General features: G+C 33.1%; 8 protein-coding genes and 1 non-coding gene across 19 annotated transcripts; 3 read left to right on the top strand and 6 right to left on the bottom strand.

Annotated features, from left to right (window-relative positions):
- Nucleotides 1-25,990: 25,990 nt before the first annotated feature.
- LOC103501598 (probable serine/threonine-protein kinase PBL23) lies at nt 25,991-29,208 on the bottom strand. Its single transcript, XM_008465212.2, has 5 exons — nt 28,713-29,208; nt 27,783-27,964; nt 27,493-27,682; nt 26,770-27,161; nt 25,991-26,459 (listed from the first exon to the last, which is right to left on the bottom strand). Exons 1-5 carry the CDS (start codon nt 28,834-28,836, stop codon nt 26,127-26,129), a joined length of 1,221 nt encoding a protein of 406 aa, XP_008463434.1. The 5' UTR covers nt 28,837-29,208; the 3' UTR covers nt 25,991-26,126.
- Nucleotides 29,209-35,374: 6,166 nt separating this feature from the next.
- Nucleotides 35,375-35,453, bottom strand: LOC127150114 (small nucleolar RNA R21). The gene has a single exon (XR_007822131.1). It is a non-coding gene; the product is annotated as a small nucleolar RNA R21 (small nucleolar RNA).
- A 7,864-nt stretch (nt 35,454-43,317) lies between these two features.
- On the top strand, nt 43,318-46,239 carry LOC103501597 (uncharacterized). The gene is made up of 2 exons (XM_008465211.3): nt 43,318-43,747; nt 45,720-46,239. The coding sequence occupies exons 1-2, from the start codon at nt 43,594-43,596 to the stop codon at nt 46,001-46,003; spliced, it is 438 nt and encodes a 145-aa protein (XP_008463433.1). The 5' UTR covers nt 43,318-43,593; the 3' UTR covers nt 46,004-46,239.
- Nucleotides 46,240-51,348: 5,109 nt separating this feature from the next.
- On the top strand, nt 51,349-63,140 carry LOC103501596 (vacuolar protein sorting-associated protein 22 homolog 1). Its single transcript, XM_008465210.3, has 7 exons — nt 51,349-51,587; nt 51,767-51,877; nt 52,129-52,264; nt 52,875-53,029; nt 62,544-62,651; nt 62,746-62,835; nt 62,921-63,140. The coding sequence occupies exons 1-7, from the start codon at nt 51,537-51,539 to the stop codon at nt 63,020-63,022; spliced, it is 753 nt and encodes a 250-aa protein (XP_008463432.1). The 5' UTR covers nt 51,349-51,536; the 3' UTR covers nt 63,023-63,140.
- Nucleotides 63,141-63,175: 35 nt separating this feature from the next.
- Nucleotides 63,176-64,896, bottom strand: LOC103501595 (fatty acid desaturase 4, chloroplastic). The gene has a single exon (XM_008465209.3). It carries the CDS (start codon nt 64,247-64,249, stop codon nt 63,308-63,310), a length of 942 nt encoding a protein of 313 aa, XP_008463431.1. The 5' UTR covers nt 64,250-64,896; the 3' UTR covers nt 63,176-63,307.
- Nucleotides 64,897-68,981: 4,085 nt separating this feature from the next.
- LOC103501593 (DEAD-box ATP-dependent RNA helicase 32) lies at nt 68,982-74,793 on the bottom strand. Its single transcript, XM_008465207.3, has 8 exons — nt 74,206-74,793; nt 73,735-74,010; nt 72,911-73,234; nt 71,478-71,669; nt 71,249-71,404; nt 70,321-70,721; nt 70,009-70,166; nt 68,982-69,536 (listed from the first exon to the last, which is right to left on the bottom strand). The coding sequence occupies exons 1-8, from the start codon at nt 74,575-74,577 to the stop codon at nt 69,211-69,213; spliced, it is 2,205 nt and encodes a 734-aa protein (XP_008463429.1). The 5' UTR covers nt 74,578-74,793; the 3' UTR covers nt 68,982-69,210.
- Nucleotides 74,794-89,918: 15,125 nt separating this feature from the next.
- Nucleotides 89,919-99,754, top strand: LOC103501590 (polyadenylate-binding protein-interacting protein 4). 2 transcript variants are annotated; one of them, XM_008465199.3, is made up of 13 exons: nt 89,919-90,303; nt 90,629-90,750; nt 90,870-91,021; nt 91,758-91,908; nt 92,176-92,210; nt 92,703-92,778; nt 92,880-92,910; nt 93,415-93,569; nt 95,397-95,654; nt 96,372-96,470; nt 96,611-96,661; nt 98,891-98,978; nt 99,168-99,754. In XM_008465199.3, exons 1-13 carry the CDS (start codon nt 90,132-90,134, stop codon nt 99,338-99,340), a joined length of 1,563 nt encoding a protein of 520 aa, XP_008463421.1. In that variant the 5' UTR covers nt 89,919-90,131; the 3' UTR covers nt 99,341-99,754. The 2 variants fall into 2 exon arrangements, with proteins under 2 accessions (XP_008463421.1, XP_008463420.1); XM_008465198.3 differs by having other exon boundaries at nt 89,920-90,303; nt 93,394-93,569.
- A 719-nt stretch (nt 99,755-100,473) lies between these two features.
- Nucleotides 100,474-110,406, bottom strand: LOC103501592 (protein METABOLIC NETWORK MODULATOR 1). Of its 7 annotated transcripts, XM_051085707.1 has the most exons (7): nt 110,135-110,384; nt 109,782-109,960; nt 107,425-107,470; nt 107,171-107,306; nt 104,254-104,352; nt 101,017-102,252; nt 100,474-100,874 (listed from the first exon to the last, which is right to left on the bottom strand). In XM_051085707.1, exons 6-7 carry the CDS (start codon nt 102,193-102,195, stop codon nt 100,737-100,739), a joined length of 1,317 nt encoding a protein of 438 aa, XP_050941664.1. In that variant the 5' UTR covers nt 102,196-102,252; nt 104,254-104,352; nt 107,171-107,306; nt 107,425-107,470; nt 109,782-109,960; nt 110,135-110,384; the 3' UTR covers nt 100,474-100,736. The 7 variants fall into 7 exon arrangements, with proteins under 7 accessions (XP_050941664.1, XP_008463424.1, XP_008463423.1 ...); XM_008465202.3 differs by lacking the exon at nt 109,782-109,960 and having other exon boundaries at nt 110,135-110,380; XM_008465201.3 differs by lacking the exons at nt 104,254-104,352; nt 109,782-109,960 and having other exon boundaries at nt 110,135-110,406.
- Nucleotides 110,407-113,385: 2,979 nt separating this feature from the next.
- On the bottom strand, nt 113,386-117,348 carry LOC103501589 (1-acyl-sn-glycerol-3-phosphate acyltransferase-like). Of its 4 annotated transcripts, none has more exons than XM_008465197.3 (6): nt 116,956-117,348; nt 116,356-116,693; nt 115,435-115,584; nt 114,628-114,726; nt 114,454-114,546; nt 113,386-113,931 (listed from the first exon to the last, which is right to left on the bottom strand). In XM_008465197.3, exons 2-6 carry the CDS (start codon nt 116,671-116,673, stop codon nt 113,695-113,697), a joined length of 897 nt encoding a protein of 298 aa, XP_008463419.2. In that variant the 5' UTR covers nt 116,674-116,693; nt 116,956-117,348; the 3' UTR covers nt 113,386-113,694. The 4 variants fall into 4 exon arrangements, with proteins under 4 accessions (XP_008463419.2, XP_050941659.1, XP_050941661.1 ...); XM_051085702.1 differs by lacking the exon at nt 116,956-117,348 and adding an exon at nt 116,789-116,907; XM_051085704.1 differs by lacking the exon at nt 116,956-117,348 and adding an exon at nt 116,867-116,907.
- Between the last annotated feature and the right edge of the window lie 26,831 nt (nt 117,349-144,179).

The following is a 144,179-nucleotide window of genomic DNA, read 5'->3' as shown; positions in this document are numbered from 1 at the left end:
CAAAGAATAAATATACCTAAATACCAACTCCCCTTTCTCTCATCATATGGATGGTTATCTTAACCTATCAACGGTAAGCAATCCTACTGTCTTTTTGCATCTCAATGATCAAATATTGCATACAAACTAAACACTTTGAAGGACATTGACAATTTGCATCTCAATGGTCAAATATGGTCAAATATTGCATACAAACAATAATTAAAAGACACAATGACAATTTGTAGTGAAGAAGCAAATATACCTAAATACCAACTCCCCTTTCTCTCATCATATTGATGGTTATATCAAGCCATCAATGTTAAGCAATCCTACTGTATTTTTGCATCTCAATGGTCAAATATTACATAGAAACTAGACACTTTGAAGGACATTGACAATTTTCAACTCAATGGTCAAATATGGTCAAATATTGCATATAAACAACAATTAAAGGACACATTGACAATTTGTAGTGAAGAAGCAAATATACCTAAATACTAACTCCCCTTCTAAATACTAACTCCCCTTTCTCTCATCATATTGATGGTTATCTCAACCCATCAATGTTAAGCAATCCTACTATATTTTTGCATCAGCGACCATATGCTAACATAAAATGACTTGATTTGTGGGGTGGAGTGGGAAGGGTTGAGAACTCATCGGTTGAAGCGTTGGCGTCGTTAGAAGATTGGGCAGATAGTGTGGGTGGAGATGGAACAGTGGACCGACGACGAACCTTGGGTGGAAGACAAATGTTGGCAGAAGATGGATGGTCAGCGGAAGTCTGACCGCATGGGCGGAAGAGAAATCGGGGCGGAAGTACCTGGGTGTGCGAAACTCCGACCGTGGGTGGAAGAGAAATCGGGGTTGGGTGCGCAGAACTCCGATCGTGGGCAGAAGAGAAATCGAGACAAAAGTCTGACCGCGTGGGCGGAAGAGAAGTGGATGAGTCGTCGGACGAAGAAGATGGAAGGAGACGAGCGACACAAATGGAAGGGGTTGGGAAATTAGGGGTTTTATATTTTAATCAATTAATTTAATAAATTTGGGGATTTTTTCATTTTAATAAATTCTAAACTCTTTTATGACACCAAACGAAAAAAATTCCGAAAACAACGTCTTTTCCCACCAAAAAAGCACATTGACATATTATGACATTTGTTTCTTCTCTCCTCTCAATTTTTCTTGTAATGAAGTGTCATAGAAAGTCACTTTTCTTGTAGTGCAGTACAACAATTAGTAAGTGTGTGTTTTCTCAATCTCTTTTAGATCATTCATAATAGTACATTTCGCAGAAGAATGTATCTCGCATAAGTATCAAATAGACCATCTCACGGAATCATTTTTCATGTTTAATCACATCTTTGTACCATTTCCTCAGCTCAAGCATTTTACCACAGTCTTTTGTTTGGTTATAAATGTGTGGAGTGATCTCAACACAACAACAATTCACCATCAATTCTATCACGCATAACACGTCGTCCAATGTCAAATCACACAACAAGCAAAGGGCATCCCATACCAAATCACACAACTGTTGAACCAGTATGGCAACCCTAGACCGTGGGATGAATAGGGTTTAGTTAAACATTTTAACAAATAAGCCTAAATTAAACTAATTAGATAAATTTTAAATTAAACAAAGAAAATGAGCTAAAATATGTTAAATAACAAGATTGATAAAGAGTATGTAATCAAATTAACTCAACCAACAAGAATATGTAACAAAAGTTAAAGTCGACAAGAATACGTAGAAAATAGTTAGAGAAGAAGATATCGTAATTTTATAGTGGTTCGGTCAAACTCGACCTACATCCACTTTTTTCCAAGCACCTCTTGGGATTTTGATTGAAAACCTTCTTTTGACTCTTTCCAGGAGTTAGAGTCGAACCGCTACTTGCTCCTTTTTTAGGTTCAAGAGTAAACCTAATCCTTTCCACGGGTTAGGATCAGATCGTCATAATATGTTGAAGTTTTAAATTATACAAAAGAAAAATTCTCTAGAAGAGTGAGTATACAATTTTAAGTTCATAATAATTAATCATCACAATACAATAAAATATTCTCTTGAGGACAAGATGAAAAGAATGAAAATTGGAAGCTTTAGAGAGAATAACAATGGTGGCTTTCGCAACTTTTAAGGATTGTAAAGATAAACAAAGTTTTTAATAAAATTTTGGGAAAAATGGAGTATCTACAAAGAAGGAAAAGTTTGAAATTCAAATCATTTTGGGTCATTGGATGTAAGTAAAAGAAAAATGAATGGTAGAGATTTAAACTCAATTAACCATTACACACAACACAAATAATAATATGATAATATAATAATATGTCTTTTCAAAATAATTTGTTTAAAGTCCAAAAACAAATTCACAATCTTCTTAAAAAAAAAACTAGTCGTTAGGCACAAAGATGAATAATAATATAATAATATATTCTTTTTAAAATAATTTATTTAAAGCTCAATAAAACAAGTTCACAATCTTTTTAAAAAAAACTAGCCGTTAGACACATAGATAAATAATAATATTAAATTCATTTTCTTTTTAAAATTCATTTTTCTTTAAAAGCCAATAAAAGAAACAAAAGCAAAAATAAAAACAAAAGCCACATGTGTTACTTCTCCATTGCTCCAAGTGGCTCTTCCAATTGGATCAAATAGATTATTTAGCTGCCATGTCACCATCTTAGGTATTTTTTCGTTTAAGCTTCTTTCAGCAATATTTTTTTCGTTTGAACTTCAATTTGGGTGATTCAAGAGGTATTATAATCATTGTTTCAAGCTCTACATTGTGGACTATTCAAAATAATAAAATTGTCAATAAAAAGATTCAGATTTGTTATCATCAAAACATTAATTAATTAATTTGAGATTAAGGGCTAAAAAGCCAACAATCTTCCCCTTTTTTATGATGACAAATTATGATCAAACTTGAAAGACACATAACCATAGGAACACACATGATCAACAAGAAATTATATTATCAAGTTTATGTATATCAAGAATGTATATCAGCATAATGTTCATGTGTCTATTTCACCACAAAGATCAAACTTGAAAATAATTGAAAATAGATACTTCTCCCCCTTAATGAATTCTTCCTCTTAAAAAGTATGCATTATTCAATAGAAACAATTATGCAACATATTTTTCTTATACTTTTCCCCCTTTGGAATCATAAAAAAGAATAACTAGGAAGTAAATTCTTTCTAACAAATTATGAACACATACAAAATGTCTAATACTCCTCCTATCAATATGCATTCGGTAACAATATCAAATAAGATATAAAATCAAGATGCATCACAACGAATGATACCAAGCTCAAGCTTATTTTTATGAAAACTTTCTTCATTCAAAGGCTTGGTAAATATATCTACTAATTGATTATTAGAGCTCACAAACTCAAGAGTAATATGACCATTTTGCACATGCTCTCTAATAAAGTGATGTCTGATATCAATATGTTTAGTTCTAGAATGATGTATAGGATTCTTAGTCAAATTGATGGCATTAGTATTATCACAAAATATAGGCACATTATCAAAATTTAATCCAAAATCACAAAGAGTTTGTTTCATCAAAAGAATTTGTGCACAACAACTAGCAACCGCAATATATTCTACTTTGATAGTGGATAAAGCAACCAACTTTTTTTTTACTAAAACAAGATACTAAGGAACTACCAAGAAATTGGCAAGTCCCACTAGTACTTTTACGATCAAGTAAACTACCGACAAAATCCGCATCGGAATATCCTACCAAATTAAACTCAACATTTCTAGGATACCATAATCCAACATCAATAGTTCCAAGAAAATATTTAAGTATCCTTTTAACGGCATGCAAATGTGATTCTTTAAGACAAGATTGAAATCTAGCAAAAAAACATACACTAAACATGATATCGAGTCTACTAGCGGTCAAATAAAGTAAGGATCCGATCATACCTCGACAAGTCTTTATATCCACACATTTACCTTTTTCATCTTTCTCAAGCTTAGTGGTAGTGCTCAGGGGAGTTTTTGCAATTTTACCTTCGTTGAATTTGAATCTCTTGAGCAAATCCTTTGTGTATTTTTCTTGACTTATGAAGATGCCATCCTTGAGTTGTTTGATTTGAAGACCAAGGAAGAAACTAAGTTCTTCCATCATACTCATCTCAAACTCATTATGCATATACTTGAAAAATTCTTCACACAAGGATGAATTAGTAGAACCAAATATAATATCATCCACATAAATTTGCACTATAAGCATGTCATTGTTTTTAACCTTAATAAAGAGAGTATTATCAATTTTTTCCATCTTAAAGTCATTCTCAAGTAAACAATTGTCAAGTCTATCATACCAAGCTCTTGGAGCTTGTTTTAAGCCATAAAGAGACCTTTTCAACTTATAAATATGATTAGGTAAATCAAAACTTTCAAAGCCCGGAGGTTATTCTACGTAAACTTCTTCCACAATATAACCATCTAAAAAAGAATTTTTTACGTCTATTTGATACAAAATGAAATTCTTATAAGAAGTAAAAGCAAGCAACATTTTAATAGCTTCTAATCTAGCAACCGATGCAAAATTCTCTTCATAATCTATACCTTCTTCTTGACAATAATCTTGAGCTACAAGTGTAGCTTTATTTCTAATGATATTTCCATTTTCATCCATCTTATTTCTAAAAACCTATTTAGTTCCAATTATAGATGTATTAGAAGGCCTAAGAACTAATTCCCAAACTTTGTTCCTTTCAAATTGATTTAATTCTTCTTGCATAGCTAAAATCCAAAACTCATGACACTCGGCATCTTTAAAACTTCTAGGTTCAATTTGAGACACAAAAGCAAGATTACTAAATAAATTAAAAGAAGAACGGGTTTTCACTCCTTGTTTGGTATTGCCAAGAATTAAATCTTTGGGATAGGATGAAGCATATTTCCACTCTTTTGGCAAGGATGAAGAATCATCTTCTTTCTTTTCTATGATGTTCATATCTTGCATATTTGAAACAATTTCTTTGCTTTTGTCACTAACATGTAAATTTCCAAAATCTTTTTCTAAATCATCACTACACATAGACTCATTAGAAACATTATTACAAGATTCATTAAACACAACATGCATAGATTCCTCAATAACTAAAGTTTTCTTGTTGAAAACTCTATAAGCTTTACTAGTAGAGGAATATCCTAGAAAAATATCAACATCCGTCTTAGAATCAAAATTTTCAAGTTTTTCTTTGTTATTCAAAATAAAACATTTACAACTAAAAACTTTGAAATACCCAATATTTGGAATCTTGCTATGCCAAAGTTCATAAGGAGTTTTATCTAAGGAGGGTCTAACTAAAACTCTATTTAAAACATAGCAAGTGGTGTTAACAGCTTCCATCCAAAAATATTTATGTAAACCATACTCATTCAACATTGATCTAGCAAATTCTTGCAAAGTACGATTTTTCCTTTCAACCACACCATTTTGTTGAGGAGTTCTTGGAGAGGAAAAATTATGAGAAAAACCATTTTTTTCACAAAAAGCTTTAAAAACTTCATTATTAAATTCTCCTCCATGGTCACTCCTAATTTTATAAATAAAAAATCCTTTTTCATTTTGAACTCTTTTTGCAAAAGTAATAAAACTTTTCAAAGCATTCCTTATGTTTTATCATCAAAATACAAGTAAATCTAGAAAAATCATCAACTATCATAATTTCCTCCATAGCTAGAAATTCTAGAAGGGCCAAATAAGTCCATGTATAATAGTTGTAGGGGTCTAGAAGTAGAGATCACATTTTTAGATTTGAAAGAGGACTTGGTTTTCTTACCCATTTGACAAGCATCACAAACTTTGTCTTTTTCAAATTTAAAATTAGAAATGCCTCTAACCAAACAATTCTTGAAAATATTTGAAATTAAGTGCATGCTAGTATGTCCTAGTCTTCTATGCTATAACCAAGAATTATCATGCAAAACTGAAAGACATTTATCAATAATAGGACAATCATTCAAATCAAGAATGTACACATTTTCATCACTATTTCCAACAAACAAAACTTTTCTATCACTAACATTTTCAATTATGCATTTTCAATTAGTCTAAATCCTTTATCACACAATTGACTAATACTAAGCAAATCATGCTTTAAGCCATCAACCAAATGAACATTTTCGATTAAAGTAGATGAATAATTTCCTATATTACCCTTATCAATTATTTTACCTTTCTTGTTGTCACAAAAGGCTACCATGCCTCCATCCTTTTTGGAGAAAGAGATAAGCTTGGATTGATCTCCCGTCATGTGTTTTGAGCAACCACTATCCAAGTACCATTTATTTTTCTTGGAGGCTTTCAAACAAACCTAAAAACAACTAAGTTCAAGTTTGATTCTTTGGTACCCATACTTGTTTGGGTTATAGAATGTTAGCATTTACATATTTAGAGATCCATTTCATTTTTTCATAGACATTACAAGCATTGAATCTAGATAGGTAACAGTAATAAGCTTTATGTCCATACTTGCCACAAGAAAAACAAATAACATCATGCAATGATTTATTTTTCACAACAAATATATGTACTTTTCTTTTCTTGGAGAAATTCTTCCTCAGAGCATTGTAGAACTTTGCTCTTTGTGAAAAATTTATTCTTGAAGAAGTAGTGTGAGCATACTTCAATTTAAAGCATTTAGGTCTAGTGTGACCTTCAACACCACAATTATGACATATAGGTACAAAACTAGATTTAACATGATTAGGCACATCATTAGGCATATTAAGCTTAGGCACAATAGGAGATGCTTTAACAAATGTAGTTTTAGAATTTGAATGAGTAGATGATTCATCAATATAACCTAAACCTCTCTTATCACCATAAGATTTTTCTACTACAATAATTTTGTCCAATCTTTGAGCACCTATTATCAACTTTTTGATAGTCTCTTTAGCTTTATTAAGATCTTGTAAAATATTTAGTTCATTTTCTTTAAGCACTTTAATCAAGTTATCTTTTTCACAACTATCATGCTCAAGAAATCTAACTTTATCAAACAAAGCATCTTTCTCATTACAATCACAAACGTGCTTATCACTAGAGACATTCAATTCTTCAATTTGCACAACATTTTCATTCTCTTTAAAGTAAACAATTTTATCGAGTTAAGACTTATTTTCACTAGTTAAAACATTGTATTTCTTTTTAAGCACAACCTTAGAACTAAGTTTTTCTAGGTCATTTTGCATGCTTTCAAAATTTTCAAACAATTCATCAATAGAAGGATGTTCTAGAGTTACCTCATCATCATGTTCATCTTCTTTGTCACTATGAGCCATGAGACCAAGATTTGCCATTTCTTCAACTTCACTTTCACTTTTGCTACTATCATCCCAAGTAGCCTTCACTGCCTTCTTCTTAGATTTCTTAGATGATTTGAGGAAAGGGCAATCTGTTCTTATGTAACCCGCCTTTTTGCATTCATAATAAATCACCTCATCCTTTTTGTTTTTCTCACCTTTTGACTCTTTTTGGGTTGATAGATGTTTCTTGAAATATTTCTTCCTTTTTATGAAATTTCTGTACTTACGTGAGAAATAAGCAATGTCATCTTCATCAAGGTCATCCTCATCTTCAAGCTCCAAAGAGATGGTATTTAATGCAATGCTCTTCTTCTTTTTGGACTCATCCTTTAAGTGCTCCTTCATAATGATCTCATGAGTCATGAGTGAGCCAATAAGCTCCTCTAGTGGAAGTTTGGTAAGATTCTTTGCTTCTTAGATTGTCTTTACCTTAGCTTTCCCAAGTCTTAGGTAGAGACCTTAGAATTTTTCTAACATTTTCTGAAGTTGTATAGACTTTACCAAGACCCTTCAAAGCATTTATAATGTTAGTAAATCTAGTAAACATACCGGTGATAGTCTCATTAGCATCCATCTTAAACAATTCATAATTATGAACAAGTATGCTAATTTTAGACTCTTTAACTTGATTTGTTCCTTCATTAGTAATTTCAAGAGTATTCCAAATTTCTTGAGAGAAAGAACACATGAATATTCTATTAAATTCATCTTTACTCAAAACACAATATAAACAATTAATAGCTTTAGCATTAAAAGAATATTTTTTTTTCATTTCATTTTCATCATACTCTTCTTCTAATTTAGGTTTATCAACATTATCAACCTTTTTCATGGGTACATAAGGGCCTTTAGCAACAATTAACCACAAATTTTAGTTAATAGATTGCAAATAAATTTTCATTCTAGCTTTCCAATATGCATAATTTAAACCATCAAAATAAGGAGGTCTAGAAGTAGATTGACTTTCAACAATCCCATTTACCAATAGGTTTGCCATAATGCTCTAACGATAAAGTTTATCAAGAAATTAAAATTTCAAGATGAGCGATCTTGCTTTGCTACCAATTGTTGGACCGGTATGGCAACCCTAGAGGGGGAGAGGGGGTGAATAGAGTTTAATTAAACTTTTTAACAAATAAGCCTAAATTAAACTAATTATATAAATTTTAAATTAAACAAAGGAAATTAGCTAAAATATGTTAAATAACGAGATTGATAAGAGTATGTAATCAAATTAACTCAACCAACAAGAATATGTAACTAAAATTAAATGCAAAAATAATTAGAAAAGAGTTAGAGAATAAGACACAACAATTTTATAGTGGTCTGTTAAACTCGACCTACATCTACTTTCCTAAGCATCTCTTGGGATTTTGATTGAAAACTATTTTTTGACTCTTTCCACGGATTAGAGCCAAATCGTTACTTGCTCCTTTTTCAGGTTCAAGAGCAAACTCAATCCTTTCCACGGATTAGGATCAAACCATCACAATATCTTGAGGTTTTAAATTACACAAAAGAAAAACTCTCTAAAAGAGTGAGTATACAATTTTAAGCTCACAATAATTAATCCTCACAATACAATAAAAAAGTCTCAAGGACAAGATGAAAAGAATGAAATTTGGAAGCTTTAGAGAGAATAACAATGGTGACTTTTGCAACTTTTGAGGATTATAAAGATAAACAAAGTTCTTAAAAAATTTGGGGAAAATGGAGTATTTAAAAAGAAGGAAAATTTTGAAATTCAAAATCATTTTGGGTCATTAAATGTAAGTAAAAGAAAAATGAATGGTTGAGATTTAAACTCAATTAACAGTTAGACACAACATAAATAATAATATAGTAATATATCCTTTTTAATATAATTTATTTAAAACCCAATAAAACAAGTTCACAATCTTTTTTAAAAAGAAAACTAGCCGTTGGACTTAAAAATAAATAATAATATTCAATTTATTTTCTTTTTAAAATTCATTTTTTTTAAAAAGCCGATAAAAAAAACAAAAGCAAAAATAAAAACAAAAGCCACATGTGTTACTTCTCCATTACTCCAAGTGACTCTTCTAATTGGATCAAATTGATTATTTAGCCGTCATGTCACCATCTTGGATATTTTTCCGTTTAAGCTTCTTTTAGCAATATTTTCTTTGTTTGAACTCCAATTTGGGTGATTCAAGAGGCATTAAAATCATTATTTTGAGCTCTACGTTATGGACTATTCAAAATAATAAAATTATCAACAAAAAGATTCAGATTTGTTATCATCAAAACATTAATTAATTAATTTTAGATTAAGGGCCAAAGCAAGTATGAGACATCTTATTCTAAATCACCCAGCAAGAATATGACATCTTATCCCAGATGATACAGCAAGGATAAGGCATCCCACATAAGAACACAGAACAAGCGTAAGACATCTCATTGCACAGGGTACCAAAGATCATCTCATCACCATATTCCTATTCATTTTCAATTCATTTATAACTCAAATACATTTTAAGAATTTGAGATCATAAGAGAAATCATGGAATTCAAGAATCTCAATAGAAGAATATAAAACATGGTGGAAATTTTTTTAATTTGAAAACATTTTTAAGAAGAAACCACTCACAATCACTTTACTTCCTTGCCTAAGATCCTCGGCCAAAGGTTCCTTGCACTTTTTTAAAGTTCCTTGTCAAATTCGAGCTTGTGATGGATTTTGAAAAACTTTGCAACTATTCACTTCTTTCTTAAGCAAACACAAAACTAGCTATAAAAATAGCCAGAACTTCTTCTATTTATAGACTTCTTCGATGAAGTTTCTCATGCCAAAATAATTAGCTTTGCCCGATGGTGAGACTCAGCCACTAACAAAACGCCACGTGTTACTGCTACCTACTCATCCTGAATTGACACGCCATGTTCCAAATTACTTAACACAACTTAAATAAAACTTAACTAAAAACCACGCAGCGGAAATTAAATCAATAAACTTCTCTTATTAATTCCAACCCAATAGTTTCTACAACAGAATAGGACATGATAAAAATTTTCTCAACAAGAATTAAACAAAGAAATGTCGAAAGACTTCAAAGTCTTCAACCTTTAACTAGATTCCTAGTCCGATTGTGTAGCTCCTTGACCGATCGCTTAGACCTTATCCTTACCCTTTTAAACATGATCGCTTAGCTACTTGAACGATCACTTACCTCTGAACGCTTAACTGCCTACCAGATCACTTACCTCATACAACCTAGGAAGGAAAAACTTAAAACGTAAGTCAAAAGACTAAATGAGTGATGCTTTTGAAAATTTTTTAGGAATACAAATCATAAATAATTTTCATTTAACATTGGCTCACTGCCTAAATTCAATAACACATTTTAAATCATTAGTACACGTTAGTTTCACTTATTCCTTTCACTAGACATGAACCATTTTAGTGCATGGACTACTGTGGTGGTCTTTTCATCAACATCTTTGAGAATTTTCCGATTCATTCTTTGTTGCTCATACGTCTTAGCACAATACATATCTTTTATGTATTGTCTCGCCTCGTTCCACCATGCAGACCTTCTCTATATGGCTACCTATTACCCATTATGTGCACATAACAACTAGCTCATTGATCATAGAAAAAGGACTAATGGTTTGTACATAATTTCACATTCGTTTGAAAAATATAAAACATAATATAAGCTTTCATTCGAAATCTCTTTGCAAACATTCATGCATGAGACATCAATACAAATCAGTATAAGATTAGAAGAAAGCTTTTAAAATCTAATAACATTTTCGAAAATCACTCACCGTCCTAGGGTTTCCTATCTTAAAGAGCCTTGCCTAACCCTTTCTTCTTCACCGAAAGGCTTCTCGACAACACTCTTAACCAATTTCTCTTTCTTTTGCCGAAAATTTAATCTTAGAATAAAAAAATCGCTTTCCTTATTTATATTAATCCTAAATTAGATTAGTTATTCCTTAAACTCCTATAATTTTGTCAGCTCCTGCTTAATTAAGTCATGAATCTTCGCATACCATGACACCTGGAAACCACCCCATTGATTAAATAATTAACCGTAAGGACTTCTTCAATTTTCTACAGGATTGTTTAGATTCTTACACGATCGTTTAACTGTTTACACAATCGTTTAACCTTTTACACGATCGCCTATCTTCTCATACCATCGTTCAGCCTCTTATATAATCAATCTCTTTTACACGATCTTTTATTCTTGTTTCTTTTGTCTTACACGATCGTCTAGCTTGTCTTACACGATCGTCTAGCTTGTCTTACACGATCGTCTAGCTTGTCTTACACGATCGTTTACGTTCTTATACGATTATTTAACCAAATCACCTTTTACTAAGGAACGAGTCTCACATGAATTCAATTGGACGGCAAGGTCAAATCAATTCACCGACCTTCTTAAAACAAGGATGTCGTCAGCTACTTTCAAATGAAGGAAGCTCATATCGCAGACTAGTTCAACGCATGACTCCTTCGCGTGGCATAGCCAAAACACAATTGGCAGAATACTTTACAAATTTCCATTTGCTAACTTTCATCACACACAGTCTCATCGTAAACCTATTCTCGCTAGGTGTAGTCTTAACGCTTAGTCCAAAACACGATCAGAGCCTCACACATACTAACTATATAAGAAGGATGGAGAATATTACTTTTGTAGAACTATTTTTCTATATCTTCTATTGGTCTTGATAAAAAAACAAAATAATTATAATTAAAAAACTCAAAGAGAATTTCTCCACTCACCATACTTCTCCGTGTCACAACCGTAGCCTTTCAAACACGATTGTGCGACACTTATTCGGTTTCGTCAACAAATCTGTTGTATAAAATCTAAAATTCGCGGATGTACTTCCAATATGATGTAGTCTCCCTTCACGTTCTTGAGAAAATTGTTTTATAAAATGTGAGAGAAAGAGGAAACCTTTAAAAATATCATAAGTGAAAGCAATAAAGACTGTCGATTGCAAAGAAAAGCTAAGCTTGTAAAGAGTGCGACAAGACTTGGTCGGGAATTCAACTACTATGCCTCCCCTATAATACCTTTTGAACATTTTTAGCCTTGGCAGACTTGCATATGAAAATGCCGAAACGTCACACTCTAACTCGATGACACAAAAACGAAATCAATAGACTAAACTACATACAAGACATAAAGATAAAGTGATTTAGGGGTATTCTGGTATACGACCATAGGCAAACAACGTCTTGGACAAGCATGCCCGTGACATTCTCCCCCACCTAAATAGTTGATGTCCCTATCAACTAGCGAAGCTGGAACTCTTCAATATTCTACTTACACGCTTCGAAGTCTTCGACACTTTCTCAACTTGTTACTTCTACGGGGAGGTTCTTTCACTTCACTGCATCTCCCCTGTGGGTCTTCTACCTCTCCTTACTTTGTCTGCAAGGATTTCTTCGACTTCTCTATCTTCTCCCTATTTCAGGTCGACAAATAACCGTACGACATTGTTGCACCAATTCTTGGAAACTTGATCCTCGCTCAAAACTTAAGGGGGTATCGCTTTTGATCCACCTTCTTCTCCATTCGCCTTGAAACTTTTTCTAGGCACGCTCAAGCAATATCAGTCGTTTGTTCCCATTCCATTGCAAATCTGTGAACCTGAGGATAATACATAATGCCTACTACAATCAATCTCAAATTGACTCTCTCAGTCGATGAATCTATCAGAGCGTTGTGATCAAATTGGGCTACAATCAGCAGCTGAACCTAATTCCATTGTCTACCATCAATAAAATGAGGCAAATATTCTCTGAGCATACAGTTGAATTGCTTAGTCTCAACTTCAAAAGGCTTGGTTGCATCAAGGATCCCAAGATTTGGCCCCTTAGTCATGACTTGCTTTAAACCATCGAAGGCGGCCTAACACTCGGGGTTCCCACCCCACTTAATTTCTTCTTTTAACAACTCAGTTAGCGAGCTTGCTCTTTTTTAGAATCCTTCCATTAATTTCCTGTAGTGATTAGCTAATTTGGGACATGAGCGTAACTCTGTGACTGGTTTCAGTATTACCCACTCACGTATTGTGGTAATCTTCCCTTTTCCTATAATAATTCGGTCAAACTCCACCACATGATCCATCAAGTTTATCTGTCTTTGCACAAAGCAGCAATTTCCTCTCTTGACATCCAGTTGGTTTTCCATCAGTTTCTAAAAAACCTTTTGAAGGTGGTCTTTGGGTTCTTCCCTTGTGGGGTACAGGTCACTATTTCATCAAGGTAGACCACGGCAGAATTGTTAATGTAGTCATGGAAGACCTAGTTTATCAATATACAAAAGGTTGCAATGGCATCAGTAAGACTAAATGGCACTACGGGGAACTCAAATGCTCCATGTCATGTGACACAAGTCGTCTTGAGTCCATTTCTCTCTATCGTTCTTACTCGACAATATCCTAGTCAGACATCTGACTTCGAGAAATAATTCGCCCTATGTGAGCAGTCAAACATGTCAGTGAGTATGAGAAATGAATATTTGCGGCGAACTGTGAGCTTGTTTAGGGTAGACAATCAATACACCACTGTAAGCTTTTGTTCTTCCTCAGGGAAAGGACTGGGGCTCCACATGGAGCTTGTACAAGTCTACTAGATCTTGTATTCAATAATTCCTTCTACTATTTTCGAAGTACGACTAACTCTGATGGTGCCATACGATAAACACTCTTTGTAAGGGCTTTTGCCTCTACCAACAACTCTATCTCATGGTCAATCATCCTTCGCGGCGGCAAGGATTTGGGCCAACTATTTGGCATCACACCATGGCATCTCTAGGACACACATAGTGTCTTTGGAGACTATCTCCCCCGGTTTTACCAACGCTTCAAGCAGGATGGCCACAGATGTTGGTTCCTCTCGAATGAGGCTTTTATCTAGTTGCATGGCCGATATCCTTTTAAATCCATTAAGCTGACGAATGTCTACTAGCATGACGGTGGAAAAGATCCAATAATCACTAGACATTTGACTGAGGGCATTGGTATGACCTGATGTTCAAGAAGGATTTTCATTCTTAATACCACATCAAAGTCATCCATTTTTACAACCACAAAGTCTACGGGGCCTCTCCATCCTTCCAACTTCATCATTGTTCGTTTTATAATCCGACGATAGGTAGAGCAACAAAATTCACAACCTTCATTCTTTCTGAATCCCTCTCCCAAGGCGGTCTTAGACTCTGGCTTCTGTTTCTGTTATAAAATTGTAGGTTGTACTGAAAACAACCATAGTGCTCTTGGTCGATTTCTGGTTGATCCAGGTGTCAACTTACATTAAATCCCTTTCCACTGGCACACTTATCACCCTTACCTTTTTTGGAGAGACGATAAGAATTTTAAGGCTCTTATTCTCGTGTTCTCACCTTCTTCTATCTGACCCACATCACCTTCTGCTTGACTCGATTTATCATCTGAATCTAAGGTTAAAGAGACTTGAAAAAGCATAGAAGGCGATTTTATTTGGGCATTCTCTTACCACATGTGACCCCTTACATATGAAACAACTGAGAGTACAATTGAGTGAGTCCTGATTATTGGGATTTCACCATATGTTCCCTATACAGGATTGATAAGGCATGCGGTCTCTAATAGGACATTTGTCTCCCTCGGTACCTTTGAAAGAACTCAGAAAACTATTCTTGTTCCTTTCAGGTGAAGTACTTTGGTGATGTCTCACATCTTGGAAGTCACTAGTCAGATCAAACAACCGTTCGACTGCTGCATACGCTGACATGATGTCTTAGACCCTTTGCTAATATAATTGGTCTTTGCCCACGATTTCAGCCCTTCGAAAAAACAAAAAACTTTGTCTTTCTCTGACATATTGTGTATGTCTACCATCAACCCCGCGAACTGTTTTACGTACTCTTGAATGTTGTCAGTGTGTTTCAGTTCACACAGTTTTCGTCGAGCCAATATTTCTACATTCTCAGGGAAGAACTGCGAGCGGAGTTCTCTCTTCAACGCGTCCCAAGTATCTATTGTGCAACACCCTTCTTGTATGTCAATGTCTCAGGACCTCCACCACAATTTGGCATCCTTCAACAGATGCATCGTCGCGAATGTCACTTTAGCTTCCTCAGTGACTGTGTTTGTGGCCTTGAAGTACTGCTCAAGATCAAATATGAAGTTCTCTAAGGCCTTTGCATCCCTTTCCCTATAAAAGGGCTTTGGTTCTGGAATCTTCACCTTACTAACGAGAATTTCCCCTCCGGTCGGAGCTTGGTTTGTCATGGCTCCCATTGTGAGGTTCAGTCTCATGTTCACGTATGCAATTTCATTACTAATAATATCAAGGGCAGCTCGAAAATTCTTCCACATGTCGTTTATCATCTCTGGAAAACAGTGTGAGATAATCAGATTCCTTAAGTTAATTCTAAAGTAAATAACAATCGAAATAGCTAAATAAATAGCAAAAGAATAAGTAACACAGAGAACTTTGGTAACCTAGTTTGGTGAATGTCACCTATGTTTAGGGAGCTGATATAGCTTGGATAAGCAATATTATTAAGATTCTACTGAGTCAAATTACAGTTAATACAATCAGGTACTTCCTTCTTATTTGTATCAAATCTTCATTAACTAAGACAACACACTGTTCACACGAGATTTCCGGAGAAATTTGATTCGTGGAGTTGAACTTGTGTTGATGTTGTATTTATGTTGATTTGATGCGATGTGGTTCGATCTCTAGAATTTGTTCCTCTGATTCTCTCTTGGATGGATGCTTACGCTTGATTTGAGAAAGTGAAGCACGTGATGTTCTTGAAGTTGGAGTCTTGGAAGAAAGCTTGTATCTTCGAAGAAGCTTCAATCTTCGAGGGTGTTCTTGAAGTTGAAGACTTGGAAGAAAGCTTGGATCTTCAAAGGAGCTTCAATCTTCGAGGGTATTCTTGAAGTTGAAGACTTGGAAGAAAGCTTGGATCTTCAAAAAAGCTTCAATCTTCGAAGGTGTTCTTGAAATTGGAGTATTGGAAAAAAACTTGTATCTTCAAAGGAGCTTCAATCTTCGAGGGTGGTCGACTTCAGGAGTTGAGAAGGCTTTTATCTCTTGAGAGAATTCTCTTTAGACCTTCTGGAGTCAAAAATTTCTCACCCCTGCAAATGAAGAGAACTCCTTTATTTATAGAGTTCCCTGGTGGGCTTTTATGGACTTGGATTGGTCTGGTCCATGGACCATACCCATAGACTTAATCACATGGATTTGGGTCATTTTTAATTTTGGGTTAAATTAAGCTTATTTTTTGGGCTCAATTGAATTTTAGCCCAACTAAATAATATTTAATTGAACCAAAATAATTAATTTGACTCAATTGCCATAATAAAGACATGTGACATCATTAGAATTGTCCAATTTGTCTTTAAATTTAATTTGGGACACATGCCAATTTTTAGTTAATCCCAAATATAATTATTTTAATAAATGATGTGGCAATTTGTGATTGGTTCCAAAATTTCTTATTCAACACACAGATACATTCAGGCTCCTCCTGAATTAAGGGAAGAATCTTCTTGAAGATAGTTTGCTGCTCCCCCTGAATTCTTCATTAGATTTAACTATAGCACAGTCTTTGTTCATATTGCTTATCGACAACCTCCTCAATGAATAAGCCTCACTAAGTTATATTCTTCAGTCATCATAAATACCTTTCTCATGATATCTTCCTTGGCGAATTCCATGCACGTAAGTTCTAGATCGTTGACTTTGATATAATTCCACAGAAAATCGTCGGTTGCTTTACACCCATAAGTTGATATATATATATATATATATGAATTTCGAAAGAGATCTTAGCCAAAGATTCCTAATTTTAGGAAAATCTTTTTATCTTTTGAAATTTAATCCCTTTTATTAACAAAAAGATTCTTAATAAATCTTTTTGACAAATCTTCCAACAAACTCCCTCTTTTATCAAAAAGAGGAGAAATCTTTTTATGTTCAATCACACAACATATGTAGTAACCATTGCAACTAAGAAGCAACGCAACTCATGTATCAACCATTGCAACTAAGAATCATTCCACATCACCATTCATTACTGAGATTTAACAAATCATTCATAGAACAAACAGGAACATTAAGCTGTAGTAACAGAACATATATCTTATAACTAGCTATATCAACTAATAGTAGCAGACTTCAAAGTCAACCAAAAAGAACACCAAAAGATTCACGTAATAAAAAAGAACCAACTACACCAGCTAACATACAAACAACAAACAGTCCAGCAAAAAACAAACAGGCCTCCTCCTTCCACTCTTCTCTACCTTGAACATAAAAGATTTACTCCGATTTTTGTTATGTGGAACTGGTAGATGACAGTAAGCTCTTCAAATGTCGAACAAGATTGTCCACTTCAAGTCTTCTCTCAAAAAGTAGATTTATCGAGGTAGAAAGTGCACGAGATTCAGCTGTAAGTGTATTGATAACACGTAAAGCTAATTCTCCCAGAAGATTGAAACCTTCTGTCGCAAAATTCACATCTTCAGAATCAAATACCCTAGCATTTCTGGACGGCCGTATGTCATGCTCAATATCAGGTACATGGCTCCTTGAAAAATTTTATAATTTAGCGTTAATGTCTTGGGATCCGACCCAATAGCATCATTTGGAGTCAATATATTAGAGTTCAGATGGATCAGTTAGCTCGAGAAGAACCTGAACAATGGAATGGGAATCTTGACCCCAAAAGTACCAATATGCCTCAATAATTGATCATAGATAAATAGACCGGTATCCACAGTTTCATTATTACATATCTGATATAAAAATGTGCCCAAAGCTACAGAAACATTAGATACATGAGATGATGGAAACCAATTGGCAATGCTAATCCTATGGAGGTATACCATTAGCAAGCCAGATAGATAATGTTCTTCCACATAAAATCGAAGCTGAAACATCATTAGAAATTTGAGATGGTTGAAAGCCAGCTGTGACAGAATTTTCAAGAAAACCATTTATGATAGCTTGGGAAATCTTGAACACAGATCCTCTAATATGAAAGGTCTGATATCAGGGCTGCTGGGATCATTGTACTTAGAAGGTAAATTTACTATGAACTCCTTGATCAATTGAGGATAAAATGGCCCTACATTGAAGATGGTTTCGAAGAGGCCAACTCGAATCACCAAGTTCATTACACTTAGACAAGAATGATGTTTGTCCAAAACATTAACTTCAACATCAATTCTCCTATAAACTACATATATCCACCTCTACACACTTTTTTCAAGGTGGAATGATATTCCATTGATGGTTATAGATGAAATATTAGGAGGGTACTTTACGACATCCAATTTTTGTAGTAATGACTTTTGGATGAGCTGAAGCCTTCTTAGTTTTCTTCTTAGGACGCTCCTCACCCACATCAGTTACAGGGTCAGGAATATCTCTGCCCACTTCATCTTCCTAATTAGGTTCGTGCACTTTAGTAGACTGTTCATGTGCACGATTATCAGATGTAGAAAATGATTTTGGCTCAACATGTGCTGGATTAGATTCTTGACCAACATTATCTGAACCTTGGGAAAAATTATCACCAGAGTGATATGGTTTATTTGAAGCAGGAACATCAATCTGTGAAGTATTGCTCAAAGATACAGATTGACCACTTGGAACAGCATTAGAAGCACTCGGAAAGCCACTCTCTGGTTGAGTATTTTTGCCAAACACTTCATGCTTCAAAAGATGACTGAGAGATACATCATCCTTCTCATCTGAGTCCATATCAAATTCATTGAACTCTTGACGACCAGCATTCTCAGGGACAGTAAAATCAATAGGATCAGGTAACAAAGACTCCTTAGTAGGATCAAAAGATGGTATCTGATTTCGTTCGAACGATAATCGATAAGGACATTGAAGAGGAGTAGATTTGAACTGAAGTCCTCTCATTCAAACACCATGCATGTTCATTTTGGAGCTATCATCTTTGAAACCAACTGGAGTCGAGCAAACTTGATACTTCCCACGACGAGTGTTTACCATTTTGCTTATTCAAGAATCAAGAATGATGGTCACAACTTTGAAGACAAACAGGTTTCTGGAGCTCAAAAGAACATGAATCGCAATAGAGATAACTTCCCGCTCATCAACAATATTTAAACCTTAGAGAACAAAAAAAAATGCAATAAATGTGATAGTGGCCCCTAGCTAGGCCATAAATGACGCCATCATCACCACTAAATTCTACATACCCCTAATCCAGCTCTTAAATGTTTAAATGAAGAAACATCAAGAGGCTTAGTGAAAATATCTGCCAGCTGAAGAGAAAACCTGACATGCTTGAGAACAACAACTTTTCTTTCAATAAGTTCTCATATAAAATGGTACCGGATGTTAATATGTTTCGTTCTACTGTGTTGAACTGAGTTTTTAGAGATGTCTATGGCACTCATATTATCACAATAGAGTGTCATGGTATCCTATTCAATACCATATTCAAGAAGCATCTGCTTCATCCATACTAGTTGAGTACATCCACTACCTGCAGCTATATATTCAACTTCAACTGTTGATAAAGAAACACAATTTTACTTTTTGTTGAACCAGGATACCAGATTATTTCCAAGAAAGAAACATCCTCCTGAAGTACTCTTTCTGTCCTCCGAACATCTTGTTCAATCCGTATTGCAATAACCAACTAAAGTGCCATTTGTATCATACGAATACAATACTCCAAATTCACTATTGCTATGAATATATTTGATAATCCTCTTACAGCAGCAAGATGCGTCCCAAGGATCAGATTGAAATCTAGCACATACTCCAGTATCAAAGGTGATGTCAGGCATACTTGCTGCTAAGTAGAGAAGACCACCAATCATACTCCTATATAATTTATTACCACCAGATTCACTAGTACTATCTTTGGTAATTTTAACAATTTTAACATAAGTTGCAGCTAGAGTTCTCCTTTGACTCGCATTATCCAGTTCTTAATAATATTTTTAGCATATTTTTTCTGAGATATAAAAATTCCATCATGTTTCTACTTGATTTAAAGACCAAGGAAGCAGGAAAGTTCCCTAACCATGCTCATCTCAAATTCAGATTGCATGATATTTAAAAATTTTGGACTAAATCTTCTGGAAATCCCCCAAATATGATGTCATCAACATAATTCGTGCCATAATCATATCCTTATTAGATTTGTTAAAGAATAAGGTTTTATCAGCTCCTCCCCTTGAATAACCTTGGTGACATAAATAGACGGTTAATCTTTCATACCAAGCCCTGAGGGCTTGTTTGAGCCCATATAATGTCTTATTTAATTTGTACACATGTTGTGGATAAGTTAGATTACTAAAGCCCTTTGGTTGTACCACATAAACCTCTTCGTTTAAATACCCATTTAGAAAGGCACTTTTAACGTCCATGTGGTAAAGCTTGAATCTTCTGATGCACGATATGCCAAGTAAAAGGCGTATAGCTTCAAGTCTAGTTATAGATGCGAAGGTTTCATCAAAATCAAAACTTTCAACCTGTGAATAACCTTGAGCAACCAGCCTAGCTTTGTTCTTTGTACTTTCATATGCAATTTTCAAGATTCTCCAAGCTTCTTTGGCAGAGTTATAGGAGTTGATTAATTTAAACACATTCAGGTCAACCCCGTTGAAAATAGCATTAATAGCTTTGGAATTTCCAGCAGAGGCTTGCTCTTCAACATCATTCCAGTCGAGTTCAGATTTAGGTACAACCTGTAACTATCTAGTGACTGTGGGTGGTTCCCATCCACCTAAGACAGCTCTCCAGGTCTTCGGATCAAGAGATTTAAGGAATGATATCATGCGGGGCTTCTAGTAATGAATAATTCTTGCCATCAAGCATAGGCGGACGAGAGACTGAAGGACCTTCTTTGATTATCTTCATGGATTAGCAACCCGCTTTGATACCAGCGAAAGAATAAGTAACACAGAGAACTTTGGTAACAAAGTTCAGTGAATGTCACCTATGTTTGGGGACTTGATATAGCTTACATAAGCAATATTATTAAGATTCAACTGAGTCGAATTACAGTTACTACAATAAGGTACTTCTTTCTTATTTGTATTAAATCTTCATTAACTAAGACAACACATAGATACATTTAGGCTCCCCCTGAATTTAGAAAATAAACTTCTTGAAGACTATTTCCTGCTCCCCTTGAATTCATCATCAAGTTTAACTATAGCACAATCTTCGTTCATATTGCTTATCGACAACCTCCTCAGTGAATAAGCCTCACTAAGTTATATTCGTTAGTCATCATAAATACCTTTCTCACAGTATCTCCCTTGGCAAATTCCACACACGTGAATTCTAGATCTTCAACTTTGATATAATTTCGCAGAAAATCATTGGTTGCTTCACGCCTATAAGTTGATATATATATATATATATATATATATATATATATATATTTCAAAAGAGATCTTAGCCAAGAATTCCTAATATTTAGGAAGATCTTTTTATCTTTTGAAATTTAATCCCTTTTAATAATAAAAAGATTCTCAATCAATCTATTTGAAAAATCTTCCAACAATCTCTAAAAGTGTCTTTTGAGAGCTATCTAGCTCATTGACACATTCCTCTATGTGGGCAACAGAGCCCGACGAACTGTCCCCACGCTTGTAGTTACCAGTTCTTCTTACATTTACTTCTAGAGTGTAGACTCTTGCCAACAACTCTTGTATCAGTAATCCTTCGACACGGTAAGGCACTGTATCGATTTTATCATAAATTTCTTCAAGACAAGACTCCAAGAAGCAGATGGAGTCGAGAATTTAACTAGGTAGAGCATATGCTCTTCTAGCTCTACTAGTCGGTCTTTCTAGACCTTGCTTGATTGATTCACCATCGACATGTTTCTTTCTTAACTGTCAATTAGCCAATTCAGCTCTGATACCACTTGTCACAATCATATCCTTTCAAACACGATTTTGCGGCATTTATTGTGTTCCATCAACAAGTCAGTCGTATAAAATCTGAAAGTCGCAGATAAACTTGCGATATGATGTAGTCTCCCTTCACGTTCTTGAGAAAATTATTTTATAAAACATGAGAGAGAAAGGAAACCATTGAAAACATCATAAATGAAAGCATTGAAGACTGTCAATTGCAAAGAAAAGCTAAGCTTGCAAAGAGTGCGACAAGGCTTGGTTGGTGATTCAACTACTATGTCTCCCCTATAGTACATTTTGAACATCTTTAGCCTTGGCAGGCTTGGATATGAAAATGCAGAAATGTCACACTCTAGTTCGATGACACAAAAAGGAAAGCACTGCACTAAACTACGTACAAGATATAAAGACAAAGAGATTTGGGGGTATTCGGGCATACGACCATAGGCAAACAACGCCTTGGACAAGCATGCCCATGATAGTCCGCTCCCCTATAATTAAGTGGAGTTATTTATTTAATTTAACAAATTAAATAAAATATTTTATTTATTAAATAAATTAAACATTATGACAAATATCAATTTATACCATGAATTTTGGGTTATATCAATTTAAAATATAAACTAATAATTGTATTAATTAAAACTCTGGACTTTGTGGTTGTATCAATTTAAACCATAAACTAATAATTATATCAATCTTATTCACATTATTCACACTAAATTAAATAATGTATAATTTTTAATATTTGTATAGTTCATATTAATATAATATTTTTATCGTATTCAAATATTAATACTCTCTTATTATTAAAGTTCATTGGATTTGAGTTAAAAATTTGTTTACAATTTACCTACTATGAGTTTAGGGCATAAACCCGAACATTTTAAACATCTAATAGCTTCTTTTGAATAAATCATAACTTTTTAGGGCTTTAATGACACAAGTTATACCCATTTTTCACCTAAATTAACCATAAATTAAAGGTAAAAATATGCAGACATGACACTTATCAATAATTATTACTAGGGGTGATCATCGGTCTGTCGAATTTGATTTCTCGACCAAACTGCCACCAAACCAGCTATGGTCGATTTAGTAAATGTTCAAACCGACCTTGACCATCAATGAAAAATATCTGTCAATCGGTTTAACACTAAAAATTTTTTTTGAAATTTCTCAATTTGGTATTTTCTCAAACCGACACCGACCGACCTCTCTCATTCTTTAACTGACCAACTTCGGTTTAATCGATCAGCTCGATTTTTCAGTCTATCATGTTCATCCTTAATTATTACCCCTACCTAGTAGGAACACTTCAATGCTCGAGGTCTACCGAAGAAATCATTTCTTTAATTTGATAACTTGACAATTGTGTTTGAAAAATAAAGAGCTACTAATGCAAAAGAAGAGACATCGACTAACATAATCTTGGAGATAACAAACCAAGTTAGAGGATGATATAGACATAAGTCTCAAAGATTTTGACATACCCAATCCACATGTACTCTTGTGAGACCCGTACTTAAATTAGGAAGGCTAAAATTTGACAAGTGTTTGAAGAAGGCGTTGTGAATGAAAGATGTGATAAGAAGATGGCATTTGAGTTTATTCGTAAGGAAATAAGGTGGCACGATAAGACTTTTGGTGTTTAAGTGCCGTTAGACTTTTGAAGTTCTTCGCAAGATGGAGTTAGGCAAGGAAGATGTATGATCCTGAATTGACAGAGTTTATGTGTAAGGTTAAGGGTTAAGCATGTTTAAGTTAAATGAAAAGTTTACAAGTATACAACAAAAAGTAGAAGCTAGCGAGTTATTAAGAGATTTAGGATGACTAATCTAATTACGGATTAGAATAAATAGAGGAAGAAGTCATATTATTAAGGGTGTTACTCTGAAAATCTCAAAGGAGAAAAAGTTAAGTGTAAGCTGGTCCTAGGCGACAAGAAGGAAACCGAAGCTAGGCGTTCTACATTAAAGAAAACAAGTTGTTGGGATTGTTTTCTTCTTTGAAGAGTTTGTTTATGTTTAAAGGTTTTTCTTAAAAGTTCTTATCGATTTAAAATGATGTTTTATATATGAATATTTTAAAAAGATTTTGAAAGGAAGTTTATACTATGTTCAAAGTGTGTTTTATATGAATGTAAAACGAAATTGTGTTCAAACCATTACTCTTCTTCCTATCAATGAGATAATTGTTATGTGCACATAAGGAGTATAGGCAAACATGTAGAAAAGGACTACATGGTGGAGTGAAGCTGGCCAATGCATAAAAGATGTGTATTGTGCTTAGCGGCCTAAGCAAGAAGGAATGGATCAAGATATTCCCGAATGCTAATGGTGAAAAGGATACCATAGTAGTCTAAACACAAGATGATATGTCTTGGTGTAGGAAATGATTCATGTTCTTGGCAAAAGGATCGTTTGAGACTAATCTGTGTTTATGCATTATGATGAATTTATGAAATGATGTTGTTTATGAAAGGTATTTCAAAAAGGTTTTCTTAAAATTTCCTCACTAAGTTCTTTTGACTTACTTTTCAAGTTTCCACTCCCCAAGTGATCAAGCGTTAAGGCTAAAAGTAAGGAAAAGGAGAGAAGATGCTAGGCAAAAAGAGGATGTCGGACGTTTAGTTTAAGTTTTAGTGTCGTTTTCAAGTATCATGTAAAGTGTTATAGAACTCAGGGTTAAAGGTTAATAAAAGAAGTGATTTATCATATTATGTTATGTTAAGTGCTTCACATCGCCTAAAGTATGATTTTAAGTTTAAGTGTGAAGTTATCAGGCGATTAAGCAAAGTTTAAGGACCTAAGCAAACATTCTGGTGATTCGCCTAGAGGCACCAAGACTACTCAAAGTAGTGCCACATATAGCACAAAAAATTAGGACGCGTGTGGGGCTAGGTGTGACAACTCAAGGTTACACAGTATGCGAATATACCATCCACGCTTGATGAGCAAGGCGCACAATATCGAATCATCTAAACTGAGCAAAAGAGACCATTTTTCAGGGAACCTCATCGATGCATTTCACTCAAAGAGACATGACACACTTTCATGAAAATTGGGAAGATCGTTACATGACTGGCTTAAAGGAAAGATGGAGATCAAATCATCCTTTTGCAGACTATTGCATGTTGAACTACAAGTCAACAATCTCTCACTAGAACTACAAATATTGCATTCATATCTTGAGAAGACAATCCTAAACATAATTATCCTTGAACTTTACTCGATTTTAACTTTTTTTTAACTTTTGTTGGACCCTGTTGTACCACATGCTATATTTTGTTGATGCTTTTGTAATGTTCGTAATTGGACCGTGGATGTTAACTATAATCAAAGTTGTGATTATTGAAGGTCAAAACTTCCGGTTCGTTTTGAACGTATAATAAAGTAAAGGAATTAAATATGAGGTATAAAGGACATAACTAATATAAACATAATTTAAAAATGAATCAATTAAATGTTTAATACAAAATTATTTTAAAAATTGATCCATAATAAACCCAAGGTTATACACTTCAAATTTTCAAATATTTTCTGGAAAAAATATGAAAAGCTTATAGAAAAGAAGTGTGAAAGACTTTCAAAACAAAAAAGTCATCAATCAAGCCTTCGATTTGCACTTTTATCTTGTTTCTTTGTTTTAAATGCCAATGTCTCAATTATTTCTCTTTTATGATCTTTTTTTTTTTCTTTACTTTTCTGCCCTCATCATAATTACGTTTTGCACATTACTCCAATATCCTTAAAATGGCCTTGTCATATTGAAAAATATTACAAAGAATGAAGGGAATGGGGAACAAACTGCCCCAGTCACACAATAGGCAGAGATCCCGTAATATCTTTTCTTTATTATTTGTTTAGTCCAATTTTAAATCATCTCCCATCACCCTCAACATCAACATCTTTATCTCCTTTGTTACTACTTCTATCAGGAGAAGCTGAACCTGATCCTGAACCTGATCCTGATCCTGATACCGAACCTGAATCTGATTCATCATCTACATCTGCATCAACATCCTTGTTTGCGGCTAAATATTCAAGAGCTGTAACCACATCGCTGATCAATGGTCGAGTATTTGCTTCCTCTTGTAAACACATGGCTGCCACTGCCAAAGCTTGATATAGAGCCTTCACTGGATAATCCCCTTCTAGCTTTGGATCTGCCATTAGGGTAAATTTCCTTCTGTCTTTGAAAAGTGGTTGTGCCTACAATACGGTAAACATGGTTGAGATTAATAAGTTTTGGTCTCTACAAATTATTCAGTGCTCAAGCTTAGAAAGTTTGGAATACAATTTTTTGGGTTGAGTTAATATCAATATCGACCAACATGTCAGGAAAATAAGCCTTCATTGAAATGTCAACAAAATGAAAAGTTTAATAAAGTTGCTTCAAAAGTTTGGAACAAGATAACAACAACATCTGCATCACATCACAATACCAAATGTAAATCTTCATTTATAGCAATATCAAATATATATGCAAGTGACAGAAGTCTATACAACATAAAATGCATACCCAAGTAATTAAATTTTGTTCTGCTGTTGGTCTTGCATTGTCTATAACCCTTCTTCCAGTTATGATCTCCAGGAACACGACACCAAAACTGTAGACATCTGATTTCGTCGTCAGTTGTCCTGTCAGCGCGTATTCAGGAGCACAGTAACCATAGGTTCCCATCACCCTAGTGGAAACATGAGATTTGTCCCCAGTAGGACCTAACTTTGCAAGACCAAAATCAGAGAGCTTTGGGTTGAATTCCTCATCCAGCAATATGTTCGAAGCTTTGAAATCACGATATATTACGGGAGGGTTAGCGGTTTCATGTAAGTATTCAAGTCCTTTTGCCGCTCCTTCAGCAATTTTCATCCTTGTCTTCCAGTCCAGAGGTGGCTTATCTGATGCTATATCTGAAAATAAGAGGCTCCAACTTCAGAACTTGGTATAAAAAGTTTTGTCATTGCAAGCTTAAGATCAAGCACCTTTGGTTTTTTCAAGGAAGCTCAGGCTTTTAATTGTATTTCAGTTATCAAAAATTAAAAAAAAAAATAATTAAGAAAAAAGATGTAAACATGTTATCTCTGTAATGTAACATGAAATACATCTAGATCTTGATGAATTCAGTTAAATGCTATCTTTTTGTAGCACTATCTACAAACTAAACATTTATTGGAAACTCTAATATTATTCAGGGATAATTCGAGCTCTTAACCGATTGTGAAATGAACCATTAAGTCATACCAAGAAGATGATCCTCCAAGGAACCTTTAGCCATGTACTCATAAACCAAAATCCTCTGATCCCCGTCAGCACAATAACCAACCAAATTTACAAGATTGGGATGGTGAAGAAGGCTCAACATCAAAACCTCTACAAGGAATTCTTTGTTTCCTTGAAATCCATTTCGATCAAGTTGCTTCACGGCCGTTACCTAAGTAAGACAAAACCAAAACACAAATAAGCAGAAAACTCAATAACAATTCTATCATGCATAGATGGCACAGATGAAAGTAAAGGTTGTGTAACGGTACTTGTTTTGTGCTTTCAATGATGCCTTTGTAAACCCTTCCAAAACCACCTTCCCCCAATAGATTTTCGTGGTCGAAATTATTTGTAGCAGTTGATAGCTCACCAAATGTAAAAATTTGAGCGGAGATGTTTCCTTTTCCTAACTTTTTTATCTCCTCAGTTATGTACCTTCGCCGACTAGCATCTGCAAGTTCACAGTCAAGTCTATTGAATCAATCGTATTGACCAGTGATTTTAATCATCTACTTTTAGAAGAATAAAAGCAATTAAAGTTTTAAAGAAGGATCTTGTAGAATCTACGCATGTATTGTTTGAAACAATGAAAAGAGATGGTCGAAAGTATTCTAGGTGTATGAGTGATTAAGAAATATAAACTCGTTCGGAAAAAGAAACTACCCAAATGCCTCTACCACTAAAAGATTTGTAGCTCAAATACCATACTCAATTAAGGAAGATACAATCCCGGAAACACTTCATGAATTCCAATAAACTACTAAAAACTACATGGTGAATTCTAGGTGTGTTTTAGGGGTTAGGATAATATACATTTATCCAAAGAAAGAAAGATTCCTCTGCAAAACAATGATTGGACAATCACATATCAGACTCGAGCCTGGAAACACATTCTGAGGTCCAACGAACCATTAAAAACTACAAGGGGAATTCTTGGAGCGTATTATTGGTTAAGAAAATAACTTCATTCTAAGAAAGAACCCACAAAATGCCTCAAACCATATCAAAACTCAATGCTCAAATACCACATTTTTGTAAGGAAGATTCAAAACCAAAAACGTGTTTTGAGTTCCAATCAACCACTGAAAATCTACATGGATGATTGCACCCAAACAAGTCATATGCAACCAATGCCAAAATTTATACGTATGCAGAAGGCAGGAGATCAAAATATGAGGGAGCAAAGGGACAGGACCTACCAGATTTAAAGGAAATATTGGCAAATGAGGCTAAAGTTTTTGTCTCATGAAACTCCTTAATGCTCTTTTTCAAAGACTTTTTATTGACTTTCTCCTCTGACATACAACATTGAAAGCAATTCATCTTCCTTAATCACTAATCTCAGAACTCAAAAGCAGTCACAAATGGCAATCAAGATCTTGCATTGAATAAAACCTTGAAAACCCAAAGCACATAACAACAGAGACACAGAAATAGAAACCACGAGGAGATTGGGGGAAGGGGAAGAAGAAACAAAGTCAGCGCATAACAATGAGAAATGCCCTCGTCAGCTTCAACCCCACAAAGCAAAAAAGGAAAAAAATGGATAAAGAAAATCTAAAAAATCTAAAATAATGGAAAAGATAAATGTGATAGATAAAGACAACTATTTCCCAGAAAAAAACCAGACAAATTCTCTTTCTTTTGATTTTTTTCTGGTCTCTCTCGGGAAAAAGGAGCTAAAATTTTACCACGAAGCTTGTTTTTCTTCTTTGTTGCAGTATGAAACCACCCCCAAGTTTGGAATTGAGGGAGACCGAGTCAAATTTGCTAATTTGAGAAGGATGGTGTGAGTGGAAATTTTCGCCATTTTTAGAAAGCTTGTTGAGCTAAAACAGGCGTTTCTCACGCTTCTCTGTCCGGAGGTTTCCAATTTGTGGAGGCAGTTGCAGCACCAAACCCCAAAATTCAATACGCGCTATAAATTACAAGAAATGGGAGGTTCGGGTTCATGTTCGGTTCAACAAGCATTCACAAATTCTTGGTAGAAACTAGAAAGTTTGAGGCAGGAGAGAGCTCAATTCCTCAATCAACAGAGTTTGACTTTTTAATATATACTAGAAATAACACGTGCGTCAAAAGTTAAATTATAAATTTAAATTTTAAAATAGTGTTTAATTATTAGGTAAAAATGTAAAAATTTTATTTTAAAGTTTAAAATACAAGTATTTTAAAAAATATAACAAAGCTACCTAATAGTTAAAAAACAATTTTAAAAACGATAAAAACTCTGAAAAAATATCAAAAATGTATCATCAGTAATTGGTACACATCACATAATATATCATTTAAATTTGACTTTCTTTCTTTTTTTTCTTTTTTTTTTTTTTTTTTTTTTGCTAGATTTAGATTTTTTTATATTTAGATTGACTATTCGATTTTTTTCAAGATTTTATGGTAGACCATCAATTTGATACATGAGTTCAGATTTGATCGTTTAAATTTGATTTGGATACACAATCATTTAGATTTTTTTTCAAAATCTTTTATATTTAGATCTTAAACAATCAAATAACAGTTTGACGACGATGAAAAGGAAAAGAAAAAACTGCAAAGGAAAGAAGATAGAAAGGAAAGGCAAACCTGAAATATTTTTTAAAAACTGGCCAGCTTTATGTGTATTTTCTTTTTGTTAGGCGAACTAATAATATTTTTTCGATTTGTAATAGTTTTGAAAAATTACCTTAAAATATTATATAATTTTAATTTTTGTTTTTAAGATATTTAAATATTATAGGTTGATAAAGTAAAATATTGAGAACTTTTCTAAATATAACAAACTACTGAAATATTTATGGCCGGTCTAACAAATCCCATAAATTTAGTCATTTTTTGAATATTCCAAATTTTCCTTTCCATTTTTTCTCTTTTTTGGAATTTTTCTTATTGTTTGATTTGTACTTCTCATGCAATTTCTTCCTTTTTTTTAGATTTGGGTAACCAAATCTATTTATTTCTATCGTTTTTCTCTCTTTTTTTAAGTACGTCTTTTTTTTTTTCCTTTTTTTTCATTCAATGCATACATCCTATCGTCTTTCTTCTTTTCTTTTTTTTATGTTTATATTAGGTAATCAAATTAAAGAATCTTGAAAAAATTGGTTAGACATTTAAATTAGGGTAATCAAAACCAAAAGATTGTGTATAAAAAATATTGAAAAAAAAAATCGTTTAGATCCTAAACCCTAGATTTGGGATAGCCAAATCTAAATGATAGAATACCAAAATTTGAAAGAAAAAAATTGTTTAGATTTGGGGTAGCCAAATCTAAACGATCGTGTACCAAATAATAGTCAAATCTAAATGATCGTGTACCAAATCGCGTTACCAAATATATTAGACGCATTGTTGACGAAGCATTTGTGGTATTTTACACAGTGAGCCTCTAGGCTTTTCCATTTTCGGAATTATTCTATACAGCGTAAATAATTCGCCGTTTTTTTATATTTTTGAAAATACCCCTAAAATATTTGTATAATTATATAATATAAAATTATATAAAATATAAGAAAAATTAATTACAAAGCAAAATATCTATTTAAAATTTGATATTTTAATTTTTTTTATATGAAGTTGATTGATGGAAACATTTCCTTATTCTTTTGTTTGGGAAATTTTTGATATTTTGATTGTAACCATCAACGATTATTGTTTGATAAAATCACAAGATAATCTTAAAATATTCTCGAACTGAAATTTTATAAATTGTGTCTAAATTATAGTAACTGAATTTGTTATTGAATCAATGTAAAATTAATAAATTTATAGTGTAACAACCTAAAAACTAATTATAAAAAATATCTTTAACTTATATATATAGACTATTAAATCTAAATAATAAGGTGATCACATTGGACAATAGATCTTAGTTAGAGAATATAAATGATCTATATAACAACATAAATTTATGAATACACAGCTATATAACTACAAAATTATATGGGGTCTTTTAAAAAATATAAAAAAAAGCGGCAAAATATTTACACTATATAGAACAATTCTGAAAATAGAAAAAGTCCAGAGGCCAACGTGTAAAATACCAAAAATACCCCGTCAACAATGCGTGTAATATATTTGGTAATGCGATTTGGTACACGATCGTTTAGATTTGGCTACCCCAAATCTAAACCTTTTTTTTTTTTCAAAATTTGGTATACAATCGTTTAGATTTCGCTATACGATTGTTTAGATTTGGGATTCCTCATCTAAACGATTTTTTTTCAAAATTTGGTATACGATCGTTTAGATTTGGCTAGACGATCGTTTAGATTGGGCTACACGATCGTTTAGATTAAGCTACACAATCGTTTAGAGTTGGGGTTACAAATCTAAACGATTTTTTTTTTCAAAATTTGGTATACGATCGTTTAGATTGCACGGTTGTCTACATTTTCTTGCACAATCATTTTGACAGCACATTCTTTTTTTACATTCAAATAATTAAATTTAAAGATGGAGTAAAAGAAGAAGAAGTTGAAAATAGGAGTCAGGAAGACAAAACAAAACGAAGCCAGATTCTATTGGGAAATTTTGTAATCATTGAAGAAAAAATAGAAAAACAAGGGGAAGAAAATACAAAAGATACAACAAAAGGAAAACAAAAGTTGATTGATGAAGATGAATTTGATAATAACGAAACTGAAACTTAATAAGAAATTGACACCGATAGCATTCAAGAACCAGAAGAAGTTGAAACAAAAGGAAAAAAGAGAGAAATTAAAGAAATGCAAAAGGAAAATAATGTTAGTCAGCAAAAAAAGACAAAAGTCTCAACACAAGGAGAAAGCAGCAAAAGAAACAAAAGAAGAATGTCAACTCAAGAATACATTGATACTGCTTCATCCTTCGACTTACAAATTTCTCAATATTTTAGAGATGATTTATAATGTTTGTAAAGCTTCAAATTATTAAATTTAACTTTCAAATTTTTTTTATTTTATACTCAAGAAATCCGTATTCCATTTCACTCTTTATATCCTGCACTATCTTGTAAAACTTACAAAGGGATCAATTACATTTATTACCACGATCGTTCATATTCAACAATACCATCGTTTAATCGCATATACACATATTCGCTTAAATAATATACTACACGATCGCATAAATTGTACATCTTATAAATGATATCCTACACGATCGTTTAGTTGTACAACATCATTGTTTAACATTATATGTTTTTCCAATCGTTTAACAACGCGATTAATTACATTTGTAATACAAAGAACTTTCAAAGTCACTTGTTTTCAAACATTTCCATGTTACAATTGGTGGTCCTTCCTTTGCAAGCTTTCTTCCAAACCCAACATCTAAATTGGAAAGTCTTGGTATTTTCTCAAAAGCCCAATAGACTAAAGCTGGGGAAATCCTTGAAGATATACAACATCTTTGTCACTGTAGGATGCTTTTTTTAAGAACTGATATGTTAGGATGTATGATAACCTCACCTATGGATAACCTCACCCATGGATAACCTTTGAAGATTTCTTCATTATCCAATATGTCTAGATGTAGGAGATTTATGTGGTTGTGTTGCTGTTTGGGAATTAAAAATGCTTCTAAGATATAGAGGTTAGCTAGTTTTTCTTTCAATGAGTCTTCCTCGTTGTACAACGCTTTGAAAGTTCTTTCTATATCTCTTCTTGTTATAAAGTCATCATGACGGAAAAGTGCATTTTTCAGACCATTTTCTTTTCTTTCTCCTAGATTTAACTCAGGGAATTGTGACCTTTTAGTCCAGTCACAAAACAAAAGTCTTTCAGCCCAAATTCTGCTATATGATTGAAGCTGAAAGCAAGGACATTAGTTTTTTTTGTATGGCATTGTTTTCTTAATAGAAAATTCAGGAATTGAGTTGGTATTTTGGCCATTTTAATGTTAAGGAACTGGCCAAAAAGACAGTTTGTCAAAACTTAAGAGATAATCCTTTTGTCTATTTTTGATTTGATCTGATTCAATGTTTCTAAACCGTAGTATATAGTAATTCTGAGGTTTTTTTTGTTCATCTTCCATAATAGGATAGTGTTTCACCGGTTGAAGGACATAATAAATAGTATGTTTCAAATAAGGGAAAGTTTAAACAAATTTACAAATGCAGAGCGCTAAAAGAAAAAGATACAGAAGTATACAACACTATACATACAGGTATTCACATTCTAGTTTGTTACATTTTTTTTCCTTTTCTTTCTTTCTTCTGTTTTTGTTTTACACCTTATTGATTTGCTACACGATGTTTGTTGATTCTTGCTCACCATCTATTTTGTAAAAAAAAAAACTAATATAAATTATATGTAAACGATTGACGACGAAGACTATGAAAGAAAAAGTATGAGCAAGTTCCTTCACCTTTTTATAACTCTTTATTTGGATGACATTTTTGTAATTACGATTTATTGAAGTTTCTGTAAATTTTCGTTTATAAACGATCATTGAAATTTCTCTACACAAATCGTGTATACTTAAACTTTTTCGTCATCTTTTACTATTTATTACCTTATCGTTTATATATATGATTATCGTTTATATAATGTTGTACAACGGTTAAAACATATTGTTATTGTTTAGCATTTATTGTTGATCGTTTATGTATTTGATAATTTACAAAATCGTATATCAATTGTATATTATTCTACACAATGCCGTCTAATAATCGTTTATTAACATTAGTCGCATGCGAACAATTAATTGCATGGAGTACAATTAATTGCATGGAGTATTTTTGCCGTCTAATGCCGTAAATTGTTTTATAGAGTTAAATAACTTGCTGTTTTATTATATTATTAAAATGACCTATAAGAAAATGTATTTTTAAAAATTAGAAATTGGAATTTAAAAAAATATTTAATAAGAGGATATTTTTGAAAATTAAAATATTCAATATATATGTATAATATTAAATGTCTTAAATAAGAAAGGATAGGATCCCATGTTAAATATTTTAAAAAGAAGAAAGTGTAGGATTCACATGTTAAAAGTATCCTATTTTTATCCATAGTTTGATTTCTAACCTATTATAACAAATTCAAGATAGTTATAACTGGTAAATAAATTTTGATCGTAGCTTAATAAAACTGCAGTGTATCACTTTTTTAATCGCAACTTCTGTAAAATTCAATAAAAAGATCTGAATGAATGATGTTAAAAGAATATATATTATTTCGATGGTTGAAAATAAAGCTAAGAATGGAAATAAATTGGAAATTGAAAAAAGTAAATCATTTGTTGAAAGTGACGTAGAAATTGTGTGTAATCAGACTTAACTATATTGACATGGTTAATTTAAAAAAATTCAAATTTGGTCGGATTGAAAAATGAAGAAAATTTCCTCCACGTCTAAATGTTCAAGAAAATTTTAAACCATAACTTAAAAAAGACCAAAGCTCGGAACTTTTACTTTGTCCATGTTTATAAACATTTTTCAAACACTCTTAAACATTTCTTGAAACACTAAAATAATACGAACTGTACTAAATTTGGTTGAACTTATAAACATTTTTTAACCCTTAAAAATCAATACGAAACATGTACTAAATTTGATTGGTAAAACAAAAAGCATAACAAACAATGGAAAAAATGAAAAATCATTTAATGCGCGGAGGAAAAAACCAATAAGCATTAAATTGAAAAATCAATCCAATTTGTAAACCACATGTTTTTCCTATTTCTTTTTCAGGAGTGCATCATCTTTAGTTCAACAAACTCGCTAAAATCCCAATGGAAGCTAACATTTTTCGAACCTAAAATAAAAATCAAACCCAAAACCAAATACCAGAAACGAATTTTTCACAGAAAAAAAAGGAAAATTTTGAAAAAGCAATTTGAAACCTTACAATGACAACTTCCGGAAATCAATTCGCAACAAATATATCCCTCAGGATTGATACTTCTCATCAGTAAGATTCAGTCCACTACTTTTATAATTCCAATCAATCATCATAGGGACATAAATTTCAATACCTTATTTTCAGATATAAATCATCAATACCCAATGTAAAATCCAGAACTAAGAACAAATATAGCAGAGATTGAAAACTTAATTCATCGACCAAAAATAAAAACCCAAAAGCCGTCTCAGAAGGAAAGGTTTGGTAAAGAATTCAAGCAGTTGAGTCTGAAAACTCATTAAGATCGTAACAGATTTGTAAAGAGAGGGGAATGCTTGGATTTTCAAGACGTTTCAAGAGCATTCTGGTTGAAGCGAAAGAAGAAGAAGAAGAGGAGGAGAAGGAGGCGGATTTGTGGAATTAGGGCTTCTTGTGGTTTTATAGGTACATGGGGGGCAGATGAGACCAAAACTTCGATTGCACGTGCAACCCACGTGGCTTTACAATATTACTCTTTTACCCTTTTCAGTTTCCAAACCCCATGGTAAGTTTTCTTTCTTTTTCTTCTAATAATGTTTGACCTCCGAAAAACTTGGTGATGGAGCAATGAGCAAGTATAGGGAACACTAAATAGATATAAAGTCTAAAAGTTGTGAACTTGTAGACTAATTACATGATTGATTGATAGAATATAAAATTGATATTTTTTAGTAATTAGATTCATTAACATGTTAAGCTAAATAAAAGTGGTATTTTACTATAAAAACAAGAAATGAAGTTCACACCTCTTGCTTTAAAGATTTTTTGGTCAATTTGTGGCAATTGAAAATGAAATAAGGTGAAGGGGATTGTGAAAAGTGAAGGATTATAATAATCTTTGTTTGAGGGAAGGAAAAAGTGGGAAGATTACGAAAGATTATTTATAATCGTTGTTGGAGAGAAGGAATAACTAGAAGGATTATGAGAGATTATTTATAATCCTTATTTGGAAGAAGGAATAACTGGGAAGGAATATGACAATTTTTTTTTCTTTTTTAAAAAATTAGTACAAATGTATTTTTTTAAAAAAAATTCATATTGTAAATCAAATATACAAATATTCGTATTTTATTTACCAAAATTTGATTTTTTTTTTATCGAAAAATATGTTTTATTAGTTTTTGTAAATACAACATCAATTTTGAACATTTTGTATGTAAGTTTTTCGTGCGAAAAAATTAATTGATGCATTACATGTGAAATAAATAACATGTATTTTCTTTAAATTAATATTGTAAGTGCAATATCGAAAAATTGTATTTCGTTAACAATCGATTTTAAAAAGTTTATTATTTCTTTTTTAAAAATTTGTTCAAATGTATTTTTTAAATTCATATTGTAAATCAAATATACAAATATTCTTATTTTATTTACCAACATTTGAAATTTTTATTGAAAACATGTTTCATTAGCTTTTGTAAACACGACGTTAATTTTGAACGTTTTGTATGCAAGCTTTCCGTGTTAAAAAAATTAATTGATCCATTACGTGCGAAAGAAATTACATGTATTTTTTTAAAATTGATATTGTAAGTGCAATATCGAAAAATTGTGTATCGTTAACGATCGATTTAAAAAAAAAATAATTTGTACAAATGTATTTTTTTAATACGTATTGTAAATCAAATATACAAATATTCATATTATATTTACCGAAATTAATTTTTTATTGGAAAACATGTTTCATTAGCTTTTGTAAATACGATATTAATTTTAAACGTTTTGTACGCAAGCTTTTCGTGCCAAAAAATTAATTGATGTGGTACGTGCGAAAAATATTACATGTATTTTCTTTAATTGATGTTGTAAGTACAATATCAACCATCGATTTAAAAAAACGATAACCAACGTAATAGCATTTAAAGGAAATGAGATATAGGAAACAAATGTTTTTCTTCTCGAATGTAGTAAAACGACGAACATCAATTATATCGTACAACTTTATTTTGAAATATAGTATTAAAATAATAAAAATATTAATAATAACAATTATAATAATAATAAATTACTTAATTTAAAATAATAATAATAAATTTATTAATTCAAAAAAACACAACTTTTGAGGAAGAAAGACAAGAAATAAGAAGGAATAAGAGGGAATTGAGAGGAAGAAAGAGAAGGAATAAGAGATGATTAACTATATTTTCTTTCCTTCTTGTTCCTTGTCCTAAACATGGAAAGGTCTATAGTCCTTACTTTTCCTTTTCCTTTCCTTTTCTTAAACTGTGCTTAAAGCTCTTGATTTAGGAAAAAAACAATAATAGTAATTTAGGAGAAACGGTAGTCGCCCTTTGCCAGCCACCTTCAACAACCTACTTCAACAAAACTTTTGGTAACCATCTCCTATACAATATCATTGGCTGACTATCTCCAACAGCCGCAGACATTTATCCCACCAAACACAACTGAAGTCCAACTCCCATGACTATTATTGTGGGTCAATTTTGCATCACCACCTCTGACACTAATTCCATTAATAATTTTTAACAACTAATTAAACGTCCATTAGCTAAAGAAAAAAATAATTTTATTAAACTTTTTTGGGAAATTGCCAAAAATAACTTAAAAAATGAGGGTTAAATGACTTTTGGGATAGTTTTTGAAAATAAAGAGTTTTAGGACAATTTAGGTGTGAATGTACAAAAATGTCCTTCATTAAATTTCTCTTTCCCTTTCCCTTCTCTTCCACATAAAAACTTTCAGCTTTGGCTTTCCCTTCTCTTTCGCGTACAGTTGTTTCTCTTTCCCTTCTCTTTCGCGTAGAACACCTCAAGTAAAAAAAAAAATCACCTTTTGTTGGCTTTTGAAATTTCCCGCTCTATTCCTACACTCTGCTCTTCGAAGATACTTCGATCGTTCATCACTTGCCGTTCATTGGTCCTCCATTGCATTTCGTTGCTTCTCCTTTTCGAACCATTAAATCAACTTTGAGTCTTTTCTCTTATTTCAGTGAGTTTTATTTCTAACCCATTTTTAATTTATTTGCTGTAAATGTTTGGTTTAGGTATTTGTTGTGAGTTTCATCCATCTGGTTTAGGCTTTTTTGGAATCGACTTATTTGCTGGAAATTAGTTTAGTCAAAGTTTGGTTTAGGTTCTCAGAAAGTTAAATGGGTAGTGAAATGAATTGAAGTTAAATATAGTTGGCATTTTGCTTCTTTTTCTTGGGATCCCTTCTTTAAATCTGAATTGGCTACCTCTTAGAAGTGGAATTGAAGCTCTTTTATTTAGCAGTGAGTTTTTTTTTATCTACATTGCTTTCTATCTATTGTGTATTATTGTCTTATATTGTGAGCAATTTCATGCCGCTATGGATGCTTCTCAAACCACTCTGGCTTTCACTTTGATCACTTTCACTTTAATCCATTTGGAGTGATTCTATGCATGTTTATATGCATTAGTTTGTATTGTTCTATGCATGTTTAGTTTGTATTAGCCCCTCATGGTTTATCTCGCACATATCTCGCACCTTCCAAACTTTCACTATTTATTTTAAAATCAAATTAGTACACCTCATAATCCATTTAGAGTGATTCTATGCATGTTTAGTAAGTCTCTTAGGCCTTCATGGTTTATCTCGCACGTATCTCGCACACATCTTGCACACATCTCGCACACGTCTCACACATTCCAAACTTTCACTATTTATTTCGAAATGAAATTGGTACCCCTGCTAATCCATTTGGAGTGATTCTATTGATGTTTAGTAAGTCTCTTAGGCCCTCATGGTTTATCTCGCATGTATCCCGCACGTATCTCGCACACATCTCGCACATTCCAAACTTTCATTATTTATTTCGAAATGAAACTGGTACCCCTGCTAATCCATTTGGAGTGATTCTATTGATGTTTAGTAAGTCTCTTAGGCCCTCATGGTTTATCTCGCATGTATCTCGCACGTATCTCGCACACATCTCGCACATTCCAAACTTTCACTATTTATTTCGAAATGAAATTGGTACCCCTGTTAATCCATTTGGAGTGATTCTATTGATGTTTGTTAAGTCTCTTAGGCCCTCGTGGTTTATCTCGCATGTATCTCGCACCTTCCAAACTTTCACTATTTATTTTAACTTTCACCATGCTGTTATGACATGTTTAGTCAGTCTCTTATGCAATTATTATTTCATTTGTTCTTTTTTGTTCAGGCTTCAATTATGACATCGACATCGACTGATGGACCCGCGTACAAGATTAATCCTTCCCATCCTTGGCCAGTTGTCATTGTCGACTCCATTCCACTACAACGAAATAATAGTGATTGTGGCGTATTCACCATTAAGTATTTTGAGTACATAGCTGCTGGTTTTGATTTAGATACATTATGTCAAGAAAACATGTCCTACTTTAGAAAACAATTGGCATTTCAATTATGGACCAACACTCCTATGTATTAAACTTTGTTGCGAGATTTGTAGGAGTTGTATATCATGTATGTTGCAAAATATGTATCGATTCTTCTCTATAATGCACAAGTATAGATGCTATATAAATTAGAATAAACGTAGTTTATGAATGGTCAATTGATGACATTCAAATATCATATTTGTTTGCAAAACTACTTGTAGGTAAACGATCGCTTAATATTTTTTATGTTTATTAAGAAAATCGTTTAGACTTTACTAAACGATCGCTTAAAGATATATGCACGATCTTTTACATTAGTGTGATTACATATAAACGATCGCTTAATATATAAATTAAAGCAGTTGAGTAGCAAAGAATTAAAAAATATATAAATTAAAGAATTACAAACTAAACGAATAGTCGTGTGAAATATATAAACGATCGTTTAATACAATTAAACGATCGTTTAGTTATTTTAAACGATCGTTTAGTTACGTTAAACGATCTTTTAGTTACATTAAACGATCGTTTAGTTACTTTAAACGATCGTTTAACGTAACTAAACGATCGTTTAGTTATATTTAAACGATCGTGAAACCAGTTTGTATATTAAACAAATTAAAATCTGTGTCAATATGTTTGTGTTTTTTGTGTTCCTAAATGAATAAGCCAGTTGTTATTTTCGTCTTGTTCATCTATCTAGAAGCACATAAAGTAAGAATGTTTGGAGACATCATTAAGAAAACACATCCAGATAGATAAATAACAAACTAAAAGAAAAGCAACATTCATTAATTAGTGTAATAATTAGTACATTGGTAGAGAAATTTTTAAATTTGTATGCTGGACTTCTCGGTATATGAAATTGTATTGGTACACGTTAATCTGTTGTGACCTATTTCTTTACATCGACCACACTTATGCAATTTCGGAGCTTCACCAACACTTGGAATCCTTTTTTTCTTCAGTTGACCAACTCTTTTGACTAGTTTCGGAGGTAAAACAATCATATGTAGATAGTCTTCGCTTGTCTTCCAAGCTGACTGATTTACAATTAGGTAGACGGTCTCCGCATATGCTGCCAACAAATATTCATTGGTGTAATAATTAGCACATAATCTATAAACATTTATATTACGATCTCGTGCTGCAGCAATGGCATGTGAGCATGGTAGTTGCTCAGCTTGAAACTCCTTGCAAGTGCACTCTTGCAAACTAAATCTTTTACTTCAATTCATTTTTCACTACCCATTGAACTTTCTAAGAACCTAAACCAAACTAATTTACAGCAAATAATTTCATTCCAAAATAGCCTAAACCAGACATTTACGGATGAAACTCGCAACAAATACCTAAACCAAATATTTACAGCAAATAAATTAAAAATGGGTTAGAGATGAAACTCACCGAAATAAGAGAAAACGCTCAAAGTTGATTGAATGGTTTGAAAAGAAGGAGCGACGAAATGCACTAGAGGATCGACGAACGGCAAGAGACGAATGGTCGAAGTATCTTCGAACGACACTAGAGCAGAGCAAAGTATCGGAGCAGAGCGATTTTTTTTTTTTTTTTACTTCAGGTGTTCTATACAAAAGAGAAGGAAAAGAAAACAACTCTACGCGAAAGAGAAGGGAAAGCGAAAGCTGAAAGCTTTTACGTGGAAGAGAAGGGAAAGGGAAAGGGAAGGAGAAGGAGAAATTTAATGAAGGACATTTTTGTCCATTCACACATAAATTGTCCTAAAACTCTTTATTTTCAAAAACTATCCCAAAAGTCATTTAACCCTCCTTTTTTAAGCTATTTTTGGCAATTTCCCAACTTTTTTTTATAAAATATATTTAAAATATACTCTAAAAGCGTTTCAAAAGTTACTTGAGTGATTGTTATACTTTTTTTTTTCTACAAAATAACTTGTTTTTAAAATTAAACACTTTAAAAAGTTAAATGAAACACGCTATACTTCCGATGACCAATTAGATTGATCATATGAAAAACCAATAATAAATCACTTTTATCAAGAGTGTTTTAAATGAAAATGATTTTAGAAAACATTTTTCTTCGGTCAATCCAAACAAACTATTATAACCTGACTAAAATACATTTTTTGTTCATGAAGTTTGGAGTTAGTGTCCCTTTAGTCTTTGAAGTTTCAAGTACACTTTAATATGAAAGTTTGGAAAATATTTCTTAGAAAGTTTGATATGGAAACCCTAGCATTTCAAAATTAAGAATCCAATTACTTGAGCCCTAAATATCAAATTCTTAAAACCCCAAGTCAATTTGACAATAATCCAAAGGGAAGGATTAGAATTGGATTACCTTTTGATAAAAAACCTAGAGATAAAATCATGGTTTGAACACCCCATAAACAAGATGATCAAATTTACTCAAATCTCTGCTATCAACAAAGAGGAAAAATTCGTTCCAAATTCAATATGCCAAAAAATTATTTGTACACAACAACTAAATAGCCTTCCAATAATAAAAAAATAAACTTAATGCATCCTGAAAAGACCAAACTATATGTCATTAAAAAAGAATAAAATTGGAAAAACACTAAAAATTACATCAAAATGATTAGATATAATTTAATTAATAATCTGATGGTTTTACTTTAATCCATAGCTAATGAAATTATGATGTGGTGGTTAAATTTTGTTGACTACCACTATCCTTTCCCATCGCCATCTCTCTTTGATCATTGTCTATGGCATTTTGAAAGTTGCCATAAATGTGTGGGCACGAAGTTTCAAATTAATCCTGCATATGAAATGTTCAATTTTCCCATTCAATAAAAAAAATCCCCATGAACAAATTTTAATAGTTTTTTTTTTCATTTTTTTTTTACATTTATTGAATTACTACAGCTTCTTATGTTTATTTACTGTTTATTGAGTTACTACAATTTCTTATGTTTATTTACTTTTCGCATACATAGTAGAACTTCATCATAACCTTTACACCTTAAACAAAAGTTTTCTAACTCTAACATATTAGCTTCCCTTGGTGGGTTAAAAACCCTAAATCTTTTTCCTAGTGTGAGATATTCCTTGACCATCTTCGAGTACCCAAAGTTGGCCTATAACTTTTTTCTCACCCATATCATCAAATCACAATTTGTGAGTTTATTATGATTACTCGACTCTCATATCGTGAAATTGCATATTTTCATCAATAGATTCCATATCTCACTCTACCCCATCTGAAACGCTAGAAATTATAATTTTCAAACATTTGAAACTTATTTATTTTTGTTATTACTATTAGATGCTAGGTTTGATATTTTCTTGCAAAACAGTTTGGTTTGGTTCTTGATTGACTAAAAACTTATAAAATCCAACCGACTATTACCCAAATTATGATCACTCAATATTTTGATCATAAGAGTGTTGTGATTTTTGTACGGATGACCTATTGACAATCACATTTTATGATTAATAACTTACCTTGAACATATGAAATCTAACATTCTGATTGCATAACAGCGTTGTCTTTAATTCTAACATTATTTTTTACAGATATCACATCACGGAAATCTTACTACACTAGAAATAATATCTATAATGAAATAAGTTACAAAAAACGATGCGACAGTTAGATTTCATATATTACAAGTCACCCAAAAAGAAAAAGAAAAACTGCCTAAAACAATTATTCTAATAATAATAACAACAACAATAATAAAATGTAAAAGTAATTTTTTTCCACTAAGATATCAACGACATGTTGTGAAGAAAGACGAAATTTCCCCTTCCGACATGTCGGGCGACGTTTAAACACTGCTACCTACCGACACATTTCTCCCTTCCCAGCATCAAATTTAGAGCTGAAAGCACAGTTGAAGAAGACATTGGAACCCCAAAACCACATAATCCATGGAAGCGCTGAGGAAGAAGCTGTTGACGTGCTTGATTATTCTCACAGTTTTCGTTTCAGGTTCGAGAGGTTGGACCGGGGCAATCCATGGCCGAGTTATCTGCGATGTCTGCGGCGATTCTTCCATTGGCCCAGAAGACCATGTTCTAGAAGGTCAGCCTCCTAGTCTCAATCTGATATTGGCTTTGAGTAGAAAAATATCGACTGGATTTTCTGCTTTTGGGTTTTGATCTTACTGGTTTGGCTAATTTTGGGGTTGATTTCATCTGAGATTGTTTCTTTTGGCCATGAATCGACTGGACTGTGCTGATACAAGTACTGTCAAGAAATTAGGGAAAATTATGTGTATTGTGAGCGGTTTAGCTTTGTTTGCAAATGAAATTAAGTAAAGGTTTACATGTATGGAAAGTGTTGGCCTCCATTTCTGGTGTTTTCGTATGCAAATTCGAGAGAGGAAAGATGTTGAATCTTCTGCGTAGCTGACTATGCTGTCTTATGAAAAATAAGCAATAATATGGGTGACAACGACTAAATTACATGAGGCTTTTCCTGGAAATTTTTTGAATTAATTCACTTCTAAACGAAAAGGATCTAGAATGATGGAAATTTAACACAGTGATTCCTTTTTAGCAGTCAATGAATAAACATGGTATGCTTAAAAGAAAACTCCTAAACCATACCACTACACGAGCACTCCTGCACCATGTCAGGACCATAGTTTCTGCATCTATTGCTAAATATCTATTTCATATTTTCATTAATGCTTTTTCACTCTGTCATCACTCGTCACTGCTTTCCCTAGGACTTTTATTTTGCCGAATATGTAGGTCTTGCCCCTTTTTTTCTACTACTTTTGGAAATGCTTAGATATGGAGTACTTTTGTGATGGATATTAATAATAGTTTCTCCACCTGCTTATTGTTTTTCACGTTTTGGTTTATTCATCATAATTTGATGATTTAGGTGGATAGTTGTCACGAAAATTGTTTCCCTCTGATGATAACTCCCAGTTTCAATGTCTATGTTCGCTGTAGCTGTTGTAGCAATCCATGTCTATTGCGTGATACTAGCGAGCGATTACTGAGTCATCCTTTAGCTGTGAAATTCAAATCCATTTTATGTTTATAGGATAAGAACATAGGCCAGCCTGGGCGTAGCTCAAATGGTTCAGGCATACGTCCTCAAACAAAATGTAGGTTCCTATCCTCCCACCTGCCAAGGTTGTGTTGATCTCAAGAAGAATCAATAAAGCGTAGAATTTATCGCCTGATCTCACTAATTTTTCAAAAGAAAATGTTTTTATTTTGTCAATGAAACTGTACTGGATATCATTACCACTAAGAAGATGTCGAATTTAGTTCTGTTTTTTTGCCACTTAGCCCAAAAGCTTGAGTTGGTGAATAAGAGTAAGTTTGAATATATTTCTGCTTCAACACTTTCCTCCACTTGTGTTAAATGACCATTAGCTTTTGGGTTGAGTGGTTATTTAACTTTCTATTGCAACATGAAGTTCTATTTTCTAACTCCTATAATGTCATTTCCTCCCCAAATTACTATCGAGTTACACTTGTTGGGTTTTTCTACAAATTTCCACACCCACGAGTGCGGGAGATCAATGTTGAAGTATTGATGTAATTAAATTTACTGCAACCTATCAACTTAGAAGCATCTTTAATGAGACAAATTGATGAGAAACAAGCAGCAAAAGGTGATCGGCTTGTTTTGTTGAATACTAATTTTACTGTGTTGCTTTGGCACACTCTACCAAAGGTACCACTTGCTTTTGAGCTGCACTAGTCCTAGTAGGTTAAATGAATATTCATCTTATTCTTTATCACTTGCATTTGAGCGGAGCAAATATTCGTACTTTAAATGAAATTATTTTCATCTGCATTGAGCTGCGTAAATCCCGGTAGTTTATATGAATTTTCATCTTCATAGAATCATACCAATGTTGCTGTTTTGCACTCCGTTTTTCTGCTTTGTTTCTGACCTCATATTTACCTTAAATCAAGATGAAAAGTAACCATTGGGCAACAACCTTTTGCTCTTTCTCACAACTCGGATCTGTCAAAAAATAGTTACATAAGATATAAATTGTTGCCACCTATTCTCTCATTTTCAGGTGCTGAAGTAGCTGTACTTTGCATTACAAGATCGGGAGAAGTTCTAAATTACCAAGCATTTACCAACTCTAAGGGTAGATACACTGTTGCAGAGACCATGTCGGAAAGCGACCGTTGGGATGCATGCCTCGCTCGGCCAATCAGCAGTTTCCATGAACACTGCACCCATCTTGGCGCCAATAGCTCGGGTGTGAAGTTCAGTTACAATCATCCATCTGGTCACTCTCATACTGTCAGGCCTTTTGTCTATCGACCGAGCAGCATGCCGACATACTGCATCTGACACATTCTGAATAAGGGCAATAAGATTGTGAGGTTGGAAGTCAACAATTGAGTTTTCTTATGGAAAAAAAAATGTTTTCTGCTATATGCTGGTTTTAATGTAAACCTCAGTCTGTTTATATCAACTTTTTGTTATGATGTACATCAATTAGAACCAATGTTGTGATAGATTTTCAAAAGTATCATCTGGATGATATTGACTCTCATATCCATAATACAGTTTCCGTTCTGTCCCTACATTTTTGTAAATTTCTGTTTTGTCCTTTGCTAATGCCCAAGGGATCCAACTACGTTAATAGGTTGCTACTGTTCAACTTCTAATGTAAGTGTCTTGTAAGTCATATTTGTTCGAGTGGAAGTGGTTACACATCAAACTGGTAGATCTATTCACATATAGGTGCAATCCATGTATAAAAAGAAAAATAATTTTGTAAATACATATATGATACCGTCTAAAAATGGTAAGAGTTGCGAGGAAATTCGAAAGTTTGTTTGAATTCACATATAAACTTTTCATGTTGTTTTCCGACTTTTTTTTCTTTTGATGTTTGAATTGATTTTCATCTAATTATTTGTTGCTATGGAATCATAGTACACATTTTTATTTATAGTACTAAAAAGGTTATGTGATGTTATTATACGATTGCTTATTTTTGTTGCGTTGTATTTTTCTTTTCACAAACAGGTTCCTTAATTTTCCTAAAAAATTTATGTTTTTCTTTAAATTGATTTAACTTCTATGGTCATATGGTCTATGACAAAAATTTATTTATGTTTCTTATTTACTAAATCTCGTTTGAGTGTATTTTAAGTATAAAGATTGATATTGAATCGGAAAGATTATTGGAATATGTTTCTTTAATAATTCAATAGTGATTTTCACCTTCTCTTGAAAAAGTCGAAAAGAAGTCGATAAAATAAAATAAGAAAATAATTAGAGAGGGAAATATTTAGTATGAAGAGGAGAAAGTAATTAGAGAGAAAGGAAGTTAGAAGAAGGAAACAGGTTTCAAAGGAAAAGAATGAGACAGGTAAACCGATTTTAAAGACAAATGTTAAAAGTGCCCAACCAATATTTTTTTGAAGTTTATTATTATCATCATTATTAACCAATTTAATTTGCAGATGAAAAACTAAACTTTCGAAAATAGAAAAATTTGATAAAATATTTATACTTAACAAAATTGGTGAATAATTTATTTGTTTTTTATAAACTAAAATTTATTGTTGAAGAGAAGTTTAGTCTAGAATTAGAAAATTGAAAATAAGACTAAAATAGAGTAAAATTCATTCGTAGGATCAAAAGTCTTTCAATCTTAGAAAATGTTAAGAAAAGAGTTTAGTTTAGTCGTAATTAACGTGACATTTATTTGTTAGTTGTACTAAAAAATAATTTTAAACATCAATTTTGATAATTATTAGGTTTTAGTTTTGTTTTTTTAAAGTTTAAGTCTATTTTCTTCTAATTTTCACAATATTTTGTAATAAAGGATCTCTTTTAAATCTGGTTTATATATTTTTTTAAAAGAGTTGTTTTTAACCGAAGAAACAATTTTTACTTTTGAGAAATGTGTTTTCAAATAAGCAAAATGAACCAAAATATTTACAAATATTACAAAATGTTGTTAATAGATAATTAGTATTAGTTTTGCTATTTAAATAAAAAAAATCCTTGAAAACTATTTTTCATATAGTTTTAAAACTTCGCTTCATATTTTTTAACATAAGGGTTAAAATGGATGAAAAACTTTGAAGAGACCAAATATTTTGGAACCATTGTAGTAAAATGAACTAAACTATTGAAGTGAGAGGGACACATTACTATTTAGCCGTGTTTATGTATCAAATATAGACCTTGGTATACAATATTTATAAATATATTCAACAAATTTTATATAAAATAATTCTCCAATACTTTAGCTTAATTTTTCAAAACTAAAAAGAAGAAAAAAATCGAACAAATTTCAAGAATATAGTGTTTTTTGAATCTATTGACAAAAATAATGTAGTTTGAGAAGAAATGACAATTATAGAATAGTTGGACAAGCTATTATAAAAAAATAGAATGATTTTAGTTTTTTGAAGCTAGTCGTGTACCAGGTATACGACTTTTATTATCCACGTCAGCATATGACCAACATTTGATCCCTACGTGGAACGTGACTGTATGGAAGTCGTACGACTTCTTTAAAAAAAAAGTTAACTACATGCTTGAAAGCTCCTTTGCATAATACAATCTTCTTTCCTTTCAATTCATTCATTCATTTCATTATATCACTTTCTAGTTTTCCCCATTATTTTTTTCCTTTTTTTTTCTTCACAAATAAATCAAACCACAATTTTCAATTTTACTCTCTTTTTTTTTTTTTTTTTTTTTTTCCATTTGATCCTCATCCTCAATCTCAATGTTGTCCAGATTTTTCCTCCCCATTTACCCAATTTTCATTTTTCTTCTTCTTTTTCGTCACTCTCTTCTCTTCTCACCCTTTTCTTGTTTTTTCTTTTATTCTTTTTCCCATCTTTTACTTCCTCTGCATTTGTTATCTATTTTGTTGTTTCTTGATTTAAGTAATGGACATGTATTTTTTGGGTTACTATGTTTTCTCTCTTTTTTGTTACTTTCTTGTTACTTTCTTGAGATTTTTAGGATGTGGGTGTGTTTAATTTCTTGGTAAAAAACTACCCTATTTTATGTTTTAATTTTGAAACTCATATTATGATTATTATTTTTTAATTTCCTAGTAAAAAACTATATATCCTATTTTTAAAAACTTAGACTTTTAACTGATTAATCAACAAGGTCTTATACATTTAAAACTGAAATTTAAAAGAATTAAAAATTAATTTACAAACTTTCAATTTTCTTCATCACCCTCTACGAGATCATCGCCTTGTCGTCATTGCATGCGTCTATGATCTGTGCCGGCAACATTGAGTCATCGAGTCTACTGAATAATTTGTGCTAGGTCTTCCATGGTTGTGTCGCACATGTTGCTCAAAGCTTTTAAATCGTGTTCCACGAAGAAAGTGTGTACGTTTTCAACAAAATTATTCTGAATGATTGCAAATAATACAAATAAAATTAATGTTTTTTTATTATTAAATGTATAAAATAAAACATATTAAATTCTTATCATGCGATAATAGTAAGCGCCCTCAGGGGTGATGAAGCGTTGGGTAATCGACTTGTATTAGGAAAAATAGTTCTTTGATATCGTCGGTTGGCATGTGCTGGCTACTTCTGTCTGAAAATTATGTTGCAAATTTCACATATTCCTATATATTCGGTATGAATCTGACGCCAATCGACATCATGCTTGCGCCTTAAATCTTTTTGGTGCACGCTCAGATCTGTGAAACTAATCTCTGGTGGTATTTACAACATATTGGACTGTCGCAACAAACGATCTGGTTGATGCTTTTCGACGAGATGAAAAAAAATCATGGGACCCACGTAAGTCCACACCACTTGATTACTACGACATCGAACAGGAAGTGATGCCATAAGGTCGAGTGTATTTGGTGTCCAATTAATCTATTAAAAAAGTAAACGTAAATATGCAACAAAAAAATAGAACTATAGAACATCCGTATAATATTTTACTACCTGAGAGTGCATCAACTAATCAAATATCAATCGATAGGTCGGCAATATATTTGCTAACTGTTCAGATAAAGGTAGAATACCGCTCCATCTAATTTGTGAAAGAAACCATTAATAAATTAAAAATAGTACAAATTTTATTAAAAAAACCATGTATATGAAACAGTACTTGAAACTCAAAGGTCGACCATGTGAAGCTTGCTGCGGTCTGATCTTTGTAGCACCACAATAGGAAATCTATCGTATGTCAATACTTGTAGCAGAATTAATGGGCGGGCGATCTTTAGGAACTGTGCATGACTCGCTTGATAGAGTTCCCTATACAACCATGCGAGGGTTGCAGTGCCCCACGCATACGTACTAGCTTAGTCGAAATCGAATAAGAGTGGGAGAAACATACAATGGATTGGAGTGTTTGACTTGTCGACAAACAGAAAGCTGTCAATTAGCTTCAAGATGTACGCACGAGCGTATCTTCGAACGCTCACAACGTCATCATCATGTGGCAACTGTTTCACCATGGAAGACTCAACCGTTGACCTTTCACGTCAGGCAGTAGAACTCCCAAGTAATCCTCGCACAAAACCCTCCAATTAAATCTTAACGATCGTGTCACAAGCTTACCATCCTATTTATTATTATTATTATTTTTATTACTCTACCGTTTATTATTATTATTACTAAAGTTATTATTATCATTATTATTATTCTATTCACAACATTTTCAAATATATATAATAAATAGGGTTATAAAATTCTAAACCAACCAACCATAAGTTTAATTAAATCATCAAACCTAAATCCAATTATTATATCTAAATTCAAATAATATAACTAAATTCAAATAATTTGTACAACCAAATAATATAATCAAATAACAAACACTAACCTGGTTTATGATTTAGCTAAATATACAAACCTTTGTGAAACCAACTGTAATAAAAATTAAATTAATTTAATAACAAAATAATAAAAATTAAATTAAGTTAAATAAATATACCTTATAACGAAAAACAAAAAGCAAAAATCTGGACGATAGCATTTTTTTTGTGGAAGATGGAGATGTGGGTAATTTTTTTGTGTAAAAAATGGAATGGGTGGTGATTCTTAGTGTTAAGGATGGAAGTGGAAGAAAAATGGAGATGGAGATGGAGAAAATGGAGATGAGAAGAAATTTTGTTAGAAAAAAATGGAGAAGAAGATGGAGAAAATGGAGATGAGAACAAATTTTATTGAAAAAAATGGAGATGGAGGCTCGACATAAGAAGAAAATGGAGATGAGAATAAATTTTGTTGTAGAAAATGGAGATGGAGGCTTGACAGAAGAAGACAATGGAATGCAGAATAGGAGCTGAATGAGGAGATAGAGTTCTTTCGAACGAGACAGAATGAGACATTTTTTGAGATTTTATAGAGGCGAAGTCGGTACACGACTTCCCTACATGACGTACGGGTGTCTGCAGACACACGTGAACGAAGTCGTGTATCTAGTACACGACTTCGATGTTACAGACAAAATTACCGGTTAACGCTGTTATTGACTGTCAGATGGCAGACTGTTATCTGTATCGGAGTCGTAGACCGAGTACATGACTCCGACTAATTTCAACTTACATGTAACTGTTACACCATTTCGTTTGCTCTAGTATATTTTTTAAAATTACATTATTTAAAAAGATAAAAAAAAATCAAATAAATAGGAAAGGGGAAAATTTGTTGGAAATAGCAATCATCATTTTTCCGTTCCGTTTACCTCCACATTTTAAACTTTTGACTCTGTTCATATAAAATGGAATTTTCTCTAATATCTTCCTCGTCCCCAAAAATAAGATCGGTAATTGTTGGTTCTCAACTTCGTTGAAGAACCCGCTTGAGTTCAATAAAATATCAAGGCATCCGATCGGAGCAACAAACCGAAATCGGAGTGAAAATGAGGCGGAGACCTGGCATTGGAGGCTTACAGACAGCCGCGGCGGCGAGGGTTCTTTTCTGCTTAATCTATTTCTTTTCATTTAAAATCTATGAATTTTTATCATTTTAGTTGCATTGTTATTCCGATTTCTATTGCTTTTATTGTTCATCTCCTTTAAAATTTGAAGTTATTTTCATCGTTTCTGATTTTATTTTCTATTGATCAAGCGATGATGGTAATATTCGCAGGACCAATACCGCCAGCTGGGTGAAAATGTAGCGAAGCTCCGAACTGATATGATGAAGGAGCAACTCTCCACCTTTCGATCTCAGTTGGAGGATTTTGCTCGCAAACACAAGGTGACATCAAATATATAAGATGAATGAATTTATCTGATTGATTATCTGAACTGTGATCTACTTTGTTTAATTGGATATTTTCTCATATAAAAATTAAAAGTAGTTACAAATTTTAGATCGTTTCTACTTGATTAAATACTTCCTTTGGACTTAGTAACGAGGGGTTGTTCTTTCTTTTAAATTATTCCTATCCAAGTGATTGCTTGCTGGATTCCTTATTGAACTTCATGCCACTAATTTGACTTGTGCAGAAAGATATCAGTAAGAACCCGGCTTTCAGATCACAGTTCCATGAAATGTGTGCTAAAGTTGGAGTAGATCCCTTGGCCTCAAACAAGGGGTTTTGGGCAGAGCTATTAGGCATTGGTGATTTCTATTACGAGATTGGTAGGTATGGATCTTATCTTATCAGATTAAAGTAAAAGAAAATTTTGTGGTTTATCATATGTCTAGAGAGAGGTTGATGTGTCCTTTGCTTTCTTGTTAGGCATGTTTTTATAAGTTATATTCATCTTATATTCTTAGCATTTCGTACCATGTTTCTTCTCGAACTTTAGAAGATATTCCTTTTTCTTAAAGGAGAATCTTGCGTGAGTTTGAGGGCATATGAAATCCTTATAGCATTTTGCTTGTCTGTGTTGACATGTAATGCATGTCCTCTTTGCCTGGGCCTAGGAATTTTCATTTGGATTTCTTGTTGTGTTTGTTTAATCGAGGGAAATATTGTAGATTATTCTTCTTGTATATATTAGTTTATATATTCTTAGTTGACTTACAACTTGGGAGATGAATTTAACTCACCCTAGGAATTATGAACTGAGCTGAGTGATATTTCAACCCAGTAATGGATTTTTGGTTTCTCTTGTGAAATTCAGAACTGAACTGTTGACAAGAATAAATTGTTATTATGGTTGGAGCATAAGATATCGTTCTTATATATCTCTATCTTTTTGCTGGATGTGTTTGCTGAATGTAATTGAACTATTTTGCTACACAGGAGTGCAAATTGTTGACATTTGCTTGTCTACAAGACCCCACAATGGGGGTTTGATTAGCTTACAAGAACTGTGTACTTTGCTTCGGCAGAGACGAAAAAGTGATCGTGAAGCTGTTTCTGAGGATGACTGTCTGCGAGCTATAAGTAAACTGAAGGTATTGAGATAACAAATAGATCTACTATCAATGAGTGACATCTTATATTTGCTATGGTTTTGAAATTAGAAATTTTAAAAAGGAACATCTATAGGGTTCTGGTTTCAGTATTAGCTATTTTCGATATTATTTGAACAGTCTTTAAATTTGATTTCCATTAACCGTAGTATGTCAACCACCCAGAGCGATCCCAGAGGTGGAAGGAACGAAATACAACCAAAATGTGCTTGAAGTCATAAGTTGAAACAATAGTTTCTTGCCATGCCACTCAAGATATCAAATATCGTCCCAATTTCCTTATGTTTGATGTCATAAGATTATTTGACTATCCTATAAAATTAATCCAAGTGAGGAGCGTAAGCTATGTGCGACTACTGCAGTCTATGGGGTAAATTGATGAAAGTATCATTGTTATATTCATAAACTCATTTTTAATCTCTAGTCATGAATATAATAACAGATCGCCTCCACCCTTCTAAAAATTATAATCTTCATTATTCAAAACTACAATGGGCTGATCTAGTGGTCAATAATGGTCATGATATAACATATGACTTAGAGGAAATGAGTTCAATCCATAGGTTACCTTCCTAAGATTTAATATTCTGCTAGTTTCTTTGACACTCGTCAAGATTAGTGTTAGATCCTCAAATCTAAAAACTAGCACCATGAGAGGTTAGTTGATACCAAGACGCCATAGGAGGGAAAGACCGATGTTGGCGGACGTTGACTGTGCAAAGACTGGGTCAATAAACTTGGAGAAGACCAAGTCAAGACATGCCATGGCCCCACCTAATGGCAGATGGGTGGGCGAGACAAGTGGCAATCGCCTCGACCTTGGGGAAGGTCGGACAAGATGCATACTCACATGGAGGGTGCAAGGCGCGGGGTAGGCAGGTGGCACTAATAAGGTCGCGTTAACCTCCATGCTTATCGTGGAGACCAAGGCAGTTAGCTAGATAGGCGTGTGCAAAAAGATACGTACCACGGATGATGTGCACGGAGGGCGCACGCAACACTAGGTAAGTGCCTAGTGTCACAGTCATGCTTGTCCAAGGCGTGTTGCCCATGGTTGCTACTCCGACACCTTGCATTGCGTTTTTACTTTTCTGAATATTTTTATTAAGTATGTCATCTCACACATTAGCATATGCGAGTTTATCAGTTCCCTTTTTGTTCAGAATGTACTATATGGGGGTAAGACTTATCATCATACCTTTATATCGATGAGTTATAAAACCTTTTCCTCTAAACTTGTTTTCTAAAACCTCTTCTCAAAAATGGGGATGGAGGTTGCGAAACATTCATTATGCCACCGGCTATTTGGATTTGGATTGGTTGACTTGTTCTCGAGTGGGAGTAAGTGTCGCATGATCGCCTTGTGACGCTTTCAAAAGTGCGACCGTGATAGTTGGTATCAGAGCCAAGTCGGCTCGTGAAGTTAAGAAGCTATAATCATGTTGGCTACAAAACAGTTGGGCAAGTCTCATGTTGATCGGTTAGTCAAGATGGACGAGCAGATGCTCTAGAATGGGAACAACTAACGTGCAATCACTCTGAGATGCTTACAAAAGTGTGTCATGGTTGCACTTTGTAGAAAAAGTCAGCCAAACTAAATCCAAATAGCCGATGGCACAATGGATGTATTTCACAACTTCCACCCTTGTTCTTGAGAAAATGTTTTAGAAGAAAAAGTTTTTGTAAACGTTTGAAAGCATGTTTCAGAAAAGAAAGTTTGCTATAAGGCTATAAGTAATAAGGGATAATAGTAGCTTCATATCTTATAACTCTCAGATGTATGGATACGATGATTAGTCTTACCCCCACATAGTACATTTTGAACAAAAGGGGATGTGACAGACTTGTAGCAAGCGGTCACTTATAATAAAAATATAAGGAAACTAAAATATGATAAAAGCAATAGTAAAAGGTGACAGAGCGGTCATGCAACCAAGGACAATACGTTCTGAACAAGCATGACTTGACATTCTCCCTCACCTTATTGGCTTACGTCCCCGTCAACCGACTCTACTCGAACTCAACAATTTGTCGAGAGCATCCTTGAGATCTTCAGTGCCCCAATTGATTTCTTCATTAGGGAGGTCTTTTCTCATCATTAGAAATTTCTTCAGGTCACGTCTTGGCCTTGTAACATAGCGGACTCTCTCTGCCAATATTTCTTACTCTTCGGTCACTGTATTTGTAGCTCTGAAATATTGCTCCAAATCAAAGAGAGAGTTTTATAGAGCTTTTGCATCATGAGCTCCACAGAAGGGCTTGGGTTCAAGCACTTTCACTTGATTGAACTGGACTGCGCCCCCAACTGGGGCTTGGTTTCTGATAGAACACCAGATGTTGTGTTCTATATTTTCATTAATAAACAAACTTTAACAAAATATCCAGACTTAAACAATCTTCAAAACACACTTAAACACAGAAATTAACAAACCAGAACCAGAATCCTAGATAAACAGACAACAACCAAGTACAAAATAAAACATTCAAACATAAACAGTAATTTACGATGAAGGAAATAACTTTCTAAGATTATAGAACTTTTGTATTCCTGCCCTCCAGAAACTACAACCCTCCACTTCCAGAAACTGAATAACCACTCCATCTTTTCCTCCTCTACTCTCTTTTATCCTCCCTCCATAAAACTAACAGTGGTCCCCACTAAAGTGGTTTCCACTTCCGCCACTTCCATCATCCTCTACACATGTCATTCCTCTATTCTTCCTTCTGTTATATTGTATCACAATTGGTGGTCTATCATTTTTCCATCGTTGCTCTTGGGTTGACATCTGCAATCTTTGTCATGACGACATCGACAGCTGCTTTAATGTCGTTCGACAATTCGTTCACCATTTGAATTATCACTTTCTGTGGGTTGTCCAATGTTGTGACACGCTCTTCAATAGGGGCCTAGAGCCCGTCAAGCTATCCTCTCTCGTGAAGCTACCTAACCTGATAAGGTTTTCTTTTAGGTTCTCATCCCCTGTCATCAACCTTTGACGGACATTCCGTCTAATTGGCTAGGTACTGCATTGATTCCATCGGCCTTGTCAGAGACTTCCTTTAGACGACTCTCTAGGAAACGAACTTGATCGGGGACTTCTATCAAATAGAGCATTTACTCTTCCATCTTGACCAATTGGTCGACTTGGGACTTGCTCAACTGTTTTGTGGCCGACATAATTATAGCTTCTTAACTTCGTGAGCCAACCTGTCTCTAGTACCAATTGTCATGGCGTCTTTCCTGTAGATGAGCTTTTCTGACAATTAAAGCTTGAGCAACATCTGTACCCAATTCTTTTGTCGTGCGTCAATAAAGGGACACATGTATTCTTCAAGCATGCTGCTGAAGCGTTGTGTTTGTCCATCAGTCTGTGGGTGATAACTTAATGAGACATTGAGAGTAGACCCCAACATCTTGAATAATTCGGTCTAGAACGTTTCGGTGAATCAATCGTCGCGATCACTGATGATGTTCATTGGGACTTCCCACAATTTCACAATGTGTTTGAAGAAAAGTTGAGCTGTCATTTTAGCAGAACACATCTTTGGCATTGGAATGAATGGTGCGTAAAAAATCTATCGATGATCACCAGTATTGAGTCAAATTCTCCAACTTTGGGTAGATGTGTGGTCAAGTCGAGAAACATGCTCACCCACGACCTTGAGGGCACAAGTAGGGGTTCCAACAGACCTGCTAAATTCGCTCGTTCGATTGTCATGCTGAAGTCTTAGTAAACTGTATCACGTTGTCTCGAAGACTCGACCGATAGTAACCCTTTTTAGTAGAGCATACGTTCGTTGCCAACCATTGTGTCTAGATGACATTCTTTCATTAGCAGTTGCTGTAAGTCATTTGAACGGGGGACATATAGGCAATTTCCTTTGGTAGACGATAGGTCGTCTTCCATTGAGAATTGGCGAGTCCTCCTTTCTTTAATCAATTGCATTATAGCTCGGGTTGTAGTGTCCTTGGGTAGGCAAGCCTTGATAGTCACTTGAACAGTCTCACTCAGGCTGCTGGCTTTCAAGTGGGCGAACATGCACATTGCCACACGTTCGCTCTTCCGACTAAGGGCATCAGCCGCTTGGTTTGATTTTCCTGGCTTGTGTTCAAACTGAAAATCAAATTTGATCGAGCATTCCTACAAACGAGTTTGTTTGGATGTCGATTTAGGTTGACTGAAAAAGTGGTATATAAAGCTATTGTTCGTCTTGACTACGAATTGGGCTGCCAACAAATATTGTCTCTAGGCTCTCAGACAGTGTACAACCACAAGCATTTCTTTCTCGGAGTTTGCATACCTCCTTTTCGCATCCTTCAGTTTCTTGCTCTTATAGGCAATGGGATGACCGTCTTGGAGAAGAGCACCCCTAATGCAGAATCGGATGTGTTGATCTCTACTTCGAAGGGTTTAGTTACGGCTTGACATTTTGGGGTTCATTCCTACTTGTGGTCTTTCTTCAATAACTTCGTTAAGGGCCCTGCTCTTTTTGAGAATCCCTTAACGAACCGCTTATAGTAATTGGCTAATCCAAGTAAGGAATATAAATTTGTTACAGGACATGACACCCTCCGATCACATACTGTAGTAACTTGCCCCTTCCATGCCGATTTGGCCACACTCAATCACGTGACCCAGGAAGTTAATGCATTTCTGAGCAAAAGCACATGTTTCCTCTTTACATACAAATGATTCAACCTCAATTTCTCAAATACTAACTGAAGGAGATGCTGATGTTCTTTTATCGTCCTGCTGACAATGTTGTCCAGATACACTACGACAAACTTGTCAAGGTATTCATGGAAAACCTGATTCATCAAGGTATAAAAAGTTGTTAGAGCGTTCGTGAGGCCAAAAGGCATTAAAAGGAATCCGAAGGCTCCGTATTGTGTAACACATATAGTCTTTAGTTCATCTCCTTTAGGAATTCACACTCATTAATACCCTAATCGAAAATCTAACTTCGAAAAATACTTAGCTCCATGGAGGCAGTCAAATGTGTCTTTGATAATGGGTAGTGGGTATTTGTTCCAAACTGTAAGTTTATACAATGCTCGATAACCGATATATAAACGGAGATTTTCGTTTTCCTTCTTCTGAAACAACACTGGGGTTTTGTACGGAGCCTTTGCAGGTCTAATGAACTCAACATTCAATAACTCATCCAGCTATTTTTTAAGCTTTGCCAATTCTTACGGCGCATGCGATACACACTTTTTGGCGGGGGCCTTTCCTTGGGTAGAAGCTCTATCTCGTGATCTATTCCCCTTCGTGGAGATAGAGTCTTAGGCAAACTTTTGGCATTATGCCATGGTATTCGTCTAACAGATACTGGATCGCCTCCAAAACTAATTCCTTCGAACTTTCCTTATCAACCACCGTGATAGCAATGAACGTGGGCTTTTTGCGAGCTAGTCCTCTCTTCAACGGGAAAGTTGAGATCATTCTCATTCCATTTGATTGCTTGATGTTTGTCTGGACTACGGTGGGTTAGACCTTGTGACTACCAGACATTTGAGCACTAACATAGGGATGACCTTGTGTTCAAGGAGGAATCCCATCCCCAACACTACATCAAAATCGTCCATTTTCACAACCACAAAATGCGTATGTCCACTCTATGATCCCAATTTAATGTCATTCGTCTGACAATTCCTAAAATGAGTAAGGCGGTTGAGTTGACTACTTTTATTTTTCCTTGGTCTTTGTCCGAATTCAGATTGAGATGTCAGGTCTCTGCCTCTGCAATGAAATTATGAGTGGCGCCTGAATTGACCATCGTGCTTTTGGTATGTTTCTGATTCACCCAGGCATCTACGTATAGAGACCTCGCTCCACTTGTCCTTTCTTCCTCTATGCCTTTTTCTGAAGGGTAGACAAAAACTTTAGGGCCCCCAATGCGAGGTTTTCGTCGCCTTTTTCTTCTGTTATATTCGTCTAAGCATTCTTACTATCAGCCTCGACATTGGTTGTGTCGCCTAGAATGCTTTTAGAGAAAGTCGATTTGGGTATTTGTAAACTCTATATAGGCCCTTGCATAGGATGGAGGTCCCCCTCTATAGTTGCCTTGCTATTCGTTAGGGTTGCTCCCTTGGTATCTGCCTCTTGGGTGAAAGGGTTTTGCGATCCCCTCCTCCTGGTATCTCTCCTTTCCCACTTTTGGGAGAGTTAGATTTGGTGGGCTTGTCAACTAAAGGAAGCTTGGTTCCTTTACTCATGGGGGGCACTGCTGAGATCAAATAATCGTTCGGCTGCGGCATAGGCTTCAAACATGCTTTGGACTTTCTGTTCATACAATTAAGTTTTAGTTCTTGTCTTAAGACCCTTGACAAAACAGAAAACTTTGTCTTTCTCTGACATATCATGGATGTCTAACATCAGTTTGGCAAATTGCTTCACGAATTCTCTAATTGCGACAGTATGTCTCAGTTCTCGTAACTTACGTCTTGCCAGAATTTCCTCATTCTTGGGAAAGAACTAAGAACGCAACTCTTGTTCTAGTGTCTCCCACGTATCCATGGTGCATCTACCCTCTTGGATTTCCACAAAGCATGACCTCCATCACAACTTGGCGTCTTTTGCTTGGTGCATCGTCACCATTGTGATCTTTGACTCTTCAGCCACTATATTCATAGCTCTCAAATATTGCTCCAAATCAAAGTTTTCTAGAGCTTTTGCGTCATGAGCCCCACAGAAGGGCTTAGGATTAGGTAGTTATACCCAATTGAACTAGATTTTTCCCCCAGCTGGGACTTGGTTTCCCACCACTCTTATTGGTGATATTTACTCTTGCACTGACATTTGTGATCTCTGTCTTGATGACATCAACGACTGTTCTAGTGTCCTCCAACAATTCATTCACCGTGTGAATTATCGCTTTCTGTGAGCTGTCCAATGCTTTGACATGCTCTTCAATGGGGTTCGTAGAGCTCATCAAGTTATTCCCTCGCTTGAAGCTACCCAACCTGGTTGCATTTGCTTCTAGGGTCTCAACCCTTGCCATAAACTCTTTGACAGGCATTCCGTCTACGCGGCCAACTACCGCATCGATTTCATCAACCTTGTCAAAGACTTCTTTTAGTTGACTCTCTAGGAACCGAACTCGATCAGGGACTTTTATCAAATAGAGCATTTGCTTTTCCATCTCAACCAATTAGTCAACATGGGACTTGGCCAACTGTTTTGTTGCCGGCATGATTACAGCTTCTTAACTTTGTGAGTCGACTTGACTCTGATACCAACTGTCACAGTTGCACTTTTGTTGTCACGAAGTGATTGTGCTGCACTTGTCCTGACACTAGAATAAGTCAGCTAAATAAATCCAAACAGCCGATGGCACAATGGACGTATTTCACAACCTCCACCCTAGTTCTTGAGAAAATGGTTTTAGAAAATGAGTTTAGAGGAAAAGGTTCTTGCAATGTTTGAAAGCATGTATTTTGAGAAAAGTAAGATTGTTACAAGGCTATAAGCATTAACGGATAACAACAATAAGTCATGGATGTGTGGATATGATGATTAGTCTTCCCCCACATGTACATTATGAACGAGAAGAGATGTGACTGGCTTGCATATGCTAATGAGCGAGCGGTCACTTACAAGAAAAATATAAAGAAACTAAAATACGATGAAAGAAAATAGTAAAAGGTGTCGGAGCGATCATGCGGCCACATGCAACATGTCCTGTCGAGCATGACTGCGATACAGTGCGTCCTCCAGCTTGCCTTGACTCGTTAGGCATGTGTCTTGGCTAAATACTTTGTCAGCCCCGAGTGTGTTGTCTACCCACTTGACATGGTCTATCTGCCATGTCGTATAGTTCAAGATTGGGGGGTTTGACAAACCTTCCTTGCTTGAGCTAGCTGATGTGCTCGTCGGGTCCCGTCACATCCAATGGTCTATCATCGACTTTCACTGGATGACGCTTCCCTGCACCAACTCCTTGGGGACTGCCTGGGGTACACAAGCCCCTTGAGGCTTACCATAGTCAATTGGCTCTTTGTTAGCCAAGTAGCTATTGCTTGTATGGGTTTGTAGCAAGGGTTTGTTGTCTCTGTGACCAGTTGCGCATGCTTGGTGTTCCACTCTTTGTGTAAGTGCGTCATTCCTGTTCAGCTGTTACCTCTCAGTTGAGGTGTGCGCTGTATGACCCCTACTTGTCACCCTACAGGTGGGTCTTGGCCTCATCAACATGTCCCTAGTACCTCCTGTACTCTTAAGCATGCCTTGCAAGTTAAATTTGTCTTGAATTCTTATGTGACCTTTTGTGTGAAATTGAGCTCTAGACTTTTTAGATATAGGTAGAGTAGAGAAACCGACACCAACTTGTCACTACTTAGGCGATGGCAACAACAAAGGTGCTTCTACTGTGTACCTAGCAAAGCCCTTTCACAAGATGCCTAACCTCGACTCTAATACCACAACCCTTGATTTGAATGTCTTTTTGAGTCATTTTAGAGGCAGGAGGCACACACGAGAGTGTTGAGGCATGCCCATGGCTAGAAGGGCACTGCACACATAGGCATGCATGCACATGTCATGCTACCCTCCCGTTAGCTTGTAGTGCACTTGCTGATCAACGTTATGGTGGTGACAATTAGACAAGTTGACGTATAGGATTAGTTGAGGTACATGCAAATTGATCTAGACTCGTAGAATAGAGAGGGATAAAAAAATAAAACAACAAATTCTTATCATCTAAAAAGAAAAAAAATCTGTTTTTTGGCTTGATGGCAAATGTGTACCTAGCCCCCTGAAATGCCCGGGTTTGTGCCCAATGTAAAATCTTTATTGTCCACGATTTCACAATATTCATTAGAGTATTACAATATCCAGCAAAATTCGTTGTCATGCTAGGTTTTCATGAACATTTATTACTGTTTAAAAGGATCTTAATTTTAAGATAAAAAATTACAAGTCATTTACATGCAACTCAATTTTTATTTATATTATCTATTTCTTTCTACATATCTATCATGGTACTTGTCTCAAGTTATTTTTCATTGTTCTTTTAAATTGGTGATCTTGATATTTACATGTGTACCCGTTAGTCATTTAAATGTACAACATTTGTTTTTCAAATTACATATAAATTGCATTAAGCTTCAAATAATTTCTTCTTTGCTCCTTTAAAAAAAAAAGAAAGAAAAAGAAACAGAAAAATGAACTTTCTCCATAATTGGGATAACTGCTGGATGAAAATTGTACCGGCAGGAAAAGCTTTTCTTTTTCCTCTAGGGAAGGTTGATTCCAACTAAACTCCTCTCACCTTTATGGTCTTTTGATGTGAAGTATTGTAACAGAATCATTATTAAGCGTCTAGTCATATAAAATTACAAATATATATGTGCTTTCCCCTGAAGCACTTTCATTACATTTTGTTATTTCTGAATGTAAAATATTTTATTTTGAATGAACTATACTAAAAATCTTCTTGATTTACGAGTGGCATTCTGGAGTATATCTTACACTAATATCCAAAGAATTTACTCCAGATACTGGGAAGCGGTTTTGAGGTAATTACTGTTGGCAAGAAAAAACTTGTTCGGTCAGTTCCGACTGAGTTAAACAAGGATCACAATGAAATTCTTGAGCTTGCGCAGGTTAATTTCTCACTCAGCCCTTTCTGGAATCTATTTGCTTCTAGTGTTTTGGTCACAAAGAGACTAATGGTCATAGCACATATTGTTCTCTCAGGCTCAAGGCTATGTAACTGTTGATGAGGTAGAGAGACGACTTTCTTGGACATCTGGTCGTGCAGTTGATGCCCTTGATACTCTCCTAGATGTAAGTTTTAGCTCACATTTCTTTTCTTTTTCCCATCTACCATAGTTAGACACTGCGTATGTAAACAAAATTTGTACTTTTACAGGAAGGTCTTGCGATGATTGATGACGGCCACCGTGATGGTAGACGTCGCTATTGGTTTCCTTGTGTTTCTCCTATCTCATCTTCTCTCACAACTGATGCCTAACTTGATAATTTCTTTAGGAAACAAAGTACTTTGTAGTTTGTGCTACGGTAGAATCACAAAGAAAATGTATTCTATGCCTTTTGTTCAATGCTATTGTTTTTCATTCCCCTTTGTTTTATTTATTATGTTAGTTGAACCTTGATGGAGAATGCATAAAGGAAAAAACACGTCTTCAAATAAAAAAAAAACATCATATATAGTTTACATGTGAAGATATTTCAAATAAATTCTGTTTCCTTCTATTCTTACAAGGAAAAACATGATATGAATGAAAGAAGAATGTGGTTAATGGGCTGTAGTTTGTTCAAGAATCTCGGTCTCTTCAGTCCATTCAGAATTAGGCTCAGTCCAAGATCTTGGTCTCAGCCCAAGTTTGAAGTACAAGATCATCTCCAATGCCTCAAAAACCTTTGTTTCATCCAAAAGCTGATTCCATATTCCACTTACTATGCAATAGTTGTTGTTATAGGGTGGACGATGATGTGTAGCATGCTGTGTTCGTGACACGAGCAGGCCAGCATCTTGCATTGCCACCACGAGCGGCGGAATTTCACTCTTTTTACCATGAGCCCATGCATGAAACTGTTGACTAAACATTATGCAACCTGAGCAGACACCAACAAAACCATGTAGAGTGGGATCATCAAATGCAAGGCTTACAGGAAGTACAGCAAAAGTCACAGCTCGTGCCAAAGCGTACAAATTGTTGGCGAACTGTCGCTTCGTGATTGTCCAGGGCCACTTGTGATGGCCTTGGAATGCTTCTATTTGGGTACCAAAGATTGGGGTTGACGCACCACCATAGTTATCGATGCCCCAGTGATAAATTCCAGATCCAAGGTCAGCTAAAATGTAGCCTACCAATGCTGCTAAAGCAGGCTCAAGCCAGATACGTGAACTGGCTGCACCCACTATTGATTTTGCCAAAGAGATTAGCACCGTGGTGCACCCACCAGCCACCCACGCACGATGACTCCAAGTTGACCGTAAACTCGGGTCATTAAGAACAGAATAATAGGTGGAGGAATTGACCGATGTAAGTGGACTCGGAGATATAACCTCACGTTCAATGACTAGTTGACCATCACCATGCTTCGAACTGGTACCAACACCATTGACTGTGGTATTAGCTATGCAGTAGACAACTCTCCGTGGAGTCGGAGTGCTGCATGGATTAACATGGGATCGAGAGCTCAGAAGGAACTTGTTTTGAGCTAAGATGGACATTGAAAGGAAAGAAGAAGAAGAAGAAACCAATAGAGGAACGATGGGTGGCAAAATATTGAAAAGAGTGAGTTGAAATACAGGCCACGAATCTTGGAGAGGAAAGAGAGGAAGAAGAAGGAAGAAAAGACAATGGTGTGGTGGCACAAAATATTGAAAAGAGTGAGTTGAAATACAGGCCACGAATCTTGGAGAGGAAAGAGAGGAAGAAGAAGGAAGAAAAGACAATGGTGTGGTGGCACAAAATATTGAAAAGAGTGAGTTGAAATAGAGGCCACGAATCTGTGGAGAGGAAAGAGAGGAAGAAGAAGGAAGAAAGACAATGGTGTGGTGGGCACATAGGCTGAGTAGGATTATGTTAATATTGAGGTTTATTCTGAAAGGATTCTCTGAAGGAAAACCTTCGTTTCATTTTGGAAGATTTATGTGACTACGTGGAACTGTTTTTGCCTTTGAAGAATAATTAAAGTTGTGAGTTTTGGGTACCACAAATTTGTAAAACCAATTGTTTGGTTGGGTCGAGAGTCAAGATTGAAGATAGAGACGCAGAGGTTGAGATTTTGCTACAAACTTCCCTCTTTCTTTTTAGATGGTTAATTGGAAATATTTGATTAAATACAATTTTGGTTTCTATGCTTTTAGCGACAGAAAATAAGGTGAGCTTAGTTCAGTAATTAGTTGTTATAACCTTCTATTTTAGATGTGAGATGTTCGATCTCAATCTCCACAATTATTGCACTAAAAACTAATAAAAAAAATAAGCAAAAAATATGTACAAAATTGAATGGTATGATTGAAAGTTGAGGTAAAGAATAACATTTAACTCTTATTGAATGTAAAGTATGTTTAGATTGATATTGTTGCCATGGAAAAATTGCTAACAGTAAAAAGTTTATATAACACGGTATTTATAAAGTTGATGGTGTTGCGGGTAATTTTGGACTTGAAAGAAAGTATAAGAGAGGAAGTCAAATATGAAGGTAAAGTCGAGAAATTTGTCCCTTCCCAAATGAACACTAAACGGGTAAGATACAGACTTACGAGAGATTCTAATTACGAGTGGACGAAGCAATTGGCTTACTTCGAAGGCTGAGGCAAAGGCAAACTTTTGTAGGCTACTATTTGGCACCCCTGTGTAGTCTGATTCAATAAATTTCTTTTGTAGGCTACCATTTGGCACTACTATTTGAGTATTTTCCATAAATTGCTTGCCTAACCCTTGTACACAAAATTAGCTTGAGCATCCAAACACCACACCAACGTATTATTTTAAGATATTGTTTTGTAGCTGTCACCTCTTCTCTAAAATACAGTTTGACCATCGATGAGACATGAATAGGACATTTAAATTTGAAAAAAATTCACCTCTCCTAACTTATGTTAGCAAAGATGCTGAGATTTCACCTTTTTAAAAGCCACTTAAAGAATACAATCAAACTTAAGAGAGCAATACTTAGACCTTATTGGGCAACATTCATTGAATGTTTTTTGCAATGTCTACACCAACCAAATTTAATAATAGCACACAAAAAAAAATAAAAAGAAAATTATCCTGAGACGAATATGATTGGACATTAGGTAGAACACAAAAAAGCTTATAACTCAATATAGATATACACAAGCAATTTCCAACTAAAATAGACTCGATCTTCAAATGTGGAAAGGTATGTGTTTGCGACCAAAAGATTTAGCAAAAACGGAAAACAAGATTACTCTCCTCCCACAAATAAAATTTAGGCAACCTTTCAGAATTGTCATAATTAGCAAAGCTAACTACCTTAATATTGAAAAAGCCTGAAGGAAAAGTGTATATATGGATGAAAATCCCCATAATCACGCTTCTCTTCTCATTCCAACTTACTTTTTTTCTCTCATTTAAACCTTAAAAACCAAATTAAAAAACAAAAACCCAAAACTTTACTTTCCACCCCTTTCTCGTCTCTTCCTCTCAATCCCATCACTCTTCGTCAAACTTTAAAAACTAAACATAGAAACTACGATGGAAGGGCTCCACCACCACCAAAATAAAGGTGGTCGGAGCCTGGAAGTCATGGACGTGAGAAAATTGAGTGAAAACAAGATGTACCTAAATCAGTCACAGAGGCGAACTGTCGTTGACCCTTCGTTTGTGAAACGATATGTGACGAAAACATGGGAGCCGTCGAAAATGAAGAAGTCGTGGTGGAAGAAACCAGAAATGAAGAGACGACAACGTGTTGCTAAGTACAAATTGTATGCAGTTGAAGGGAAGGTAAAGAGTTCAATAAAGAAAGGGTTCAGGTGGATCAAAACCAAGTGTAGCAGAATTATATCTGGGTTTTGAAAATATTTTTTTATATATATATATATATATATCTTATATTGTCAAATAAAATCATTATTTAAAAGGAAAAAACATACTTCAATTTCATGGTTTTTTTTTTCTTTTTCTTTTTCTGTGGAGACGCTTTTAAAAATAACGTTAAGATCGTGATTGATAATAAAAAATCAATGTGCATTGCTTAAACGTTGTTCGAATGTATGACATTGTTTTGTTTGGTTTGTTATCCTTTGTTTTGGATAATGAAAATATTGTGAAAAACTATTGTTGGGTTTATATCTTTTATATAAAACAAATATATGGAATCGTCTTTATCAAGTATCTCTTTTCAAAATAAATCGTTTTGAAAAGAAAAAATAATTTTTATAAAAAAAGTTTAAATAAGAATAACCTTTTTGAAATAAATTTCTCTCTCATAGACTAATTAAATAGGTGTTTTATGGTACTTTACTAGGAGTTAATTAAAGTTGATCTTAATTTCTTTAAAGTTGGTTATTTTCTTTCTAACACTTGTAAAAATATTAAAGATACAGTTTTAGAATAGTGTAGTTTTGAACAAGGGGTTCTTTTGGAATAAATTAGGTAAGATCTTTTTGTTTTTCTTTTTGCTGTTTTTAGGAGCGAATCAAAGTTCCCTCTCGCTCTCTTTATTTTCAAATTTTGTTTTAACCCACTCTCTCTTTTACGTTTTTTTCTTACTTATTTCCATACAAATTTTACTCATTCTCCCCACTCTTTTTCTTTTAATACTTCCTTTATATTATTTATATTTGCAAAACAATTCTATTTCAATCTAAAAAAAAACCTAAGTAGTGTTTGTTTAAAATAGATCTTTTAGATATTCTTTTAAAAATAAGTTACGAACGAAATTAATATATATATTTGATAACTACTCAAAATAACTCCCTTTTGGAGTATATATTAAATCGTTTTCATCAAAAGAATTTAAATAAAAATAGTTTAACGACTAAAACAGGTAATCAATTCTAACTAAAGTTTGTAGTAACTTTTTAATTATACATCAGTAAACTTAATCTAATTTAATTTATATTAAGGTTAATGTTCATAAATATAACAAAAACACTCAACTACTTACAATCCGTATAACAAAACCTATGAAGTTAGTTGTTTTTTAAATATTTCAGGTTTGCCATTTCGTCTCTCTTTTCTTATCATTGCAATTTCTTTTATCATCTTTCTTCTTCTTGCTATGATTTCTTTTATCGTCTTTCTTCTTTTTCTTTTCTTTTTTTACATCATTTAATCATTCCATCGTCTTTCTTCTTTTCCTTTTTTTTTTTAAGTCATTTAAATTTGATTTAACCAAATCTAAACGACTGTGTAAAAAAAAAAAAGTAAAATCTAAAAGATCGTGTATAAAGAACCTTGAAAAAAATCATTTAGATTGGAGTAATTAAATGTAAACGATTATATATATATATAAAACTAAACGATCGTGTATCAAAAGAATTTAAAAATCATTTAGCCAAATCTAAATCATCGAATACTGAAAAATATTGAAAAAGAAGTGTAAACAAATCTGAATGATCGTATAACAAATTTTGAAAAAAATAAACGATCGTGTAACCAAATTAAACGGTGGTTGACAAAAACAATTTCGGTATTTTCCATAATGACTCGTGAACTTTTTTCGTTTTCCAAACTATTATATATATTGCAAAAATATTTTACCGCTTTTTATATTTTTAAAAATACTCCTTATATTGATCATAATTTAATAATTATAATTAATTCAAAAATAAAATACACTATTATTTTTATCTAGAGTGAAACATAAATTGAATTAGTTGACTAGAACTATAATCATTCAAAAAAATGGATCAAGATCAGAAAAACTTAAAAATAATAAATATGACAGGAAAGTAAAAAACTTTGAAATTTTGATCTCTTTCTTTTTTTGTTACAGCCATATTCTTTGCTCTTTTATCATAACAATCGAATGAACCCACAAACATCTTATAATGTTCTAAGTAGAAAGTTTTAATCGACCAAAAGGTCCCAAAAGTTGAGTTAACAAAATGTCGACATCTGAATTTATATTGGGAAGATGACAGTTTTGCTAATTAGAAGGGGGAGGCGGCCAAGTTATCTCTCTACTCTCTTCTTTTCTTTTCCATTTCTTCTGGATTCTTCTATTCCCAAATTTTGTGTAAAAGTATTGATTTTAAAATTCCGAAACAAACATAGTGACAAGAGAACATCCCAAACGCCAAACGAGGTCGTTTGTTTCAAGCTCTTGGTGTCTTGTTACCCAAATGTTCCATTATCAATACACTGAATGTACTATACCAATTGGACAGACATTATTTGATTCTTCAATAATGCATTCTTCATACTAAGAATCTAAACCAACCTCATTCAAAAGTACAACTATTGTTTTACAGAAATGCTTGGTAAGTAAAAAATTTAAAATTTAAAATTAAAAGTGGCTCAAAATTTTTTCATTAAATTATACAGAAGGGACCCTATTTCAAAAAGGCTTTGGACCTGAACACAGGCTACAGAAGAATATAAATAAAATCCTCCACAGTTTATAGAGAAGGGTGATAAACTCAACAAGTATAGGGGGTAATAAAACAGTGGAGATTGCTATGTAAATTTAAATACAAGTACCTTTTGAAAATTATGGTTGCAAGGAACTCAACAATTTGAGAGCTAACTCCTCTTGTTCTGCCACTGAAATGGACTCTGTACTGAACTTGTTTTCTACTTTATTGTCAATATCACTATCACTGTCAACAAATTTCTTTGACCTTTTCTGAGGTCTTTCTTCTTCAGACTCAGAAGTATCGTCGTCGTCGTCCTCAATTTCTTTGGCGGCCCTCTTCTTCATCTTATTCATCTTCTCCTTTCGTTTCTCTTTAAGACGATTACGATTGAGAAGTTTGTCTTCCTTGTCAGCTTGTTTTAACTCTTCCCTTCTCTTTTTGTAGAACTCATTTTTTTGATCTGACACATAAACCAAATAGTAAATAAAAATACTTATTTGCTTGTTTTTATGCTTAAAAGCACACAGTAGAGCAGGTTCACTACAAGATACCACTAGTAGTTCAGGCATCACTTTGCACTATTTTACATTTTCTACATTCGTTATGTAGTCGAACAAAATATAAGTGTGTTGGATTGGCTTTCTAAATGTCAAAATAAGTGTTTATAAGTGCAAAAGAAGTATGTACAAACACTTAAAAAATCAATCCAAACAGGTCCTAAGTCAATATCAACACATTTCTTTGCCCTTCCTATTTTCCTGAACAGCTTTCCGTGGGAAGATTGAATAGACAAGAAAGAAGAAACCATATAAAAGAAAGCAGCGCCTATCAAAAAGCAAAGGAGTCCCAAAAGATAAATAAATAAATAAATAATAGTGATTACAATTTCTATAAAAAAAAAAGTAATTACAATTACAAATAAGAAAGCGTACCTTTATCGACAACAAATGTATCATTGCTACTTTTGATGTCAGCAAGCTTAGCAAGAGGGGCAAGTGGGTTGCCATCATCATCAAAACTGACTCTCGTCCCTACTGGCCTGTGGACATTGATCTTTAACTTCTTTTTCTTCAATATCCGCGTAGGTGCCCTGAGCAAAGTTTCTAAATCTTCAGGTAGCAAGAAAACTAAAGAAAATAGTTGTAATTTTCCAATGCAAATTAGCCTTCACCAATTAGCAAGATCATGATCATCTGCTGAACAAAAAATAATTGAAAAATAAAACAAAGAAGTTAAGAACTCACACAGCATCTTCAACTTCACTAGAAGGGTTATCAATAGGTGGAAGAAGTCCTTGGTCGCTTTCTTTAAAGTCGCCAACCTCCAATTCTCCATTCAATATATTGGAAACATTCTCATTACTCGACGAATCCAATGCAAGAAAGGTGGTAGGATTAGCAGACGTCTTCTGTGACCTCCTTTTCTGATCAATGAAACGAATTTTTGGGGTCATTGGCAACCCCAACGAGGCTGAAAATTCGTCAATTGACAGTTTCATAACATCAAATATTTCCTTATCCTTCTGAATATGAATTGATCGAAGATACGTGATAAAGGCCCTTTGAGCAAGTTGCTGAAAATTAGGATACTTGACTAACAACGCTGACAGCAAACCAGAAACTGGTTGAAGTCTTTTTGTGTTTGCCTACCAAAGGAAGTAAATATTAGACAACACAGTAAGTGTTTAATGATATCGACACTTCTGTCAGTTTGCTTATACTGTATTGTAACATTTTTTTACCACATAAAAAGGAGCATAATCCGTTATCATCATGAGAGTTCCTCCCTACCCCACCCCACCCCACCCCAGATGGCCTTTTACGTATCTAATATTGTTGGTATTCTTTTATAAATACCTAAAAAACACGATAATATAATTATCTCAGCTGCCATTGCATTGAATATTAATAAATGTATATATGTATATGGCATAAATGTCCCTTACAATATTACTTATCCAAATTTCAAAGGTCACATTTCCCATGATTAAAAAATTATAAAAAGAACTATAAGAAAAATTGGACAATAAAGGGTAAAAGTTAAATAAACCTCCCTTGATATATTTGAAACAATTCTAGCATATAGACTGTATACACAACTCTTCATAAGATAATAATAAATAAAAGAACCAACAGAACAGGAAAAGGAGATGAAAAAGGAAAAAACGTTTACCTTGATAAGCTGAATAGGTACTTTGGCTGATTCCAATTGTTCAAGCATCTTCATTTCCGAGGGCATAATAAATAAAACCGATCTCCCACCTGAATGGTACCGAGCTGTGCGACCAACTCTATGTATGTAAGAAGCCACATCTTCTGGGCAATCAACCTTCATAAACAAGAATAAGATTGGAGTCAAGCACCATCAGAAGTTAAGCATGATCATTTCTTAAGTGGTTTACCTGCACAACCCAGTCAACAGCCTTATTAAAATCAAGACCTCTAGAGGCTACATCTGTTGAGAAGAGAACTGAGCGCTTCTCACAGAACTCGGAATAAATACCCATCCTTTTGTCCTGCTTCATCCTTCCATGGAGGCACTTCAATGGGATTCCAGGGCGCAACTTTTTGAAAGTTTCAAAAACAAATTTCACCTGTTGAAAGATGCAGAGAAATGTCAATGACTGAAGCAACGGACAGTAACATTGAGAATGACATGATTGTTGTTTTTTATAAGAGATGTGGCGGTATTTTCTTTTTTCATAATAAACAATAAAAAAATTATAATTTTTTATAAGAGATGACAATATTTTCTAAAACAATATTCATAAGTTCTTGCTTGGTAACAATATGTGTGCATGTATTTTCTTAAAAGGATATGAAACTTTTCAATAAGGAAAGGAAAACAGACTAACCTCAAAATTATAAATATAAAGGCACACCAAAAGAAAGATTGTGAGAACTTAATAAGTCTTATTACTTTTATCTTTCTTTGAGTTTGTATTTGTGGGGCTTGGTACTTTTGTTATCAGATTACTTCTTGGAGAATAAAAATCTTTCCCATGGATGTGCATAATATGAATTAAAATTTATGCTACTAACCAGTTTTACTGTCTTCTTATACACACACATACACACAGATAAGAAACCATAACATTGATGTATGAAATTTCAAAAAGGGGGAGCGAAAGCCCCATACCAAATGCAACGTTTATTAAAGCTCGAGGCACAATAAAGCACATAGGTTACAAAACATGGAGGAACAGAGTTCAGAGTTCTCCACTCCACTCCAAAAAATGCCATATGCTACGATCATCCAAGTGGCCAAGTCCAGTATTACTTAATATATTCAACAAATCAGCCGAATCTTCGATCATCTTCCCAATGGTCAAACGTCAAAGAATTTAAATGAGACATTTTTTTTTTCTGTTTTACAGGGAGAAAAAGGTAAAATGACCAGGGGGGAAAATGACACTAGCTTGATAATTTGTCTCAGATCCCAAGGCAGAGCCACAGAGGATTTCAGGAATTGGAAATGTTAAAGAACAAAGCTATCATTAATACTATGGATTATAGAATGATTTAAGATGATAGCAAAATCCAAAAAAACAGCCAAAAACAGAAGACTATCAACCACTGCACGAGCTATAAACTAATTCAACTGGGGTTTATATTTATTAAATAGTTATCTATGTACATCCATACATGGGTATGTATGAGTATGCAGGCCCATTGTTTAATGATAGTCTGTAAACTTTAAAATGTCGCAGTAGACAAAAGACCACCCATTGGATGTAAACATGTGAGAACTTATCATTTATAGTAATATGTTTAATATGAGATCTACTACAATCAAAAGTTCAACTTGTAACCAAAAAGTATCACCAATCCTTACCTGCTTACAACTAGAGAGAAACACGAGAATTTTGGAATTAAGATGTGCCTTTATAAAGCTCCATAACATGTCCAGCTTCTGCTCAAGAGGAACAACCATGGCAGTTTGCTGTAGACTATTGGGTGTGGCAGTCGTAGATTCTTCATGGACACTAAGGTATTCAGGATCTTTCAAACTGAGTCTGGCAAGATCCTGAACAGACTTCGTTTGAGTTGCTGAGAACAGAAACGTTTGTCTGTGCTTAGGTAGCTGTGAGATGATAGCATTTAAAGTCTTCTTAAATCCAACATCAAGAATACGATCTGCTTCATCAAGGACTAAAACCTGTCACTGGCCAGGAACCATCCAATCAGTAGAGAATTATACATACAACTAAAACGTCACTGAGAGGAAAAGGAAGCACATTATTACATTAAGCAAGTAGCAATGAACCGACACAATAATTTTTCAGAAAAAAAACAAATACAAAAACAAAAACAAAAACAAAAAACAAGCTTGGAAATCTATACGATGTAATCTTATTTTCAACTCCATTCCTTAATTTCAAATCCCCTCCCAGTGTCAGTGTAAGATAGAGAAAGGACTCTAATAAAAAGAATGGAGGAACACTGGGCAGTGGCCAATGATTAAAACAAAGTGTCAGAACAAACAAAGAAACCATCAAGTCTACTGATGTATCTGGGAATCCAACGAGATAACTGAGATGCGAAGAGTGATAAGAATTGCGTTCAAAGAGATAACTGTGATGTATAAAAAATTACATGACATTTTAATCATTTGTAAAGAAAAGGTATGGAATATATTTAGAAATTAAATATGATGACCTGAAGCTGTGAACAATCAAAATTTGGAGTCTCATCCATATGCTGAAGAAGTCGACCAGGAGTGCAGACAAGAATGTTCAACTCATTCACGTGTTCCTTCTCAGTGTTAACATCTTTACGACCACCAATTAATAGGCCAGCACTGAAATTATGAAATTTTCCTACAGCTTTCAATACATCAAACAGCTGAGCTCCTAATTCTCTTGTGGGAGATATTATTATACTCCCTACTCCAAACTCAGGACCCCATCTCTCTCTGTACAATTTTTCAAGAACCTGAAATAAGATTCCTTTGATCAATTTAAGCAATTATGCACGCAAGAGGTAAGATGCACGATGCAAATAAATTTTTCATAAAAGCCAGTTAAAAACGCTTCTCAATTATCCCAAACTTCTTCTAAATAACGACCCTCTAATCCAATCTAGAACGACTTTAGTTTTAGTTAATTACACAATCCCTATTCAACTTACAGGTATAAGAAAAGCTAGCGTCTTTCCCGAACCAGTTTTAGCTGCACCAAGAATATCTCGACCACAAAGCGCGTGAGGCAGTGAAGCCTTCTGTATGTCAGTCATGTCAACGAACTCAGCTTTGCGCAACCCATCTTTGGTCTTGCTCGAAATCGGCAGCTGATCAAACCTCGTCGCTCCGGCGTAACGAGAGTATGTATCGTCATCGATGCGGCCAATGGGAGCATTCGGTGGCGGCGGAGGGAGCGACATAGGATTGGAGCCTGAGTCAGGTTTCTGTGATTCAATCCATGAATTTAAGAGCTTAATTTCTTCATTTTCGGATAGTCGCTTCTGCTTGCCAGACTTCTTGGATTTGAATTTCTGCTTCATTGTGAAAAAACTGAAAGTGCAGCAGAGAGAGAAATAAGGATAGAAGAAAGAAAAGGGGCGGTGGGGACGCGCCGGTGAGTGGCGGTGGGCCGGTGAGTTCGGTGGCTGAGACAATAACCGGAGATGGAGAAGTAGAAAGATGAAAGAAGCGAAGAAGGAAGACAATTAATGGCTCAGAGGGGGCGAAAGTAGGGTTTAGGGTTTTCTATCTTTTGGAGCCTTTTCTAAAATTTATAATAATTTATAATATAACATTGGAAAATATTAGTAAAGTAAAATAAATTATTTTAAATAGAAAAATCTTTCAAATGTTTTTGTGTAACGACCAACTCTTTATACTAAGCTGAGGCATTACTAAAAAGAAACAATCACAAACACTACTTTTTTTGAAAGGAGGGAAGACTAAATTTTCATTAAAAACGGAATATTAAAACACTGAAACATAAACGCGGAAGCAAAACTGAGTCCTCATATGGCATGTCACGGATCCTTCTCTGTCGCTCGCCACCTTTCCTCTGCCTTTACCTTCGCCTGAAATGTTAAACATAGAAAAAGTGAGTATAAACATATACTCAGTAAAAACATAGAAAGAGTGAGTATAAACATATACTCAGTAAGGGACCTACTACTAGTCCCGCTAGGTGTCTGTTAACCTCCCATTAGAGTTCTGTAAATGGTACCCAATCTCTGGCACGTTCCCGAACACGTGCAGCATGCGCTCCCATAGGAACGAAAATCTGGTCTTCGGTGTCCCGGGGGAGCACCTAGGACATGCTGGTCTGTAGTGAACCCGGGGGTAACACTAAGACAATCGGGATGTGAGGACCCCGTCGAATCACTCGAATCATATCTATATCCATGTTAGACTGGCGTCCCGTCGGACCACACAGTCCTAAATAGGTGGTGATCCCGAAGGACACCCATGCAGGTACGACTCTAATAGACAAAGTTAACAGAGCACCCTATCCATAACATGTAGCATGAATATTAATCTTAACGTCCTTGATCGTGTGATTAATATATCATGCATTAACAATTATCAACATCAATCTACCAGTCATTAACATAACATCAGTCATCATCATCAATCATCAACATAATAATCTCAGTCATCATCATCAACATCAATACAATGACAGTCATTATCAGTAGCATCAAGTTATGCATTTTAGCTAATGCATAATCATAATTACATGCGGTCTCTTAAATTCAGTTCGAAGGTCTAGTAGAAGAATCTCTTACCTGGAGATTTTAGCCAAACAAGTTACTCCTTAGTTGACAGTAAAAATTCTCCAATTAACTTGATCCTAATCATAAAAGGAACACTTAGTATCTTAATTAATGAAATTAGCAATTGGCTAACATCCAAAAATTATCCCAAATTAATTAACTTTCTAAAAATTGAGTTGAAACCAATTCGACCTTGGGAAAAATCCAAGATTTAAATCTTAAAAAGTTTAGCCAATTGAACCTTTAAAGAAACCTCAAATAGATCCAAAATTAAATTAATAAAATATTAATTTAATTTCATTAACTACCAAGGTTACTCAAATGGAGGTGGGAAAATCCTCTATCTTGATGAAATATTCATCACTTTATTATTATTATTATTATTATTATTATTATTATTATTATTATTATTATTATTATTATTATTATTATTATTTCCTTTTTCTTTTAGTATATATATACATAATACCAAAAAATATACATATATCTTTATTCCCATTATCTTTCCTAAATAAATACCCTAATCTTAGGCATTTATAACCATTAGTAATAATAATAATGCTTATTTATTATTATTTTTCTCTCACCAAAATCTACAATAAATATATATTTATTTAAACCATTATTCTCTCTTATAAATAAATATATATCTTTTTCGTCCAATCAAATCAACCATTTCTCTCCTTATGGATTATCTTCTTTTCCAAATAAATATAATTATATTCCATAAAATAATTAACTTCACTTTTCCAAATTATTAATTAAATATATATATCAACGTATATATACTCAATTAAATCCAATTCCACCAAAACCAACTTTTCCCTCCAAAATCTCAAATTAACTCAAGTCCTCAATTAATTTAATCAATCAAATCTTTTTCAATAAATCACTTTAACTTCCAACATGAATTATCTTAACCCAACCATAACAATTTCACTCCAGAATTAATATTTATCTTTATACAGAATAATTAATTATTTCCCACAATAATTAATTATTATTTATCTTTCTCCAAAATAATTAATTATCTTCTACAATAATTAATTATTATTTATCTTTCTCCAAAATAGTTAATTATCTTCCACAATAATTAATTATTATTTATCTTCTCCAAAATAATTAATTATCTTCCACAATAATTAATTATTATTTATCTTTCTCAAAAATGATTAATTATCTTCCACAATAATTAATTATTATTTATCTTTTTACAAATAATTATATTTTTCCAAAATATAATTTTTTTACTTTTTCTCCTTTAATAAATATTCTTTCCCCAAAATACAATTATCTTTTCCTTAAATAATTATACTTCAACAAATATAATTATCTTTTCCTTTAACATAATAATTATATATATATTTCCACATATACATATAATTATTAAATCTCCAACAAACTTCTCACCCCACAATTTAATTAAATAACGTCCATAATTATTTAATTAAATTCAACTTCAACAACACTAAAAATCCACAACTTTACCCAATTCTCTTAACCTACCATTTAATAAAAACTCAACAAACACCACGTGCCAAAACCTCTAATTAATTAAATATTCATCCAACAAATATTTAATTAATTTCAATTCCCACATAAATCAAATAATTCTCATTAAATGGATTCAAAATAACGCCCAATAAATTATCATAATTTTTGGGACGTTACAATCTTCCCTCCTTTAACAACTTTCGTCCTCGAAAGTTCTAATCTTTGAACAACTTGGGATACTTGGCTCTCACGTCTTAATTAATAACAAATTCTACCAAATTCCAAAATCTTTAATTAAATATACACACCCATGTATATATATTTAATTAATCCAACACAAAACAACCGAATATATTCCTTAACTTTGAAGTCCACTTAATGTAATACCCATACTAAGTTCCTTAAATTTATTGGGTGTTACATTTTGAATATAGCAAAATGGTAAAATAATAAAATGAGAGTAAATACTTTCGTTTTTCTATTATGTTTTAAAATAACCCTAATAATAATATTTTTCAATTTTTTTTCCTACTTATTATTAACGATATCCATCCATATAAACGTAGTTAAATTGATATAAAACATTATCAAAATATCCTTTAACCTCTATGTTGATCCTCTCCCATATATTCTTCTTTTGTTCAACTTTTTTTAGTTGTTGCACAATCATGATCGTTGGGGAAATGATATGTATAAACTAAATATATTGGTTGCATTGAAATTGTATGCAAAAAGTAATCTTCATCCAATCCAAAAGTTATTTAAGCGATATAACAATACTTATGAAATGAAATAACTAAAAACCTCAAGATATTAGGAAGATGTCAATAGATAGTCGAGATATGCTTCTAGTAAATACACAAGTTTCTGATGATCATATAAATTTTATGGTTTCAATCTACTTTAAAGTTTCTAACGATGAATTTAATCTAAACAATTAATTCTTTTCTTATAATTCAACTATTCACAAAAGTGTACAATTTTGGGATCGTTAAAAAAGGATCTAATAGGTGACTGAAGCATTAGATGTGTGAGTTTTCGTTAGAATGTGTATTTATTGGATCAATTGATTCTTCCATTGCTCTAATTTATGTTTTTTTTTTTCTATTAGGAAAGTGGCATCGAAGCAAAAGCTAGGGATATGAATTTTGGAATCGATTTAGGGTGGTGAAGGGGACAAAAATGAGAGATCATAACCGTGTGCAAAATAATCCATTTTGGTACTTTCACTTTAATATGACTTAGCAAAATCTACCGAAGAAAATTAAAATATTAACTTTAAAAGAAAGGATAGATTTCATTTTAGGTCCAAAATTTATGTCATTATTGCGACAAACCCAAAATCTAGAGTTTTTTTTTTTTTTTTTTTAAGTTTAAAGCACACCATTTTTGTAATGTGTTTTTAGTTTCTCAATTTTAAGTTTTGTACTTCTAATAAATCTTATATAGGTTCACAAACTCTTTCCATTATAGTGCTCATCTAGTTAAAGTCACTGACTTTTATCTAAAAAATGTTCATCTTGGAGCTTAGTCACTATTTCTTGTTTGCATTTTTCTACTTCTTCACTGCTGATAAAACCATCTTAGAATGTGCAAGAAGAAACTCTCAGCTAGAGGATGCCTTGAGACGCCAAGATCATAATGTACTTTGAGTGTCTTATGCTAGAGGCTGAAGCAGTCTGTTGTTGTATGATGGAAAAAATAGCTTCAAAATATTTTGTTCCAATTTGAGATCTAGTATATCACTTGTTCTACATTTTCTTCCCAATTGCCAATGTCGAATCTAGGAGGCTAGATGTAAGGCAAAAAGAAAAAAAAAACAAAAACAAAATAAAATGTCACCTTTTACATCACCTTGATCACTTTAATGTCCCCCGTACATGTCTCTATTTCTCCACTCTAATCCAAGTGATAGAAGAAAAAAAAAATACTCTACATTTATCTTAAGGTTTTATTTTCTTGTGGTTTAATTCTCTATGAATTCAATGTGTTTGACATGCATAGTTCACTCCCTTTAGTTATGCAATGTGCACCACTAGTACAGATTTGGGTTTTAACGACACTACAAATCAAAACATTGTGTCGTTAAAAATAAAAAAAGGGTAGAGTGGGAGTAAAATGTGTCATTGAAAATAAAAGTGACACACTATTTCTTGATACAATTCTATTGTCTCAATTTAATTTTTCTTGACATATTTAAAGTGTCGTTAGTTAACGATAAATTCTTTGTGTCATTAAATAAATTTTGAAATAAAAAAACCAAAAATTCAAAATTTTCCAATTCCCTCTTCGCACGACATTGAAAAAGAGTTTTACAATTTGTTCAACATTTTCTCTCTCTCCCTACCAAAAAAACGGAAAACGACGTAACTCATCTCCAAATCTAAGAGACTGTCGTCAAACCCACTAATCTCACACCGTAGAACAAGCAAACATTGTCTAAGGGACTGTCGTCGAACCCACCAATCTAAGAGACTGCCGTCGAAGAATCTTGGCCGCTCTGATTTCTCTTCTCCCCGGCTACTAGAAAAATGGGTTTTAATGGCACTACTAATCAAGATATTGTGTCGTTGAAAATTATTTATTGACACAATTTAATTTTTCTTGACACATTTAAAGCATCGTTAATTATCATCAAATTTTTTGTGTCATTTAAAAATTTTCGAAATAAAAAAAACCTCAAATTTCAAAAAATTTTAATTCCCTCTCTCACGCAATTAAAATTATATGACAATAGCATATTTTCTCTCAACATTTGTTCTCTCTACCAAAAACGCAAAATTCTAGGCTCTCTCTACTTATATCATACATACATTCATTATTTTTATAATTTTATACAGAATTAGAATCTAGACTCTGTTACGAACCCAATGCAATGAAAAATACTTAAAACGAAGTCCGAATAAACAAAAACGGGTAAATCGAAGATTATAGACCAATTGGTAAATAACTAAAAAGATTCAATACTTCCAAGCGCGTAAAACACCTCAAGGTCGCAAGTTTGAATCCCCGCCGACCATATTCCTTTATTCCCCATTTTCAAAAGACTTCACACGCGCACCTTCTCCACTCTTCAGCCAATCTACGCATGCCACGTGAATCTCATAGCCTGCAAATCATTTTTTCTCACATATTTTCAATGGCAATCTTGTAAATATATAGCAACTTTTCGAAAATCCTCTCATTTCCTTCAAATTGAGTGCTCGCCTGGCCCTGAAATTATGAGTTTGAAACCCATGAAGCGGTTATTTTCATATTTTTTTTATATATAACTCATTTTTTCGTAAATCTTAATCAATTTTCAGTTATATTTGATCCATTCATAAATCCAACTCCAATTTTCACCCAAATTCTCTTTAAATATCATTTTTTCTCTAAAAAATATTCCAGCAATCTTTTATTGCAATGGAGAAAAAATTCCAACAAGATATTCCATCAATCCTTTATTCCAATAGAGGGGTAATCTTCTAAGAGGTAATGTATATTCAATTTATTTGAGAGTTTCTTCCATTTTTCTTCTAATTTAGCATGTTATCTTTAATTTTTGTTCAAGAACGAATTTAATTCCATGTAATCTCTATGAAACAATCTTTTAAGTTGATCTTGATTGTTTAATTAGTATGCAAGATACATTTTGTTTAGAAATTCAATTGATTATCTTTATGTACAAGAAATATTTTTTGATCCAATGAAGGGGTGATCTTACAAGAAGTTGTAGATACAACGTCATTTATTTATTCTTTTTTTTTTAAGTTGGATTTGAATTTGAATTTAACTTTTTCTTTTTAAAAACATAAACAAAAACAAAAAAAATGAATATCAGTCTCTTCCCTATTTTCCCTCAACTCACCCAATTTTCTCTCCCACTCCACCTCTCCACTCGCCTCTCTATTTTCCATCAACTAACTCAATTTTCTCTCCGCTCCTGTCTTCTCCACTCTCCTCCCTATTTTCCCTCAACTAACCCAACCTTCTCTTTTTTTTGGAGGATATGTTTGAGATCAATTGGAAGGGTCGAAAAAAGCTAAGGAAACTATATAACTTTTTTTTTTTTTTTTTAATTTCCTCTCTTTCCCTTTCCTTTTGCAAGGAAAACTATTCTGTCAAATTGGTTCAAAGGTATTTTTTTAAAAAATTTCCTTCTTTTCCCTTCCCTTTTAAGAGTGTGATTAATTATAAGGATGTAATTTGTTTTTAAGGTGACTTTAATTTTGTTAGGGTTAGGTCAATTGGATTTAATGTGCTTTTATTGTTATGGATTTACTATGCTTTTATTGTTGTATCAAATTTAGCAGATTGAATTTGTTAGATTTAGGTCATTTGAGCTTTTAATTTTGTTAGGTTTAGGCCAATTGAGTTTATTTTATATTATTTTCAATATATTATTTTATATTATTTCCAATATATTATTTTATATTATTTCCAATATATTATTTTATATTATTTCAAATATATTATTTTATATTATTTCAAATATATATTATTTGTTTGTTGTATTATTTACCAAATCATTTGCCAAACTGTATTATTTCCCAACCTTTATTTGTCATATTTCACATTGTTTTGCTAATAATAATAATAAATATTATTATTATTTATTTATTTATTTATTTTTCAATTTCTATAATTGAAAAATTCATTTGTTTTTGCCATATGGATACAAAAGGTCATCTAAAATTCATTTTTCCTCACTTAGATGACTTTTTTTTGCTTTTTTGAACTTCTGCCAATCTATGAAGTATCATGCTATATAAGTTTCATTATCATCTAATTTTAATATTTACGAATAGTGATAGACTAAATTAAAAACTATAAGAGGATAAGATAAAAAAACTAGGACTTCTCAATTTAAGCCATTAAAGATTTGCTTATGTTTTCTTATGCTATGGTTTCTAGGAAAAAACAAGGATTATTTAGATCAATATATTGTCTACTCGATTTTTTAGGTTGAATTTGATAGAAGAAGAACTATAAGAGATCTTTGATAGCAACACTTCCCAATTCTCATGGTAAAAAAGTTTTGAAACTTACTTATTTTGCAACTGGATTTTATATATTATTTGGATTTTTGGAATATGTAAAATTTTAAAGTGTTTGTTATTTGTTACATTGTTTGTTGTTTTCTCGTAACATTGGTTGCAACTTTTGTTCTTGGAATAACTTTGAGAATGATGTTAACTTAATTTATCATGAACTCTGTTAGAGATCAAATAATGAGAGTTAATATATTGCATATGAAAATAATAATTGTATAACTTACGTAGTTTGCTATTCTTTATTAGGGCTTCCGAACTTGCAAGAAAGAAGAAGACTATGTGGAGGGTAATCCTGCAGTGGTAGCCATTGAAAATCTATTTTGTGCGATCCGCTTGGCTAGACATATATTTTAGGAATCATGTTGACATGTATTTAGGAACTTGATACTTGGTTGTGTTGACTATTCTGCAGTTACGGTAGTCATTGAAAAGCTATTTTGTTCAATCCGCTTAGACATATGTTATAGGAATCATGTTGTTTTGAATTTACTTTGGAAGATGGGAGCTAAGGGTAAATTTATACTAAGTTTCAACTTAATGCAAACTAGAACATTGTTTGGTCTGTAAAGATTGAATCGAAACTTACATTTGCAACATTTATATATTATGCTTATGCCTATGCTTATGTAGTCGGTGCTTTTTTTTTAAAAAAAATTTGCATTCCTTATGGGTCTTTTATTAAAAACCTTGGTTGTATGAACTTTGGACGCTTATTTTGAAATGTTTATTGGTCTGCTTATTAAGAAAGTGATTTTTGTTTGGCATGTACTTAATGTTTATGCTTATGCTTATGCATTTTCGGTAATAAATGTTGGTCAAGGTTCATTTTTTTTCAAATTTGCAGGTAGTTGAATAATCCATGGACCATGGTATCGATCAAGTTCTCATTTATGCGTCAGTTTGATTAGATTAGGTCACACATACATGTAATATTACAGTAAATTTATCTTTTAGATTATTGTAAAATCTTTACCGATAATGTAAGTTATATTTTTTATTATCAATATAAATATCTTTTCAAACATATGTGGGTGCTGAAATTTAGTATTTAATTTTTTTAAAAGAAGAAATATATGACAGAAAAATATGCGTTACAAAAATGAAGAATAACGACACCAAACATGTATCGACATATAAGCCTTTATTAAATAGAATCAGTGTTGTTAAAACACATTTCTTGACAACAATTTTGTGTAACGAAATATTTACGACGACAATATATTAGTGTCGAGTTATATTGAAAGGTGACACACTTAAGTCGTCGTTATAAGAGTATTAATGATAATATATTGGTGTCGAGTGATAGATAACAGTGACACATTTAAATTGTCAATGCAATAGTATTAATGACAATATATTTGTGTTGAGTGACAGATTACGGTGACACATTTAAGTGTCAATGTAAGGGTATTAATGACAATATATTTGTGTCAAGGTATAGATAACGGTGATATATTTAAAGCGTTAATATAAGGTTATTAATGACAATAAATTCATGTCGAGTAATAGATAACGTTGACACATTTAAAACGTCAATCTAAGAGTATTAATGACAATATATTAGTGTCAAGGTATAGATAACGGTGACACATGATTTGCGTCAATATAAGGGTATTGGTGACAATATATTGGTGTCGAGTTATAGATAACGGTGACATATTTATTGTGTCAAGGTAAAGGTATTAATGACACAATTGTGTCATCTAAGCATATTTAATGACACGTTTTTCAAAGTGTCGGTAAATAGTCTTTCTTGATAGTGGCTTCAACAACGCGAAAATTGTGTCGTTGAAAGTCTTTATGATGCACGTCGTTAAAACCCAAATTTGTAGTAGTGGTGACACAAGTAAGTGTACACGACGAGTAATAATATAGTAAAACAATCGTGTGACCTAGCATTGTCCTCATAAATTTGCCTTAATTTCAATTAGAGATTGGAACAATAATTGAGATATGTTGTATTGAACTTAAAAAGTAGTAGAAGTGAATCTAATAGGAGTAACAATCTGTCATGTCCCGTCCTATACACGTCTTTAATCTCGTCGTGTGGAACGAAAAGCTTGAGCAATCCTGACACGCTTAATGCAAAATGCCAGAACAATCGCTTAAGTCCTTTAACACCACTAAACGATAAAAAAACACAACCATAACATCACGAGCGAAAAACTACACAACACAACTTAATCTTTATTATCTTAAACTCATGCCTTCTACAATCACAATAATACAAACATTCTTAATACGATAACTTAACAAAGAAATCACAAGTGCCTTCACAGCTTTCAACCTTAAACGATCGCTTAGCTCTTATGTCTGATCACTTAGGCTCCTTGACCAATTTAGCTTCGATCACTTACCTTTTAACCCGACCTTGGCCTCAATGCTTGAATCCTAGGGAAGGGAAAACTTAAACCGTAAGTCAATGGCTTAGTGAGTAATAGATTTTAAAAACCTTTTAGGGAATACAATGCAAACATATAAACTCGTTTTCATTTCATAAATATAGGCTCAACACCACCTTTCATAAAAACATAAAGGGCTTTCTAAATAATATTTAATGAACCTCATTTTTAATAAACATGTTTTCACAATCAGTTTAGTATAAACATGGGCTTAAGAAATATTTAACATTGAAATATTTCAAAACATAGCATTTGTAAATATTTTCTACTGGCAATATTTCATGGATATTTTGTAAGACATGATCCATAGCCACAAACAGTATTTAAACCTCTTCGTCCTAAGAACGGAACAGTTGATAGGATACAGTTTTCACTGTTATTTTTCTCCTCTCCTCCTTTAAGACATAATAATTTACACATTTCTGATGATCCATAGTTAAAGATAGGTTCGTCAACCCTACCATCAATGTGAAGTTAACCACATATGCACAATAGGTCCCATGTAATAGTCGGGCTAGGCTAAAATGTATTTGAAAACTTTGAAACATTCTTTCATTTCCATAATCATAACATCCAACCATAGTAAACAACCATCAAACCCTTTTAAGAATCTTTTTTGCGTAAAGCAAACCTTTAATCATAATAATACTTTGACAAACTCTTTTTCCTTATAAACCGTAAATATTTCTTAGTAAACAACCATGCTTGAATAATACGTGAGTAAAATCACATGCTTTGAAAACTATTCATAAAACAACTTAAACATTTAACTCAAATTATTCATAAACAATGGCTCGAGGACATGCTTTGAAATCACTTAATTTTACATAACAACATGAACTTAGAAGGAAAGCTTTTAAATCATTAAACAATTTTAGAAAAATCACTCACTGTACTTGAAGTTTCCTCCCTTAGCTTGAACTCTTCCTTTCTCTAACAATCTAAGTTTTTTGAAAAATTCTATGAATAACTTATAAACTTACACTTCTAATTTTCCTTCTTATATATGCTTACACTTCTAATTTTCCTTCTTATATATGGAACCCTCTGCATGACTAAATTGTGACACTTTAATTTCATAATATCTATTCACCTTTTACCTCTTAATTCTGAGCTAGCTTACACCTTCTACTTGTCAAATTTAAGTTTCTGCATAGCTAAGCACTTGGAATCCAACTCTACTGAATCTAATTATTATAACACTTTTGACCGACATAACCCTGAAGACTTCTTTAAAATTTCTTTTTCTACACACAACCTTTTACTGATCGTTCAACCTCTTACACGATCGTTTAGTTTTTACACGATAGTTTATCCTCTTACACGATCATGTGAGGTTAAAGCTAAATGATTCAACAACATACTTCTTCAAAACGACCCTTCTACTTAGGTGCAGGTCTTACCAATCAATTAAGAACTTAGGGGTTTAGATATTGATCCTATTTTCTTCCAATCAATTGACCAATCTAAATGCAACATTAAGCACTTGATTAATGTCCTAGAATGATTTTTATCATATTCTCATAAATAACTCATTTTCACTCCAAAACAATGATTTAAGTCTATAAACTTTTTTTTTTCTTTAGAGCAAAAATCTAACAACAATTTAATGGTAATCAAACATCAAATTGAAGAAGCATAGATGTTATATAAATTATATGAATTCAAAATCAATCAAACTATTTTATATCAATCTACGATCTAAAAGAAATTCTCTAATCCCTAGAGATGAAAACAAACTCAACCACTCATGTTCAATGCAGATATATTAAACATGTTGTATAATAAAGAAATAGATACGGTCATAAGGAGTTGATCAATAAAGAAGATATGAGATCTTACAAGATGAAATTGAAACTCAACAAGTTGAATAGCTCAAATGAAACTCAGGTTGAAATTCAAATGAAATACCCACTTGAAGCCAATTACTTAATCACAAGGATGAGACAATCACTATGTAACAAAGACCAATGATGAGTTAGAGTCAAAGATTTTCTACCAGCATTAATTAATTACTCTTGAGTTAAGTCTTAAGTCATGATAAGAGTTGCAATTTTTCATGCATCTTTTTTTAAAAAAAAATTCATGCATCAAAATACATCTTTTCATTTCATAATCACTGTTAATATGAAAATTTAAATTTATTCACATCTTCAATAAATTATGTACTTATTTAATTTTATGTATTTATATTCATAAGGTAGATGAAAGACTGTTGTAGAAAATTTAGGTGAAAGGTTATGCCCTTTCCAAATGTCCCATAACCTTTCCAAATGTCTTTTCAATTAGTATGTACAGTGTTGTCTTCTTTTTTCCCATTTGGAGAGAATATGATTTGGGAATGCAGAATATTGGTTTTTAAACGAACTTCGAGTCTTCTACACTTTGTTTCTTGTATTCTTGTTATAGAATGCATGGATGAAGCATTCAATTAGCATTCAAGTGAGGATTGATCTATTATGCTTGTGAAGTGCTTTGAAGATCCAGGATTGATGAGAGTTTCGTAGCTTTGTTATTTAAATAATTTGTTATCAAGCCTACCTTAGGGGTTGAGATCAAATTATATTTTAGGTTTTTTTGGGGTTGAGTAATTTGAGTCTTGTTTTTCAACATAGGTCTAATATTCAAGGATTTCTAAACATGTACATAATACATGAAGGAAATAAAATAGAGAAGGAAGAAGTTATTCGTCGATCTCGAACCGTCGTTGACACTGCATCCATGTTGTCCTCTCAATCTATTCCATTCAATCCCAACGTTTGAGTTGTGGAACAACCACTAAATAACATCTCTGCCTATGTGAAAAGCTCTTAATGCCGCTCCAATTGAACTCTCTCTTTTAAAGGATGACAAAACCTGAATTAGAGAGGAAAAACTGTTAAGGCATCACAACACTGTAGTGCTTGGCCGCTAATGTTATGAGTCACTCTCTGATGCTCCGAGAGAAAATTCTTATTAGTGCTTCAATGCTCCTTTGTTTTGCATTCTTAGGCCATGACACTAAATATGGCGTTGTGGAGAGCCACAACATATCCGCTCATCTTTTTCCCCTCCTTCGTCCTCAATCATGTCCTAGGTCAACTTTGTCATTCTTAATTAAGGGGTATTTCCATCGTTTTTCAACCCATTTAGCCTGCTCCAATCCAAAGTTTCGACTCCTATGTACACATATGAGAAAATAAAGTATCAACAAGAACAATTAAACAATAAATCAAATAAAATTGTAATACTTAAGTTTACGAGGGATATATGAATGAAGTGATATCAATGTGAATGCGAGATATCTCAATATTATGAAAGTAAGGACAAATATTTAAAATACTTGAAAGTTACTATTTAGGTAAATAAGAAACACCTTCTTTTTTTAGTGGCACACTCAAAAGAATTTTAAATTTAAGTGTGCTTAGGTTGAAGTAACTTTTATGTTGAACAACATCCTGAGAAATTCCATAAAAAGCTGTGAATAAGAAAAAAAACATCCTGAAATGACCCATGTTAATTTGCGGGATATCATTTACTTAAATGGATTGTGCATCGTGGGGCTGAAGCATTACCAACTTAAAAAGGACATTTTCCATAGAGTTTACAAAATGTTGTATGTTTATTTAAAGAGCTCTAATAAAGCATTTGGAGGCCACATGTTCGTTAAAATTCCAAGATTGACCATGGGATGAATATCCAAACTCTCCTATCAGTTTTGCAATAATGTGAAATATATAGACAGATCCTTCATTTGCTTAAACATCCAAAGACGTCCATATTGGAGATATCTATCTGAATTTGGACATTTGATAGTGCTTAACCAAATTAGATAGAGAGCACAATATGTTCCTAAATGCTTGATTATAAATATCAATAATAAGTCTTTTGATAGAGTAGAGTTGGTTCAACTATTAGTTAGAATGTACCAATGATATACTATATTACTAATAATATAGTAATATATTTATAATTCTTGATCAACAATAATTTTTGTTATATTTATAATTCTTTTAAAATGTTCCTACATATTTAATTATTAGTTATATAAATGCTATCTATTGCAATTATCTTTAAATTAAGGAACCTATTCGACATAAAATTAAACATATGAGATTAAATTAATTTATAATTTAGTTAAGAAAAAGACCCCAACATGTGTGGGAGAATTGGGAAGGTTAAATTATATAAAATGCTACTGAACTATGTAGCTTGCATAAAAAAATGCTCCTCAAGTTTCACATAAATTAAGAAATAGCTCTTAAAATTTTAAAATTGATTCAAAAATACTCTTACACTTACACTTAGTTTTGGATAAAAATTGTCAAAGTTTTGTTTAAAAATTCCACTAAGGTTTATAAATACCCTTAAACTAAGAAAAAGTTTAAAAAGTTCTTTTTAGTGAATCTAAATTTTATCCTAACTAGAATAGAAATAAAAATTTTAAGTTAAATGTAAAAATTTACAAAATCTCACCAAATATTAAAATAAAAATTTCTCTTTTAAACATACTAAAATAATAATCGGTCAAATGCGCAAACATTTTTAAATATAGCAAGTAAATTAAAACTATTTACACATTGTAACAAAACTATTAAATTCTATTTTAAAATAAACTTTTTAAAAGTTAAAAAATACTTTTAAACTAAAAAAAAAAAAAGTTAAAAATACACCCTAATGTTCTTTAATATAAATAAATAAAATTTTACTAAAGTAATAGAAGCTCCGAAGTATTTTAAGACTTAAACAATTTGACAAAGTTGTGTGTTCAATGGTTTAGTATATGTTAGGGACTAAATACATTTTTTATTCAACTCTTTTAGTATGTGTTCAAGAAGAATTTTTCAATTTTAAAATTTCGTGAGATTCGGTGAAATACTGTGTTTCACCTAAAATTTTAATTTTAATTTTAGATTAAAAATTTGGTAAAAAATTGAAAGTATTTTTAATTTAAAAGATTAAAAATAAAAATATATTTTTTAAAAAAATTTAATTATTCTCTCATCCAAACTAATAGAATTAATTTTTAAAATTTAAAAGTATTTTAGAAACATTTTTTAAACGAACTCCAAAGGAAAGGGGAATTTATTATAGTTTAGGCCGATTGAGAAAAAGGGAATAAATGAGGGGGTGGGGTTGCAAAAAAGAAAAATGAAAAATAAGAATTAGGTTGTAAAGAAAAGGAGGAGAGGAGAGTGAAGTACGGTTAAGCATTTACGCAATACGCATAGGCATAGGCACGTAACGCAACAGCCAAAAACAACAACAACAACAACAACAACAACGAACAACCTTTCTTCTTCCATTTCTTCTTCTTCTTCTCCATTAGATCTCCTTTCTTCTTTCTTCAACTCCGCCACCCTTTTCCCATTCTGATCCCCATCTCTCTCTCTCTCTTTCACAAAACTGGCATATGGGTTGCCGAAACCGTGACTTTTCAGAAGATGAAACTTCCTCTTCCACCCTCAGCGAAGCCCTTCTCTTCGCTACCATGTGCCTCATTGGACTTCCCGTTGAAGTTCACATCAAAGATGGTTCTGTCTATTCCGGTATCTTCCACACTGCCTGTGTCGACAATGAATATGGTTTGTTTCCCTCACTCTTTATTCAATCTCCCCTGAATCTGTAAATTGCTTCAATTCTTCTGTTTGTGCTCCTTCTTTTCTCAATTTGTGTATTTTTTTTTTGCATCTGGGGTTTTCTAATTTTGTCGTGTGCGTTTGGTAGTCTGGTGTTTGGATGATTTGGATCGTTAATTTTGACCTGGGACATGGATGGATCAAAGTATTGGCATCTATTTTGTTTTTTTTTTCCATCGTATTCTCTAGGAAGACAGACGTACGTATCTCGTTGATTGAATTTATAGATTACAAACGGTGGTAGTTATGAAATCAACCTGTGCATCAACAGGCGTTGTTCTGAAGAAAGCAAGGATGACAAAAAAGGGTAAAAGGAATGTGAATGTGGATGATGGCGTTGTAATCGATACTCTTATTGTTCTTTCTGGTGATCTTGTTCAAGTTGTTGCGACGGTATGTAGTTAAGGGCACTGTTGTTACTATTATTATTCTTTTTATGTAGTCTTCATTTTATTTTATTTAATTCAGTTTAATTTAAATCTAGGTCATATTGAGTTATTTGAAATGTACAGGAGGTTATACTTCCGGCTGGTAGTTTTCCCAAAAGTTTGGCTGGTTGTGATAACGAATCCAAGGCCAACGATCCTACTTTGTTGCATCCAACTACAGCAGCTAAGACATGTACAGAGTCATTCAAAGAGGGGAGTCAGGTTAATCAAACAAGGTATTCTCTCGTTGTGGCTGAGTATATGTATAGATAGCAATCTGGTCTAAACTTTGGAGTTTCATATTCTTTTTTTAATGACATTGACGTGATCTTACTGGTAATAGGTGTTACTCATGAAGCAGCATTGTTGTTAGATACTTAGAAATTTTTCAGTGGCGCTCTTGCCTATAACATGAAAGTAAAGATTGTAGTAACTTATAAAAAAAGTGTTGTAATTTATGTTAAGGAATATAGTCGATTTGGCCTCTTATTTAAAATTATTTCTAAGGGATTTGCCCTCAAAGAAATGGCTCTGTGATTGAGAGGGATATGTTGTCTTCAAATGACTACTTTTCATCTTGATTTTACTTGGAAAGAACATTCTGTTCTCTCCTACTTGGTTTTACATACAAACTAGACAGGTTATTGCAATACTTAATCAGTTACATGCAAGTAGCGTCAGGAAAGTATCATTTATTGACATGATAATGAGCACTGCCCATCACATAGAATGCAATAATATCTTTGCATAGTAAATCCATATTTCAAGATGAGAGAAGGTCTTGCCAACTTGAGCATAACTTGACTGGTTATGACCTTATAACCTTGGTCAAAAGGTCCGACGTTCAAATTTCCATCTCACTTATTGTTGGACTAAATAGATTGAGGGGGGATTTCAATTATACTTTACCTTTGTTTCTATGCTTATTTAAATGAACGTGATTACCAAAACAGATTCTAATTGTAAAAACAGTGACCTGGTCGAAGATCAAAATGGGTTTGCTCGTAGTTCAGCGCCTACTGTAACTGGGAAGCTAAATGATGTTAGACAACTGTTGCAAGATAATGCTGAGAACAACCAGGGAGATGGACATCAGAAAAGGGAAAAGATAAATTGCAAAAAGGTAATACCATGCTTGCATAGGGAGGAGCGATGGCCTTATTAAAAGGATATTTAAGCATGGGCTCATGTATTAATTAAGATAATCTCCTGAAAGATGCCTACAGTTAGTACTTGATAAGTATTATTCACTTATGAAGCCTAAACTGTTGACTGTTTTGTCTTTTGTGAATTATTTTGTTATCTAAGTTTATGCTTGTTAAATCTTTGTTTTGAAGTTTATCATTCTCATATTCATCATTTATCCGCCTTTCCCCCAATTTCCTTGCAGCTTGAAGATGTCTCCGATGCTGGAATCAATTGGAGGTATGAAATAACTTCTCCTAAATATATTTCTTTCTTTATGGTTGTCCAGCATAGAATTAGGCTCATCTCATCCTATGATGAGGCTATCAAAAGTAGTTTTGGTTCATAAACTATCATCAGTTCTTTTATTGTTATTGTTGTTTATGCTATTACTTTTAGTAACAATTAAGTTCATACCAAAAGGGAACATGCTGTATGGCAATTGATTCTCTTACTTTATTTGAGATTGGTATATCTGTTGGTTCAGTTTTTTTTTTGTAACTAATTACTATCATCAACTCTTTTGTTGTTGAAACTTAACATTATTGTTATTATTATTTTTGGTAAGAAGCAATTTCATGCCGAAAAGGAAACTTGTTGTATGGCAAACACTCTACTTTATTTGAGATTAATATATCTATTGGTTTAGTTTTATAATTTATTTTGTAACCAATTACTCTTATCTCAGTGATGTGCTCCTTATCTTATGGTTTATGTTAAATTATTTGACAGACAGGACTCAGATAACCAATTGAAAAAGGAGCAGGATGATCATGGTCAGGAATTTGACTTGCAAAAAGTAGTCAATGTATGTCAATTAAGCTTATTCAGGTCGTAGGTTTTCTTGAGAATTGGATGTTATTCGTTTGGGTGAACTAAATTTAAGATTGACTACTTTTGTTTCTATAGGTTGATCGAGTTCAATCCTCTTTATCAAGTGGTGAGTTCAAAGTACCCTTTGTGATATATGGTTCTACTAATTTGGTTGGTTTTGAAGCTTGTATGAACGGGTTTTCTTAATATAGAAACTAAATATACTTGCAGATGGTTTTTTATTTGAAATATTGATTTTACAAATAGCATATCATAGCTGTTGTTTCAGCTTACTCTACTTACCTACGATTTTTAATACATATAATTTTTTCACACAAAATGATGTTGTAGGATTAGGTCAAGTTGGCCATCTCTTGAAATTAGCTAGTTAGTGTAGGCTCATTTGAATTATGATTTTGCTATATAGTTCTCAAATGGCCTCCAGAGTGGTTATTTCTTTGTAATGTTCATCATTTTTTGCCCACTTGAATTGTAAATCTTTCAGCCTGATAAAGTAAATTCTGAGAAGAAAAAAAGATTGTAATAACGTGTCATAAAAAAATTTGCTCAAGAGTATCTAATTATTCTGCTCCTCCTCTTGTTAAATTAGATCCTTCTCTTGTTAAATTAGAGAAACCCAGCACTGAAGGAACCATCTCAGCTATCACTACTACGAATGCATTTTCAGTTGGTGTCTCAACTTCTTCACATTCGTCTGTGGATAGTAGCATGGACTCTTGTCATAGTTCTATGTCGTTGACTAATGACATCACTCCTTCTCATAAGGTACATCCTGTTATCAGTTTATCACCATCACTCCTAAGATAGTATGTTAATGAGACATTTTTGGATACTCTTGAGCATTTTCTTAGTTGGATAATGTCATAATATGCCTTCACCCATTTTACCTTGTTCGACCTCAATATTTATGTTATAGATCTTATGCCCTGGGTTGGTAAAAATTTATCAATGTTACATATGTACAAGTTTCCGCATTCTTTGCTGAAATTCCTGCAAAGAACATTTTTTTAAAGTTTGGAAGGCAAAAGCTAACAAAAGTTCAAAGGAGTTACAAAAACAATCTAGTCAGCATAACCACCATGAGTTGGCCTGGTGGTAAAAATGGAGACATAATCTCTATAACTAAGAGGTCATGGTTTAATCCATGATGGCCACCTAGGAATTAATTTCCTATGAGTTTCCTTGACACCCAAATGTTGTAGGGTCAGACGAGTCGAAGTGCGAGTAAGTTGGCTCAAATACTCACGGATATAATAAAAAAAGGATCCGGTCAACACTAGTAAAAAAGAAGCCATAGTTGCAAAATTTTTTTATAGAAAGCATAGGAAAAACAAAAATGGTTATTTGTACAAAATCCCACTAAACTTTGGGCCTTGCATTAGGTTTCAGTTATGTCTACAAATTCTGGAAAGTATCATTTTTATATTTGAACTTTGAAATGTGTTCCAAAATAATACATTTGAACTTTGAAATTGTTCCAAAAACTATCTTTCCTGTTTTAAGTAAATGATAGAAATTGGCATGGTAGTTGATGTGTGAAATTAGGTGTACTTGATATTGTTTACAACAATATAGAAGATTAAGATTTCTTTTTCCATTTGTGTAATCTCAAAAAAATATAGTCAAAATCATTTTTTATATATCACTTGTTATGTTAATTTACTTGAATGAGTAAATTATAATGTCAGGTCTGAGGTAGGTTTTCTAATATTTTACACATTAGCTTTCCATATGATTTAGAAAAAAAACTCTGCAAAGGCATTTTTGGAACAATTTTTTCAAAGCTCTAGGGTAAAAATGAAACTTTTCAAAGTGTGGGAGCATATTTGAATATTCTTCGATGTTTAGGGACATTTTGTATAATTTAACAAAACAAAAACCATGGAATTTCTGACTTATTTTCTTCACCTAGATACTCATACTCCTATTCTTGTCCAAAGACGCCTTCCTATGGAATGGGTCTTATGGCGTTGAGCTACAAAAGTTTGGCCACACAAAAGATTTCAATTAGTTCCTTCTAATTCCTCTAAGGCTAGGCAATGATAGGATAGCATCAATCTTTTACCTGTTGCAACTTCGAACAGGATTTGAATGAAATAAGAAAACATTGTAAAGAGGCATAACTTTCACATACATGTATGTAGAAGGTTCTTGCAACAGGTAATGATATAATTTTTATCAAGGACTGTTTGGTTTACGGCAACGCTTTCTTTCTTTCTTTCTTTCTTTCTCTCTCTTTTTTTTTTCTTTTTTTTTTTGTGGATAAAAGTATGTTCTCTTTTTAAATGAGTCTTAATAAAACACTTTTGATTGATTCTTCCTTTTGTTCTATAAAATGGATGCTTAAGTGAGTGCTTGACGTATTTTCTATGAAGTTGCTTAAACTGAACAAGGTTTATAAACTGGTTTTTCTTTTGTTTTTATAAACTGGTTTTTTAAATTTAAAAACTGTTCAACCATAAAGTCCTACACATGGTTGTTAAGTTTGACTAACAGGGATGATCACAGATTGATAACTTTTGTAAGGTCACAAGGCATAATTGTTATCTCCGATAACTAACGAACTAATTCTTCTATTTTATACTTTTGCAGGAGTTCAAGCTCAATCCCAGAGCCAAACTCTTCTCTCCATCAGTTGCAAATAGCATCTCAGCAACTCCTGCAGCTCCAGTGGCTGCAAATGTGGCTTATATTCCAAACAACTCACCAGTTCTACCTGTGCCTGTCGCTCAACCAGAGGTGGAGTTCAGTCCTTTTGTACCTCGTTCACCTGTGCCTCCCACCAAGTTTGTCCCATATGGAAACTCAATAGCTGGTTTTGGTGGCAACGTTCCTCAATTTTCCCAACCCGTACGTATTGTTTGGGCAGGTTTCTCTTGATCGGTTTTTCTTTTCGAATTATCTATTTAGCCTTATGGGGACCTAAATAAGCTCTTCTAATAGTTTCTCAATTTCACAATTGAAAGGAAGCTAAAGCTTAAAATCTTAATTCTAAGTTCCAACATTTCAGCAGTACATCTAGGTCCTTCCCTAGTGGATGGAGATTTTAGGTCTTATTTAAAAGATCAGTTCTTAAAAGATGTACCATATCTTGGGTAACAGATTTAATGTTAATTGTTTGGTGAGTATTGAGATCTGCCATTTGTTCTTAGCTAATCCCTCCAGTATTTTGTCTAGGTGTTTGTTCGTTTCATCATGGTTACATCAAATGAATTAAAAGAATATCAGTTTTGAAGTATAACCCATAGGAAAAGAGTTGTGTACAGGGTTTTTCTTGAATGTTGCAATTGGCATTCTGATGTCAAATTTAGTTGACTAAGATAATGTGGTGAGGATAGGAGGTCTTGTAAAAAATTTGATGTCAACCATTGTACTGAAGCTGTAAACAAGAGATGCGATGTAGTAAACTAGCACTTTAGTTTATCAATTACACAATAATTTGAGTAGGATCCTCTTCAACTGGTAGTGGTAATTGCATTATGAATATCTCAGTGCAACCTTTGATGAACTTCATTCCTGTCAGTTTGCTGGCCAAAGTTTCCTACCTTATCTTTTTCTTTCTTACAGATGGTGGGACATGTGGGAACCAGGACGCAGCCACTCAGATATGTTAGTCAGTATCCCCTCCAGGCTGGTCCAACCTTTGGGCCCCCAAATTCTTCGGCAGTAAGTGGAAAAAGGATTATGCTTACCCTTTGAATTTTGTTTCTTCCAGGTTGCAATTTTAGTTAGCAGATTATATTCATGACCAGCTGGTAATGTGTTTTGCTAATCCCTCTGCACCCGCACCTCTCCTATTGTTACAGGTTATGGTTGGTCGTTTTGGGCAACTTGTTTATATGCAGCCATTCTCCCATGTAAGCATTTAACTCGTTTAAAGTATAAACTTGAATAATCCACATCACTTCTGCTTCTATTGTAACAAAAGATTCCCTTTTTATGTGGATTATGTGGAAAAGGCCCGTATCAATAATTATGATTTTACGTATGGACAATTCCTCAATATCTTGTTCATTCGCAACAAAATATTTTCTTTGTGCGGCGGTAAAAAAAAACATGCTTTTTTGGAGAGAGATACTATTTCACCAATCGAGTCACAGGTATCTAACATATTCATACCTAACGATTTTCCACAAAGTGGTGACGAAAGGTATAACTTGTACAAATCTTTCCATTTTCCAATTCGATCCGATCCATTCGTTCGTCGAGCTATTTACTCGATCGCAGACATTTCTGGAACACCTCTAACAGAGGGACAAATAGTCAATTTTGAAAGAACTTATTGTCAACCTCTTTCAGATATGAATCTATCTGATTCAGAGGGGAAGAACTTGCATCAGTATCTCAATTTCAATTCAAACATGGGTTTGATTCACACTCCATGTTCTGAGAAATATTTACCATCCGAAAAGAGGAAAAAACGGAGTCTTTGTCTAAAGAAATGCCTTGAGAAAGGGCAGATGTATAGAACCTTTCAACGAGATTTTTTGTAAAGGACCAGTAGGCTTGCTTCGCATAGGCTAGACAAGCGGGGTCCCGTGCTTTCCTTTTGTGGGAATACCCGCCCGGATATCAATGAAAAAAGTATGTTCCGGCCCGAAAGAAAGAGAGAGTTAGAGTGAATTAGAGACATAATCTCAGAGATTCAAGAAAAGAGAGAGGATTCTTTAAGTCAAGCAATCGTAGAGACCGAGGAGAGAAAGCAGTGGAAATTCTCCCTCGTAAGGCCTGCAGAACCAAAGAGAAGTTGCAGCAGCCGCTCTTGAAGCTATTTACCTTGTTCATCGCGCTCTGACTTATGTAAGGCAAAAGGCGGATTCTAGGTTTCTGGATTGACTTCTCGTTCCGGATCTTGAAGAAAGAGACCCTATTCAAAGGAAGAAAGAGCCGTCTAAACTCTCCTCTGACCTTGCGCTCGGGCAGGGGCGATCTAAGGAAGAAGAGGCCTACCGGTCCGTGCTAGTTTAATTAATGACTATGAAAATGTTCGACTATTATCATTATGATATGATTGAATTTGAATTTCTATGGTTTCAAGGATTATTCTCAATATCCAAATCGGGGCGGAGAGGGATGAAATAGCTCGACTGAAAGGAGAGGGATGAAATAGCTCGACTGAAAGGAGAGGGATGAAATAGCTCGACTGAAAGGAGAGGGATGAAATAGCTCGACTGAAAGGAGAGGGAATTGACTGACTTGGTCTTCAGCCTGAGCATAGGAAAAGGCTAATCCTTTGTCTTCTCTGATGTGGAAAAAGCGAAATTTCCTCTTTCCTGGTGTATGTACCGGTCCGTGGTAGTTTCATTCCGGCTTGGTTGGAACCTTGTTCAGGACCAAGCAAGAGAAGGTTATGGGGTAGTTCCAAAGGAAATGACTGATGGTGTAGCCAAGGTTAATAAGGAATATGAGATCCTAGTCTTGGATTAGGAAGAATCGATGGTTATTACTCTTGAGTTTTCTTATAGAATGGCTGAGAAGTCCAGGTAGCGAAGCCTTATCTTATGCTATTTCATGCCTTGTCGGAAGGATGTATGGGAGGATAGAATACCCGAGACTTGCTGCCGGAAAGAGCTCATTAGAGGCATTCCACTGAGATGTCTTAGGCTGAGGCATTGAGATGGGCTCTGTAGACAGAGGTCAGGAGGGAAGGATAGAAGGGATGAAAAAGGAAAGTATAGAGTTTAGCAAGAAAAAATTGGAAAAGGGTTCGTCTTATACCAGAAAGAGGGAAGGTAGCCCCACGTAGCGGTAGTTTCCGCGTCTAATCAGGATGGATCAGGAAGATTCCACCATCCTTCTACAGATTCTTTTGCTTCCTTGAATTATTTTACCTTTTAAAATTGATCTTTACTTAGAGTTTGAGTTTTGTAAGTTCTGAAGGATGTATATTCTGTTTTTGTTATTAAACCTTTATGTTTGAAGTTCTCTGAGTTTTCCTCAAGATTAATTCATCGTTTAATCTGTTTTCGTGGCATTGCATCTCCCTCTGCCTCAATTTTCTATGACTTCTTTTTGCAACCCCTTTATTTGTTTATTTTCATTTCCCCTCTATCCGACTTTCCTATTTACTTTGTCTCATATTTCAGGACTTGGCTCACGGTACGACAGTTGTCTCCCCGGTACAACCTTGCCCTTTGTTGACAGCACAGCCTGCTCAATATCCGAAACATCAAGGTAAAATTCTTTTCCCTAGCTACTGATGAATGTTTCCTTTGCATTGCTCAACTTTTCTCATAAGCTTTGGTTTCTATGATATTGCTGTTCTTATTACAAGTAAGAAGGCAATTACATTATCTGTTTCGAAAGTAATGACTTATATTCTGCTACTAGCTCCAAATGATATATCAATTCCAATTTTTGCAGGAACTGCTGCAACACAAGCATTGCAGTTTTGTGTTCCTCCCCCATTTATGGCCGGTGGCCACCAATCGCTCGCCGCAGTGCCAAATCAAATCCCAATTTTGCAGCCCCCCTTCCCACTGAATCGCCCAATGCAAGTCCCAGGAACTAATGCATTCTTCAACACCAAGTTCTAATGAGTTTTGTGTCTCCTGTTAATTCTCCATGTAGTCTCAATCACAAGCATTTAGCAAAATTTTGGTCCTCTGAAAGTTATTTTTTCTTAATTTGTTTTAATTATTAGCATTCATCTTTTTTTTTTTTTTTTTTTTTTTAATTATTGGAGGGAGAGGTATTGTTTCCATTCAAATCAAGACATTTTACCTTTGATTGGTGGATGGGGTTTGTTGAACTTTGTATAGGTTGAATTAAATTTGGTCTAGGATCAGCATTATTTGTTGCGAGGGAACTGAGTCATTGTCATTGGTTTCAAATTACAGAAAATGCGTGGAAAAAAAGATAGAAAAAGGCAGGATATTCTTTTGATTTTAACAGCCGTCTTAAATAAATGTGATCCCTAGCCCTTTACAATGCTTGGATCACGTTCCGTACTGAATGTGTATTATTAGGTTAACCGTTTTGATTAATAGTACCTCTGACAAAATTTATAAATATGGCTAAATTTTATTTTACTGCCTATCATTTTATTTACAAGTAAATCATTTTAAAAAATTTTAGTTGAAATATATAACAATAATCATTTTATTTACAAATATTCCCAAATAGCAAAAAGTTGAATATTTTTTAAACAGTTCTATAATTTAAAATGATTTCTTAAACTTTTTAAGCCATCTTTTTAAGAATATTTTTCCTCTTATCAATCCAAATAGGTTGTAAATTCATTCCAAACATTTGTTTCTCTAATCAGTTTGAGATCCATTCATGTTTGGAAGATCAATAACTATAATTCTTTTGATTTAAAATTTAAGAAATAAAAAAGTACACTAAAGTTTAGAAACCAATCTGCATAAGAATTCTGATTATTAAGTTCAAATTTCCACTATGCATTTAAAGATATATAGCAATATATCATATTACAAATAAACACAATAATAGCACATTTTAGTCTATCGTGATCCACAAACAGGTGATATTTTACGATATTTAAAATATTTTCAAAGGTTTTATAATTTAAAATAATTTTCCAAGATAAAGAAATTAAAATTAGAGGTTTGAAAAAAAACTAAAATGAAACTCAAAACTCGAAGTACAAAATAATGGTATGTTAGTTAACCTAAAGAGTACTATTTTGGTTCATAGGAGGAAAAAGTTGGCATTAAAGCTGTAAATTTTCATAAATTAAATTCAACTGCCTATGGAAACCTTATAACTTAAGGCTCTTAGCTATTTTACTCTCACAAAGGTGAAGTTGTCCATATCCAAACATCCAACTAGAAAAATGTAGCGACTTTCTAGACAATCATCCTACAACACTAAGTTAGGATTAGACGTGAGGTAGCACCCAGAAAACAGATACACCATATGATACCTTCTATACTGAAGATGGGAAAATATTACTGCCATACAAACTACTTAGATTTGCTTTTGGCTACCAGATTTTTCATCTCCAATCTCCTTTTTTGATTCAGGTTCATCTGACTTCAGCATCAAACCCGGGTTCTGTGCTTCGCCCCATGGCTCCGGAGTTTGGATCATGTTTTCCTGCAAAACCTTATCAAAATATATATTACTTCATTAGTGCAGCCAGTGGCATTCAAGCAAGATAGCTCTTCCTAGAAAAAAGCATTTAGTAATGTAACAAAGTACATGAAGATCAATATAGAATACATTCTAGTTGAAGTGTCTCGTGTACCTGTAGCAGCTCGGTTATTTTGCCGGTTTTAGACTCATCATCCAGAGCTTTGGGAATAGGCTCCGAACTTTCATTAAGGGGCTGTACTGCTTTTAGGGGTTCAATCATCAAAGCTCCATCTGCTGCTATGTTAGCTTCAACCTCTAAGCCATCTTGGCATTCTTTAGCTGATATCGTAACAGATGGTTTGTTATCCTCACTCTGTGTCTCAGCTGTCAGAGAGGGGGTTTGAATTCTCTTGATCACTTCAGTCACAAGACTCTCGAAAGGTGTGCTAGGCAATGCCATCAATTTACCTTCGGAATCATGCACTTCCACTACCAAGGATTGGTTATGAGAACTATTTTCTACTTGAACGTCATTTATTAAGACCTGTTGGGTAGTTTGGGGTTGGAAGTTTTCAATCCCAACTGTAACACTAGTGGGAGCTGATTCGCTCAAGGCAGAAGTACCTACAAGGACCTCTTTGCCTTTTGCGGATTCAATATCAACAGTTTGAATTGTCAACGTTTCAGTGGGAACTGAGGGTCCATTAGTTAACTTAGCAGCTTGTAGCACAACAGGGACCACATTACCTCTTGAGCTTCCCGAAGGCGTAATTTGGGCGAATATAGATGATATAGAATTGTCTTTCAAAGCATCCCGGCTGGAATGTGGAGGTGAATATTTAAACCCCAGTTTGAGACCTGATGATTCATGCGATGGGATTTCTCCATTTTTGGATTGAGGGTTATCTTCAGGCGCTTGATTTCCTGTAGCAAGAGGAATTGCGTTTCTTCTGATCATTTGAACATTTGGAGCCACATCGTTCTCTGCTGAAACAGGGACATAATGGCCGGGTTTAAAGACAACACCCCTCAAAGTGATTCCAGAGTTGCCAACCCTAACACACAGAAGATATCCAGCTTCAAATACTGCTTCAATAACACCAGACACAACTTGTCCCAGCATCCCATCAGCTACATTTTGGATTTGAATTGTTGGAAGTGATTGGTTTCCATTTACTCCAGAACCAGGAGAAATAGGAATAGCCTCCAAATGTTTTTTACCTCTATTCTTTGCAATAAGAATGTTCTCATCGTAATTTAACTTCGGATATTTTCTGGGACGACCACGTTTTCGCTTCAAGGGAACATCAACTAAATTATCACTGCTGATTCCTTGGTCAGCCTGACTCATCCTCTTCAGTCTTAGCAAATCGTTGCTTGTTCAGAAGTACTGATTATTTCCTTCCGCCTGCAGCCGAAGGAACAGAATATTTCAAGCCTACAGAGGAGACAGATCTCTAATACCTTTATCTTTATATATAAGAAAAGGAGAATATCATACATATATTCAAATCAAAATAAGACCAAAATGGAGATGAACTATCCTCACAAATCCTAGAGGACTACAAAATGAACTCCCAATCCGCATAAACTTGAAGAAAACCATAATACAAAAGTTCTTGTTAAGAGAGAGCCATAACTAAGAGTCTCTAAACTTACAAAGGGTCAGGTTTTAAGCCAAACATCACACAAATGCATGTGGAATTTTAATAACAACAATAATAATAAGTAATGGAAACGTTTATGCAGCTGAATCAGAAAAGCGGTCCAAGATGCACAGAAAACAGTATTGCCTTTTCAGAATTTAACACTGGTGTGCCTAATTCTACCATTTAGTTACCCATCTCCCCATAATATTCAACTTTGGATTTATAAACCTTTGAGACTCTATCTGACTATGAAGATGCACGACATACACATTTTTAGTATAAAACGGCGAACACTAATCTTCATCTCTTGCTTAGCTATTATTTAACAGACAAAATAGTAGATTAGAAAATGCATATCCCTTGCTCAGTTCTTTTATACTTGACTTAATCTGAATTTTCTCAGTAATCAAAAGATTGTTGTAACAATCTGATTGACTAATGATAATAGACTCCAATTGATTAATGATAGGCCCTACTAAAGTGTATGTAAGGAAGCATGCGAGGAGAAGAGGTGAGCGTGTGTGGGGAAAATGTAGTTGTGAGGTGGGCCCGAGAGAATATTGTTCAAACTGGCAGCAGAACTCCTTCACCATTTTCTTTTGTTTCAGTCACATCAATCTCACCTATGAATCTGCCTCATTTGCCGGCTGAAATCTCTTCAAGAAAAGCCCCTGAAATCGTCTCTAGTTACCTATCAATTTCCAATCTTCCCACTAATACCAATCTAACGCCTCCCTTTCTAAACATGACACAGCCGCATCCGATTTATCCTTCTCAGACAAACGATTAACTATGAAATATCTCTCAACCTGATGTAACCATCTGGCTGGGTTTCGTTATCCCCTCCCTTGAATATTGGAACTTCGAGCTTCCACAATCTCATGTCAAACTGAGGAACCAACTTACTCCCAGGGAATGAATTCCTTCTCTCTGTTCTTCCTCCTTTGTCCATTCTTTCGATGATGTCTCAGCAACCCCCTTCCCTTTATCCATCACCGTTCATTCTGTCAATGTCGATCCTTTTTCTGTCATCATGACATCCAATCGCGACAAGATCAGATTGATCTGCACCTTGACCGGCTGCATTTCACTTGCTAATTCACCAATCTTCCTTGTCGAATCATTGAATACTGAATCCATTGTGGTTTGCAACACCATCTGCTTCTCACCAACTTCCAATATCTTCTCCTCCAATGTCAAGACTCTGCTTTCCATCTGTCCCACCATGCCTCAGATTTACCACTCTGCTACCAAAATTGATAGGCCTTAGCTTTCAATTTATTTATGAACAAAGGGAGAGTTCAAGAGATCACTACCTCTCCAAAACTTCTCAGATAAGAATGCTTACAAAATCAGCCAAAAAGATATCACTCCCTCCCTCCTCACCCATTGCATACTCCCCACCCCGGGCCCTCCAAACTAACAATATTCTCTTGAGCCCACCTCACAACTACATTTTCCTCACACACTCTCACCCCCTCTTCGCATGCTTCCTTACATACACTTTAGTGATACAGGGCCTATCAAAATCTAAGACAGAAACAACAATCAAATCGTAGATGCAACCTAACGATCAGGAAATTGGGAAACAATCAAAGCTAGAAATCAAGGATGAGAAGGGTAGCGTCTACATGAAATAAATTAAGGGACTTTAAATAAACTCCAAGTGCCGAAAATCTCAGGTTCTAGATGCAAATCCAACCAAGATACCCTTGCTTCCCCAGGAGGAACTATTATAAGAAAGAAGTGATCAAGAAGACCTCGAAGACAGTAGAAATGGAGGACATGAAGGAAATGAGAGGCGCTGCGAAATGAATTCTTTTGTCAGTGTCTTGGAGATGGAAGGAAAGATTCAACACCTGTCAAAACCAAACTTCAAACTATGGTTTATGTCTTATTACAATATTACAAGGATTTTGTCGTACCTTCACAGTTCTCCAGTTTTATGCCTTTAAGGCTAACTTAATCAGGGAGGGAATATTTAGGCTAATTTGCTTGGGCCATGATGTGACATAATACTTCTTATGAATAACTGAACTCTCATTGAGCCACAATGAAAAAATACAACAACATCAAAAATAAATCCCACGAAAAAGGAGCCAAACTATAAAAGAAGCTCCACAACCAAGCTTTCATTAAGAATTTAAGAGAAAAATAATATGCAAGGACATAAAAAAACCAAGCACACAAGAGGAGTCTTCAACTACCTACAAGAAAGGACTCCAATCTAAAAGAATCATACCAATATGATAATTACAAAAGATCTACCTAATATAGACACCTAAAGAGACCCATTAAATTTCACCACCTCCCAAACCTTCTCTATTTCTATAGAGCTACCACTCTAAAAATTCATGACTAAAAATGGAAAAGTGCATTTGAATTTTATATCCCAGTATTCATTTTTTTATCCAAGCAAACTACTGCTCTAGAGCTTAAGCAGAAGGTGCAAAGACAATTGATGGCTTTTTTACTTGAGGTACAGAATAGAAAAACACAGCTTTAATAATAATAATAATATATAATGAATAGTAAAACTGTACACATTTTAGAAATATAGTTTATTTTATTTTGTCCACAAATTGGGATGAAAAAGAAATTTCCTAATAATTTCTAAAAGATTCTTCATAAAAAAATGACAAACGGAAAAGAAAAAAAAAAAAAAAAGCCCTAAAGTGCACTTAAGTGTGCACATTTACACTTAGGCACGCCCTCAAGTGAGGATGGCATCTTGCTTAAAGTGAGGCCCATATCACTTTGCTATTCTGGGAAGCATGCATTTCCAAAACACCGGGGTCTAGCAGTATACTTTAAGAATGAAACTCCAACCCTTTTCAATTAAATGAAAAAAAAAAAGCTTTTGTAAATTTATATTTGTATGCTAACGGTTTTCAATGACTAGTTTTAAAAATTGTGTTTAACAGAAGTACTCTTACAGTACTTCTATCCCCCTCCTTTTACCGTCTTTGCTTGAAAGATGAGGAATCACTCGATCACTTATTTCTGCACTGTGATTTTTCCACTAAGGGGTGGGCTCTCTTGTTTAACACTTTGGGTTTGGAGTGCTGTCTTCCAAACATAGTTGATGACTGGATACTTGATGGGCTTCATGGTTTTCCCTTTGCTGGTAAGGAGAAAGTTATATGGAGATGTGCTACACGATCTCTTTTGTGGTGCCTCTAAAAAGAAAGGAACAAAAGAATTTTTTAAGATAAATATAACTCTTTTGATTCTTTTTTCGCATGTTGTCTAACATACAGCTTCTTGATGGTGCACAAATTACACCAAATTCTTTTGTAATCATAGCCTTTTGATAGCTTTTAAAAATTGAAAGACTATTCTTCACTAGTGTTTTTTCTTTTGATTGGGGGATGGGTGGGTGGAGTCTCTTCTCTATCGGAAGATACTCTATGATTCTCATTCCACTTTCACTTTCTTTTATTCCTTAGTGTTCTCCTTAACTTTCTCGCTTCCTTTCATTCGCTTCGCAGGGAGCCGCAGAGCACATAGCTGGAAGTCAGAGGGCCCAAACTACCTGCCTAACCCCTTGCTCAAAGGGATCGTAGATTAGAAAGCGCCTTCTAAAAAACCTCATTCATCCAAAAGAGAAAGGGCCTATGTATTTGCATGACCCCTACAGATTTGACTCTATCTACACTTGGAGCCAATCCCCTATTGGTTTTGCCACCACGCCATAGAACGGGAGCTCGTGTGGAACCTTTCCTTTCTATCGTAACTACGGTGAAAAGTAAGAAAATCTGATGGCCGCGTAACAAAAGGGCCGAAGATATGGTAAACTCGGTAAATTATGGGCCCCACACAATCCTTCTTCTTCAGTAAAGTCGACCTCTTTTTCACCAATGCTGACGCAATGCACGTAGATAAGAAAAGTCAAATCCTAACGGGGGCCAGTGCCTTTCTTTTACGGCTAAATTCCTATTTTTCAGCTGCGGGGAACTACTCCTCGGTCGGGAAGAGGGGAAAGGCTTGGGCCTACCTATCCCAATAGGACCTCATAAAGGAAGGGGAGCTGTTGAGAGGTTCCATATTGCTGAGCCGAAGGGGAGCACTTCTCTACATGATCGTAGTATCTCACCTCCTCTCGTCCCCACAGCATTTCATAGTATTTATGCACTATTTCCAGTGTACTGATAAGGAACATAGAGTTGGGGTGGAGGTGATGGATGTGATACGTCAAGTATGACCTGGAGAGAAACATGCTAACTATAGGTTTGTTTTCTTTTGTTCTCAGCGAGAATATACACATTTGTTTCTTAATTAAAAAAAAGTACTCTTACAGAAAGAATATATTAAATTCACATTCTGATCTTTGAAGGTTTAATTTAATTATTTTAAAAAGTAAATACTTCCCATATAAATAAACAATGAACTGTAATTAAAAGGTGCTATAGTTTAGAAAAAAGTATAATGTACAACACAATGATGAATATATTTTAGTACCTGACAAAATAAATTGAACTGAAAGGAATGGCACATATCAGTCATATGCTTTCTCACTGGAATAAATCACAAATATTTGATTACAGCTTGACTGATATTTGCAATTCCTTCCAGTTCATACTTTTATTTTTTAAGCATATTTCATTGGATTTATTATGTGAATGATACGGGCTCAAAAGCAAGCCATACTGATAAAAAAAAAGTTGATAGAAAAACCTGCATAAAAACAAAGGAAGAACTTTCCTAGAACAAGCCGGCCAAACTTGTTCACGGTCTACATATCTTTGCAAGCCATTCAACATCATTTTTAGGATTCTACGGGATGCTATTTAACAGGATTTAAGTCTTTCATCTACAAATTCATGACACAATTCAATTGTTATAGAAATTCAATAAAATGTTAAAGGTAGCAATTTCCAAATAAAAAATTATATGAGAACATTTACAAGAGAACAGAATATATAGTTCACCTCCTGTTCCATTCATAGAAACCACAGGCCACAAGCTATCGTCAACCTAAAACACAAGTACAAAATGGAAAGAAAGTCAAAAGATAGTTAAATATAAAAATTAAAAAATTAAAAAAATAAATAAATAAATAACCCTAAAACAGCCCCAATGTCAGTACAGTTGTAAAAAGCCCAAAAATTACTGTCGCTCTTCAAGACCCTATATTGATTTTGTGCAAAGAACATGCTTGAATTATTCATCGTGAAATTATTAGGCAAGGGGAGATTTCTCCAAACTATCTTTGAGTTTTCTATTCCACTAAGCAAACAGAAGGGCTACCCAACCTTCACAGAAATCAACAATATGAAACCTTCCTGTCTTCAAAAAAGAATAAAAAAAGAATAAAAAAAGAATACGAACCTATCCAATCCAAGAATCCTAAAAATTCCAATGACATGGTTAATCAACAGAAAACCACAAAATAAACAAGATAACATCAAAAAGATGGGAAGAGCTAGGGGAAGAGAGAGAAAGAGAAAGCCCATCTTTTTAGCAGTGGAGAAAATTAAATGAATAAAATATATACTTGGAATCACCTATAATAACATATCTCAACTGGTTAAGGCTTTATATCCTTGACCAAAAGATCAGTTTCGAAACTCCATTCTATTGAACTCAAATTATTTACTAGGAATCAACAGTTTGATTTGACCAAATGAAAAAGACATGACTTGGGAACGTTTCTCTTTTTACCCTCGGACAAGAAGCTGAATGAGAGTTTTGGTGGGTTGGGTTCTGAATGTAGGCAAGGACAATGACATGGCTGCGTAGGACCTTTACGACACTGCCACATAAATGTAATTCCACATTCCCACATGTAAGTACTTTGTCAACAAGAAACAAAACTCTTTTTATTGAAGTGAGAGTAATGATCCTAAATTACAAACTCCCTTAGTCATGATGGCTGAAGTTAGATAGGAAATAATGCTGGTAAAATTAATTTAATAATTTAACTGTAGTTTCACTTTTATTATTGTCTTTGGTTAGAATACAGCTATTGGCCTTCAATGTTTACTTCCTTTTAAATTGGATCTCTAAAAACACATCCCACAGATTTTAGCAAGTCCAAGATTGAACCTTAGGTCCTTGACAAATAAGTGACATGATTAGACCTTCATTGGTGGAATGGATATCAATTTCTCCCTTGTAATTTGGCTAAATAATTTCACGATAAGAAATTCAAACGTTTTCTCCTCTCCCAATCAAACTGGGTTTGAAGAGTGTCAGTAACTTTTGGGATTTTCACATTTGCACCAGCACTGGAGGTGTTTTGTTTTCATTACTATCTTTTCTGTTTTGGATTTTCTTTCAGGTTGACATCGTTTGTATGCATTTTCTGTTTACATACGTGATATGTATATTATACACTTCACAAGTTTTTTTTTTTTTTTTTTTTTTTTGTATTTCCTCTTCCTCTTTGTGCCTCATGCTTAAACCTAGGATGCTATTGAACTTTAGAGGGTGCCTCAGATTTCAATAAACATAGTTCATTTCTTCCTCCTTCTCTCTTTCTCTCTCCCTTCATTTTAATTTTAATATTCTATCTATTGTTACTATCTAATAATTATTAGTGTCCATTTAATACTTTGGTTTAACTTTGGTTAAGTTCTCTCTCTCTCTCTATCTTTTTTTTTTTTAATTCTCTTTCATTATCTAACCTTGAGATTATATGGATAATGTCATGAGCGAGCTACGCTCAGGTAAGTATTAGGTATATTTATGTTCAGTATACAATTTTTCTCCCTTCCCATGTCCATGTTGCTCCCTCCCCCCACCTCCTTCCCTCTTTCATGTCAATGTTTCATTATGTAAATATAGTTTTTTCTTCACGAATGTGTTCATTTATTCAAAGGTACAAGAGGAACCCAATCAAATAAACCTGATCATTATTCAATTTCCTTGAGCATTAAATTTTTATTTAAATTATTAAAAAAATAATCCATCAAAATGATCTGTGTCCAAGCAATTTTCCCAAACAGTGTTTCTCATAAATATGTCTACTAAGTTGGTCTACGTTTTTCCTTAATCGTTTTAGCCGTCGCACAAAGCTCAATTAACCTGGAACATAGTCAAAAGCGAATTTCTCAAAAAAGCGTAATTCTTCTTCCATACCCTGTTCCTAGGACTCCTACGAAAATTTGGATCCTTTCATAGAAAAAAAAACATAAGTTTACTTTGCATAAAGGCCACAACAAAAACTAGCTAAATCTGAACATCATAAATAAGGGAAAAAAAGATTGCAGCCTGTGGAACTCTTGTCCACCAATGAAGAACCTCACAAGAAGTAATTGTAACAGATCGCCATCCTCAGACATACCTCAGAATTTATTTATTTATTTATTTGAATCCCAATGAGAAAACCATTGCATGCAACAAAATCAAAATCCTGTGTGAACAAACTTAGCCAGCAGAATGAAGAAGGAAAATAAATCCTTGAACTGGAGCTGAAGAAAATCCCCAGATTAAAGCAAGTAACAGCATTTCAAAGGCCATATTCTGGGCAATGAAATGTACAAAAACGAATCAAAATAGCTAGAAATCGAAAACCCCACCACAGGAATCATCGAAACGACGTCTAAAAATGACACATTTCTAAAAGAAATCAGAAAAAACCTAGAGGAATCGAGAGCCACATAAAGAACAGTAACATCTGAAAGAAAATCGACATACCTGGGACAGGAGTATTGAGGAGCAAATTGAGAAGAGAAATAAGTTATGTAAGGAAAGTGGGACAGAGATTAATGGTGAGAGGAAGCAATGTAAGTTAGGGCAAAAAAAAAAAAAGAAAAAAAATGTTGATGAGAAAAATAGAGAGAGCTGGAGACTTTCCGTTGAGACGGGGAAGAGAGAACTGAGATTGAGGTGGAAATGGAAGTTTCGAAATCTTGAGGGTTAAAATATAGTTTTTCTTGGAGGCGACATCACAAAAAAGACCAAACTCTTTTTTCTTTTTGTCTTATCAATCTCCCAACCTCTCCAATAAATGCCTTCATTATTTTTTTTATATTTTTTATTTCTTTTTTTCAAATTTAAAAGTTTAAATGATATGAAATTTTATTTTAAATAACAGATTTGGCAAAAACATCAAAAACTATTTCTTATCTACCAAGATTACCTCATATAATTAGACATACCAAAGATTGACTATTTATCATGATATAATTAGATACAGTTAGTAGTCTATCTTGATTCTACTATGGTATTTTGTAAATATTTTATTTCATTTTGTTATGTTTAAAAATGGTCTTAATAATATAAAAATTTTGTTATTTTGCTATAATAAATATTTTTGAATAGTTTTATCCTTTATAATAATTTGAGTTAATAAATCTTATATTTAATTTAATTTTCTATCAAAAATTAGTTAAATAATAATAATATTTTTCCCACAAGAACTCCCTTGATGTATATATTTAAACTAAAAATGCGAATAGATAGTATTTTTAGAAAAATATTAATAATTAAAGATATAGGGCAAAAATATGTGGATCAAAGTTAATATTTTAACCAAAAGAATCAATGGAATAAAAATGAAGGTAAAGAGTTGGAGTAAAATAGTAAAAAATAATTTTAAAAAATGGCCTCATTTTGAAAGAGTCAAAATGCCCCACCCATCCATCTAACATCAAAAAATTACAATAGGATTCTACCAGGTGAATTGAAGACTTCAATTTTTACCATTACAAATTGGTGGTTATACATATAATCGTAAGATTTACTATTCTTGAAAAATAAGAAGAAAAAAAAAATCAATTTATACCCTAAATTCTCAATTTAAATCTTAGATTAATAATAATTATATTAATTTAACATTCAACTTTGAAAAATACATTAATTTATATATTTTTTAAATTTGGAACCTAAGTATCACTATTGTCTCAAAAAGTATGAGGGAGAAAATCGATTCAAATCCTAAATTTTGATAGTTGTTTCTATTTAAAACTTGAAAGAGTTGTAGCCATTTAAAATCTTCAATTTCCGTTAGTATATCTATTTAAATTATGTTTTAGTTTTATTCTTAAAATGCTATATGAGTCATATAATTGTTTCGGTTAAATTTCTAAATTATCATATTTAGAATCTTTAATAAGAATATGCTTCTAAAAATTGTTCATACATCTCACTCCTTATATGTATAGGTTTCATGCCATGTTATCATATTGAATGATTTTAATTTATGCATAGGTACTTTTAATTGAAAATCTAGGAAGCTCTAGAGATTTAATTGATAAAAGTATGCATCTCACACGATGTTTATCCAAACAAAATATAATTACATAGATACATTTATACAAGTTCATGATTTAAATTAGTACAATTATGAGCTGATTTTAATTGACAAAACCCCAAAGTGAAATCTTAAATGAAATGATTCGGACGTAAATTGATTTTACGAATAAAAGTGTGACAAAAGCCTACAAACTGGATTGTCACCTAACCCTAGCTAGATATATGATAGACCTTAGGATAAAGAAATTGCATAAAGTTAATCTAAGATTCAACTAACAATAGAAATATAAGTTTAGTTATTTAGCATCCTAAGGAACTCGACACAAAGACCGAACGGAGGAGTCTTTTGTTCATGGCAAGTCATTGTCCAAGTATGATTGTAGTCGCATTGTCCAAAACATATTATCTTGTTTGTTTATTGTTTTTTTTTTATCAACGTTGAACCAATTTTACCTTTTGTTCAGGTTTGGTTACTTTTTTCTACACTTAGTGTGTTGTGTTAAAGAATTTAAACTGAATCTAGTCTCGTAAGATTCTATACTTGGAAGTTGGAACACCCCAAATTAGTGTATATTTGTACTTAGAACGTATTTATTATTCATACGGTTAGAATTCAATCCCCTAAACTTTCATGCAATATCAATCATAATTATGACTAATTTAATAACCTATTTATTTCTTTTATATATGTTTAAATGTCTAATTATCTTCTTTCCTAATCTTATATATAACTAAAATGAAAAAGCAAATAAATAAGTTTAAATTTACACGGTATAAAACAATGGGAAAAACCCTCCAAGACCAAAATGGAAATAAAAATGCAATATATTCGTGTTTAATATATTTGATTGTTTAGATTTAGTTAGACGATTGTTTGGTACACATCGTTTATCAAGATTCTTTGATACGTTTCCAAATCTAAACGGTAATATATCAATATCCTAACCTAAACTATCATGTATTAATATCCTAACGAGCTCTCTTTTATATTTGTTACATGATTTTGAACGAAATAATATTTTAAAAAAATAAGAAAGAAAATAGAAAGGAATGAAAAACCTAGAATTTTCTATTTTAAAAAAATATAAAATAAGAAAACATAAATAAAAATATCAAAACATTACGTGAAAGATACTTCGAGACTAAACAATGAAACTAAAAAATGAGATAATTTAAGCCTTGTTTGGTAAATTTTTAATTTTTTGTTTTTATTTTTTCGATTTTTAAATTGTGTTTTTAAATTTTTGTTTATAATTATTTTGTTTTCTATTTATGAAAAACAAAGTATATTTTTTAAAAAGTTTTTTTTTCATTTTCAATTTTCTTTTATAGTTTTAAAAATAAGTTTTTCGTTTAAACAAAGAGTGAATTAATTACCACATTTGTTTTTAAAATTTAATTTTTAAAACAAAAAATGGAAAACAAATTGGTTACCAAACATACTCGGTAAATAGATTCAATCCACTTAATAAAGGGGTTAAAAATTTAGCAAAGACCATTAATTCAAACTTGATGAAGGCCAGAAAAAGGAAGTGTTCTGATTTCAACTTTAATCTCTAGACACCTAAAAGGTGAATTTTGAAAGAGTTTTGATTGACCATTCTGAATAGTTCAAAGCATACTATCTTTATTAAAGTTGAGGTTGAATCCACCTCTATATTTTGTACTAAGAAAGAAAAAGAAGATTCTACTGAATTTTAATCAGCACCAAACCTTTAAATCTTTGTTCCATTTTGTAAGATCAGAAGAGGAGAATGAACCATTCCCTTTACAATATTAAGATAAAAGAATAAACAATTACATATTTAGTAAGTGATTGAACAAAGATAGAGAGAACCAGCAATAGTATACATGAACACCTCTGGTTAACTTAAAATTTCAAATCATTGTCATGTGGCAGAAAAATATAGAACATTTCTTTTATATCTTCTCAAACGCTTCCATGAAGATGAAAAAAATATATGCAGAACTTTTTGAAATGAACTAATATTAGATTCTTCTTACTGATGAGGTCTTTGCGACTCTGGTAGGTGTTTGGCATAAGTTTCGTGTACTGTTTTCACGTATTCGTCGATCTTTTCCACTGTCCAATTGTTGGTTTGTATTGGAGGAAGATACTTCACAGTTAGAGGGGCTGGTCGTACACGTAAGCTGCCCTTTCTCCATGCCCGATGAGTGCCAGTGAAGACAATAGGAACTATTGGCAGCTGTGTTTGCAATGCCAAATGGACAAAGCCCTACAACGAGAATGCAATGATATACTATAGACAATGAGCACGAGATTAATGGATGCACTCGACGGTTGATATCGATATCGAAGCATGAACGTAACAACAAAAAATCTACCTTAGATAATTGTTAAATCGTCAGTCAACTCAAGATATTAAGTTGAAGACGCAAAAAAACAAAATTTATAGTGGTTCAAACACAAGACACTCTACTGTAATACCAGGTTAAATCACTAAACAACTTAAAAACGTATGTCGATGGGTTAAAATAAGTTTAATTATATAAATATTTCAACAATAATCAGATTCAGCCTCTTCCTCATGTTGGCCCACAATCATATAGATTGACTCTAAGATATCGTGATTGGAACAATTATAATAGGAATTTGGTTTATTTTAAAATTTGACATGGGGTAGGATGGCCAAGATTTGGAAAAAACAAGCTAGTATGTGGAATATCAGCTACTTGGAGAAACATTTGACTGAGTGATTTTCAAAAAGAAAAACAATGGACTCGGGTTCCGAAGTTACCTTTTTGAAAGGAAGCAACCTTCCATCCTTAGACCGAGTACCCTCAGGGAATATGATCAAGGACAAGTTATTTTTTGCAACTGCTCGAGCTACCTAAGAAATAGATACTATTATTAACAAGGAAGAGAAGATGATCAACCAAAAAAATAAAAAAGAGCTGGAGAATATATGTACCTGTTTCATGGACTCAACTGCTGCAACTGGATTTGAACGATCGATGCGAAGATGGTTAGCGAGAAGGTACAGTTGTCCAAATAGAGGGTACCATATGATCTATGCCAAAAGAACCTCAATATTAGAAAAACAAAGGATAGGAGGCTGTCTACCTTTTGCCACAACAATACTTCCTAAAAACTTTTTTCGTGAACCCAGAAACCAAATGGTAAATCAGAACAATGATAAAATTCATCTTAATCTTGAGATGTTACTGAAAGGAATAAAAAAGGATTCCTCTAACACAAACATAAGTAAGGGGATAAGAGTAATTATACTCTATTCCCATTATCGTAATGGGTTAGGCAAATGGTTCCCTATTTGTAGGCCCTGCGGTAAGATAGGAAATTTTATTCTCATTAATTCACTCCCCATCTGGATTAGTTGTACTGTTTCTCCATCTCTCCATTTGAATTCTAATTCAAATTCCTAAGGCCCCATAACTATTTGGTTTTTCGTTTTTGAAAATTTAACTTACAAAACACAGCATCTGCCAGTTGTTTACTATCTACTTTTTAGAAGCGTTTTCAAAATTAAGTTGAGGATTGAAAACTAAAAAAAAAGAGTGTAGTTTTTAAAAGGTAGATAATTGTCATTCCATCGCACGAGGAAACTAGGGTGCATTCAACTTTCCCATGCATGCCTTCAGACAGAGGAAGAATTGACTAATAAAACTACATACCTCTGTGCTAAAAAAATATAAACTGAATAAAATATATGTGAATTGGGAAAAGAATTTCCATGGTTTGTTTAAATAGGGATTTATACCTCCTTTTTTGCAATGCCAACAGAACCTGTGGGTGTCAGCCACATTATGAGAAAAATGTCCAAAGGTGACGCATGATTGCAAATGTAAATGGCCCTTTCATTTGAAAACTTAGAACCTTCAATCTTTATTGGATTTCCAAGGATCCACATCTGCAAATAATAATAAGTTAATAACAAATGAAAGAATGAATGAATAAGAATAAAAAGTCTTGTCATTCATTCAGAACCTAGCAACTTTTGTTAGCTTTACTTGACAACATAAGATTGGGGGAACATCACTTCTTCGTTTTGATATAACTCAATCTATCCTATAACAATCTCAAGTTCTGCACAATCGTAGTCTTATAAGGCTGGAATAGCCACTCATTTGCTACCTCCCCTGGTGTAGCCAGTGATTTGCAGCATGTTTACAAGGTTGATTCCATACTCTGGCCCATACGGTTAACACATATAAGACATTTCATATTGATTAAAGGTTCTCATTTCCTAATTCCATTACCCTTGCAATTTTTCACAAGCTTGCATAGCCGATTTGGGCAATTAAAAGTTAAAAAAATCAAATAGAGCTTAAAAAAAGAAAACATATGCTTGTCCAAATATAAGTAATCCTATCTAGACTAATGAGTTTCTCTAGATTTGCTTGGTTTGGTTTTCATAGCTCGGACTCTAAAATTGACTCTCATGTGTAAAAGCAAGTACAAATACTTGTTATGGGGCTGTCAGTGGTTTTCAATTATTCAAATCCAGTTAGATTAGCATAACAATGGCAGACATAACTTTAGCACTCCTTATCAGATTTGATTAGCATAACAATGGCAGACATAACTTTAGCACTCCTTATCAAACAAGGAAGAACTACAAACAGATTTTTCAAACATCACTTTATGAAGGAACAAGCAAACAAAACAAAGATGATTTTACCAGTAATCTACCAGTCACATGGCCATATATATTGCCCTGTCTAATCCTCTGGTATGGCCATGGCAGGAGCAGAAGCATAATCAGAGCCCAAACGAAAGTAGTAACCATCATAGTCAGAAAGCAAAAGACAATTCTGAAACAGGATACCAAAACTGAACTCCACCCATTATCATCCACATATATATCAGTCTTCTCACTCTTTGGTATCTGTTCATCAACAGAATATTTTGGGACTTCTCTCTTAATTGGTTCAGAACTTGTATTGATGTAGCTCTCTAACCTTCTACTCCTCAAAGAAGCAGCTCCAAAATTCTCCATGTTCTCTATGGGAAAACCCCCTACAAGTTTTGATCAATAAAATACAGGAATTATCAACCAAACTCCACAATTCATAGATTCATTAAACATAGAACCAAAAGGAAAGAACCCATACTAACACCATATCTATATATCAGATTGCTATTAAGATTACTTGAAAAGAGAAGCCAAAAAACTCTGGGTTCTTACTAACATTAAATACTATATCAATAAGATCCCATGAAGATTGAATAAACTTAAAAATGTTAGTCTTAACATTCCATTTCACCAAACAGCACTTACCAGTTGGGAATGTTTCTAAAGAACCTTCTAGTTTTTCTGTGGGGTGAATCCTTTTGAATGTTAAATAACGATTTCAGCTGCCAAACAGCCCAGAATCTGCTTACAAGTTTGGTCAATAACCAACCAAACACACCCACTTGGCACTTGGGAAACCAAAGTCAAATTATCAAGAAAAAGGATGGAGAAAGTCACAAGAGAGGAAAAGGGTGGATTGGGAAATCTGTGGAATTCCAGAATGTGTGGAGTAAAAGGGAAGAAGAAGGAAGTAAAAACAAATGTGCCGATTGTGGCTGTAAGCTAAGAAAAAACAGAGACAAATGGAGAAAAAAGAAGCACCACGGAATTATAATATGGTGTCCACTTCCATTGCCCTTCTCCTCCGCCATTGTCTTCTTGGTGTCGTCTTCTGGTTGTGCTATGTGTCAACCAAATAATTTTTTAATGGACATTTGAATCATGTGCATTTGACTACTGACAATAACTTAGTGCAATTATGTTTTTTCTTAAAATATATCTCCATTAAGCTTACAAGCTAACTACCCAAAAAAAAAATTACGAAGAACAGAGGACACGAGATCAAGGAAACAATAGTTTCAAAAAGTTTTATATGTCTTTAGAATAGGAGAAGGCAGAGCACAAGAGAAATTACGACGAACTGAGCACAAGAAACTCTATATTCACAAAATTACAACCCAAATACAAATGAAACTTTCTAAAGTGTACTAAAACAATATCTTTTCCATAGTTGTAGATTGTGTGATTTGAATGAATAAGACTTTAAATCCTAAATACTAAGTCCATATCATGGTACCTGGTATCCTCTAAAAAAAACTAATTGAAAATTGGAAGAGTAGTCAAGTTTTTATCAAGAGTGCAGGGTCCTTGGTTTTTTTTATACATAATTTTCAACATGCTCCTAAAGATGGTATTTCTTTTGAATAATCGAATGACTAACTTTCTTTTTTTTTTAATTAGAGTACTCATTTGAGTTTTATGACTCTAATACCATATTAGAAAACGTAAGGTTTCAAGGCCTCAAAACCAATTAACATATGAAGAGTAACTCATCTATTTTAAGTGTGTAAGGTCCATCAATTTTTCAATGGTGAATAAAAAGGACAAACCTATCATCTTAAAGAAGCATATTCAAAATAAGAACTCAACTTAATTCAAGTATATGAACTATTTTATTTTATATTATGTCAATCGAACTATATCGATGTTAACAAGTATTTTTAACACCATTTAATTAGTTTTAGATTACTCACTTCAAATAGCTGCTGTTGTGATTAATTGACATAAAAAGAATGTTTGACCAAGGTAGCATATTGGGGAAGCTAAGGATTAAATGTACAACGCCCTTTTATGTGTAAACATGCCATTGCTAAAAAAAACATACTAAAATCCACATCAAAATTATGATTTTCTTATAATATTTTATATTGGTTTATAAAATTATGGTCAAATTTAATTTAGTCAAAAACAAAACCTACACGGATCATAACTTTATTTTACCAATATGTTATCACCTGCAATGCACATGAATATTTCAAAATTATTCAACTATTTTGAAACTTTTAATCATTTGATTCCATTTAAATATGTTTGAACTGTCAATTGTTTTAAAAATCAATAAAAATTTATTACCAAAAAAAAAAAGAAAAAAAAAAAAGAAACCCCAGCTATTCATTATCATTAATTATTAAGAATTTTAATGGCTATTTAAGTGGATGGTTTATTGCTTCTTTTTTTTTAAAGGAATATTAGGTGACTTATTTGACTGAAATTGTTTTCGATAATAAACTTTCAAAAATATTATAAAATATAAAAATTTCGTTATATTTTAAAGTTATTTTTAAGGATAGAAAAATATGGAAACTATTTACAAAATTTAGAGTTTATTTAATTTTTTTTTATATTTGGTAAATGGTTTTATCATTTTATTTTATTTATATTTATAGGTATTTTAATTTATTTCCTATATTTAAAATCAATAGAAATTGTGGATAATTAGTTTGATTTTTTTCTTTAAAAAAAATAAAATGGTTGTACGTATTTTAGCAAGGGTAGGTTGGAGTCATTAATATCTAATTAAAACAGATAAAAGTATAATTATGAAATATTTTTAGGGATAAAATAGTCCAAATTTTATTTTAAAGATGATGACTTTTGATATACTATAAATTAGATTATAGATTATAGATTATAGATAATTGTCAAATAAAAAATGGTGGATATGAAATTGAAACATTTTTAGTCATTTATTTGAACCTCCATCCTATGAAATAATTACCCTTAAATCTAGCTAGTCCAAAAATTTCCTATGCAAAATGCGAGGTGGGGATTCCTTGCAAGAAAATTTTTCAGTTTTTTTCTTCCATAATTTATCAATTGCTAAACAACCCTTTGAATTTGTTTTCAATATATAATTTTTTTAGATTTCTCTAGGCTTTATAGGTGAGATCCAATATGCTTATATTATGCGTGGTCTTACAAAAAGTAAATAAAAAATTAACTATTAAAACATCTCTATTTTAGAAATACTAAAAATATGAATTGGTATCACACGTATAGACGTAGTAAGTATTTTCCATCCTTATTCTTGTTCACTCAACGTGGAGAAATTCTTCTCTCATTTTCTCTCTTATTTCTTGTCTAATCGAAGAATTTTCGCTTCATTCGAGTTATTACAAGGCTCTAGTCAATCCTTGCAACTTGTGAATGAGTGAGTTTTAGTTTGTAAATTTGGTGGGAAGAACCAAAATAGTATTTAAAGCACATTGGTCAATTTATGGTTAGGACTTATACATCATGTTTTGACTTCAACCTCATCCTCTCTCATCATTTTCTTTGTCTTTACAAAAATAGTTCTCCTCAACCAATTCTATCCACAAAAAATTGTATCAAATTTTGACCACGTAAATTATACGAAGTTATGTGGAAATTAGCAAACCAAAATAGTTATTAGCCATATTTACGAGAATGTACATAGGCTGGGTTGGATTGGATTGGGTTAGAAAGAATTATCTGAATTTTTGAATTGAATTGGATTAATAGGATTTATCTGAATTTTTAAATTGGTCAAATTGACAATCCAAATGATCCAAATATAATCTTCGACCTAAATCCAACTCAACCCTCAAATTTTGGGTTGGGTTGTACTGAATTGTCGGGTGATTTGTTTATTTTTGTTTCTATTCTAAGTATATTTTTTTATTGACTTAAATTTTTTAACACATACTAATAACTAAAATTTTATAAAACTCAAATATTAAATATCAAAACCTAACATATCTATTATCTATTAAAAACTTCATAACAATATGATTAATTATAATATTTATGAATTGTATTTTAATAATATTAGAAATTCGGATTGGGTTGGGTCAATCCAAATTTTTAAAAATTACCTGAACCCAACTCTACTTGAAAAAATACATAAAAAAAATTCAACCTAACTCGTCCCAACTCAAAATAAAAACTAATCCAATCCAATCTAGTTTATGTTGGCTAGTTCGGGTTGTGGTTATTTGAACATCCTTAATATTTATAAAAAATATTATTTATTTTTATAACTTTCACGTTTTTATCTTTAAACTTTGAATTTGTTCCTAACTAATATTTTGTTGACCTAAAAATAATGTGTTGATACTTATAAGATAATCGTATATGCAATATTATTAGTAGTAGATTTCAATTATGTCTTTTAAAGTTAAGTTAAATTTTTAATAAACTCTCTTATTACTTCCACGTTTCTTATTTATTTTAAGTAAGTTCTTTTATTTTTATTCAATGTTTCATTTTAACTGATAGACATTTGAAATCATTTTCTTAATTTTTCTATTAAAATGATAATGATAAAAGATACATTGCAACTATTAGTTAAAATATAAAACGTTTCATTTTGACGTATAACTTATTGATAATATAAACTACCGTTAAAATAAAATTTTGGACGAATACAATTTTTTAGTATTTGAAAAACTTTATTTTTAAGCACAAGGGATATGGAGTAATATATTATATAATCTAGAAGGGATATAAAGCAATACTTTTATAGGGAAATAAACAAATAAATTGAATAAAATTATAGCTTTTTTATTAAATTGTTTTGAAACATTGTAGAAACTATAGTCTAAAGTTTTCTCAAAGGTCAATTTTGGTGACACATTATTGAATATTAATTAATAAATTATTAGAGGATCTGGAAGCATCACTTTGGTTGCCCAACTTTATTTATTATATATATATATATTTCTTTTAATTTTACTATCCACGTGCTTTTCATCTAACCTTTTCGTACCGTTTTCTTTCTCTCTACATTAAATTGGTTACCTAGGGCCTGTTTGGTAACGTTCTTGTTTCCTGTTTCTTGTTTCCGTTTTCATTTTTTAAGAAACAGAAGTGTTTGATAACGTTTCTTGTTTCTCGTTCTTAAAAAAAGTACAAACGTTTCTCATTTTATAAAGAATTATTGGGAACAAAAAAAAGTAGTTTCTTCTGTTCCGTTTCTCAATTGCTTTTATTGGTTTCCTTTTTCTCAATTTATTTCTATTTGTTTCCTTTTCCTTTTTCTCAATTATTTTTATTGGCTTTTTTCTTTTTCTCAATTATTTTTATTGGTTTCCTTTTCATTTTTCTCAATTATTTTTATTTCTTTTATTTTCCTTTTTCTCAATTATTTTTATTGGTTCATTTTTCTTTTTTCAATTATTTTTATTGGTTTCCTTTTCCTTTTATCTCCATCGTCTTCTCCAAATAATCATCATCTTCCTCTTTTACTCATCGTTTTTCTTTGCACACTGTCTTCCTCTTCACCTCTCACCGTCTTTCTCGACAACCCGAACTCTTCCTCTTCGTCGGATCCATAGTTTTTGCCTGATTGTTCCTCTTCGTCGGATCCATAGTTTTCATCTTTCTCTTTGTGCAAATCTGGATTTTCGTTATGGGTTTTTCTCTAAAGCATCATAGGTTAAGAGTTAAAGGTTAAATTTTGTTTTGTTTCTTTCAATTCTGAATATTGAAGACATAATAACTTACTTTAAAATTAATATTAAATTCTAGATGTCACGAAATAACGATGAGATTGTAGAAATTGATGGATTAAAAAGAGAAATTGCCTGAGTAAGAGATGATATTGCCAATCAAATTTGGTAACATTTGAAGGATAAATATAATTTTATGTTTATGTTATTATTTTTATTCGTGCATTGATACTTCTTCGTATTAAATGAATAAACTTTTGATAATTTTATTTGTTATGTTTGATGGATAGACCTATATTTTTGTTTAATGTTTAATTGAAGTAGATGTGAAAAATAAAAAATAAATCTAGAAGAAAATCAATAAACAAGAAACAGTTATCGAACACTTTTTTTGTTTATGTTTCTTTTTTTTTTTTCAAGAAACAAAAAATAGAAACAGTTATCAAACGCATTACTGTTTCTTGTTCTAAAAAAAGAAGAAACAGGAAACAGGGAACAAGGAACAAGAAACAAGAAACAGAGAATAGAAACGTTACCAAACGGGCCCCTAATTGCTTAATATTTAATTTAGGCATCATGTAGTTTTGTCCAAAGTCTTCTATCTAATTTCTAGGTTTTTTATGAGATGAGCACTTTAATCTATCAATTTTGCAAAATAATTCTAGATGATTTCTAGTTTAATTTAAAAGTAATGGAATATTGATAGGAACCCTAAATGTTGTGCATAAGATGGCACACAAATGTTTTAGATAGGATAACAAATTTTATTTCATTTACCTATGACATAAAATTATTTGATTAAGTTGACAAATGATTTGAAATTTAAATAGTTTTAACTTCTAAAATATTAGAATATTAAAAAAAAGCCCCTAAATTAGGTTAAATATATTAGAAGTGACCCTCTAGCAGTGTCAAAAGTACTTTTATATACAAGTTTATTTAATTTGTTATACTTAATGTATCTATTGGTGTCAAATTACTATCGAAAAAGACTATTAAACATTGTGAACTCTTGTAAGAGATAATTGTTAGATTTATTATAAATATAATATTATTATTAATGTGCCTAATTGCAGTATATGTTATTTATCTCTTTCGTGTCTATTATTTTATTTGGCCCATTAGGTTAAAAGATAATGTTCTAATTAAACACCATGATTCTATAAATAGAATCTTAGGGATTGATTCTCGCTGCCCATTGAGTAGTTTATTCTTCCCATCAATAAACAGTTCTAAAGAAATGTCAAGTGAAAGAAACATAATTCTTCAGAAGATTATTCATGGATCAAGTTATGTTATTCTTTAACTGAATTTAATTTATAAAACTATCTTGTTAAAAAATGTTGATACTTATTGTGAATTTGAATTTTATTGAAAGCCGAAACAAAGGAAAGAAATTTAAATATGGCCACATTATTTTGTTTCCTCAATGATTTAACCACTGATTAAACTCATCACCAGTCACTTCTTTAACGTTTAACTCTCACTGTCGACCACTTCTTCAACAATTAATTCTCACCGCCAGCCACTTCTTCAACGTTTAATTCTCACCGCCAGCCACTTCTTCAACGTTTAATTCTCACCATCGGCCACTGCTTTTCTTTTTTTCAATTAGTAATTAAACTTTCTTTAGTAATTTAAGGAATTAAAATATTAAATTTTGATATAATTTCAATTATTTCTTTGGAAGGTCATAATTAAAGGAGTTAAAATCTAATGAAGGTTAGGATATTGTCGAAAATCTAATTCATCCAAAATCTAATTAAAATTTAGATTTTGAATTACTATATTTAGTATGCATGTATTTAGTTTATCTTCAAGTTGATGATCATATATTAATTATATTTTATGTGTTATGCATATATTATGTTTTAAAGTATCCATTTATTATAGTTATTTAAATTATGGCGTGTAGATTGAACGAGAGTTTTGATAAAATTATTTACAATATTCATATTTTTGCAAATTTTACAATTAAAATCACTTGGGAATTATGTTATTTGATATCTATATATTAGGAATAATTTGTTAGTCACCAAAGTGACCAAATCCGTATGTTATATAGATACCAAACTAAACTTAATCGGGGAAAACAAATAAGTTTTAGAAATTGAAGAAAAATATTTTATTTCCTTATGATGAAAGAGAAAAATCTTTTATCTTCTTATCATGAAAAATATTTTATCTTCTTATTATGAAAAAGAAAAATAAAATAAAGAAAAACGATAAAGATATTATCAAGAGATAATTTACCCAAAATAATCACACAATATATCAAGATTAAATTTTTCCAATATTTTTTTTTTTGATTTAAAGTTATCCTAGATTTAATTACGTTCTTAATTACTCCATTAATGTTATATATTTTTCTTATGATCCAATTGCTTAAATTTAAAATAAATTATGCATGTTTAAATTCCATAAAGTTTGGTACAATAAAATATATTTTATTATCCTTTTGCATTATGTTTAAATCACAAATAATTTAAAACATGTATTTGTTTGTGATTATTTGATATCTATAGTATAAATAATTTGTCAGTCACCAAAGTGACCAAATTAGTAAGTCTTATGGATATATTCCATTGATAGCGTTTTGCAAATTAAGGAAAAAATATTTGTGATTATTTTAATATGATATCTATATTATGAGTAATTTGTTAGTAACCAAAGTGGTCAAATTAGCAAGTTCAATAGATATCAAAGATTAAACTCAATTACTCATATTTATGTGATGATGAATCATGTTATATTATGAAACATAATGTTATTATTATGAGTATATTGATTTTCATTATTATAAAACATTTAAATTGCCCAAAGGTAATTAGTAGTTTTATAATTTTGAATCTTATTGTGGTTAATTGAAATTGTTTTATCATGCTTATGTTATGAACAGTTTGTTAGTCACTAAAGTGGTCAAATTGATAAATCTTTAGACATCAAATTAAAGTTGACTCAATTACTCTTGTTCATTTGATGCTAATGAATGAGATGATATTGTAAAACATTAATGATTTGGTATGAGTCTATTGATAAAATATTTAATTTGCCTAAAGGTAATTAATAGTTTTATAATTTTGAATCTTATTGTGGTTAATTGAGGTGTTTGGTTAGATATTATTAGTATATCCAAAAATAACTAATGTATCTAATTTGGGCATTTAAATTATCAATTGTATAAAACTAAATCTAGCATCAGTTAAGTATAAATAGTGTACATTGTTGTGCTTCCAAAGAAGAACTTCAATGTATAAGTTAATGATTATTTAATATTATCTGAATTTGTGTTGTATCTTTATGTTTTATTTCTCAAAGCAATAATGTATAAGCATATCTATTTTGTAATTGCATCATCTACTTCTATTTCTATTCGTTCGCATGCTACATCTATAATCAAGTTTAATGGACTCAATTTCTCTGATTGGTGCAAACAAATCCGATTCCATCCTGGAGTTTTGGATCTTGATTATTTGACACTTTTAAGTGAGAAACCTGCTGCACTTACTTCAGCTGCTAGCAGTGGTGGGGATAGATCTTACTATAAAGTTTTAGAAAGATCAAATAGATTGAGCCTAATGTTTATGCAAATGATTGTAGTAAAGAATATCAAGTTCGCAATTACAATACTGAAAATGCCAAGGATTTTATGAAATTTATGGAAAATATGATGAGAAAGCACATTGTTTTGACCAATTTACTAAATTCCTAGAAAGTCATGGCATATGTGCTCAATAGACAATATTAGAAATACCACAACAAAATGGTGTTGCAAAAGTACGTAATGTCGTACATTAATGAATGTGGTTAGAAGCATGTTAATTAATTTGTATTTATCTTTGTCCTTGGATGTATGCATTAAGAATCACTTAACATGGTTCCTAGTAAGTCATTTCTAAAGGCATCTTTTGAATTGTGGACAGTAAGGAAACCTAGTTTAAGGCACCTGCATGAGGTTGTCAAGTGGAAGTACGAATTTATAATCCATACGAAAAGAAACTGGATTAAAAAACAACTGATGTTTTCTTCATTGATTATCCAGAAAAAATCAAACGGGTGTAGATTTTATTGTCCTAACCACAGTATGAGAATAGTTGAAACTGAAAATGTAAGGTTAATTAGAATGACATAATTAGTGCGGAGTTTGGAACCACGTAAAGTGGAAGTTCAAGAAGTTAGAGTGAAAATTCCTTCATTTATAACTAAAATTCCTTCATTTATAACTTATTCTCAAGTTGTTGTTTGACTTTGTTAACAATCCATAAAAAGAACAAATTAATAGTCAAACATCACATAATGATGTTATAACAAATGAATCTGTAACTGAGGGACCACAAGATATATAATTAAGAAGATATGTAAGACAAAGAAGATCAGCTATTTCTGATGACTATGTGATTTATTTGCATGAGTCAGATTTTGACTTAAGTATTAATAATGATCCAGTTTTGTTTTCACAAGCCATTAAAGAAGATAATTCTGTCAAATGGTTAGATGTCATGAAAGAAGAGTCAAAATCAATGAATAATAATGAAGTCTAGGACCTTGTGGAATTGCCTAAAGGAAAGTAAAAAAATTGGGTTTAAATGGGTCTTTAAGACCAAACTTGACTCAAATGGCAATATCGAACGACACAAGACTAGACTTGTTGCCAAAGGTTATACTCAGAAAGATGACATTGACTTCAAAGAGACTTTTTCTCCTATCTCAAAAAGTGACTCATTAAGATATATTATGGCTTTAGTAGCTCATTATGATTTAGAGCTTCATCAAATTGATGTGAAAACTACCTTTCTAAATGGGAATTTAAATGAATAAATGTTCATGGATCAACTAGAAGGTTTTATGATTGAAGGAAAGAGGCCAATATATGTAATTAAACAAGCTTCCGGACAATGATATCTTAAGTGCAATGATACCATCACATCTTTTAGTTTTAAAAAAAACATTGTTGATCAATGTATATACTTAAAGATCAGTGAGAGTAAGTTTATAATCCTTGTTTTATATGCTTACTTACATGAGATATGATCATCTTGAGGTGATTGGATATTTAGATTCAGATTCTGCTGAATGTGTGGATACACGAAAATCCACTTTTGGCTATATGTTCCTATTAGCTAAAGGAGCAATTTCATGGAAAAATGTGCAGCAGTATATTGTTGTTGCATCCATTATGAATGTTGAATTTGTAGCATGCTTTGAGATTACAATTCATGTTTTATGGCTGTAGAACTTTATCTCAGGACTTGAAATTGTTGACAGTATTATCAAGCCACTTAGAATTTATTGTGATAATTTTGCAGAAGTTTTCTTTGGAAAGAAAAACGATAAGTATTCTAAAGGTACTAGACGTATGAAATTAAAATACTTTGTTGTTAAAGAAGAAGTTCAGAATTAAAATATTAAACTTATGATTGCATATCTACTAATTAAGGGACTGCTACCATAGATATTCAATGATCATGTTAAATGTGTGAACATTAGTAGATATCATTATTGAAATCAAGATCATGTTATTTGACACTTTGAGCTCATTTATTTATTGTTTCTGATTTTATCTTATGGTTATGTTCTTATGATTAGTATATACATAAATGAATTTATAAACCAAACAGGACATCGTCTTTGATAAAGACAGTTATTGTTGGACCATTATTGCTTATTTTTTATTATAGATCATGTTAATAGAAAAATTATTTCAATGATGTATGAAAGGGAGTATGTTAATGCATTTATGAATGACCGTCATGATTCTTTAATAGTTTCTTTGACTTGACATGATATGTTATGAAGTTTAATTTTACACATTATGTCTATGAACATATATGGTAAATAATGTCCATGGGCCAAGTGGGAGAATGTTAGTTTTTTTTAAATATAATATGATTATTAATGTGGCCCAATTTCATTATATGCTATTTATCTCTTTCGAATCTATTATTTTATTAGGTCCATTAGGTTAAAAGATAATGTCTTACTTAAACACCATGATAGGTGATGTCTATAAATAGAACCTTAGGAATTGGTCCTCTCACTACCACATTAAGTAGTTTATTCTTTCCATCAAGAAACCTAAATTAATTTCTAAAGGAAGGCCAAGTGTGAGAAACACAATTCCTCAAGAGGATTATTCATGGATCAAGGTTTGTTGTTCTTTAAATGAATTTAATTTGTAAAATCATCTAGTTCAAAGATCTTGACACTTATTGTGATATACAATGTTAGAGTTTTATTGTATAATCATGAAAATAAAATTTACAATGATCGCCAAAGTTGATCATCGAATGAAGTTGATTGAGCTAGTCGTTGGGTAGTGGTTATTGCAACTGGGTGTTAAATGTGGCTTTTGCTAAAGTTGGTCATGCGTGGTCATCAAAGGTGAATATCAAAATTAACCCTTTGAGGGAGTTGTCACCCAAATTGGGTGTTGAAGTTTGTTTTTAGTGAAGTTGGCAGCATGAAATGATCCTTGAAACCGGTCCCATACTCACATAGATGGTCGTCAAAGTTGGCAATAAAAAATAGTTATTGGAGCCAGTCATCAAAAATAGTTGTCACCAAAATTAAGCTCTAGAGGCGGTCTTTACTAGAGTTGGCCACCAAAATGATCTTCAAGATTGGCTTCTAAAGTTGGTTATTTTAAGAACTATGTTGTTAATAACTTTATTGTTTTAAAACAAAGGTTAAAAAAAACTTACACATGCTGAAGCAATTGAATGAAGTATTATAACCACCTGACCACCTCAAAATTAGAGCTCCAAAGCACTCCCCTACAATTTTGTCCTTTAATTCTTTCCATTGAACAAGGGCTTCACTTAAGAGTTGGAACATTTGGTTTTGTGGTTAAAGTCTTAGGGACCGTTTGGGCCCTGATTTATAAAGGGAAGGAATGAGTTAACCCACTCCTTGTTTTAGGGAAGTGTTATTATAACACTGCTTTAGGGTTTCATAATCCCCTCCGTACATCCTCTCAACCCCTTTTAAACTTCCCGTTTTTCCTTCTCAACCCTCCTCAACTCCTTCATAACACTACCTCTCTTCCTCCCTTAAGTCTGCCTTAATCCCTCATGAAATCCCCATTTAGTCCAAGCTCAATCGGTCCTTTCCTCATCGTTTTGCTTCATCTTTCACCGTTTAATTTCGAAAGTTGATTTTCGTCTTTTCCCCTTTCAAAGTTTGTTTTCGTCTTTACCCCTTTCGAAGGTTGGTTTCCTTCTCCCCGTTCACCGGCTCAATCCATTTTCAACTCCCCCATTTCAAAGGTTGGTTTTCCCCATTTGTTATTGCGTGTTTGAAAGCCTCTCATCCTCGTCCTTGACGAACCCTTTTGTTTTTTCCCCCAATATTTGCAGATCTCATTTGCTTGCGTTTCATTATTGATGGAAACGTTTCAACGCGTTGCCTCAAATGCTTCACCATCCACTTTTGGGTTTCATTGACTGGCTTCGTTTCCACGCTTGAGGCTTCTGAAATCCTTCTCGCATTCCCCTCTTTGGTTCATTGCATGGCTGGTCTTCTAATCTTGCCGTTCAGACTTGCCGACCTTGCTGCTCGAACTTCCTCTTGTCACTCAAACTTCTCCTTTACTAACAATTGACAGATGCTACATCTGAAGTGGCAGTGGATCGCTTCGAGTAAGGTGGGGATGGAGGTCAACGTTTTCACTATTTTTTCAATTGTCGATGATGAGGTCCTCTAAACTGAGCATTTTCTGATTTCTTTCCGTACTATGTTATTTTTCTATGCTCATTTTTGTTATGTGAATTTGTTACATTTGGATTACTGTTGGTTTTCATATTTACATGTTTGTTCTTGTACTCTTATTTAATGCTGCTATAATGACTTCTTATTTTCATATTACACATCGATAAGGAACGATATGTACTTGAAACCTTTTTTTTCCTTCCTCCAACAACAATGTGTGTAACTAATACTACTTGTCTGCCATTTTTGCACTACACTTAAGTTCATATTTTAATTTATGAGGTACTAGGGTTTCCTTGTCTTCAAGTACTTTGAATTTATTTTATTCGACATATTTTTTCATTGTAATACGTAGGAAATGTTACCTGTAAACAATAGTCATGTGAACTTTGTATGTGGACTGACATATTTTTTCTAATGTAATTTAAAAGTTCTGTTTTAATGTCTTTTATGCAAGTTGAATTTTTATGTCTAATTTTGTTGTACGTATCCAAACTAAGTGAGTTTAGTTTTGGAAAACCACATGCATCACACACTTGTTTAGAAGGTAAAAAAATTAGGGTACCCTTTTGATTTCAAATTTGAAACAGTTTTTGCTAAACTACGGTGTATTACAAATTCAAGTGTAGACATTCGCACCAATTTTGATCTTAGAAAATATAAAAAGTGCCGATGGTTGGTAGGAAAAAAGTAGTGATAAAAAAAAGGGTTTGCACTCTAACATAATTATTGGAGTGTTTGGTTGTATGTTTGAAATTCATTGTTAAAATTGTTATATTAATGGATTAACAAGTTATTGGCATATACGTTTGCTAGAAAAAAAAATACCATATGTATCCGTAGGCGTTTTAGGAGAATTTTTTTTTTCTAAATTCATTATTAAAATTACCATATGTATTTCTTATACGGTCTATCATTGCTAGATAATTTTTTTTTATTACATTTATAAATATGTTGATTCATTTTGTTATATTCAAAGACTAACGTTTATTTTTACACTACATCATTCTACAATATAACAACTACAATTTTGGGAGAAAAAAAAAAGAAAAAGAAATACACTTTACAAGGGAGTAAAAAATCTAATCATTTTTTTTTAACAATTTACATTTCAGTTTAAACATTTTTTTAATTGTCATCTTACAAAATTGAAAGGTATTTTTTTTTATTCTTTTTACATAAAACAATATAGGCTTAATATGATTTAAGACAACTGTCATATTGTGACCGCTCCACTCCAATATTTTAAATTTATTATGAAATTATAATTATAATTTTGAATTTTTTTTTTATGTATGAAAAAGTATAAAACAACTCATCCTCCTCTAGTTTATCATATAATTTATCAGATCTTAGAAATAAAATTTTAAATTCATTATTAAACTTGATACATTCATGTTTCGCATCAATTTTAAGGCGTTTTGTTCACAATATGGTTCTAGGAGATCAAAAATATTCTTTTGCGCATGCAACCGCATACGTATACCATATGTATTTCTTAATTACGATAGGAGATGTACTTTAGCATCACTTTTTCTCGAACTAACTAACCATTCACGTACTTGAACATGTTCTTAGTTTGCACCTTCAATTGGATTCAGAAGACATTGCAACGAAACTGTGTTCACTGTCTCCCAACGTCAGTTACTAATGACGTTGGACCTATTAATGAATGACCACAAGAGGTTACCACAAACACCATACGACACTAGATATAGAATTAGGCAGCTAGCATATTTCTGCATGATTCATGAGTCTGACATTGTATGTTGTCAAAGTATTAGAATGGACATAAGATGTTTTGTCATTCTGTCCACCTACTTAGGATAACCGCTGGACTAACATCGACAAAAATCGTCGATGTTGAAGAGATGGTTGCTATGTTCCTGCACGTGCTAGCGCACTATGTGAAAAACAAAGTGGTCCAAAGGAAGTTCGTGTGGCCTAGTGATACAATTTCGTGGCATCTCAACCTAGTGTTGTTGGATTTTCTACATCTACATGACGAGTTGTTGAAAAAACCACAACCAATAACGAACGCATGCACAGATCCTTGATAGAGGTGTTTCGAGGTTGGCTTTTCATATATAGTCGATACTTCAAAGCCACCCATTGCGATATGTTGATTCATTGTTTCTTGTACACTGCAGAATTGCCTTGGTGCATTAGACGACACATACATAAAGGTTAACGTCCTCGCAACTGATTGATCGAGATAGAGAATGCGAAAGGACAAAATTGCCACAGATGTCTTGGGAGTCTGTGATACAAAAGGAGATTTTATTTTCATCTTAACCGACCGAAAAGGATCCTTTACTGACTCGCGCATCCTTCAAGATGCAATTTCAAGACCAAATGATGTTAGGGTTCCGAAGGGTAACTATGAACACATAGTTCCTACCACCAATATCTAAATTTAAAACTCCCTCACTTACAACATTTAATAGGTTTCACATTATAACAGGGTATTACTACCTATGCGATGTGGGGCACCTGAACGCTGAGGGTTTTTTGGCTACTTATAGAGGACAAAGATACCACCTGCAGGAGTGGCGTGGAGCAGGAAATGCACCAACAACATCGAAGGAGTTCTTCAACATGAAATTCTTCCACACTGAATGTTATTGAAAGAGCTTTCAGTCTGTTGAAGGGTCAATGGACAATCCTTTAAAGAAAGTCTTATTATCCAATGGAAGTTCAATGTCACACGATAATGTCATGTTTTCTATTGCACAACCTCATAAACAGAGAGATGATGAATACCGATGTAATATAGGGTATCAATGAGGGTGACTCGACGTACGCCACAACTACAGGAGATGACATTCACTACATTGAGACCTTGAAAGAATGGAGATAATGGAGGAATGATTTAGCAGAAGAAATGTTCAATAAATGGGAGTTACGTAATAAGTAGTACCAGTAGTACCGCTTTACTTTAATTTGTTAAATATGGCCAGTATAATTATTTCATCCGTGCCTAGTCTTGTTATTTGATAAATGTATGTGTGTATCCATAAAATAAACAAAACACCGACCCTTGATTTGAAGCACGACCTATTTTGTTCGATGTGTTTAGTTATTCTATAACTCATTTGCTTAACATTTTTTTGGTGCATTGTTTGTCAGTATGGCAAGTTTGTCACGGGCTCCTAAACAATTGTAGACAAAAAAGGAGGAGTCCTCCCTCGTAGAGTGAATGGTGGAGTTGGTCTCCGTCGGTGGGTAGAAGTTCGACAATGGCACGTTCAGACCCAGTTACCGGTACAGCTAGTGAGAATGATGCAGAGAAGCTGTCAAGATGTACCATCCAAGGGACCACTACTATTGACTCTCGGATCACGACCCTAAAAAAATGTCCCATACCATATCAAAAATACGGAGCCTCATTCAATGGATTTAGTTGGAACGATGAGGTGAAGTGCATAATCGATAAGAAGGAATTGTTCGACATTTGGGTGAAGGTAGACAATTAATTTACTGCAAATCGTTATTTGCTTTTAATACAAAATGAAACTAACAATTTATTTCAAAATTTTCGCAGAGCCTTTCTGTAGCGAAGGGCCTCATGAATAAGCCTTTTCTCTATTAAAACGATATGTGTTATGTGTTCGGGAAGGACCGGGCTACGGAAGCATGCGTAGGACATTCGTTGATGTGGGGTCGAATGTGCTGAGTAAACAATATGGAGATCCCTATGGTACTAAAGAACTTCTTAACATGTCCCTCTAGAACATCATGGGCACACGACCTAGTCGCTCGAGTGAAGGTAAGACGGGTTCAAGCAGATCAAAGAGAAAGCAAGAAAGCTAGAATATGGAAACTGTGAAAATTATTTGCAGTGTCATGGAATATGTGAATGACAAACTGAAGGCTATTGCGAAATGGCCGAATGTACAGCACCAAGATGCAAGCGCAACCCATGGGAAGTCGTTAGACAGTTGTAGGGAATCCCTAAACTAAGTAGATTCGACAGGGTGAGCTATATGCGGATACTGATGCGTAGTGTAGACGACATGAAAACATTCTTGGATGTACCCAATAACATGAAGTTGGACTACTACACAGTCATTCTACAAGATAACGTTTGATTGCTTGTCCAATTCCGTTGTTTGTCCCATCTGTCTTCTGCTTCTTCTTCACTATATTTGCCGTAATTTCAAGATACGAAAATGTTGGTTGAACGGTTGGTTGTATTAATGAAGTTATGTTTGGGAAATTCGTATTTTCAATTGTTTTGGTTTGCATTGCTTTACATATTTACGAGTTGTGTGTGAACGACAGGGAAAAAAAAAGATGGCTGAAACATTACGATTTAATCACCAATTTATGGAATAAACATCGTAAGTAAGAAAATTAAGACAAATAATTTTAAGGAAAGTAAGATGGTTTAATAAAATAAATATATGAAATTTATGTGTTGGATCTACATTATAAAAAAAAATGTAAAAAAAATTATCATAACACTATCTATGTAATCCTTCCCTCAAACGCATACTATCATAACACTATCTTTCATAATCTTTTTTTCCCAAACACACTATCATAACAATAAGGCTATTACAATACTAGGATTATCAAATCACTAACCCTTCCATTTTTTCCCAAACGTCCCTTATAGTTTTGAAGCTTTCTCATCTAATCATCTTTATGGACTTGCTTTGGGCCAAACCCTTCGATTTTGTGATTTTACACTCATTTTCTGGACTTGGATTTTGTTGGTTTTGAATCTAAAACTTTGAGTTTGGCTTTTTTGAACCAAATTAAATATGGTATAAATTATTATCTTATATGGTAATAATATTTTGAATTGTCCTACAAAAATAAATATTTTCAATTTCATGCCCGAACAAAAGTTATTTTCTCACGATCATCAATTCCGACACCGACATTCTTCTCCAATTTCTATTACAGAAAATAATTTATTCTTTCTTCTTCCCTTCCGATTTGCTTCTTGTGATATGGTTAGTCTTTTTTTCCGTATATTCTTTATTCTTCCCTTAAAAAAATTGTTCTTTCTTCTTCCGTTTCGTAGTATATATTTCGATAATGTTCCTCCTATTTTGAATTTTCACATATGCTACTGAATAATACATTTATGTTTTGTAATTTGTTACATATATACTACTGCATATATTCAATAATACATACGTAAATTTTTCGCATGTTGTATAATTTTTTTCTTACTCAATTTATATATTACTACATATATTTAATAATCACGACATGTTCCGATCATCTTATTCATATTTTTGTTTAGTAAAGTTTTCGTGAACAATATATACATTTATATACCACTGTTTAATCTACTTCTATTATGTGATTTATCAAATATATACGTCTTATTCATATTTATGTTTTGGGATTTGTTACTTATATATTATTGTATATATTCAATAATACATAAATTCTAGTTGAATTTCATAATATATCATTGCATACACAGATGATGTTATCAGTATATACATTTGTATATATATAATAATAGGTATTTAGTGACACATATAGTTCAGTTTTTTTTTCCTTCATGTTTCGTACCGTTTTCTTTATTTTTCTTCTCGATTCGTTTAGTATTTTCTTTGATTTCTTACATATATACTATTGCATATAATACATTTATGTTCTATGATTTGTTACAAAAATACTGTTGCATATATTCAATAATACAGAAATTTAAATCGTTGTCATCCTCCCACCGAATGTAAAATGTTCAGTTGGTCGACCAAAGAAGATTAAAATTCCTTCTAAAATGGAGTTCAAGAGACGTGTTAATTATAACCGTTGTGGACGTGTTGGCCATAACCGATGCAAGTTTTTATTATTGAATTAGTGTTTGGGCCTCGGGTTTCGAGGGAAAAGGAAAAAGATTTTGGGCCAAACCTTGTTTGGCCCAAGTATTTTGTTGAAAGGGGATTAGGGTTATCCTAATCCCCCTTTTAACCTATCTTCTCTACTTCCTTACCCATCGTACGCGTCTCCTAACCCTACCATTTTCCGATCTGATGTCGTACTTCTTCTCGCGATTTTCCTGACGTTTTCCCCTCATTATCTTCCCTTTTTTTCTCTGATTACTTCCCTTTTATCGATCTCTTCTCTTTCCGTCTTGAAATTAATTTACATCTCCTTCGTTGAATTCGAAGGAGATGTCCGTGTTCTTCGTCCTCCATTTTTTGCCCTACTCTTCTCGAAACCCTTCTTAATCTCTCTGTTTCGTTGATCGGTTGCCACCAACGTGCATGACCTCCGAAACATTTCTCATCCTCTCTCCATATTTCCATACCTTTCGTATGCCGAACAAACCCTTGCCGCTCCCCACTCTTGCCAGTCTTAGAACGAGTTTACTACACTTTTTTCATACCGAACAACCATTTATGGTAGATGCTACACTAAATCGGTTAAAGGAATTCGAGTACGGGCATGGCGGAGCACGACAGGGGTCTTCGGTGTGCACCAAAGGTATGGTCAGCCGATGATGAGCATTGTGGTGGTCAATCTGATTACATTATGCAATTTTTTTTCTTATTATCAGTCTAATATTTATTCCTGTTCGCGGTGATGAGTTTAATTTAGGCCTTATGTTGAAATTTTGTTTACTCCCTCGTCTGGGAAGTTCATTAATCATCCGCGCTCTCTGTTTTTCACATGTATTCCAAATTTCTTCTATCATCCGCACTCTCTGTTATTCACATGTATTTCATATGTTGTAATTCATACGTTCTTCTGCCTCCTAATGAGCTAAATTTTGTTGTAATATCCATGCTGTTGAACATGTTTTTATTTGTTTTGCCTACTGTTCAAAAAAATGTCATGGATACTGTGTGCTTCTGTTGAAAAAAATTAGCTACTTCCTTGAAGTTTGACTGAATTTGTGAAATCCCCTTTTTTATGGGATTCTTGTTGGGTTTCTTTACTGCTGGTTTATACTCTCTTTACTATATAATGGACCCTTCCTCCTTCCATTCCATATTCAACTAACTTTCCTTTTTGGTATACTTGCATTTGTCTTTGGTATGTTATTCAAATTCCATTGCTATACTTGCATTCCATTCTTTGTTATATGGTATGTTTATCATGTTTCCAACGACAATTGATATTTTTTCAACTATGCTAATTTTTTTTTTCAATTCAGCCCCTGTGTTTCGCCTTCTTTGCCTTTGTCTGTATTTTACAAAAGAGTGCTTTTGTAAATTTGTTTCCTTCTGCACTGTGACAAGTAATGCTTTGTTTCCTTCTGCACTGTCACAAGTAATGCTTGCTGTATTTTATGTCTGTATTTGGTTGCTTCTGTTTTACATATGATGTTATGAACTCCACCGCAAAAAATGGTACCGTAACTGCGTTCTTCTTGAACGTCTTTGCGGTAATCAAATTAACTCTGAGGCTATGTTCTTTTACATACATTATGTACTCACACCTTGTTTGATTTTTTGACCCGTTCCATGGATTTGTGAAGTTTCGTTTCGGTTAAGGTATGTTTCATTTTCGTTTTGTCATTCATTTTTTTACAATACGTTATCCTTACCGGCACGCATATGTAATAACAAACTAATTTTTTGTCTATATCTTCAGGTTGTAAAGGTTGAAGCATTCGTAAACGAGGTACTACGGTTATAAAACTCCTTCTTTGACGAAGTCGATCTATATATTCCTGTACTTAGTTGTTTTATTACATTTTTGTTTCAGTTATAAATCCTCAGACGTTTACATTTGTTTAACTCTCTCTATCTCTCTCTCGCTGTCTATATATATATATATATATATATATATATATATATATATATATATATATATATATATATATCCAATAAACCATCATGCGGAATGTGTCATTTCTAGATTTTCAAATAGTCCTCTCTTTTCTTTTTTGTTGTGTTGGTGAGTGATCATGTCTTCCAACCACTGCATGTTTGGAAGTTTAAAATCATTTCTCATGTCTTCAAAATCAGTACTTTTTAAATTTGTACTACAAATAAAATACATTTTAAATACTATAAATAAAATTGTTTTTAACTAATTAAAAAGCATTGCTCGAGTCTTTTTAAAAATTTTTGAAATCACAATCAACGTGCCCCTTCTTCATAAATGATGAAGCAACAGGTAATAATTTCATTTTATTTAGGGTATGTTTCGACCAATAACAATTCTTCTAAAAAAAATAAGAAACCAACCACCTAAGTATTTTCCATTTCTTTGTAATCTGTTTGTTTTTTTCCAACCTAAACTTGAAATTTTATTATTTTCGAAATAAAATATTAGTTTACTTTTGGAAAGAAAAAAACTATTATTTGTACTAGTTGTAGTCACATCTAATTTTGAGGTAGATTAAAATTTGCCTAATTTGACTAGTTTTCAATTTTGTGAATTTTTATAAAAAAAATGTTATTTAATTACTTTTGTAATTTTGAATTATTTAGAGTACATTAAAGAATATAGAAACGTTCCAACAATGAGACGCTATAAAATATATATTGAGTGGTCAAATTGGAGACATATGAGTGGATGATGCATAATAACGAGAATAAGGGAAAGTATAAAAAGAAAAAAGAATTGATTTCTTGAATCATACTATTTATATTAATTTTAGAAGCCTGTTTCCTACAAGCAATATAATTTATATTATGTGGAAATTTTTTTATATAAATGTCACGTAAGAAAAATTATATGGATGATACTATTAGCAATATGTTTTATTTCGCAAACTAATTATCACGATAGATTTCAATTGATAATTAGCAATATGTTTTATTTCGCAAATTTAAATACGTATACTTCCATATATACATAAATCAAAACATAAACATAAATGAAGTTTGCACAAAAACGTATTTTCAAAAATGTAGTAGAAGTCAATTACTTAATTTGTAAACATATTAACTTAGTTTACCTTTGAAGATATTTCCAACATTTCAAAACCAACATTGGTATTATGTGATTAGGTTAAAAACATTTGAAATTAACGCGTTGTTAGGATTATTTTCCAACAGGGTGTCAATCTATAATTTAGAATGGACGAACACGAGTTGGCGTCTATTGTAAATGCGTTCATAGCATCCCAACGACAGTTGTTACTAATGTTGGAGCTCTTGAAGAACGATACGAAGAGGATAACGCACATCCCGTATGAAACTAGGCATAGGATTAGACAGTTAGCTTACTTTCGCATGATTCATGGGTCAGACCTTGTCTGTCGCCAAAGTACGAGAATGGACCGAAGATGTTTCGCCATTCTGTGTCACCTACTGAGGACCATTGCTGGACTAACGTCGACGGAAGTCGTCGATGTTGAGGAGATGGTAGCAATGTTCCTCCACATTCTTGTGCACGATGTGAAAAATCGTGTCATTCAACGAGAGTTCATGCGGTCGGGTGAGACAATTTCCCGCCATTTCAACATGGTCTTGTTGGCTGTCATTCGACTTCATGAGGAGCTGTTGAAAAAACCACAACCAGTGCCTAATGAATGCACAGATCAAAGATGGAGGTGCTTTGAGGTACACATTTGTCTCGAACTACGTACTTCCAACACAAGGACGTTAGTTCTTCTCAATAATTTTTAGTTATGCGGTGCAGAATTGCCTAGGTGCATTAGATGGCACGTACATAAAAGTCAACGTTCCAGCAAGTGACCGGGCTAGGTATAGAACACGCAAGGGGGAGGTGGCCACAAATGTACTTGGCGTGTGTGACACGAAAGGAGATTTTGTTTACGTACTTGCCGGTTGGGAAGGATCAGCTGCGGACTCACGCATCCTCCGTGATGCCCTTTCAAGACCTAATAGGCTTAAGGTGCCCAAGGGTAAGTAACAAGGGCATTGTACCTATGAATGGAATTTTAGAAGTAACAACTGCGACATTTTAATCGTGCATTGTGATTACAGGCTATTACTACTTGGTTGATGTCGGGTACCCAAATGCGGAGGGTTTCCTGGCACCATACAGAGGCCAACGCTATCACTTACAAGAATGGCGTGGCCCTGAAAATGCACCTTCAACGTCGAAAGAGTTCTTCAATATGAAATATTCTTCTGCTCGTAATGTAATCGAAAGAGCATTCGGTGTCTTGAAGGGTCGATGAGCGATACTGCGGGGAAAGTCATACTATCCTGTAGAAGTTCAATGTCGCACAATACTCGCATGTTGTCTCCTCCACAACCTTATCAATAGGGAGATGACAAACTTTGATATAGAAGACAACATAGATGAGGTTGATTCCACCCACGCGACTACTGCCGCCGATGACATACATTACATAGAGACGTCGAATGAGTGGAGTCAATGGAGGGACGACCTTGCAGAAGAAATGTTTACTGAATGGGAGTTGCGTAACCAATAGAAAAATTAAATGTTCCCCGTTCATTTTCATACTTAAGTAGTTGTGGCAATAAGTCTTATTTTGTCATAGTTTTTGTAACATGATTATTTTGAATGTATTGGTTAACCAATTAACTTACTGCCAAACTGTTTTTCAGCAGGAGTTCATTGTACTATGAAATTAATCGTATATATGTTATCTAATCATACGGAACTTAATGAAACTAATATGTTTTGCGTTTTACGTCTAGCATGACAAGTTCATCGAGACTACCTAAACATACTTGGACTAAAGAGGAAGAGGCAGACCTCGTGGAGTGCCTCGTGGAGTTGGTCAATGCTGGTGGGTGGAGGTCCGACAATGGGACCTTTCGTTCCAGGTACTTAAATCAGCTGGCGAGAATGATGGCCTTCAAGATCCCAGGTTGTAATATCCATGCTTCAACCATCGATAGTCGAATCAAATTGATGAAGAGAATGTTTCATGCACTTGCGGAGATGCGTGGCCCAAACTGTAGTGGTTTTGGGTGGAATGATGAAAAAAAATGCATCGTCGCAGAGAAAGAAGTCTTTGACATTTGGGTAAAGGTGCGTTACTAGATATTTGAACACTTGTTTGATTATTTCAATACATGGACTAATAATTTATTATTGCACTTATACAGAGTCATCCGGCGGCGAAAGGCCTCCTTAATAAGTCGTTTGTCCACTATGACGAACTGTCGTACGTGTTTGGCAAAGATCGTGCAACAGGAGGTCGGGCTGAGAGTTTTGCGGACATTGGGTCAAACGATCCTCCTGGGTATGACGCATTTGCTGCTGATGCTGTGCCAGATACGGACTTTCCGCCAATGTACAGTCCGGGATTGAACATGTCGCCTGATGATTTGATGGAAACAAGAACCGCTAGGGTCAGTGAACGTAGAAATGTTTCAAGCGGGTCTAAGCGGAAACGTCCAGGACATGCCACAGATAGTGGGGACATAGTTCGTACTGCCATTCAGTATGGAAATGAACAACTTCATCGCATTGCTGAATGGCCTATCCTACAACGTCAAGATGCTACCCAAACACGTCAAGAGATTGTTCGACAGTTGGAGGCCATCCCTGAGCTCACATTGATGGATAGGTGTCACTTAATGCGTATACTTATGCGTAACGTCGATGACATGAAAGCTTTCCTTGAAGTTCCCGACAATATGAAGTACCCGTACTGCAGCATCATTCTTCAAGAAAATCGATGACTAGTTAGTTTGTTGTATTTGTATTAATGAAACTTTTCTTACTTGGACTATATGTTATTCTTCTAACTTGTTATGTCTTATTATATAACGAACTTGAAATTCTGTTGAAGTTAATTAGTTTGTATTTTCGTTTCGCTTTCAAATGTAATGGTATGAATTGTTGTATTATCCTATTAATGTAGTGTTTTCGTTGAAGTTTTTTTTTTACAATATTTATAAGTTGCTAATACGTGGAAATAATTTGGTTTAAATACGCTAATGAATTTACGGATTTACGAATTAATTTTGGACGACATAACGTAAGAGAATTATATTTTCAAAACCTAGTTACAGAATTATGTTTAGATTATTCTAATTACATAATTGAATATTGATCATGAAAAAAACAATTATATATTTTTTATTCTTATATTAACATTCCTTATTTAAAAAAAATAACATAAATCTAATTAATGTAATCTTTGCCCCAAACAAGTTTTATAATAATACTACAATCATAACTCTTCCTCCAAACACATTTTATAATAATACTATTATAATAATAATCTTTCCCCCAAACACATATTATAATAATACTACTATAATAATTCTTTTCCCAAACACATATTATTATAACACTACTATAATAATCCCTTTCCCAAACACATACTATTATAACACTACATTTCATATTTCTTCCCCCAAACACATATTATAATAACACTACCAATAATAATTCTTCCCCCAAACACATATTATCATAACACTATCAATAATAAATCTTCCCCCAAACACATATTATCATAATCCTAGGATTATCATAATCCTTTTCCCCCATAACTCTTTCCCTCCCCCAAACACACCCTTATAGTATGTTCTTTTAGAATTTTATTTGAAATATTCATATTCCAGTTTTTAGTTCAATTACTTTATTTACATATTTTTGTCATAAAATTCCAGCGTATTAATCAAAGTTCCTCAATTTATTATATTTAAGATATCATCATTCATACATAATCACTATTGTTTCAAACATAACTTATTATATATGTATATAATATGAATGTTTGAAATAAAATACATGAACCAATTTAACAAAATGAAAGCACAAACTTTCATTCATAAAATATACAATGTATTATTTCATATATACTATTCATAAATCAATTTAGCATATCCTATTTTTTGGTAAATGTATGTCAAATGTATTATTGTATATATGAAAGGGTATATATACACTAAATAACAGAACCGATATATTATATTTTTTGGAAACTATATGTCAACATATATTTATAAATTGTGTATATCAAGTGGTATATATCTAAATGCAATATTATCTAATCGAAGTTTAAAATGTTCTAGGAAATCTATAATGTAATGGAGTAAGTAAAAATATGAGGAATTGAGAAAGACAACTAATCGGAAGTATGAGGATAACGAAAAAAACGAAATAAACTGAGAATCGATGAAGAACGTAATTGGAATCGGTGATGGAGGAAATATGATTACTTGAATAAGGAAACTGGATGTACCGGATTTGAAAAAATGTTGCAATTTTTCAGTGACGAAATTGGGCTTACTTGAAGAAAATGGGATTTACTGAAGAAATCAACGAAATTGAAGAAGAACAAGTTGCCGGTGTCAGATGAAAAATTGGGATGAATTAAGCGGTGATGAAAATAATATGAAATATAATATTCATTACCAGAATTTATTATAATATTTTTTAAAAATTATTTCTATATTTGTTAATAACGAATAATATTATAATTAAAGAAATGAGGTAACATTTAATTGATAATTTTAATGATAATTTTACATTAAAATTAGAACTTATACAACAATGAACAATCTATATAATTAATGTTAATGATAAAGTTAAAATTGTCTTAAAAATATAGTAAATCCTAATCAAGATAAAAAGAATTTTTAATTCAGGACATTTGTTCCTAATCAAACTAGGTCTTTTTTCTAAATTTTTCTTAAATAAACGGACTTTTCACGCATTACACTCTAACTCTTACAAGAGACTTATATCTCATTAATATTTATGTTTTACAATGTTTACAATGGTTTCTAACTTTCTTCCATAAGTTAGGGCACAATTACCATTAGACCCTAATACAATTAATTTAAGGATATTCTAAATTTAGAAACTAAAAAATCACTTATATTAAGTATCTTTGATTATTCTTCAAATATTTTAAAATAATTAAAATGATTTGCAAATAAACCTACCATTCCTCTCTCACCCAGTTAAAAAAAAAAAAAAACAACACAATATACAACGTTTTTTTTTTTCCTTTCGTTACATAGGCTTGAGATCTATGGTATTCCAAAATCTTAACGTAATATCATCATTCCAAATCCTTTCTTTTTTTTTTTTTTTTAATTTTCGAACTTATGGTTTCATTTTACTCGTTTAATAACCTAAATATTTGATATATATTCGAGTTTAGGGTTTCATGCAACGTACCTATATTCTGAATTAAATAGTTGATATATGTAATTTTTTTTTTTCAGAATACACAACGAGTAGGTACTATTTAGTTTCCACCTACTATGGCACGCAAACAATACCTAGGTATATATTAAAACAGAAAGAGGTATTATTACATACAATAAGTACTAAAGTATATGCTTAATAAGAAAATCACATTGATGCATCCAATATATACATTTGGCCATTTGGGTATATTATATCCAATATATAATAACATAGAGGAATATATTATAAATGCTAGAGTATATTTGCAATATGAATGTGTGATATTAACATGCATTATGTCAATATATTTCAAATAATAAAATAAAACAAACAATGTAATCTACCATGTAGAAAGCAAACATCTTAGTATTGGTATACAAATTAATTATACGAAAAAAGAACCACTAATTAAAGAAAAAAACATGCAAACTGTCAAGAAGAAGATGAAAAATAACATGAAATAGAGAGTAATTTGAAGTAAATAGAAAAAGAAATGGTAATAGTGGC

Source organism: Cucumis melo, chromosome 6 (assembly GCF_025177605.1).
Source record: "Cucumis melo cultivar AY chromosome 6, USDA_Cmelo_AY_1.0, whole genome shotgun sequence".
Taxonomy (NCBI): Eukaryota; Viridiplantae; Streptophyta; class Magnoliopsida; order Cucurbitales; family Cucurbitaceae; genus Cucumis; species Cucumis melo.
The sequence above is the reverse complement of the archived record's forward strand: the minus strand, read 5'-3'. Positions and strand labels throughout refer to the sequence as shown.

Bases quoted from the DNA above. Each gene is read 5' to 3' on its own strand.
- LOC103501589 (XM_008465197.3), bottom strand. From the start codon at position 116,673: ATGGAGAATTTTGGAGCTGCTTCTTTGAGGAGTAGAAGGTTAGAGAGC. The intron at 114,547-114,627 runs GTACATATATTC...TCTATTTCTTAG, and splicing joins CAGTTGAGTCCATGAAACAG to GTAGCTCGAGCAGTTGCAAA. The intron at 113,932-114,453 runs GTAACTTCGGAA...TTCTCGTTGTAG, and splicing joins GGTTGCTTCCTTTCAAAAAG to GGCTTTGTCCATTTGGCATT.
- LOC103501593 (XM_008465207.3), bottom strand. From the start codon at position 74,577: ATGAAGCAGAAATTCAAATCCAAGAAGTCTGGCAAGCAGAAGCGACTA. The intron at 71,670-72,910 runs GTAAGGATTGGT...ATCTTTCAACAG, and splicing joins TTCTCTCTAGTTGTAAGCAG to GTGAAATTTGTTTTTGAAAC. The intron at 69,537-70,008 runs GTACGCTTTCTT...TTTATGTGTCAG, and splicing joins TACATTTGTTGTCGATAAAG to ATCAAAAAAATGAGTTCTAC.
- LOC103501592 (XM_008465201.3), bottom strand. From the start codon at position 102,195: ATGAGTCAGGCTGACCAAGGAATCAGCAGTGATAATTTAGTTGATGTT. The intron at 100,875-101,016 runs GTACACGAGACA...TATTTTGATAAG, and splicing joins AAATAACCGAGCTGCTACAG to GTTTTGCAGGAAAACATGAT.
- LOC103501590 (XM_008465198.3), top strand. From the start codon at position 90,132: ATGGGTTGCCGAAACCGTGACTTTTCAGAAGATGAAACTTCCTCTTCC. The intron at 91,909-92,175 runs GTAATACCATGC...ATTTCCTTGCAG, and splicing joins AAAAGATAAATTGCAAAAAG to CTTGAAGATGTCTCCGATGC. The intron at 92,911-93,393 runs GTGAGTTCAAAG...TTGTTAAATTAG, and splicing joins TCAATCCTCTTTATCAAGTG to ATCCTTCTCTTGTTAAATTA.
- LOC103501596 (XM_008465210.3), top strand. From the start codon at position 51,537: ATGAGGCGGAGACCTGGCATTGGAGGCTTACAGACAGCCGCGGCGGCG. The intron at 51,878-52,128 runs GTGACATCAAAT...TGACTTGTGCAG, and splicing joins ATTTTGCTCGCAAACACAAG to AAAGATATCAGTAAGAACCC. The intron at 53,030-62,543 runs GTATTGAGATAA...AATTTACTCCAG, and splicing joins GAGCTATAAGTAAACTGAAG to ATACTGGGAAGCGGTTTTGA.
- LOC103501595 (XM_008465209.3), bottom strand. From the start codon at position 64,249: ATGTCCATCTTAGCTCAAAACAAGTTCCTTCTGAGCTCTCGATCCCAT.
- LOC103501597 (XM_008465211.3), top strand. From the start codon at position 43,594: ATGGAAGCGCTGAGGAAGAAGCTGTTGACGTGCTTGATTATTCTCACA. The intron at 43,748-45,719 runs GTCAGCCTCCTA...TCTCATTTTCAG, and splicing joins AGAAGACCATGTTCTAGAAG to GTGCTGAAGTAGCTGTACTT.
- LOC103501598 (XM_008465212.2), bottom strand. From the start codon at position 28,836: ATGAATTGCTTTCAATGTTGTATGTCAGAGGAGAAAGTCAATAAAAAG. The intron at 27,965-28,712 runs GTAGGTCCTGTC...GTGAACTTGCAG, and splicing joins CAATATTTCCTTTAAATCTG to ATGCTAGTCGGCGAAGGTAC. The intron at 27,162-27,492 runs GTATGACTTAAT...TCTTATTTTCAG, and splicing joins CTTGGAGGATCATCTTCTTG to ATATAGCATCAGATAAGCCA.